This window comes from Ornithorhynchus anatinus, chromosome 3, assembly GCF_004115215.2.
Source record: "Ornithorhynchus anatinus isolate Pmale09 chromosome 3, mOrnAna1.pri.v4, whole genome shotgun sequence".
Lineage (NCBI taxonomy): Eukaryota > Metazoa > Chordata > Mammalia > Monotremata > Ornithorhynchidae > Ornithorhynchus > Ornithorhynchus anatinus.
This window is the reverse complement of record NC_041730.1, coordinates 90,575,997-90,717,771: the sequence shown is the minus strand read 5'-3', so window position 1 is coordinate 90,717,771 and position 141,775 is coordinate 90,575,997. Positions and strand designations below refer to the sequence as shown.

Below are 141,775 nucleotides of genomic sequence, written 5' to 3'. Positions count from 1 at the left end.
AACAGATAGAGACGGTCCCTGCCGTTTGACGGGCTTACAGTCTAATCTAATCTTGGCACATAGTAGGCACTTAACAAATGCCATAACTATTATTAACCTAAGTCCTTCTGACTCACAGGCCCAAGCGCTATTCAATAGGCCCACACTGCTTCTCAGGGACCATTTAAACAGGAATCAATCCTCCGGGTGCTAATTACAATTATGATTAAAAATTTAAGTTGAGAATGAAGTTAAAGAGCCGACGAGTCTAAAATTCATAGCGAATATGCAATCGAGAAGCCGTTCCGCCTTCTGTAGTCACCCAGGGAAATCAAGGCCAAAGACTCTGACCCTGCGTAGGGGCAAGTTCAATTCCTCGAGCCAATCACCTTTTATGGGGCTCCTAACTGATCCGGCCCATCTATTTCTCCCGGCCCCTGAGACTCATCTTTCGAATCTCTCCCCCGTCCTGCCGCTCCCTGTTCCCAACTCAAATCTGCCCCATTAGAGCCCGCTTCACCTTCAGACCTTCTGCACTGGGAGACATCTGCCACGCCAGTTCCTACTGCCTCCTATCCCACGACACCTTATCGGTTACCCTTATTTCTATATCAATGGATGAACCGCATTTATTGATTCGCTTTGCCATCTCGGCATGGCGTAGCGGACAGACCCCGAGCCTGGGACTCAGAAGGACATGGGTTCTAGCCCCAGTTCCGCCACTTGACTGCTGTGTGAACTTGGACAAGTCACTTCACTTCTCTGTGCCTCAGCTACCTCATCTATAAAATGGAGGTTAAGATTGGGACCCCCCACGAGGGACAGGGACTGTGACCAACTTGACTGTCTTGTATCTACCCCCGTGCTTAGAAGAGGGTCTGGCACATAATAAGTGCTTAAACAAATACCGTGGGGGAAAAAAGCAGATTATTCTATAATTTTCCTTCGGCTCCCACTCTAGGTGGTGTCTGCCTATCTCCTTCATTATAATTTTAAACTCTTCATGGATAGGATTGTTTCCTCCTCTGCTCGCAATGGGTGTTCAATAAATACCACTGAATGAACGAATGGAAATAGACAGAGGAACCTATATTCAATCAATCAATCAAAAGTATTTATTGAGCCCTGAGAGAAGCAGCGTGGCTCAGTGGAAAGAGCACGGGTTTAGGAGTCAGAGGTTGTGGGTTCTAATTCCGGCTCTGCCACCTGTCAGCTGTGTGACTTTGGGCAAGTCACTTCACTTCTCGGTGCCTCGCTTACCTCATCTGTAAAATGGGGATTACGACTGTGAGCCTCACGTGCGACGACCTGATAACCCTGTGTCTACCCCAGCGCTTAAAACAGTGCTTGGTACATAGTAAGTGCTTAACAAATACCAACATTATTATTATTATTACTGTGTGCAGAGCCTTAATGCCTTAGGCCCTAAATTTGTTTAGCTTTCTCTTCTCATTTTAATCAATCAATTAATGGTATTTATTGAGTGCTTACTATGGGCAGAAAACTGTACTAAGCGCCTGGGAGAGCACAATATAACAGAGTAGGGAGACACATTCTCACCTACTAGAAGCATATATATTCATCAAGGTTGCCATAAATGGTAGCCTTTAGAGCTTCAGTTCACAAATTGGAGAGATGCAGGGAAAACTAACATCTCAAGATGGAATAATTTAAGGTTTGGATGCTATAGTTGGGAAAAAATTGCTGGTATGATCCTTTCTTCCTGCAGATACCTGGGACAAATGCATCTAATAAGCAAACGGTAAACTACATTAGGAACAGCTTCTGGGTAGAACTGAGGTATTCTGAAATGGAAGAAGGGAAACAAGCCAGTGAACTAGTCACTAAACTAATTAAATTGATTCCCTCAGGGTGCAAGCGTGTCCAAGTCGAAATCAAGGGAAACTTTTAAAAGGTAAATTTTGAAGCAAAATGGACCCAAGTTATATGGATCCAGCACAGATTCTCCTGGCAAAAGACAGGCCCCAGTTCAAAATGGTCTCCTTGTAGAAGGGAAGGTTGATAAATTAGAATAAATTAGAACATTTTTCTCGTAGAATTCAACTCAATCGATTACATTTATTGAGAGCTTACTGTGTGCAGAGAGAGTACAATACAACTCTGTATACTCAATACAACAGAGTTGGTAGACACTCTCCCTGCCCATGGTCAGCTGATTTTTTTAAAAAATATTATTTTGATTGTTGCTGTCACTGTATTTGTGAATGTCTGTCTCCCCCGTTTAGACTGTGAGTCCATAATTGGGCAGGGATTGTCTCTATCTGTTGCCGAATTATACATTCCAAGCGCTTAGTATAGTGTTCTGCACATAGTAAGCTTTCAATAAATACTATTGAATGAAAGCACTTAGGTACACAGTCCCCAGCCCCTCAGCACTTTGGTACATATCCATATTCTCTGCTCCTTCCCCTATCTGTAATTTGTTTTAATGTCTGTCTCTCCCAGTGGATTGTAGATGCCTTGAGGGGGCTCTGCAGAATGCTTATTACAGTACTCGGCACACCATAGTTTTATTATCATTATTATCAAGTGCCGTGGAGTCATTTCTGATTCACAGAGACTTTATGGATATATTTTCTCCAGAAGGTCCTGTCTTCTGCCATAATCTGTAACCTTTCTAACGGTTCCTCCGTTATTGTTGTTATTGTCTCTATCCATCTAGCTGCCGGTCCACCTCTTCCACTTTTTCCCCGGACTTTTCCTAGTATTAGCGTCTTCTCCAGAGAATTAGTCCTCTTGGTTTTGTGTCCTGAAGGTGCCCACACACCACAGTAAACACCTAATAAATGCCATGGATTGATTGATTGTGAGGAGGTACCTCTCTCCTATTCAGGCAGAATTTACTCTGACTGGAGACCCCATTTTATTTTATTTGGGAGAAAGATTGCTTCGCCGGAGGGGCATTTTGTATTAGACCCAATTTAGACATTATCCTTTGGGGACTTATCCCTTGAAATCAAAGAAGTGGGCTCTTACCTGCAAAGGGCTTGTAAGGATTTGCAATGTAGATCAGTCTCCCGGGAGGCCCCCGGGAGATGATTGTTAATCTGTTACTTGCTTTCCTTTTTTCTCCAAGGCAAAGAGACAGCACTGGGGACAGGTGGAAACGTCTGAAGGACAGGCTAGAGGTCGGTTAGATGAGCAGGTGGTGGAGGAGCCTCTGGTGAAGTGTGAATAATGTCTCCAGCTCTGACTTTTAAGCTCATTGTGAGCAGGGAATGTGCCTGTGATATTGCGTGGTTCAGTGAAAAGAGCACGGGCTTGGGGGTCAGAGGTCAGGGGTTCTAATCCTGGCCCCACCGTTTGTCAGCTGTGTGATGTTGGGCAAGTCACTTCACTTCTCTGTGCTTCACTTACCCCATCCGTAAAATGAGGATTAAGACTATGAGCCCCACGTGGGACAACCTGATCACCTTGTATCCCCACAGCGCTTAGTACAGTGCTTTGCACATAGTAAGCGCTTAACAAATGCCATCATCATCATCATATTGTTATATTGTACTCCCCCATGGGCTTAGTGCAATGCTCTATATACAGTAAGCGCTCAATAAATAAGATTGACTTGACTGACTGAGTATTCGGGCCTCAAAAACCAGCCAGAGAGGAAATCCTGTCCTTTGATTTTGCAAATTGGAATCAGGACTGGAAGCTGAGCCATGACAAAGCTGGAAAGCATCCAGGGATTGATAGCCACATTCAGAAGCCCACATGTTGGGGGTTAAAGTAGCTACCAGACCTTCTCGGACCCATTGGACTTCTCCTTCCCCAAGGGGGTGTTGACCATCCCACTGGTATTTCCCTGCTCCCGCCTAATGGTCTAGGCTTTGACCCTTGGAATCCTTCCTCTCTGGCCTGGGTAATTCATTCAATTGTATTTATTTTGCACTTACTGTGTGCAGAGCACCTGTACTAAGTGCTTGGGAGAGTACAATATAACAATAAAGTGACTTCCCTGCCCATAATGAGGTCTAAAGGGGGAGACAGACATTAATATACATAAATACATTACAGATATGGACATAAGTGCTGTGGAGCTGGGAAGGGGGATGAACAAAGGGAGCAAATCAAGATGACGCAGAGGGGAGTGGGAGAAAAGGAAAAGGGGGGGAAGACTTCTCGAAGGAGATGTGCCTTCAATAAGGCTTTGACGTGGAGGAGAGTAATTGTCTGTCAGATTTGAGGAGGTAGGGCGTTCCAGGCCAGAGGCAGGGCGAGGGAGAGGGGTCAGCAATGAGATAGACAAGATAGAGGTTCGGTGAGAAAGTTAACATTAGAGAAATGAGAGGCTGGGTTGTAGTAGGAGAGTAGCTAGGTGAGGTAGGAGGGGACGAGGTGATTGAGTATTTGACGGGTGTCACCCCGCTCACGCTTTCGCGGGCTTTCTCCCATTCGAGGACTGTCCACAGGGAGTTTTGCAAAGATAATAAATAGCTTCGAGTCCCGCCCTTTGCAGCCCTCAAGGAGAATTTTCCCACGGGCAAACTGGTCCCATCTCCCATGGGAAAACTGCCCCGGGATACTGCTTAAATTAGGCAGGATGGGGTGTAGTGACCTAGCTCTGTTTTTAGGCTTCCAGAAACCAGCATCTGGAAGCCTGGGTCCTAGTCCCTAAGATAACAACAACAACAATAATAATGACAATAATTATAACTGTGGCATTTGTTAAGCACTTACTGTAAGCTAAGAATTGCCTCAGTGAAGGACCTGGGATTAGAACTCAGGTCCTCTGACTGCCAGGGCTATGCTCTTTCCACTAGATTGTGGAGTTATATCTGATTCAGCCTTCCTATGAAGATAATAATAATAATAATGATGGTATTTGTTAAGCACTTACTATGTGCAGGGTACTGTTCAAAGCGCTGGGGTAGATACAGGGTCATCAGATTGTCCTACCTGAGGCTCACTGTCTTAATCCCCATTTTACAGATGAGGTCATTGAGGCATAGAAAAGTTAAGCGGCTTGCCCAAGGTCACACAAGATCCCACCTGCATACCATTTGATTCCTTCCCCGAGTGTCAGCATGAGCTAGGATTTTGCTGGCACGGATTTACTCTTTCCTACTTAGACTGGGAGCCCCCCGTGTGAGCCAGAAACTTGGTCTAACTGGATTCACTTGTCTCTACCCCAGTGCTTAGAGCAGTGCTTGGCACAGAGGAGCAGCATGGTATAGTGGATAGAGCACGGCCCTGGGAGTCAGAAGGTCATGGGTTCTAATCCCAACTCCACCACTTGTCTGCTGTGTGGCCTTGGGTAAGCCACTTCACTTCACTGTGCCTCAGTTACCTCATCTGTAAAACCGGGATGAAGAATGCGAGCTTTGTATGGGACTGTGTCCAACTGGATTTGCTTATATCCACTCCAGTGCTTTAGTACAGTGCCTGGCACATAGTAAGCACTTCACAAATATCATAATTATTATTATTGTTATTATTACAGAAAATGCTTAACAAGTACCATAATCATCATCATCATTTCCTTTCTTCTCCCGAATGTCAGGAGTTGGCCTATCAACAACAGCCTAAACAGCGACTGTCCGAGGACAGCTTTCAGTGGCTTCCTCCTGGGGAAAAGCCCATTGGCCTTTCCTCACATTTAATCCTTTCAAACCTCTCCATTGCTTTTCAGAGTTGACGATTCTCTGCTCCTAGAAACTTTCTCTGGCTTTGGTTTTACATTCACAGCCCTCTCCCGGTGAATAACAATGATAGTAATTATAATGGTCATAACTGAGATATTTGTTAAGCACTTGTGTACCAAGCCGGGGAAGATATAAGCTAAACAGATCAAACACAGTCCCTGTCCCACATGGAGCTTACACTCTACAGAAGAGTGAGAACAGGTAGTGAATCCTCTAGACTGTAAGCTCATTGTGGGCAGGGAATGTGCCTGTTATAATGTTGTGTTGTACCCTCCCAAGACCTCAGGTCAGTGTCCTATCACACAGTAAGCGCTCAATAAATCTGATGGATTGATTCATTGAATCTCCATTTTACAGATGAGGAAACTGAGGCACGGAGAAGTTAAGTGACTTGCCCAAGGTCACTCACAGTTAGGAGAGGAGAGGATCCAGGATCAAGCTACAGTAGCAGGCGGCCCACTCAAATATCTCCTTCGTTAGCTTTTCTTCCGCTTCACAATCTCCCGATTGGGGATGTTCCCTCCACTTCTGTTCTGGGTCCTCTCCCTTTCTCACTCTATAATCACTTTCTCCTCTGCTCACCTGACATCAGGCTTCAGCCGCCAACTCTTCGCAAATAATAATAATAATGGTGCTATTTGTTGAGCGCTTACTATGTGCAAAACACTGTTCTAAGTGCTGGGGGATACAGGGTGATCAGATTGCCCCTCGTGGGGCTCACAGTTTAAATCCCCACTTTATTCATTCAATAGTATTTATTGAGCACTTACTATGTGCAGAGCACTGTACTAAGCGCTTGGAATGAACAAATCGACAACAGATAGAGACGGTCCCTGCCCTTTGACGGGTTTACAGTCCAATCGACTGAAATCGACTTTACAGATGAGGTAACTGAGGCACAGAGAAGTTAAGTGACTTGCCCAAAGTCACACAGCTGGCAAGCATCAGAGCCAGGATTAGAACCCATGACCCCTGACTCCCAAGCCCAGGCTCTTTCCATTGAACCAACAACTCCCAAACCTACCTCAGCAGTCCTAATCTCTCATCTATTCTTCAAACCCGTGTAATAATAATCATGGCATTTGTTAAGCGCTTTTACTATGTGCCAAGCCTTCTACTAAATCTCTGGGTGGAAACAAGATCATCAGGTCCCACATGGGGCTCACAGTCTCAGGAGGAGGAACAGACATTGAATCTCCAATTTGCTCATGAGGGAACTGAGGCCCAGGAAACGAAGTGACTTGCCCAAAATCACACAGCAGACAAGTGGCTAAGCCGGGATTAGAACACGCAACTTTCTGACTCTCGGGTCTGTGCTCTACCCGCTAAGCCTTTAAGCGCTTAGTACAGTGCTTTGCACACAGAGACCTCTCAATAAATACGATTGAATGAAAAACCATGCTGCTTCCACATTCAGTCTGGACTGTCAGCTCACCAACATGTATCAAAGTGGTAAGGGAGGCTGAGGAGGTGTAAAGACTGAAGCGGGAAGGGGGAGGAAACGACCCGGGGAGAAGAAAATTAACTGGGAAATGCCTGCTGGAACAAGTACGCTTCGAGGAAGACCATGAAGCTGGAGAGAGCAGCGGTGTGGTGGATTTGAAAGAGGGGGAGGGAGTTTCAGGCAAGGGGAAGGGTCTGAGAAAGCGGCAGAAGATGAGAGAAGATGAGCCACAGTAGGAAAGTTAGCTGAGGGGAGCCTGAAGCGGAGGCTGGAAAGAAAAGAACAAGGAGGCAAAATAAGAAAGGAGAGAGATGGTGGACAACGTTGAAGATAGCGGTCGGGAATTTGGAGGGAATCGAGTAGCCATTCCACGTTTTTGAAGAGAGGAGACAGTGGGCAGGGTGACATTTTAAAAAAATGATCTAGGTCAGGAAGTAGAAGGGAGATCCTGGAAGCAGGGAGACGGGCAAAGAGGCTGACCGAGTCATCTAATTAGGAGAAGACGAGAGTTGAAACCAGAGGAGTGGTGGTCGTGGTGGCTTTGGGGGTTGAAAGGAAGGGACGGATTAGAGAAATATTGGGGAAAACTGTTGGGTTTTAGTGACAGGCTGAATGTGAAGGTTTAAACCAAGTGAGGAGATCGAGATGACACACAAGTTGTAGGCTTCTCTGGCTGCGAGGATGGAAGGGCTTATCGAAGACATGGAAGAGTGAGGAGTAGAGTTGGAGCAAGTCACCAAACTGCCCTTCCCTCACTGCTCTCCCACATGACCTAGTGGGAAGAGCCCGGGCCTGGGAGACAGAGACCTGAGTTCTAATCCTGGCTGTCTCAATAATTATAATAATTATTATTATGGTATTTGTTAGGTGCTTACTATATGTTGAGCACTGTTCTAAGCACTGAGGTAGGAACAATTTAATCAGATTGTCCCAGGTGGGGCTCACAGTCTTAATCCCCATTTAACTGAGGCACAGAGAAGTTAAGTGGCTTGCCCAAGGTCACACAACAGACAAATGGCAGAGTCGGGATTAGAACCCACATCCTCTGACTCTCAACCCCGTGCCCTTTCCGGTCTCACTCGCCTGCTGCGTGACCTTGGGCAAACCACTTACCTTCCTTATGTCTCAGTTTCCCCATCTGTAAAACAGCAATTCGATACCCATCCTTCCTCTTCCCTAAATGGTGAGTGCAGGTCCAGGGAGTACAGAATACATAATTATAATGGTATTTGTTATGCACTTACTGTATCCCAGGCACTGTACTAAGCACTGGGGCAGATGCAGGATAATGAGATCCCTGACCCACATGAGACTCAAGGGCTAAAGAGGAGGAGGACAAATATCGAATCCCCGTTTTGCAGAAGAGGAAACTGAGGTACAGAGAAGTTAGGTGACAGACCGGTGGCAAAGCCAGGATTAGAACCCAGCTCCTCCAACTTGGATCCTCCGGTTTCCAGATTGGATCTTCCACTGCACCATGCTGCTTCCTTTAGGTCTACTGGTCTTCCGAAACAGACAGCCCATTCCGTAAATGGATCAAAAATTGGGATTGTGCCCCATACTTCTGGATCGCCACCCAAAGTGGGGGCTCATGAAGCATGGCCTACTGGATAGAGCACGGGCCTGGGAATCAGATGAACCTGGGTTCTAATCCCAACTCCACAACTTGTCTGCTGTGTGACCTTGAGCAAGTCACTTCACCTCTCTGGGACTCAGTGACCCCATCTGTAAAATGGGAATCGAGACCGTGAGCCCCATGCAGGACATGCACACCAGCCCTTAGTACAGTGTCTGGCACACAGTACGCTCTTAAATACCATTTAAGATATGTATATATATATACAAATATACATATATCATTGCTTTCAAAACTGATTCTGAGTCTGAGCAAAGTCCCCTGGGGCTTTCTTGGAAATATCCTCATGCCCTGCAAGTTTCATTCTGCTTCTGCTCCTCTAGCAGCACGTCACTCCTCAGGAGACCCCCAAGCACTCCTTCATCTCCAAAGTCCCAGTAAGAGCCCTAGAGAACTCAGGAACCTGCCAGCCTTGGCGTGAGCTCACTTTGGCAGACACCCCCTCGGATAACGCAATTCAGAGGTTAGGATGCTTTGAATTTCAATGAATGACCATTTGGGTTTGTTTGTACCCGGCATGGTGAAGCAATTTTTCCGTGTTTTAAAAGACATGATAATTATCATCTCCGATCTCCTTCTCCCTCCACCTATAACCTAGAGCGCAACAATCTGCTTCCGCAGAAAAAAAAAATCATAGGGCAAAAGGTGGGTGATTCATCAGAAAGAGGAAATAGAAAGTTGCCAAGAGAAACAAAGGGGCAGTGAGATTACTGCTACTTCTAAAAATCCCAATTTTAATCGTCTAGAGCGAAGAAGCATTTTGGGTCCTCTAACACTATGAAGTCAAAGCTCTGCCTTTCACAGATACTGCAGAAACGGCTGAGCCCTTTAGAAGAGGCTAGGAAAGAACCGATGCTACAATTATCCTTTCCCTAAAGGTAGGATCGAGGCAACCTCCAATGAAATCTCAGCCCAACTGCTATCCACTTAGACCAAAACTCTACTTGCATTATTATTAAGAGCTGCCAACAGTCCATTTCTACACACGCCCGCACACTGAATGTCTGGAGTTCAAAGCGGAGGAGGCTGCAGAGTTAAATGGGAAAGGATGAAAGAAAAAAGAGAGAACGGGAGGAAGTCAAAATCAGAGATTACAAATGAAGAGATTAAAAAGAAACAGGCACACAAAGGCAGAGAGACAGAGATGCAGAGAGAGAAGACTGAACAAAAGACAGAGAAACCTAATTAGTCAATGATACTTTTTGAGCACGTCCTGTGTACGGAGTCACTGTACTAAGCTCTTGGGTAGGTAAAATACGACAGTGCTGGTAGATGCTATCATTGCCCACAAGGAGTTTATAGTCTACAAGGGGACACAAACATTAAAACAGATTATGAATAGGGGAAATAGTAAGAGATACACAGAGACACAAAAAGAACATCAAAGAGAGTGAAAACATTAGAGAGGGAAAGAGACAGGGAGTAAAAAAGGAGGGTGAGACAGAAGCGTGAGCACACAATCATAAGCAAACACGCTTTAGACATACAAACACCCACATATGCTTGCACACAAATACACACCAGCATATATAAATATGCCCCCTTCAGGGTCGCACCTGGGGAGTTTCCAATACTCTATCAGTCTTGACTACGAGAGGGAGAGTCAAGCAGAGGCCTATTCATTCCATTTCTAGCTTGGTCAGTGGTTAGCGAGTGGAAGGCCATCTGCTACAAGTCAAAACTCACCTGTGCCGGGCAGCAGTGGCAGGGGAGAGGGTCGAGGGCGGAGACTCAAGTTGACTGCGCGGAAGGAGGCAGGGCTAAACCATTTCTGGATTTTGACCAAGAAAACTCTATGGATCCACTACCAGAGCAATTGCAGATGGAGATGGAGAGATGTGTCCATGGCGTCGCTATGGGTCGGAGACGATTCAACAGCATAAGACAGTACAAAAATATAATGCTCCATACACTCACAAACACTTGCAAGCCTTCACATACAAACACACACACACCCGGTAACGCTGTCCCGGTTGCCTCACGGGGAGTCCTGAAGGAATGGCTTTGGAGAAGGCCGCGAGAGCACTGGGGTGACTAGTAGAAGAGGAGGAAAGCGATGAGGGGGAAGAGGAGAAGCATGAGAAAAAGAAGAGGAAGGAGCGAAAGAGGAGGAGAAGGAGGAGAAGAAGAAGGAGAGGAGGAGGGAGAAGGAGAGAAAAAGAAGGAAAAGAAGAAGGATGAGGAAGAAGGAAAGAGGAGGAGGAAAGAGAGAAGCAGAAGGAGAAGAGGAAGGAGAGAGGAGAAGGAAAAGAAACGGAGGAGGAGACATCAGCCGTCTCTCTCCCCTTTACCTGCTGCTACTGTATCAACCATCACTCCTACAGCCAAAAGCAGTACCTTGGGGAAGTCCCAAACTGCGCCTTTTCTTCCTATTGAGGGACTGGGCCCGTTGCCATGGGCTCTGTTGTCTCCACCCCCAAGGAAATCTGTAGCTAAAGGAAGTAATAATAATAATGGTATTGGTTAAGTGCTTACTATGTGCCAAGCAGTGTTCTAAGCACTGGGGTCGATACAAGGTCATCAGGTTGTTCCACATGGGGCTCACAGTCTTAATCCCCATTTTACCGTTGAGGTAACTGAGGTGCAGAGAAGTTAAGCGATGTGCCCAAGGTCACACAGCGAGCAAGGGGTGGAACTGGGATTAAAACCCACAAACTCTGACTGTCAAGCGCGTGCTCTTTCCACTAAGCCATGCTGCTTCTCCTGGAATTATTAGATCCTGGGTGCCCTTGGCCTGATCATAGAGAAAGCTGAAAGTGATCATTAAACTTAGCTAGCTAGACCCAAGCACCTATGTGTATAACAGTGTATGTACTCCATGTATTTATTTCTTTATTCCACACTCTAATTGTAAGAATAATGGTATTTGTTAAGCGCTTACCATGTGCCAGGCACTGAACTAAGCGGTGGGGTGGATACAAACAAATAGGGTTGTACACAGAACCTGACCTACATGGGGCTCACAGTCTTGATCCCCCTTTTACAGATGAGGGAACTGAGGCCCAGAGAAGTGAAGTGACTTGCCCAAGGTCTCCCAGCAGACACGTGAAGGAGCCAGGATTAAGAACCCAGGTCCTTCTGACTCCCAGGCCCATAGTCTATTCACTAGGCAATGCTTCTCTATTCTTCTCTACTCTTCCCACTCTATGTATGCAATTTGGATCTTCCTGTCTTCTCCAACAGATTCTAAATTCCTTGAGAACAGAAACCATGTCAGATACTCTTACCGTATGCTCCCAAGTACTAAGAACAGCCCCGTGCACCGGGTACGTGGTTAGTACAGTATTTTGTTCTTAGTAAGCACTCAGGACACTATTTTGAACTTAGTAGGTGCCAAGCACAGTGCTTTATACATAGTATCCATCCAGAACAGTGCTCTGCACTCTGATTACCTTGTAACTACCCCGGCGCTTAGAACAGTGCTTGGCACATAGTAAGTGCTTAACAAATACCAACATTATCATTATTATTATTATTATTATCATTATTATTCTAAATTGCTGAAAATATATGTTTTTGTCCGTCTATCTCCCCTGATTAAACTGTGAGCCCATCATTGGGCAGGGATTGTCTCCATATGTTGCCGAATTGTACGTTCCAAGCGCTTAGTACAGTGCTCTGCACGTAGTAAGCGCTCAATAAATACTAATGAATGAATGAATATGCCAGATCGAAGATTCGTGAAACCTACCTGCTAGACGGAATTACTATAGAAAATCCAAGGACCCTGACCCAAATGACTATAATGAGAAGCTAAGGTTTCTGGTTAGAAGGTCGGAAGCCCTGTGAAATTTGTTCTGATGTAAGCTGTCATCTCTAGGATGATTTCCTCCCTCTGATGCAGCGGGGTGTTTTAAGAAGTAGCGTAAACTCGATTGCCTACAGCCTAAAGGCAAGTGCTACAAATCGGAATCCAAAAAGTGTTTTCTCAGACTATTCTTTCAGCTGACAAGTTGAGTTTCCAACTCCTAAACTGTTCCAGTTAGAATACTGTAACACTGGAGGAGTTGGCCTCAGACAGGTAGCACTCCTTCTTCTGCTTGGTTTGAGACGTGTGCAGTCGTGTAAAATCCCGGTCTGCTTGGTATTATACCTCACTACTAAAGCAGTACAGATAAATCAGCCTCAAGGTTGCCAAGAATAATAAGCCAAAGATGATCTTTTGAAAAGTTAAGATCACTTAGCCTGCGCTTGAACAGTTTTAATGTTGTTGCAATCGATGGGCGTGCTTTGAACTGTGAATTTCCTGTTTCATTTATAATTGCACCAACGGAACCACCCCTATGTCAAACACTAAGACCAGTTCTGCTCAAGCAAAGTGTAGGGGAGGATTGAGGCTGTTATCTGGATAACTCAGGGCCCCCAAAAACCGTTTTTGGCCGGAAATAGGCCAGACGTTTTGGATGGAAGTAGCTTTTCCGTCGGAAATCAGCCTATCCTCCCTTCAGCTAGGCTAGAGCAGATGAATCTAGCTGTAGGATGAGGCTTTTTCATTACGGGCTGAAGTATCATCAGGACCTGAGCTGTTTGGGCTGGAATCACTTTCAGACCCAGATTGGGTTCAAATTAATTGCGAAAGATGAGGTCAGGGGTCTCCTCAGAGCTAGCTTCCACAGCATAATTAAATCTACCTCTCAGCCCCTCTGTCAGAAATGATTAGTTCCCCTTTCAAGGAGAAAGCTGAGGATTTATGGACTAGCTCGAGGCTCCCAAAGCAAAGCAGGAAGAGGGTCAGAAATAGATGGTGCCTGCTTTTCACTGCAAGGGGAATTAGGGAAGTTTTTTTAATGGTATTTATTAAGTGCTTCCTCTGTACCAGGCGCTGTAGTAAGCACTGAGGAAGACCAAAGATAATCAGGTTGTCCCATATGGGGCTCACAACTTTAATCCCCATTTTACAGATGAGGGAATTGAAGCACAGACAAACAAGGGTCGGAGCCTGGATTAGACCCCAGATCCTCTGCTTCCCAGGCCACACTGCTTCTCAGAAGATTGAACTCAATTCTCCCTTTTGTAATTTCGCAGAGAGCCACGTCGGCAGTCTCCGTGGCCACCGCCAACGTGGCTCTCTGACAGGCCTCAGAGGGGTGCCTGAGACCATGAGCATCTTCATGATGGGCTCATCCCCTTAGTCCACCCAACCCAGGACGTCTCTCCCCAGCAGGGCCACCAAGAAGCATGGAGGAACCAGGTGAGAAGGTGGACCGGGAACCAGGACATCCATCCTCACGATTAAATGTGGACCAACTAATGCTTACTTTCCCCTCTCTGCCACTAACTCCCCTCTCTCTCTCTCTATGTCTCTTACCTTGATCTCTCCATCAATCCTGGATCATACCTACAATCCACCCAGCACCAAACTTGCCTCCCATAGTGGCACCTGGAGGGACTGGATAATCATTTTCCTCTTGGACAACCATCCTCCTGATTGGGGATAGAAGATCCAACCCACCTAACTCCTCTTCCACTCTCTCTCTCCTTCCATTTTTCTCTTTCTATGTCTCTGTCTCTCACCAGACCTTGAGCCATCCTTGGTCAGAGACGTGGTTCACCCAACCTCATGGATAAGGACGGGTGTGCGGAACACTGTACTAAGCTGTTGGGAGAGTACAACGCGACAGAATTGGTTGACAAGTTCTCTGCCCACAAGGAGCTTTGTCGTGGGCGGGGAACATGTCTAACAACTCTGTTATATTGTACTCTCCCAAGCACTTAGTAGAGTGCACACAGACAGCGCTCTATAAATATGATTGATTGACTGAACAAGCTTACAGTCTATAAGGGACCTATCCACGCAGGGCACTGTGAGACAAGGATCTAACACAGACCTGGGAGTCAGAAGGTAATGGGTTCTAATCCCAGCTCCACCTTTTTGTCTGCTATGTAACTTTAGGCAAGTCATTTCACTTCCCTGGGCCTCAGTTACTTCATCTGTAAAATGGAGATAGAGACTGTGAGCCCCACATGCGACAGAGACTGTTCAACTTGATTTGCTTGTATCCATTGTCCCAGCTCTTTATACAGTTTCTAGAACATGATAAGCACTTAACAAATACCATCACTATTGTATCTACCCCATTGTTTAGTATAGTGCCTGGCACATAGTAAGTGTTTAACAAACACCATTTTTTTTAAAAAAAAAAAAAGCTCTTGGGAGAGTACAACAGAACCCAAAGGGGTTTGCAATCCAATGGACATAAAAATTCGGAATACTATCATCACCATCAGCATCAACAACCTCATCATTAAGCCTCTGCTGAGTTTCATTGAGATTTATTTTGTATGTGCTTACTATGTGACAGGCACTGTACTAAGCAATGGGGTAGATACAAGATAATCAGGTTGAACAAAGTTCCTGTCCCACATAGGGCTCATAATCTTAATCCCCATTTTACAGATGAGGTAACTGAGGCACAGAGAAATGAAGTAACTTGTCCAAGGTCACACAGCAGGCAAGTGGCATAGCCAGGATTAGAACCCAAGCCTCTCACACCCAGGCCCATGATCTTTCTACTAGGCCATGCTGCTTCTCATGTTGTGGACTTGTGGGCTGTGTTAACTTCTGTGCACATTTTAATTTTAAACATGCAATTCCTCTCCATCAGAATCTTATATATCCACAGTATATAATAATTATGTGTATAATAATAATATATGGATGTGTGTGTGTGTATATGTACATACAAATAAATATATATAATATATTTTATTGATTGATATTAATGTTTGTCTCCCTCTCTAGACTGTAAACTCATTGTGGGGAAGGGAATGTTTCTACCAACTCTTTTGTATTGTGCTCACCCAAGTGCTTAGTACAGTGCTCTGCCCAAAGGAAGCTCCCAATAGATATGATTGAATAATTGATTATAACCCCCACTCATGGGGAAAAGAAGTGACCCCCTCCCTCTATCAGCCTCCCCCTCTGTAACTACTAGCCTTAGTCACTGACTCTAAAAACTACCAACCATCAGCTGATATCAAGACTCCGAAAACCCAGCTTAAATTGTACTGAACTCTCCCCAAGGACTTAGCGTAGTGCTCTGCAAAGGTAAGCGCTCAATAAATACGATTCATTGAACGCATGAAAGTTTAAATGAATTAATAATAGTAGGAAAATGGACGGAAACAATTACGAACGAGACAAAGACGAGAAGGAATTTCCTTCTCCGGCACTAACTTCAGGAGCAAAGTAAATATTGAGACTGAACAGAACCCCACCTCAATGTGACAATTGGCTGAGAAAGCAATTAGCCTCTACAGGTCCGGCGAGGGTTCGCGGTGGGTCCGCTTTGTCATTAACCCAGAGAGTGCAGGAAAGAGGAACCCACTTTACCTTATTTGGGGTCAAGGGAAATGGTCTTGCCATGTGAATGGGCCCGTTAGGTTGGAAAGAGTCCCTCATCAGACTTGCTCAGTTCTCCACATGACTTGCCAGAGTTGACCTGGGCTCTCTATCCCTCTAACAGAGCACAAATGGGCCTTGACTGAAAATCCCTTCACGGGATGTTAGACTGTAAACCTCGGGGCAGCTATTACATCTTCCACTTCTTTCACGTGTTCCCATCCCACCCGGTGCAGAACCTTTCACTCCACTGCCGTTCGGTACACTTTAACCGGCGGGCTGACATCGGGCGTCGGTATAGGGTTTTGGACAGAGGATTTATCACCATCACCATCATCAGTGGAATTTATTGAGCGCTTACATGTGCAGAACCCTGGACTAAGCACTTGGGGAGAGTACAGTGCAGGAGAGTTGACAGACACATATCCTGTCCACAATCAGCTTATGGTCTAGAGTGAGAGGCTTGTCTCTCCCTCCATTAACCTTTTGCTCACACTTTGCCTCCTGCCTGGCATTTTCTTCCCCTTCACATCCAACACCCCAGTGTTGTTCTCATCTTCAAAACCCTTCGGAAATCACAACCGGGGGGGAGGTCTTCCCCGATTCGATTCTCATCTCCCGCCTTCATTGTACATTCCAAGCGCTTAGTACAGTGCTCTGCATATCGTAAGTGCTCAATAAATACTGTTGAATGAATGAATGAATGAATTTCCCCCTCAACAGGTACAAGAGCACTTGTAGACCACCTAAACCCTGGGAAACCCATCCCTCCCTTGCCTTCACAGCACTTAGTTCCGTGTTCTACGTCCCCTAACTTGCTCCTTTTTGTAATTTATTTTCACACTGATCAAACAGTGGTACCTATTGAGCGCTTACTATGGGTGGAGCACTGTACTAAGCTCTTGGCAGCACGTTACCTTTTTTTTTCTAATGGCATCTGTTAATTGCTTCCTAGGTACCAGGCACTGTTCTAAGTGCTGACGTACATAAAAGCTTTTCAGTTGGGACACAGTCTATGTCCCACATAGGGCTCACCGTCTTAATCACCATTTTACAGATGAGGGAACTGAGGCAGAGAGAAGTGAAGTGACTCGCCCAAGGTCACACAGCAGACAAGTGGCAGAGCCGGGACTAGAACCCATGTCTTTCTGTCTCCCAGCCCTATGCGCTATTTACTAGGCCACGTGGCTTCTGCCCCCAGTGAGCTTATAGACTACGGAGGGAGACAGACATTAATATAAATCACTTATAAGACAAAATTTAAAGATTTGCATATAAGTGAGTTTGAGAGTGGGGCAAATATCAAATGCCCGAAACTCACAGATCCACGTAACCACCTCCCTTGCTAAATTGTAAACTCCTTAAGGACAGGAACCTCATGTAGTAATGCTAGTACAGTGCTCTGCACAAAGTCCTCAAAAAATACAATTGAATGAATAATGCTATTTCATTCTCCCTCGCACTTAGTACAGTGCTCTGCACACAGTAGGTGCTCAGTTAAAAATTAGTGAGTTTTTTTAAGTGCTCACATTATGTGCCCAGCACTGTACTAGTGCTCTGCACAAAGTCCTCAAAAAATACAATTGAATGAATAATGCTATTTCATTCTCCCTCGCACTTAGTACACTGCTCTGCACACAGTAGGTGCTCAGTTAAAAATTAGTGAGTTTTTTTAAGTGCTCACATTAGGTGCCCAGCACTGTACTAAGCGCTGGGGTAGATACAAGATGATCGGGTCCCACTTTGGGCTCACAGTCTAAGTAGGAGGAAGAGCGGGTATCAAATCCCCATTTTGCAGATGAAGAGAACCGAGGCTGAGAGAAGTGAAGCGACTTGCCTAAGGTCACACATCAGACAAGCAGCAGAGCCTGGATTAGAACCCAGGTCCTCTGACTCCTAGACCCATGTTCTTTCCACTAGGTCAAGCTGCTTCTCTTAAGGCTATTGATTAAATGAATGCAGTCCTGCTCCTGTGACCCCCCCCCCAGGACTCCAGCAGATCAAAGGCGCTACCCACTGTGACTATCTTTCGAGCAGAAACCCAACAGTTCTGTGTTTTGTTACATCAGATTCTGCCAACTCCTGCTACACTGCAAGGCATCCCAGCCGCCGCTTACCCAACGATTTCACTTAGAAGCGTTACATAAGATGAGAAGTTGCCCTGGGCCCTGGCAAAGATCCTCCCTGGCCAAAAGAAACCTTCCTCCATCCCCAACTCGAGGCGGCGGAGCGGGGATCGAATTAGACGGAACTGGTGCTGGCAATAAGGCCCGCTAATGTGACTTTTGACGCAAATGTTTTGAATAAGAAACCAAACCAAAGGTGGAGCGGGTATGGATGTACATGGCGGCAGCAGCTGCATCTGCTTATCTCGATAAAATTACAACAGAGGGGCAGAAGCTTGATGTAATGACGGTGGCCGGGATCCAGTCGCTTCTCTGGTCCTCACCTCGGGCTCGAGCACCGTGGCTTGAAGTGTTAACGGAGTCTTGACTGAGTACTGTGTTGTTCCTCCTCTGTGGAGAAGCGGCATGGCCTAAAGGATAGCGCACAGGCCTGGGATTCAGAACGACCTGGGTTCTAAGAAGCAGCGTGGCTCAGCGGAAAGACCCCGGGCTTGGGAGTCAGAGGTCGTGGGTTCTAATCCCGGCTCCGCCACTTGCCAGCTGTGTGACTTTGAGCAAGTAACTTCACTTCTCTGGGCCTCAGGTACCTCACCTCTAAAATGGAGATTAAGACTGTGAGCCCCATGTAGGACAACCTGATTACCCTTTATGTACCCCAGTGCTTAGAACAGTGCTTGGCACATAGTAAGCGCTTAACAAACATCATCATCATTATTATTATCATTATTAATCCAAGCTCTGCCACTTGTCTGCTTTGTGACCTTGGAAAAGTCACTTCACTTCTTTCTGCCTCAGTTACCTCATCTGTAAATGGGGATTAAGACGGGGAGACTCACGTCAGTCAGTCAGTCGTATTCTATTGAGCACTACTGTGTGCAGAGCACTGTTTTCAGCATTTGGGAGAGTACAATGCAAGAATAAAACAGACCCATACCCCGCTTACAATGAGCTTACAGTTTAGAGGTAGAGACAGACATTAATATAAATTAGAGAGCTGTAGGTAAGCGCTGTGGGGCTGGGAGCAGAAGGGAGTTGAAGAAAAGGAAAAGAGGGCCTAGTCAAGGAAGGCCTCTTGGAGGAGATGTGTCTTCCGTCAAGCTTTGAAGGCGGGGAGAGTCATCGTCTGTCACATATGAGAAGGGAGGGCATTCCAGGCCAGAAGCAAGACATGGGCAAGAGGTCGATGGCGAGATAGATGAGATGGAGGTACAGTGAGAAGGTTAGCATTAGAGGAGCAAATTGATATGTACAATCATGTATATAACCAAGCTTGCATTTACCCCAGTGTTTAGTACAGTGCCTGGAATACAGTAAGCACTTAAATACACTTTAAAATATATATATATATGTATATATACCAACTAATCAACAGCACTTCAGGATCATCATTATTTGCTGAGCACTTAGTGAGTGCAGAGCACCGCACCGGCCACCTATTCTACGAAGAGCCCTGGATATCTACCCTCCCAGAGTCCCTTACCTCAGAAACTCTATGATCTAACTGGAGGAGCAAATGAACACTAACTTTGGTTTCTTTTGTCTTTTGGTAATCTACGGTCTGCATTCAGTCAAGAGGGTGACACACGGCTAGAGTTCATCTTCCTTAGGCTTCCTAACCAGTCTACAAATTCCTGTAGACAATTTATTTTAGGAGTCTTTCCTTTTCAGATCTGTCAGATATATTCCAAATGCTCAGGACTTCACTAGATAAGCTTATTGTGTTGTTGTTTTCTAATGGTATTTGTTACATATTTACTACGTGCCGGCACTGTATTAAGCACTGGGATAGACAGATACAAGTTAATCGGGTTGGGCAACAGTCTCTGCCCCACATGAGCAGAGATCTTAATCCCCAATTTACAGATGAGGCAACTAAGGCCCACAGAACCCAAGTGGCTTGCATGAGATCACACAGCAGGCAAGTAGCAGAGTGGGGATTGGAACCCAGGTCCTTCTGACTCCCAGCTCCGTTCTCTGTCCACTAGGTTCCATTGCTTCTATTAGTTGCGAACGAGCCCTTTTCAGAGGACGTACTTTTGCCCCGAGTTTAAACTAGCCACTGGCATATTTAGTAGGCTCTAAAACAACTCCCATTTGGTGGCCCTACCACAGCCAGGTATTTATGAAGCTGTCCGCTTGCATTCCACGCTCTCCCCAGATGTTTCTGCATGATACGATTCACTGCATTTCTCAACATTGTGTCCCTAAGGAATCGCAGGAGTGTTTGTTGTTGCTGTTCAAGTTCCATCTCGTTGTTGGAAACTCCTCGGACACACAGGGTGTAAGCTCCTTGAGGGCAGAGAACGTGTCCACCCACACCATTGTACTGTACTCTCCCAAGCGCTTAGTACGGTGCTCTGCCCAGAGTAAGGGCTTAATAAATACTGTTACTCCTAAATAAATACCGATGATTGATTGAGCTTCGCACCAGAGCGTAGACTGAGCCCTGATGTCCTTCTCCTCTCCTTGAGTAAGCCCGATGTGGGCAGGGATTGTCTCCCTTTGTTGCTGATTTGTACTTCCAAGCGCTTAGTGTAGTGTTCGGCACACACTAAGCGCTCAATAAATACGATTGAATGAATGAATGAAGGTGGCCCCAGGAGAAATCACCCCAATCAATCTGAGAAGCAGTGTGGCCTAGATATAAGCTAAGCAGGTTGGACAGTCTCTGTCCCACAGGGAGCTGACAGTCTCAATCTCCATTTTCTAGATGAGGTAACTGAGGCAGAGAGAACTGAGGTGACTTGACCAAGGTCACTCAGCAGCCAAGTGGTGGAGGCGGGATTAGAACCCAGGTCCTTCTGATTCCCAGGTCTATGCTTTATCCACTAGGCCACCCACCGCTTCTCATTTATTTGGCAAAGAATATCTCCTGGGGGAGCTATGTTAACTTCAAGCAGAGTTTAACCGGTGCAGGCCTTGGAGGTTCGCAGCCTTAGTTCATTATGGGTAGGGAACACGTCTGCTAATTCTGTTGTCTTGCGCTCTTCCAAGTGCTTAGTGCAGCGCTCTGCATTTAGTAAGTGCTCATTAAATACCATTGATTGATTGATTGATTGATTAGCACCTCGGGGTTTGACAACTCAGAGCCCCAGCACCTCTATTCTTGGCGGTTCACAGCCCTGGCACCGCTGGGTTTGGTGGCTCTGGACCTCAGGACCTCTGTTTTGGGCAGTTTATAGCCCTGGCACCCCTGCACTCACCCTTTCAATTAGAAAATAAAGAATTACAAATTAAGATATATAACTTTCAATTTTACAAGTAAATACACCTTCACCCAGCTCTCCCAGAACACGAGAGTTGCATTCTTGCAGATCTCCTCAGGAAGGAAAACTTGTGTAGCAGCACTCAGACCATATCCAACACAGCGCACGTGCCCCGGCACCACATCACTTCTTTTCCAGACGTGCTATCAGAAAAGCATTCCTAGTTCTGCCAGTCCTTTCCATGCAAAACGAGTAGAGTCATCATGGGCTCTTGTAGAACATAAAGAATCTGTAATTGAAGATTCTGTTGTTAATAACAGTAATGATAATAATAACTGGGGCATCTGTTAAGTACTTACTATGTGTCAAGCACTGTTCTGAGCACTTGGTAGGTACAAGTTAATCAGGTCAGACACAGTCCCCGTCTCACTTGGGGCTCCCCGTATAAGTAGGGATCGAATCCCCATGGCGTTTTGTGAGACAGGGTGCAGCCACATCACCATTGTCATTAAATTTAAGCGCTTACTACGTGCCAAACGCTGTTCTAAGCGCTGGGGTAGATAGAAGTTATCGGGTTGAACAAAGTGCCACAAGGGGCTCACAAGCCCTGATGCTTATCATCTGGTGCTGCTTCAGTTTCCCTAGCGGGGCGGGTGTTCACCGATTGTAGTTTCTGTCCCTTACTTGTTACCGTCCCGGTACTGGTAGATGTAACACCCTTGGGACATCCCGGTCTCCCGGTCCAGGGTGAAGGAAAGCTTCAGCTGCAGCAGGGAGACAAAGAAAGAGCAAAAAGTTTTCGGTTTCCTTCTCAGCCTGCCCTAGATGAGGAAACGGAGGCACTGAGAAGCGAAATGACTTGCCCAAAATCACAGAGAAGGTGAGTGGCAGAGCTGGGTTTAGAACCCAGACCCTCTGACTCCCAGGCCCACGATCTCTCCACGAGGCCACGCTGCTCCATGCGATATTAATACGTCCAACGCTATATTAGCTAGTTGTCCTGTCCGATTGCTCCGACTGAAGCAGCAGCGTTCCTGCCCCTGGGAAGAATAACTCCATCTCACGTTACCGATTTAAACTATATGACTGTCCGTGCCGCCTCACTTCTTTCATTATAAATCAAGCTCCTATTCTAAAGCTATTTTCGGTAATATGATGGCTTTATGAGCCCCTGATAAAACTGTGACTCTGAATGATCGAAGGAAGGAAAGACTCTCCTGGACCAGTCAATGAGCAACGGCCAAGGAATGACATTTTTAATAGGAAAATCTCAGTTGCCATTGTCATGAATCGTAACCATTGATCTGTTCTAGGCATAAGGACAATACCTAGCCACAAAAGTGGTATTAAAGATTAAAATTTTAACTGCCAACACCTATTCGCAAAAATGGAATTAGAGATTAAAACTTTAACTGCTTCGCCCACGGTAAGCGCTCAATAAATATGATTGAATATAACAATAAACAGAAGCATTCCTGAAAGAGAACACTCAATCACTAATCATTCCAAATTAAAACAACATGATAATGGGCTCGGAGCTAAGAGTCAGGACTCGGGAAAGAGATCGACCCATCAGTGAATGAGGTTTTTTTGAGAGCTCACTGTCATCATCACTAGCAATCATTCAATCGATCAGATTTATTGAGTGCTTACTGCGTGCAGGGCACTGTACTAAGTGCTTGGGAGGGGGAATGCGTCTGTTTACTGATGCATCGTATGCTCCCGAGAGCTCCCAAGAGGGAGGGCCTTCCAGGCCAGAAGCAGGATGTGGCCGGGGGGACGGCGGTGAGATAGACGAGATCGAGGTACAGTGAGGAGGTTGACATTAGAAGAGAAAAACGTGCGGGCTGGGTTGTAGTAGAAGGGTAGCAAGCTGAGGTAAGAGGGGGCAAGGCGATTGAGTCCTTTAAAGCCGATGGTGAGGAGTTTCTGTGAGATGCGGAGGTGGATTGGCAACCACTGGATGTTCGCAGTCTTAATCCCCATTTTACAGATGAGGTAAATGAGGCACAGAGAAGTGAAGTGACTTGCCCAAGGTCACACAGCAGACAAGTGGCAGAGCTGGGATTTGAACCCAGGTCCTCTGACTCCCAGGTCTGTGCTCTCTCTACCTGTCCACTCTGCCTCCCCGAGACAGTAGCATATAATATGAACTTTACCAATAACTACAGTTATTATTGAAAGTAATAGACTGAGCACATCATATAGGGTGTGATGAGGGCAAGGACAAAATCGTTGTCAATCAAATCTCTCCTTACCAGCCAAAGGGCATGGGGTGGGTGGGTGTGGGGTGGTGTGTACCTATTGAAGGCTTGAGGGTAGAAGGCACAAAAAAAACTAAATTATTAGGGGATGGGGTGACTGGGTGAGGGTGGCGGGGGGGTGTGTGTACCTATTGAAGGCCTGAGGGTAGAAAGCACAAAAAAACTAAATTATTTCAATCGTATTTGTTGAGCACTCGCCTTATGTGCAAAGCACTGTACTAAGCATTTGGGAGAGTACAGTGCAACAGTGTTGGTAGACATGATCCCTGCCCACAGTCAGCGATCAGTGTGTGGAATTTGCTGTCCCTTAAAACTGTGCAGGCAGAACATATCACTCCCTCTCAGGGTGGCACCTGGAGAGTTTCCAGTCCTCTACCAGTCTCGGCTACGGGAGGGAGAGTCGAGCAGAGGCCCACTCATTCCATTCCTAGCTTGGGCAGTGGCTAGCGAGTGCAAGACAATCTGCTATAAGTCAAAACTCACCCGGGCCGGGCAGCAGTGACACGGGAGAGAGTCGAGGGCGGAGACTCAAGTTGACCGCGCGGAAGGAAGCCACGGTAAACCGCTTCCGGATTTTTACGAAGAAAACCCTACGGATCCGCTACCGGAAGGATTGCAGGTGGAGGTGGGGCGTTCTGGGAGAGATGTGTCCATGGCGTCGCTACGGGTCGGCGACGACTCGATGGCATAAGACCAAAAAAAAGAACATAGCAGATTCAAGAGAGGTTTGGATAAAGTCATAGGTGAGCGAGCGGTCTATTCCGGGTTGGTAGGGGGAAAGCTAGGGCTGTTGGACAGTCCACTCTTCACCATAAGGAAGCGGCGTGGCCTAATGGAAAGAAAGAAGATTAGGACCTGGGTTCTAATCCCGGCTCTACCACTCTTCTGCATTATGACCCCGGGGAAGTCGCTTCACTTCTCTGGGCCTCAGTTACTTCATCTGTAAAGTCAGGATTAAATCCTACTCTCTTCTTCTTAGTCTGCGAGTCCCCTGTGGGTCACAGTCTGTAGAGAACCTATCGTGGATCCTCCCCAGTGCTTAATATCACCACCGGCACATAGTAAGCACGTAACAAGTACCATCCGCCCCCCCAAAAATGCTAAAGTGCTGTTAGTAGATTTGCCGTTAGATTCTGTATCCGACCTGACTCTCTCGTATCTATCCCAGTGCTTAATACGGCGCCTGGCACATAGTAAGCACTCAACTACCGTTTCAAAAAAAAAAAAGTAGTCTTGGTGCTGTTGCTGGAGACAGAGAGCGATGAGATTGATTAGGCACCGGTCTAGTAGCCCCATAGTGATGTTTCTCTGTTCTTACATTCTCTCCGTAGTCGTGTAGGCGGAATTTCCATGCCTCTTTGTATATAGTCCCGAAAAGAATTTTATTGGAATACCTTTACCCGGATGGAGTAATTTGACCTCAAAAATGCCAACGAAATTCTTATAAAAAGTTATTTGCTGATTAAAATCCAAACAAATCCTTGAGCAACTCCAAAAGTCAAGGCCCAGCCCAAAAACGATTAAAAAGGAAAGAGCGTGAGTTTACGGTACGATTTGTCCCGAGGGAGCTGTCTAAGAGCAGACCTTCGGATCCCATTCAGTGACAGTGAATTCAAATCCCACACTTTGAAGGTCAGTTTGCGCTCAATTTTTCACGATCCTGGGGCAGTGAGACAAGGTGGTAGGTACACGTGCCCCTGGAGACCAGTCCTGAGAATCAATCTTTGGCTTGGTTTCGGCTGACGGATCTCATAACGGTCTCCAGTAAGAAGGCACCAGATTTTCCTGAACACCTGGATTGTGCGGGAAGCTCCTACTGCAGGTGTGGCACTGGAACGCCCTCCCTCCTCACCTCCGCCAAGCGAACTCTCTTCCCCTCTTCAAAGCCCGACTGAGAGCTCACCTCCTCCAGGAGGCCTTCCCACGCTGAGCCCCCTTTCCCTCCGCTCCCCCCCATCCTCTGCTCCTCCCCCTTCCCCTCCCCTCAGCCCTGTGCTCATTTGTATATATTATTTATTACCCTATTTATTTTGCTAATGAGGTATATATCTCCTTGATTCTGTTTAGCTTGATGATGTTGTTTTGTTTTGTTCTGTTCTGCTTTGCCGTCTGCCTTCCCCGTTCAGACTGTGAGCCCGTCAGTGGGCAGCGACGGTCTCTATCTGTTGCGAAATCGTACATCCCAAGCGTTTAGTACAGTGCTCTGCACATAGTAAGCACTCAATAAATACGAATGAATGAATGAATGAATGAATGAATGAATGAATGAATGAATGAATGAATGAATGAATGATAGTCTGCTCGTGGAGGAAGGTAAGAATGCAACCAGTCGATTAAGGGACTGTGGTGCGGGGCTGCTGGATATTGGCTCTCCCTTCCTTCTCTCCGACTCCCATTTCCCACCCACGACATTCTTCTTCCGCTACCCATTCCCCCAAGGCTTTGTCTGCCAGACAGTGTACTAAGCGCTTGGGAGAGTACAATTCGACGACGTTGGTAGACCCGGTCCCTGCCCACAGTCAGCGGTAAGTGTGTGGAATCTGTTGCCCCTTAAAATTGTGTGGGCAAAACAGATCAGCAAATTCAAGAGACCGTGAGCCCGACACTGGACGGGGATTGTCTCTATCTGTTGCCGAATTGTCCATTCCAACCGCTTAGTATAGTGCTCTGCACATAGAAAGCACTCAGTAAATACTGTTGAATGATAGAAAAAGAAAGAAAGAAAGAAAGAAAGAAAGAAAGAAAGAAAGAAAGAAAGAAAGAAAGAAAGAAAGAAAGAAAGAAAGAAAGAAAGAAGAAAGAAAGAAAGAAAGAAAGAAGAGAGAGAGAGAGAGAAAGAAAGAGAGAGAGAGAGAGAGAGAGAAAGAAAGAAAGAAAGAGAGGGTTGGATAAAGGCATAGATGAGAGGTCTGGACTGGATCACTAGAAGGAAAACTAGGGCTGTTGGAGAGTCTATTTTTCATCATAAGGAAGCAACATGGCCTAGTAGAAAAAGCACACAGGCCTGGGAGTCAGAGGACCTGGGTTCTAATCCCGACTCTGCCACTCGTCTGCAGTATGACCCCGGGCAAGTCACTTCACTTTTCTGGGCCTCACTTACCGCACCTGACAAGTCAGGATTAAATCCTACTCTCTCCCTGCATCCAATAGAGGAGGAAGAAGAGGGGGAAGAGGACAGCTCCTATGAATAGCGGGTCAAAAGGGACCCATCCTCCCCCCCAACAAATAATCCCTTGCTCTTTTTTTAAAAATAATAATAATAATGTTGGCATTTGTTAAGCGCTTACTGTGTGCAGAACACTGTTCTAAGCGCTGGGGGAGATACAGGGTCATCGGGCTGTCCCACCTGAGGCTCACAGTTAATCCCCATTTTCCAGATGAGGTCACTGAGGCCCAGAGAAGTGAAGGGACTCACCCACAGTCACACAGCTGACAAGTAGCACAGCCGGGATTCGAACCCATGACCTCTGACTCTCAAGCCCGGGCTCTTTCCACTGAGCCACGCTGCTTCTCATGGTATCTGTTAAAGTATCCGTTAATAATGTTGGTGTTTTTTAAGCGCGTACTATGTGCAGAGCACTGTTCTAAGCGCTGGGGTAGACACAAGGGAATAGAGTTGTCCCACGTGGGGCTCCCAGTCTTCATCCCCATTTTACAGATGAGGTAACTGAGGCACCGAGAAGTGAAGTGACTCGCCCACAGTCACACAGCTGACAAGTGGCGGAGCTGGAATTCGAACCCATGACCTCTGACTCCAAAGCCGGTGCCCTTTCCACTGAGCCATGCTGCTTCTAGGCACTTACGGTGTGCCAGGCACTGTCCTATACCCTGAGGTAGTTTCAAGCTAATCAGGTTTGAATCCAGCCCATGGCCTAAATAATAACAATAATACTAACGGTATTTGTTAAATACTTACTATGTGCCAAGCCCTACATTCATTCAGTCGTATTTATTGAGCACTTACTATGTGCTGAGCACTGTACTAACTGCTCGGAAAGTATAATTCCCAACAACAGGCTCGCAGTCTAGGAGACTACATGGAACTCACAGTCTTAATCCCCATTTTACAGATGAGGTAACTGAGGCCCAGAGAAGCCAAGTGACTTGCCCAAAATCCCACAGAGGACAAGGGGTGGAGCCGGGACTAGAACCCATGTCTTCCTTTTTTTTTTTTTTTTCTCGTTCTCTTCTTCTCATGGTATTTGTTAAGCGCTTAGTATGTGTCGAGCACTGTCCTAAGCACCGGGGTAGATACGGGGTAATCAGGTTGGACCCAGTGCCACGGGGGCTCACAGTCTTAACCCCCATTTTCCAGAAGAGGCAACTGAGGCCCAGAGAAGTGAAGTGCCTTGCCCAAAATCCCTCCGCGGTCAAGGGGTGGAATTCGGGATTAGAACCCGGGTCCTTCTGACTCCCGGGCCCGTGCTCTATCCACTGGGCCACGCTGTTCCTGTGCTCTGAGCGTATCCTTTCCCAGCGCCCTTCGCAGAGGGACAGTGTGCCATAGTGTACCGCTGTCGTCGTAATGAAAAGGATTTGTTGGGAGAAGCAGCGTGGCTCAGTGGAAGGAGCCCGGGCTTGGGAGTCAGAAGTCGTGGGTTCTAATCCTGACTCCGCCACTTGTCTGCTGTGTGACTTTAGACAAGTCACTGAACTTCTCTGGGCCTCAGCTCCCTCATCTGGAAAATGGGGATGAAGACTGTGAGCCCCACGTGGGACAACCTGATCACCTTGTTTCTCCCCCAGTGCGTGGCACATAGTAAGCGCTTAACGGATACCATCATCCTCATTGTTATTGTATACAGTGAAAAATTTAGGATGTCTTCTTTGCGCAGAACACTAGACCTTGCAGGCCCCACAGCACTTATGTACACGTCTGTAATTTTTTTTTATTCACATTAACATCTGCCTCCCCTTCTAGACTCTAAGCTCACTGCGGGCAGGGAATGTGTCAGTTATAATAATGGTGGTATCCGTTAAGCGCTTACTATGGGCAAAGCACTGTTCTAAGCGCTGGGGGGATACAAGGCGATCAGGCTGTCCCACGTGGGGCTCACAGTTTTAATCCCCACTTTACAGATGAGGTAACTGAGGCACAGAGAAGTTAAGGGACTCGCCCAAAGTCACCCAGCTGGCAATGGCGGAGCCGGAATTCGAACTCACGACCTGTGACTCCCAAGCCCGGGCTCTTTCCACTGAGCCACGCTGCTTCATTATACTATATTTTTCTACTCTATTCTCCTAAGCGTTCATTCAATCAATCGTATTTATTGAGCGCTTACTGTGTGCAGAGCACTGTACTAAGCGCTTGGAAAGTACAATACAGCAATAAAGAGAGACGGTCCCTGTACACAGCAAGCGAGACAATCCCCGTACGCAGTAAGCGCTCAGTAAATGTGATTGATTGACCGGTGTTTGCAGGACACTGTGCTAGGCGTCTCTTAGGTGCGGAGTGGATGCCTTCTGCGATCCACAGTTTAGGTTAGAACCACTTGTCCGCTGTGTGACTGTGGGCGAGTCACTTCACGTCTCTGTGCCTCAGTTCCCTCGTCTGTAAAACGGGGATTAACCGTGAGCCTCACGCGGGACGACCCGATGACCCCGTATCTCCCCCGGCGCTTAGAACGGTGCTCCGCACGTAGTAAGCGCTTAACAAATACCAACATCATTATTAGAAACATTTTCTTTTTTTAAAACTTTAGCACCGGTCCTCTAGACTGTAAGCTCGCTGTGGACAGAAAATGTGTCTGGTACATGGTACAACTCCTTGGATTCACGACCAGAACTAGCAGAAGGAGGCGGGATGCGTCCGTGGGGTCGCCATGGGTCGGACACGACTCGACGGCGTAAGACTCCCCGAGAGCTTACTTCAGTGCTGCGCCCCCGGGGAGCGTTCAATAAATATGACGGATCGATCGATCGATGGACTGGGCGCCGAGCTCGCAGCTCAACGCCGACCGCGTGCGGAGCGGTTTTCCCGCGGAGGCTGGACGGAGGCCCGCCGGGTGCACGACTCCGCGCTCTCGGCTACGGGCTCTCCGTTCCGTGCTCACGGCACCAGCGCGGCTCTCAGCGGAAGGAGCCCGGGCCGGGGAGTCAGAGGTCGCGGGTTCTAATTCCGCCTCCGCCGCTTGTCAGCTGGGTGAAGTGGGGGAAGTCACTTCACTTCTCTGGGCCTCAGTGACCTCTTCTGGAAAATGGAGATTAAGATGTGAGCCCCACGTGGGACAACCTGATCACCTCGTATCTACCCCAACGCTCAGAACAGTGCATATAGTAATAATAATGTTGGCATTTAAGCGCTTACTATGTGCAGAGCACTGTTCTAAGCGCTGGGGTGGATATAGGGTAATCAGGTCGTCCCACGTGAGGCTCCCAGTTAATCCCCATTTTACAGATGAGGTAACTGAGGCACAGAGAAGTGAAGTGACTGGCCCACAGTCACACAGGTGAGAAGTGGCAGAGCCGGGAGTCGAACCCATGACCTTTGACTCCCAAGCCCACGCTCTTTCCACTGTGCCACATATATATATACATACTTATAATATAACATATATATATATATATACAGTGCATATAGTAATATAGGCATATAGTAAGCGCTTAACAAATACCATCATCATCATCATCATCATCAACATCATTATCATCATGCTCCCCTGACCCCTTTCCCTCCCCTACTTGTCCCCCCGTTCCTACCCTCCCCCTCCTCTCCTCCCCCGCTTTTCCCTCCCGCACCCCTCCATCGGTGGTTAGCGGCGGGTTTGGGAGTCAGAGGTCGTGGGTTCTAATCCCTACTCCTTCTCCTGTCTGCTGTGTGACCTTGGGCAAGTCACTTCACTTCAGTTCCTCAGTTCCCTTATCCGTAAAACAGGGATGAAAACCGTGAGTCCCACGTGGAACAACCTGATAACTTCGTAACTAGCAGCGTGGCTCGGCGGAAAGAGCCCGGGCTTCGGAATCGGAGGCCATGGGTTCGACTCCCGGCTCTGCCACCTGTCAGCTGTGTGACCGTGGTTATGTCACTTACCTTCTCTGTGCCTCTGTTACCTCACCTGTAAAATGGGGATTAACCGTGAGCCTCACGTGGGACAGCCCGATGACCCTGTATCTCCCCCAGCGCTTAGAACAGTGCTCTGCACATAGTAAGCGCTTAACAAATACCAACGTTATTATTATTAACCACGCCAATGCTTAGAACACGGTGAGCGCTTAACACATACGCTTATTATTTTTACGATCCGGCCTGGCCTCGCCCCCTCCCTGGAGTGAAGCAGAGCCAGTAGGTGCCTTAGAGGGACCCCGGGAGCATGTCCGGGAGGGAGTGTCCATTCATTCACTCCTATTCGTGGAGCGCTTATGGTGTGCAGAGCACTGTATTAAGCGCTGGGAGAGTACAGTTCGGCTCCAGCGGGGGCGTGGCTTCCCTTCTTTTGTCGTTGGTAGTATCTGTTAAGCGCTTACTATGTGCAGAGCACCGTTCTAAGCGCTGGGGGAGATACAAGGTAATCAGGTCGTCCCACGTGAGGCTCACAGTCTTCATCCCCATTTTCCAGATGAGGTCACCGAGGCACAGAGAAGTGAAGTGACTTGCCCACGGTCACCCAGCTGACGAGTGGCCGAGCCGGGATTCGAACCCGTGACCTCTGACTCCCCAGCCCGGGCTCTTGCCACTGAACCACGCTGCACCCTCCTGAAACCCGCCTTCCCCGGTTGTCACCCGGGCGGGAGCCAATGGGAGGCGGGGGCTGGTCCCGGGGGTGTGGCTTCCCCGGTCAGGAGCCAATGGGAGGAGGGGGCGGGTCCCGGGGGCGGGGCTTCCCCTTTCCGCCCCGCCCGCTCCCAGGCCCGCTTGAAACCCGGGCGGGAGCCAATGGGAGACGGAGGGGGCGTGTCCTGGGGCGTGGTTTCCCCGGTTACCACCCGAGTGGAAACCAATGGGAGGCGGAGGGGCGGGTTCGGGGGCGTGGCTTCCCCGGTTTCCCTCCGGACAGGAGCCAATGGGAGGCGGGAGCGGGTCCTGGGGGCGTGGCTTCCCCGCTCCCCCCACCCCGGGCGGGAGCCAATGGGAGGCGGAGGGGAGTGTTCTGGGGCGTGGTTTCCCCCGGGCGGGAGCCAATGGGAGGCGGAGGGGAGTGTCCGGGGGCGTGGCTTCCCCATTCCACCCCGCTCACTCCCAGGACCGGTTGAAACCCGGGCGGGAGCCAATGGGAGACGGGAGCGGGTCCTGGGGGCGTGGCTTCCCCGGTTCCTTCCCCCCCCCCGGGCGGGAGCCAATGGGAGGCGGAGGGGAGTGTTCTGGGGCGTGGTTTCCCCCCGGGCGGGAGCCAATGGGAGGCGGAGGGGCGTGTCCGGGGGCGTGGCTTCCCCATTCCACCCCGCTCACTCCCAGGACCGGTTGAAACCCGGGCGGGAGCCAATGGGAGACGGGAGCGGGTCCTGGGGGCGTGGCTTCCCCGGTTCTCCTCCGGGCGGGAGCCAATGGGAGGCGGAGGGAGGGTTCTGGGGCGTGGTTTCCCCCCGGGCGGGAGCCAACGGGCGGCGGAGGGGCGGGTCCGGGGGCGGGGCTTCCCCGGTCCGCCCCGCCCAGTCTCTGTGCCGGGAGAAGTCCGGGCGGGAGCCAATGGGAGGCGGAGGGGGCGGAGGGGGCGGGTCCCGCCGGCCGGTCGGACCCGGGGAAACGGTCCGAAGAAAAGTTGGTGGGGCGGAGGAGGAGGCGGAGGCGGCCGAGGGTCCTGCCGCCGCCGTCGCCGCCGCCGTCGCCGCGCGGGCTGCACTTGTCCGCCGGGGCCGCGGGGCAGGGAAGCTCCGGCAGCACAGCGGACACCGGGCGGGCACCCGGCGGGCACCCGGCGGGCATCCAACGGACAGCCAGCAGACACCAGGCGGGCATCCAGCGGGCATCCAGCGGACAGCAGGCGCGCAGCCCGTGTGCCCTCAGGCGTCGGGGTCTCCCCCCGGGGCGGGGGGCGGGGAGCGAGCCCCCCGTCCTCCGCCGTGCCAGGTGACAGCCCTCCTTTCCTTTCCTTTCCTTTCCTTTCCTTTCCTTTCCTTTCCTTTCCTTTCCTTTCCTTTCCTTTCCTTTCCTTCCCTTCCCTTCCCTTCCCTTCCCTTCCCTTCCCCTTCGCTTTCTTTCCTTCCCTTCCCCTTCGCTTTCTTTCCTTTTCCCTTCCCTTCGCTTTCTTTCCTTTTCCCTTCCCTTCCCCTCCTTTTCTTTCCTTTTCCCTTCCTTTTCTTTCCTTTTCCTTCCTTTTCTTTCCTTTTCCTTTCCCTTCCTTTTCTTTCCTTTTCCTTTCCCTTCCCTTTCCTTTTCCTTTCCCTTCCTTCCCTTTCCTTTTCCTTTCCTTTCCTTTCCTTTCCTTTTCCTTTCCCTTCCCTTTCCTTTTCCCTTCCCTTTCCTTTTCCTTTCCCTTCCCTTTCCTTTCCTTTCCTTTCCTTTCCTTTCCTTTCCTTTCCTTTCCTTTCCTTTCCTTTCCTTTCCTTTCCCTTCCTTTCCTTTCCCTCCCGGGCGGCGCCCACAACCCTCCGTCCCGCTCTGCCCCTCCTCGCCGTCCGACTCGGGCCCGAGCACTGTTCTAAGCGCTGGGCTACTGCCTCGGCGCCGGCACCGTGACGAGGGTATTTCTCCCACCGCTCGCTCTGTGCCGACCCTTCTTCTGAGCGCTGGGCTGGCTGATGGTAATAGTGATGATGAGGGTATTTATTAGGCGCTCACTCTGTGCCGAACCTTCTTCTAAGCGCTGGGCTGGCTGGTGATAATTGTAATAATGAAGGCATTTATTAAGCGCTCACTCTGTGCCGAGCCTTCTTCTAAATGCTGGGCTGGCTGATGGTAATAGTGATGATGAGGGTATTTATTAGGCGCTCACTCTGTGCCGAGCCTTCTTCTAAGCGCTGGGCTGGCTGATGGTAATAGTGATGATGAGGGTATTTATTAAGCGCTCACTCTGCGCCGAACCTTCTTCTAAGCGCTGGGGCCTTTAACAGTGATAATGAATGATGAGGGTATTTATTAAACGCCCACTCTGTGCCGAGCCTTCTTCTAAGCGCTGGGGTATTTAACAGTGATAATGAATGATGAGGGTATTTATTAAGCGCTCACTCTGTGCCGAGCCTTCTTCTAAGCGCTGGGGCAGCTGATGGTCATAAGAGAAGCAGCGTGGCTCAGTGGAAAGAGGCTTTGGAGTCAGAGGTCATGGGTTCGAATCCCGGCTCGGCCACTCGTCAGCTGTGTGACCGTGGGCGAGTCCCTTCACCTCTCTGGGCCTCAGTTCCCTCATCTGGAAAATGGGGATGAAGACCGGGAGCCCCACGTGGGACGACCCGATTCCCCTGTGTCCACCCCAGCGCTTAGAACAGTGCTCTGCGCATAGTGAGCGCTTAACAGATACCAACATTATTATCATTAATAATAACTGCTGGTATTCGTTAAACGCTTACTTGTGTGCCAAGCCTCCTTCCAAGGGCTGGGGTAGATGAGAATGATGATGAATGATGAGGGTCTTTCTCAGGCGCTTACTATGTGCCGAGCCTTCTCCTAAGCGCTGGGGTAGCCGGTGATAATGACTATAGTATTTGATGAGCGCTCACTATGTGCCAAGCCTTCTTCTAAGCGCTGGGGTAGATGACGATGATGAATAAGGAGTGTATTTTTTTTAAGCGCTCCTCACGCGCCAAGCCCTGTTCTAAGCGCCGGGGTAGATTCATCCCTTCATTCGATCTATTTTTTGAGCGCCGACCGTGTGCGCGGAGCACTGGACTGAGCGCTTGGAAAGCACAATTCGGCAACAGAGACCATCTCTGCCCGACCGCGGGCTCACGGTCTAAAAGATAACGATGATAATGAATGATAAGGGTATTTGTTGAACGCTTACTATGTGCCAAGCCTTCTTCTAAACGCTGGGATATTTAACGATGATAATGAGTAGTGGGGGTATTTCTCAAGCGCTTACTTAATAATAATGATGATAATGTCGGTATCTGTTAAGCGCTCACTATGTGCAGAGCACTGTTCCGAGCGCTGGGGTAGACGCAGGGGAGTCAGGTCGTCCCACGTGGGGCTCCCGGTCTTCATCCCCATTTGACAGATGAGGGAACTGAGGCCCAGAGAAGTGAAGGGACTCGCCCACGGTCGCACAGCTGACGAGTGGCGGAGCTGGGATTCGAACTCATGACCTCTGACTCCAAAGCCCGGGCTCTTTCCACGGAGCCACGCTACTGTGGGCCGAGACTTCTTCTAAGCGTTGGGGTAGCCGGTGATAATGATTATAGTATTTGATAATAAGCGCTCACTATGTGCCAAGCCTCGTTCTGAGCGGTGGGGTAGATGACAATAGTAATGAATAACGAGGGTATCTTCGAAGCGCCCGCCGTGTGCCGAGCCCCGTTCTAAACGCTGAGGTTGATGAGAATGATGAATAACGAGGGTATTTTTAAGCGCCCGCTATGTGCCGAGCCCTGTTCTAGACGCTGAGGTCGATAATAATAATAATTAATGATTAGGATATCTGTTCAGCGCTTACTACGTGCCAAGCTCCGGTCTGAGCGCTGGGGTCGATGAGATGACATTAATAATTACTAATCAGGGCATTTGTTATGCGCTTACTATGTGCCAAGCTCCGGTCTAAGCTCTGGGGTTGATAAGATAATACTAATAATTAATACGTAGGGCACTTGTCAGGCACTTACTATGTGCAGGGCATTTGTTATGTGCTTACTTTGTGCCAAGGCTTGTTCTAAGTGCTGGGGTAGATGATGATAATAATAACAATGACTAATTAGGGTGTCCGTTAAGCACTTGCTATGTGCCGAGCCCTCTCTGAGTGCCGGGAAAATGCGAGGCGATCAGGTTGTCCCACGTGGGGTTCGGGGTCTTCATCCCCATTTGACAGATGAGATGACTGAGGGCCAGAGAAGCCAGGTGGCTCTCGTCAAGGTCACCCAGCAGGCAAGGGGCGGAGGCGGGATTAGAACCCACGACCTCCGAGTCCTACGCCACGCTGCTTCTCGAGCCTTTGAGTTGGAAGCGGATGCGCCCCCCCAAGGACCTCGGCATGAGGTCCAGTAAGGGCCCGGGGGCGCTCCGACAATCGCCCGCAGACCATTTCTCGAAGCCCGGCAGGGAGCCGAGCGCTTTAACCGCCCTCCCCGCCAGAGGATGGACGAGAAACCCCAGCCGCCAGAAGGGCGACGAGTCGCCCGTACGAACGTTCCCTCTAGACCGTAAGCCCGTTGTGGGCGGGGTTTGTCTCTAATAACGTTGGTATCTGTTAAGCGCTTACTATGTGCAGAGCACTGTTCTAAGCGCCGGGGGGGATACGGGGTCATCGGGCCGTCCCACGTGAGGCTCACGATCGTAACCCCCGTTGTCCAGACGAGGTCCCTGAGGCCCAGAGAAGTGACGTGACTCGCCCACAGTCACCCAGCTGACAAGCGGCCGAGCCGGGATTCGAACCCATGACCTCTGACTCCCAAGCCCGGGCTCTTTCCGCTGAGCCACGCCGCTCCTCTATTCCCGCGCTGTACTCTCCGAGCGCTTAGGACAAGCCCTCGGTGAATACGACTGAACGAATGATCCCCTTCCTAGCTAGACCAGGCGAGCAAAATGATGCCTAGAGAGAGAGGCACGATTAAGGGTATTCATCGAGGGCTTAGTGGGCGCAGAGCACTGTACTAAGCGCTGGGGAGAGTACAGTAGAGCATCAAACGTCGGGAGACGCAGAGCAGGGGTCCCGGTCCGAACCGAGAGCCCCGTGCCGGTCTCCGGGGCGCAGTTCGGCGCTGGGCGCGGAGGAAGGATTCCCCAGAGGTCGGGGATGAGACGCGTAACGTGCCGCCGCCGGTCTCCATTCCCCTCCCCCTCCGCCCCCCCGGCCTTCTCTTCCCCCAGGCGCCGTCGGGCCTCCGGGGGCTTTCCCGCCATGGACTCGACGTCCGCCGCCAACGGCACGGGCCCGGAGCACAACTCGCCGACCATCCCGGCGGTGATGTTCATCTTCGGCGTGGTGGGCAACCTGACGGCCATCGTGGTGCTCTGCAAGTCCCGCAAGGAGCAGAAGGAGACCACCTTCTACACGCTGGTGTGCGGGCTGGCGGTCACCGACCTGCTGGGCACCTCGCTGGTCAGCCCCGTGACCATCGCCACCTACGTGAAGGGCCAGTGGCCGGGCGGGACGGGGCTGTGCGAATACAGCACCTTCATCCTGCTCTTCTTCGGCCTGTCGGGGCTGAGCATCATCTGCGCCATGAGCGTCGAGCGCTACCTGGCCATCAACCACGCCTACTTCTACAGCCACTACGTGGACAAGAAGCTGGCCGGCCTCACGCTCTTCGCCGTCTACGTCTCCAACGTGCTCTTCTGCGCCCTGCCCAGCATGGGGCTGGGCAGCTCCAAGCGCCACTTCCCGGACACCTGGTGCTTCATCGACTGGAGCACCAACGTGACCACCCACGCCGCCTTCTCCTACATGTACGCCGGCTTCAGCTCCTTCCTCATCCTGGTCACGGTGCTCTGCAACGTGCTGGTCTGCGTGGCGCTCATCCGCATGCACCGGCAGTTCGTGCGGCGGACCTCCCTGGGCACCGACCACCACCAGCAGCAGCGGCACGCGGCCTCCGCGGCCACCCTGGCCACCGCCCGCCTCGGCTCCGGCCCGGGGTCCTGCGCCGTCCCCCGGCTCGGCGACCTCCGTCGCCGCCGGAGCTTACGCCGCATCGCCGGGGCCGAGATCCAGATGGTCATCCTGCTCATCGCCACCTCGGTGGTGGTGCTCATCTGCTCTATCCCACTGGTGGTGAGTCCCCTCCGCGCCCGGGGTGGGAGACTGGGGGGAAGGGGGTCGCCTGCTCCTCTTTTTTTATGGCATTTCAGTGCTTTCTCTCTTTTTTTTTTAATAACTGTAGTTGTTAAGCGCTTACTATGTGCCACGCACCGTTCTAAGCGCTGGGGTAGATGCCGAGGTCATCAGGCCGTCCCACGCGGGGCTCACAGTCTTCATCCCCATTTCACGGATGAGGTCCCCGAGACCCAGAGAAGCGAAGGCACTCGCCCAGGGTCACAGCAGACAAGTGGCGGGGCCGGGATCGGAACCCACCACCTCCGACTCCCAAGCCCGGGCCCCTTCCGCTGAGCCACGCTGCTCCGCTTGTGCCGGGCTCTGCGCTAAGCGCCGGCGTAGAGCCGAGCCCGTCAGGTCGGACCCGGTCCCCGTCCCGCATGGGGCTTACAGTCTTGATCCCCGTTTTACAGATGAGGGAACGGAGGCGCAGAGGAGTGAGGTGACTTGGCCGAGGTCGTCCGGCGGGCAGGTGGCCGAGCGGGATTAGGACCCAGGTCCTTCTGACTTTCGGGCCTGTGCTCTCTCCGTGAGGTCGTGCTGCTCCTCTTCTGCCCTCCCCGCCGGGGGGCTGAGCCTGGGTCCCCCTGCCCTTCCCCTCCCCTCCCCTCCTGGACCACCTCTGCCCCCTGGTGGAGGGGCATCAGAAACTCTGCTAGTACTCCCCCCTCCTAGTACTATCAATGCTTCAGACGGTGTCTTTGCTAAATAATAATGACGGTATTTAATAATAACGATGGTCCTGGTTAAGCGCTTACTATGTGCCAAGCACCGTCCTAACCGCTGGGATACATACAAGGTAATCAGGTTGTCCCACGTGGGGCTCACAGTCTTCATCCCTATTTTCCGGATGAGGTAACTGAGGCCCGGAGAAGTTAAGTGACTTGCCCAAAATCGCACAGCTGACAGGTGGAGGAGCCGGGATTAGAACCCGTGACCTCTGACTCCTAAACCCGGGCTCTTTCCACTGAGCCGCGCTGCTCTAATACTCACCCTGGGCACCGTTCTGCAGGACGATAGCGTCAGTTGACCCAATCTCTCCCCCTCCGGGAGCTTTACAGTCTACTGGGCAGGTCGGGCATGAAAATAGTTACCGATAGGGGTAGGAACAGAGTACAGAGATATCTATTCCGGTCAATCGTATTTATTGAGCGCTTACGATGTGCCAAACGCTTGGGAGAGTCCAAGGGAACAGTGAACGGATACACTATAAGTGCTGTGGGGACTAAAATGGTCGTCATTTAGTGCTCGCTGTGTGAAAGGCGCGGGAAAGAACTATGTGGTTGAAGTGTGGACCGGTCCCTGGCCCCTAAGGGACTCACACTCTTTTCCCTCTCCCTTTTCTCCCGCTTCTTTGGAAATGCTCTGACCCAGATTTTCCTTCCTCCCTTGTCACTTCCTAGAAATAGCCTGCCCCACCCCCCCTTTGGAGATCTCCGGATCAGGGGGAAGGAGAGGCAAAGTGCACCTTATGGTATTTCCTCTTGCCCTCCGCTCTCTACGCTGTTCTTCTGGTTTGGGGTTTGTTTTTTTTTATCGTTTCACTTTTCCTTTGCTGTCCATCCCTAACCTGCCCCTGCTTCTTCTTAGCTTGTGAGTCCCTGGAAGGCCAGGGACCCCGTCTGATTCTCCTCTGTGTACTTTTTTCCCCAGTGCTTCTTAAAGTCTGTTGCCCTGAGCTGACGCTTAATGAATATTACTACCGCTCCCGCTCCTCCTCCTCCTCCTCCTCCTCCTCCTCCTCCTCTGATTGATATTGCATCTGACGCTTCCCCCTCCCTATTATTCTTTGCTTCCTTCTCTCCCTTGCGTTCCCCCACCGTCCCCCACTCTCCCCACCCTGGAATCAAATGCCCAGAACCTTAGATTCAATTTCAGAAGACTGCAGAATGCAAATCCCCATTTTGCAACTGAAGGGGAACGTTTGGCGGAAAGGGGCTTCGTCCTCATTTCGCTGAAACCCCGGAGCGTCCACTCCCCCTTAAGCGAACGAGCTACCGTCCCGCCGGTTCGTAAAAATGACCTGGAATACAGGAGGCCCCCGGGTTCTCGGCTCGCCCGTGCCTAATCTTGCAAGAGCGGGACGGACTGCCGGACCTCGAAGCCGGCCGGAGCCGACCGCAGATGCAGCTCGGGAGATCTGTTAGAAATTGGCATTTCTAAGGAGTGATTCCAGCGGAGTTCCTCCGCCCAGCACTTCACTCCTGGAAATTCAACCCTGCTTGCAACCGTCTTCCTCCTCCGGGTCTATGGCTACAAGTAGGGTAGCCCCACTAGCCGGGCCCGGTAACGTCGAGGCGGGACCTTGCGGTCGAATTAGGGGGCTTTGGATCCCGGCTGTTTTCGTGGAATGGAGGAAGGGGTTGGAACCAGGGCACATGGCCAGCCTAGAGCCTACAGACAGATGCAGGATAGGCCTGGCCGAGGGTCCTTTAAACCGATGAAAGGACCCTGATGTGAGCTGCAGAGCTGAGTCCGTTGAGCCCCGCTCGTAGATTTTGCTCTCTCGGTATTGGCAACGCACAGTGAAGTGATGGGAGCGTCTCCCTCGCCCCTCCAGAGGTCGGGAGAGCCCCCCTCCCCCCCCCCCCCCCCCCGCAGCCGGCATTCGTCTCCCTGCAGAGCTCGGCGGCGCTTCGGAAGGGAGAGAGGTAGAGAAGCAGCACGGCCTAGTGGACAGAGCACGGATCTGGGAGTCAGAGGACCTGGGTTCTAATCCCCACTCTGGCAGTTGCTCGCTGGGAGATCTCGGGCAAGTCACCTCACTTTTCGATGCCGAGGAAAAAGGGGGATTCGATACCTCTCCTCCCTCCTACCTATGGACCGTGGGACAGGGACCGCATCCCACCCGATTAGCTTCCATCCGCCCCAGTGCTTAGAACAAGTGCTTGACACACAGGACAGGGACCGCATCTGACCTGATTAGCCCAGTGCTTATAACCGGTGCTTAGCACGTAGTAAGCACCTAACAGATATAATGATAATAATATTAAATGCTAAGCTTCTCGAGGGTAGGGATCATGCTTACCAACTCTCTTATGAGGAGCAGCGTGGCTGAGTGGAAAGAGCTCGGGCTTGGGAGTCAGAGGTCATGGGTTTGAGTCCTGACTCTGCCCCTTGTCAGCTGTGTGACTATGGGCAAGTCACTTCACTTCTCGGTGCCTCAGTTCCCTCATCTGTACAATGGAGATGAAGACTGTGAGCCTCACGTGGGACAACCTCATTCCCCTGTATCTACCCCAGCGCTTAGAACAGTGCTCTGCGCGTAGTAAGCGCTTAACAAATACCAACATTATTATTATTATTATCCGGTACATTCCCCAGTGCTTATTAGCGGTAATTAACAACAATAATAACGGTATTCTAATAATAACTGTGGTATCTGTTAAGAGTTTACTATGTGCCAAGCACTGTACTAAGCGCCGGGGTAGACAGGAGGTAATCAGGATGTCCCATGGGGCTCACAGTCTGCAGAGGAGGGAGAAACCCGAGTAAACATCTATTGATCACCTCTGATTGAGTGACCGAGGCACCGGCGGGCTAAAAACCCGGCCTTGGCATTTTCCCCTCTAGTCTGCTAACTCCTCGTGGGCAGGGGTCTTGTCTATGCATCCTATTGTACTGAACTCTCCCAAGTGCTCGGACGGTGCTCTGCACGCAGTAAGCGTTCAGTAAATATCACCGACCGATTTCAACCGTTCCGCGGTTCGCAAAGCCAGGACAGTAGCCTGGAATACTAAGGGATTTTTAGCCCGTGAATTCAGGCAAGGGTCGACCCGAATTGGGCCCCGGGACCCTGTTTTAGAAAGAACTTGCTAAAAAAGGCTACGTCTTCGGTCCTGAACTTTTAGGAGAATGAAATGGCGATTCGAGCCCCAAGACCTGTGATTTGGGGAAGAGAGGGACGAGCCCCTCGGTTGTCGGCTGCAGCGGGAGCCCCCGGAGGTTGAGGAAAAAAAGGGGTGGGGGAAGTAGCCGGCGAAACCCTTCGGGTTGCCTGGACAAACTAAGGTAGAAGGGTGAGATAGCTGAGGTCGGGCACCTTGGGCAACGGATGTGGAGGGTTGAAAGGCAGAAGAGAACAATGCTCTGCTAACACACGGCCAGACCCTGGACCCTGGGGACCGGGTCCGGCCTTGTCTGGAAGGGAAAGTTGCCCATCTTTGACCCTTCCATAGGCGTTTAAAGTCGCTGCTGAAATTGCAGATAAAGGGGACCCGGAGACCAGCATTATCGAAAGTGTTTGACAAGATTAAGGGGAGGAGTGGGGGAAGGGTGGGGAAGCAGCGGTGAGCCTGCATTTCCCTTTTTTTTTTCTTTCTCTCTGGTATCGGTCGAGCGCGCCCTATGTGTCAAACACCCTCCTAAGCACTGCGGCAGGTACAAGTCAAATAGGTCAGACACATCCCCTGTCCCCCATTTGGAGGGAGAACAGGTATCCCCACTTTACAGTTGAGGAAATTGAGACCCAGAGAAGTGAAGTGACTCGCCCAAGGTCACGCAAGCAAGCAAGAGGCAGAGCCAGGATTAGAACCCAGCTCCTTCTGACTCCCAAGCCCGTGCTCTCTCCACTGGGCCACGCTACTTCTTGGTTCGAGCAACGGCTTGAGCCGTAGGAAAACGAGGAGGAGGGAGGAAGGCGACTCGGAAGTGGAGAATGAGGCAGAGTCCGTTACGCCCGGGATCCGAGACATTGTATCAGCAGCAGCATTTAGTGAGCGCCCATTTGATGTGGTGCACTGTAGTCGGAGCTCAGGAATTACAGAACAACCCGGTGACCCCTTTCCTGCCTCAGAAGGGCCGGACACTCTAACGGAGGAGACAGACCTAAAAAACGTGACAACCACAGTGGCTGAAATCAAGAAATTTAGCCGACACAAATCCACAGGTGGATCGGAGTTCAGTTCGGCGCTTTTCCTTTCGACCGGCCCCGCTGAAGCCCACTCGCGGGATGAACGTATTCGTAATTTGTTCATTTCTGTAAATGGCCGTCTCCCGCTCTAGACCGTAAGCTCACTGTGGGCAGGGAATGTGTCTGCGAGCTTCATTCAATCCTATTCATTCAATCGTATTTATTGAGCGCTCACCGTGTGCAGAGCACTGTCTTTAACACTTGGGGGAGTACGCCATGACACTAAAACGAGCGCTTAGTACAGTGCCCTGCACACAGTGAGCGCTCAATAGATACGATTGATCGATTGACGGGGAGCGAATCTTCAGTTAGGAGAAAAGATTGGAGAAGTTCCAGCAACGCACCTGGTAGAAGAAAACCAGCCCAGCTACGTCCACTTGAGCTAGACGAGGAGCTCGTGGAAAGCCTTGAAGGGAGAAGTCTTGGGCAGATTGCAAACTACGGGGCTGGGCTGGAATCTGGGATTCATTCAATCGTATTTATTGAGCGCTTACTGGAGGTAGAGCGCTGTACCGAGCGCTTGGGAGAGCGCAATACAATAAACGGACACAGCCCCTGCCCACAACGAGTTTACGCTCCAGAGGATGGCAGGACACGGAGCGGGGAGAGAAGAAGGATGATCGGCGGAGCCGGCCTCGAGGATAAATACGCAAAGAGACGCGGGCGTAGACTGAGTACGGTGCTTCGCACACGGTAAGCGCTCAATAAATACAACTGAATGAATGAACTAGAGAAACTCCCTTCCCCAGGCAGAATACCAGCTAGCGCAGCGCTGAAGCCGGATCGATTTCTGGCTGCTAATGTTTACCGCTGGCAGGGGTGATAATGATCGTCCCATCTGGGGTCTAGGCACATACGTTGATTCCCTGCAGGATCTGGAAAGGAATCTTCTCTCCTTCCTGGTGAGTTAAGGGAGTAAGCAGTTTGCCGTCTTCCTGCGAGGGGAAAAACGATAACCGCCGTGAGTGGCAAGATGCCAGGGGGAAACGTACCCGCGATCCGGTGTGACCCGGCCCACTTAGCGATAATGATGGTATTTGTTAAGCGCTTACTATGTGCAAAGCACTGTTCTAGGCGCTGGGAAATACAAGGCAGTCAGGTTGTCCCACGTGGGGCTCACCATCTCAATCCCCATTTTACAGGTGAGGGAACTGAGGCACAGAGAAGTGAAGTGACTTGCCCAAAGTCACACAGCCGACTTACCGGACGGTACTGGCCTGGGTAAGGCTAGCTGACGGTTGGCATTTGTTCGGCCCTTACTACGTGCCAGCCCTTGAACAAAGAGCTGGGGTAAACACAGAGTAATCAGGTTGGACCTAGTCCCCGTCCCACATGAGGCTCACGGCCTAAGCAGGAGGGAGTAGGATCGAATCCCCATTTTACAGTTGAGGTAACTGAGGCCCAGGGAAGTGAAGTGACTTGCCCGAGGTCACACAGTAGGCAAGTGGCAGAACCGGGATCAGAACCCAGGTCCTCGGGCTCCCTGGGCCACGCCGCTTCTCGTACGAGCTAATCGAGTTGGAAGCAGTCCACGTCCCACAAGGGACACACGGTCTTAATCCCCAGCTGACAGATGATTTCTTCTGTCTGCTCTGAACCATTTGTCTCTCGAACGCCAACCCGGATCTGGGTATATCAGATTAGGAGAAATAGCACCTCTAATTAGAGGAGCGGCCCGAGAACAGGTTTGAGGAGGCCAGAACAGGAGACGAAGCGTACGTCGGGTTAGCTTTCGTCGCAGAGCGTTTGAAGGGGGACAGCCGCGGGATCCTAAGACGGGCAGCCCCCTCGCCCTTTTTCAAAGCCCGGTCCTCGTCAGATTCTCCTGAGCCCCATTTCTCGTTTCCCTCGCCCCACGGCTCGATAGGTTCGAGGCATCTGCTGGCAGCGCACCATCCGGAGATCTCGTTGCCTCGAAGCAGAAAGACGGGCTGAGTCACTCAGATGAGGAGACGGCAAACCGCCTGTTGGATCCCTCGGGTCCCTGCCCCATTTGCAGAGAGAATCCCGCTTGGGTCATTTTAATTAAGTCCGTCTTCACCGGGGAGCGCTGGCAAACAGGAAACTCCGCATTCTTCTGTGGACAGTTTTGGACTCCCGGAAGCAAATATTATTTCAGAAGAAGAAATTGCTGACCTGGGCCGTTCGATTTCACTCGAGCCTGGGGTCGATTAACTTTTTAGGAGAGACTTGGGCCGAGCCAGAGACGGACACGCTTCTCGCCTGGCGAGCGATCCGGAGGACTCGAGCCGGCGATTTACTTTCCGGCCCAAGAGTTCCAAACGTTTGCCTCCGCGAGATCGATTCATCCGCCTGATCTTGTATTTGCCTGGGCGTTTGGCTGGGGATCTGGGAAGACGGGTGGAAGATATCGTTAATGGAACTTCTGTGCCAGCTGGGTGGATCCGAGTGCTCTCGGGGGCGGTGGATTGCTTAGCGCGGAGGGTTCGTTTCACGTCGCGAGTAGAGACGAACTGCCGTGGGAAACTGAAGTGCACCTCATTTAATGGGCAGTAACGGGAGAGGGTCCATTATTCGCCATCGCTTGCTCAGCCAAGTCATTTCTAAATCGATGAAATCAGATTCTGCTCAACTCTGCTACGGGGGGGCACCTCCTGCCGGTTGCGTCTCTTCGTATCAGAAGCATGCATTTCCTCCGAGGGACAATTATAATGACAGTATTGTCCCTTGACGGAAATGCACGAAAAACCGTCTCGAGTCGTTACTTGACGGCGAGCCGTGTGCTTGGTTTCTGGCTATGGAGATGTGGCTTAATGGATAGAGCCCCAATCTGGGAGTCCGAAGGGCCTGGGAGTCAGAAGGACTTGGGTTCTAAATCGAGAAGCAGGTGGCTCACTGGAAAGAGCAGGGGCTTGGAAGTCGGAGGTCATGGGTTCGAATGCCGAATCTGCCACTTGTCAGCTGTGTGACTGTGGGCGAGTCACTTCACTTCTCTGGGCCTCAGTTCCCTCATCTGTAAAATGGGGATGAAGACTGTAAGCCTCACGTGGGACAACCTGATGACCCTGTATCTCCCCCAGCGCTTAGAACAATGTTCTGCACGTAGTAAGCGCTTAACAAATACCGACATTATTGTTATTATTATTATTATCATTATTATTAAATCCGCTTACGCCACTTGTCTGCGGTGGCAAGTCACTTAACTTAGAGAAGCGGCATGGCGTAGTGGAGAGAGCACAGGTCTGGAAGTCAAAAGACGTGGGCTCTTGTCCCGGCTCTGCCACCTGTCAGCTGTGTGACCTTGGGCAAGTCGCTTCCCTTTTCTGGGCCTCAGTTACCTCATCTGTAAAATGAGGTTAAGGATTGCGAGCCCCATGTGGGACAGGGACCGTGTCCAACTTGATTTGCTTGGATCCACCCCAGCACTCAGTACAGTGCCTGGCACGTAATGAGTGCTTAACAAATAGCATCGTTATTATTGTCATTATTATTATCTACCCCAGCGCTTAGAACAGTGCTTGGCACATAGTAAGTGCTTAAAAGGAACCATAATTATTATTATTACTACAAGAGAATGAGATTAGACTCCATCCCCATCCAACATGGCACGCAGAGTCTAAGAGAATGGGAGAACTGGTATTTTATCCCCATTTTACGGCCGAGGACTCTGAGGTCCGGAGAAGCAAAGTGACCTGCCCAAGATCGCACAGATGGAGAGCGGCGGATTCGGGACTCGATCCCGGTTTTCCTGGCTCCCAGTCCTAAGATGTTTCCAGCAGGGTGGCTTAGTGGCGAGGGCACGGGCTTTGGAGTCGGAGGACGGGGGTTCTAATCCCAGCTCCGCCACTTGTCTGCTGTGTGACTTTGGGCCAGCTACTTGACTTCTCTCTTACCTCATCTGTAAAACGGGGATTAAGCCTGTGAGTGCCACGTGGGACAACCTGATGACCTTGTATCTACCCCAGCGCTTAGAACGGTGCTCGGCACATAGTAGACGCTTAACGAGTACCATCGTCATCGTTATTAGTATTACTGAATTTACCCTAGCCATCCCCAACGATAAATGGGATGAATCTGTGCCATTCTTAAAGCTGGAGGAACTTAAGTAATCGATCTATCGCTGGTATTTATGAAGCAGCGGCGCTGATGGTTTAAAAAAAAAAAAACATATTTCTAATGGAAACCCTGTCAGTCCCCACCTCCTCTGTGAGGAGCGGGCTTTCCTGAGGAGGGGAGGGCAGGTGGAGGCAGTGGTGGGTGAGTGGGCTGTCCGTGAGGGGAGGGGGGTAAGAGGGAAGGGGGGGGCAGCTATCTTCTGAGGAGGATGGGGGGGCGAGGCAGAGGAGAGGAGGGGGACAAAGGGGGTGCAGCTGCAGATTGACCAGAGACGGCAGTCGGACGGCAGGACTGGAGCCGAAGCAGCCGTTCCCAAGCCTGGTCCCACGTGGGCGGCGGCGTCTCCTCTCCCCCTCCCCAAGACCCCTCCCCACTCCCCCACCCCAGAGCACCCCTTCTACAGAACTATTCCTCGTATGGGAGCGGTTCCGGCTTCTTTTGTCCCCTCCCAAATGCTTAGTGCAGCGCTCTGTGTACAATAAGCACTTAATAAATTCCAGAGCCCCCTGTTCTAAGTGTGCGGAGGAACCCCGTTTGTTAGTGCTCCGTCAAGTTGGACGAGGGCATCTTGTTTATGTGTCCCTTTTTCAAGTGGATTATTTCAAGATGTGTTGTCTTCTGACTGGGATTCATTATATCCACAGTATAACCTTCCAACGCCCCAAAGTCCCAGAACGTATTTGCTGCGCTGAACGGCGGGGGCCTGTTTGACAAGAATTTCAGAGCAAATGTTTTAGATCTACCATCCGTGATTGGTTTGCTGGTCAGAACATTCCCTCACTCTGAATCAGGTTTCTGCCCTTGGAAGCAACGGGGAGGGTGATCTTTACTTCGCAGCAGTGGATGCTGTCTTTTTCTTGTTCCCCTTGAAGAAAATAGCGATGGAACATAAACTGGAAAGGGAAGCTCGTTCATTGCCATTCTCCTCGGGGAGTTGGAACTTCATTTTTGTGAAATGTATTTTTTTCTGGTGTGTGATGATTGCCCGACTCCCCGACTCCATCTCCCGTCGCAGATTCACCCATCCACTGCTTAAAATAGCCAGAGAAAGATCGCTCGGTGGTATTTACTGAACGCTTACTATTTGCCGAGCACTGTACTAGACGCTTGGGAGAATACAGTACAACAGATACGATACAGTACAGAAGAGGTATCCTTTTGGCTCATGTGATTTGAAGTAATATTTCCAGGGGAAGATGGATATATGAGATAGGCTGTAGCCCTTCCATTAAAGGATCCGATTGCCCTTTGCAGCTTGTGACGCACAGTTTTGTTGTTTTTTCATGGAATTTAAGGGCTGACTTTGTGCCAGGAACTGTACTAAGAGCTGAGGGAGATACAAGGGAACTGGGTTGGACAAGGACCCGTCCCACGTGGGGCTCACAGTCTTAATCCCCATTTTACAGATGAGGTAACTGAAGTATAGAGAAGTGAAGTGACCGCACGCAACTGGCCGGGCCGGGATTAGAACCCAAGTCCTTCTGACTGACTCCCAGGCCTGTGTTCTATCCACTAGGCCATGCTGCTTCTCAATCAATCAGTCATATTTATTATTATGACTATTATTATAGATTGTCATAATGTAATAATGGTGGTATTAATAATAATAATAATAATAATAATGTTGGTATTTGTTAAGCGCTCACTATGTGCAGAGCACTGTTCTAAGCGCTGGGGTAGACACAGGGGAATCGGGTTGTCCCACGTGGGGCTCACGGTCTTCATCCCCATTTTACAGATGAGGTCACTGAGGCACAGAGAAATGAAGTGACTTGCCCACAGTCACACAGCTGACAAGTGGCCGAGGCAGGATTCGAACCCATGACCTCCGACTCCCAAGCCCGGGCTCTTTCCACTGAGCCGCGCCGCTTCTCCAAGCCCTGACTACGTAACCAGCACTGTCCAGCGCTTAGTACAGTGCCCGCCACCTAGTAAGCGCTTAACAAATGCCATCATCATCATTACTGAACTCTGAGGTCCTACGGGGGCTCGCGCACTGTAAGTAGGAGGGAGAGCAGGTTTTACATTTTACAGATGACAACAGCTGAAGCCCAGAGAAGTTAAGTGACTTGCCCAGGGGCACATAACAGGCAAGTGGCAAAGGCGGGATTAGAACCCAGGCCCATGCAAGCGCTTATTGAGTGTGGACTACCGTACTGAGCTCCTGGGAGAGGACAGTCCTCAGACCGTGAGCTCCATGTGGGACGGGGAATCGCATCCAACCCGATCAACTGGTATCTTCCCCAGTGCTTACAAAGGTGTTGGACGTGTAGTAAGCACTTCCCTAATACCGGACTACAGTCAAATAATCCAACAGAGTTGGTAGATAATTATAGTATTTAAGCGCTTACTACGGGCCGGGCGCCGCGGTCCTTGCCCACTTCCTGCCTGTTTACTGTTCTACTGTACTCTCCCAAGAGCCTAGTAAAGTGCTCGGCTCAGAATACGCGCTCAATAAATAGGATCGAAGGAGTGAAAGAACGTGCCAGGTAGGGAGGCCGTGTGAGAGCCTCCCGCCATCACGAGTGCGTGGGGGCAAACGAGGAGAAGGGGTGTTGCCCAAGTTGCCCGGAATCGCCCGGACCAGTGGTGCAACCAGGATCCCAACTCGCGGTCCTCGTTCAGCCCGTCTCCTGGGCGGCCAGCGCTCCCGTCCTCCGCGCGGGCAGGAGGAGGTTGTCGCAAGCAGCGGGGGCCTATGTGGAAAGAGCACGGACCCGGGAGTCGCCGGCCCTGGGTTCTAATCCCAGCTCTGCCGCTTCCCTGCTGTGTGACCTCGGATGAGTCACTTCGCTTCTCTGGGCCTCGGTTCCCTGCTCTGTAAAATGGGGATTGAGACTGTGAGCCTGCCCCGGGACATAGGATCTCCCCTTGTGGGACCCGATTAGCTCGTATCTACGAGAAGCAGCGTGGCTTAATGGAAAGAGCCCGGGCTTGGGAGTCAGAGGTCGTGGGTTCTCATCCCGGCTCCGCCCCTTGTCAGCTGTGTGACTTGGGGCGAGTCACTTCACTTCTCTGGGCCTCAGCTACCTCATCCGTAAATGGGGACGAAGACTGTGAGCCCCACGTGGGACAGCCCGAGGAGTTCGTCTCTCCCCCGGCGCTTAGAGCACTGCTTGGCACATAGTAAGCGCTTAACAAATGCCAACATTATGATTACTATTATCACCCCGGCGCTTAGCAGGCTGCTCGGCCCATAGGAAGTGCCTAACAAATACCGTTATCATTATTTTCATCATAGTCGTTGCTGCTGTTTTAGTGATTACGCTGGCAGCCGTCCTCTGTGCCCGCTGCTGATTGGCGGTGGGTTCGTCCGTTCTCTAATCTAGCTTGGGTTTCTGGGCGATATTTTTTTCCCTCTCCTAAGGGGGACCAGGTTGCATCCGAGGGGAAAGTGGAGGGTGGATTCAGTCGTTGAACGGCAAGGAAAGAGGGGGCCCATCATGTCTGTCCAAGTGCGCGATAGACTCGAGGAGAGAAAGAAACTCTAAGGACAGAGCAGTTTTGCCATCTAGTGTTTGCAATTTTTCACTGCCTCCAGTATAAAATTACAGCCTGAAAGGGAAACCCGTGTCTCTTCTGTCATCCGTTCAGTTCATTCGGTCGTGTTTGTAGGGCGCTTAATGGGTGCAGAGCACTGTGCCGGCACTGTAATAATATTAATAATTGTGATACTCGTTAAGCGCTTACTAAGTGCCGAGCGCCACACTAAGCGCTGGGGTGGGTACGAGCAAACCGGGTCGGACGCGACCCACGTCCCAGGTGGGCTCACCGTCTCGATCCCCATTTTACGGATGAGGGAACTGAGGCCCAGAGAAGTGAAGTGATTCGCCCAGGGTCTCCCAGCAGACAAGGGGAGGAGCCAGGATTAGAACCCAGATCTTCCAGGCCCGTGGTCTACCCGCTACGCCCTGCTGCTTCTCTGTATTCTGTATAGTAGCATTTACTGAGTGCTTCTTCTGGGCATCGTTCTGTAAGCAGAGAAGCAGCGTGGCTCCCTGGAAAGAGCCCGGGCTTGGGAGTCAGAGGTCATGGGTTCAAATCCCGGCTCTGCCACTCGTCAGCTGTGTGGCTGGGGGCAAGTCACTTCACTTCTCTGTGCCTCGGTGACCTCGTCGGTAAAATGGGGATTAAGACTGTGAGCCTCAGATGGGACAACCTGATGACCCCGTATCTCCCCCAGCGCTTAGAACAGTGCTCTGCACATAGTAGGCGCTTAACAAATACCAACATTATTATCATTATTATCATTATTATCATTATTATCATTAGTGGCTGGGTACTTGTAAGCACTTAACAAATGCCATAATCATAACCTGAGAAGCAGCGTGGCCTAGGGGAAGGAATACAAGCCCGGGAGTCAGAAGACCTGGGTTCTAGTCCCGTCTCCGCCATTTGTCCGCTGTGTGACGTGGACGAGTCACTTCACTGGGCCTCAATTTCCTCATCTGTAAAATGGGAATTAAAGCTGTGAGCCCTACGCGGGACGGGGACTGTGTCCAACCTGATTAACTTGTATCTGCCCCAGCACTTAATACTGTGCTCGGTCCATAATAAGTGCTTAACCAGTACCATTAAAAAAACCAGAAAAGAGTATGGTGGACACACGTTGCAAGCATATAATAGGAACGAGAGTACAGAGAAGTAGTGTGGCCTAATCAAAAGAGCATGGGCTTGGGAGTCAGAGGTCCTGGGTTCTAATTCCGGCTCTGCCATGTGAGCTGTGCGACCTTGGGCAAGTCACTTAACTACTCTGGGCCTCTGTGTGCAGTGGATTTACATGCCACAGTTGTTGCCCTCAAAAAGTTTGAGAGAGAAAAGGCAGACACGGATTCTTTACAATTAGTGGGAACGGGGAGAAAAAAAGAGATGCATTTGGAGATAGCAAGAATGAGGAAACATGGATAGGTGAAGAATCAAGGGATTTGATAATGGTTGTGATATCTATTATGTGGTCACTACGTGCCAAGCACTGTTCCACTCGCTGGAGTAGGTGCACGATAATCAGGTGGGAGCCAGTCCCTGTTCCACATGGGGCTCACGGTCAAAGCAGGAGGGAGAACAGGTAAAGAGTCTGGATGGGCTAACGTGACTTAGGAAGATGGGGATGGGGCACCTCTCCCCATGAAAGAAATAGCCTCAGGGATCAATAAGCGCTTGGTAGAGTGCTAAGCACTTAGTACAGGGCTCTGCCCACAGTAAGCGCTCGATAAATACGACTGAATGAACGAATGAACTCGGAGCCGCAGCGGGGCTTAGTGGCTAAAGCCAGGGCTTAATGGCTACAGCCTGGGCCTGGGAGTCAGAAGGACCTGGGTTCTAATCCCAGCTCCGCTACATGTCTGCAGGATGACCTCGGGCAAGGCACTTCACTTCCCTAGGCTTCGGTTACCTCACGTGTAAAATGGGAATTACGAGTGTGAGCCCCATGTGGGACTGGGTATGTGTTTAACCTGGTTAACTCGTATCTACCCCAGTGCTTAGAACCGTGCTTGGCACATAGAGAGTTCTTAACAAATACCATGATTATTATTATTATCATCAAGTGAACGATCTGGTAGGAGGAAAGAAGTCTCAATTGACGATCTCTTCCCAAGACCACAGGCCATATCATTTTTATCGTCTATACGCTTGGATCTGTGACTTCTGGCCTTTTGATATGCACCCAAACCCCACAGAACTTCTATACGTATCTTTAAATTATATATTATAGATTATTCATATTACTGTCTGCCTCTCTAGACAGTAAACTCGTTATGGGCAGGGAACGTGCGTGCTCATTCTGTGGTATCATGCTCTCTCAAGCGCTTAGTGCAGTGCTCTGCACATAGTAAGCACCCCCCTAAATACCACTGATTGATCGATGGATGGATTTTTAGCCGAAGGGAGTATGCCGGCCATTCTCCTGGCTTTGGGAGATGTCGCCGGTAATTCCGCGTGACCTCGGTCAAGTGACCTCACTTCTCTGGACCTCAGTTCCCCCACCTGGAAAACGGGGAATAAGACCGGGAGCCCCAGGTGGGACAGGAATTGTGTCCAACGTGAGTAACTTGGATCATCCCCAGCGGCCTAGAATGGCGCTTGGCGCATAGCAAGCGCTTCACAAGTAACCATCGTGGTTATTTCTAGTCGTGGATCCCGACGAGGTCGGGGAACGCCCCGCTGAGCCGGGAAGTTTCTCCAGCCTGGAGCTCTGCACGGAGAGGGCCGTTAATGGGCGCTCGGGGTGAGAATCTCCAACTTCCCCAGTTCACGGAGAGCTCGGAGCCGGCGGCTCGGCCGGTTCCGACCGGCTGCTTTTGGAGGCTGGGGGCGGCCGGGGGGAGGGAAGGGGGACTGAAATAGTTCCCTCGACATTCCGGGATTACAAGTTCCCCGGGCAGCTATTTCCAACGCCGAAGGAAGGCAGCTTTGGGCTTGCCTGGAAGCCGAGGCCTCCGGCTTCCACGCGGCACAGACTTGACTAGAAATACCTCTGATGAAATAAAGCGTTTCTGAGCTCTGCCCCAGACGTGATCCGGGGCGGGGGCGGGCATCGGCCCGGCACACTAAGGAAGGTTCACCCTCTCACTCTCCGAGGAGCGGAACGTTCAATCCGTTGCTTTCGTACTTTATGATCGCTGACAGGCGCCAGGGAGAATATAAGAACCAGAAAATCCAATTCAGATAGGGTCCCCGGGCCCCAAAGGACTCACAGTCCAAGGGAGGGAGGAGAGACCTGTGGAAACGAAGACCGTCACGGAAACGCGATGAAAACAAGTGAAAACGCTCAAAATAGCGAGAGGAATCGATGCGTCGACTCAACAGTGCAGGGAGGGAGAGGGAAGACAAGGGTTTGGGTGGGTAGGGAGCGGCCTAGACTCCCCAGTCAACCGAACAGTGGGATTTATTAAGCGTCCAGTCAGTCAATCAGTGGGATTTATTAGGCATTTACGGTGTGCGGAGCACTTTTTTTTAACGGTATCTGTTAAGCGCTCACTATGTGCTAGGCACTGTTCTAAGCGCTGGGGGAGATACAAGTTGATCAGTTGGACACAGTCCCCGTCCCCCATGGGGCTCGCGGTCGTCGTCCCCGTTTTCCAGGTGAGGTGACTGAGGCCCAGAGAAGTGAAGTGACTGGCCCGAGGTCACCCAGCAGACAAGTGGCAGAGTCGGGACTGGAACCCAGGTCCTTCTGACTCCCAACCCCGTGTTCTCTCCACTAGGCCACGCCGCTTCAGATGCTGCTCCACAGCACTGTACCGAGCGTCCGGAAGGGCACTCCAGTGGAGTGGCTAAGACGTGATGCCCAAGACATGATCCCTGCCCAGGAGGAGCATCCAACAGTCAGTCGATTGCATCCGTCGAGCGCTTGCCATGTGCGGAGCGCTGTACTGAGCACTTGGGAGCGTACAGTATAACAGTAATAATAATTATTACATTTGTTAAGCGATTACTATGTGCCAGTCACTGTACTAAGCTCTGGGGTGGGCCCCACCGCCCACCCCGCTCGCTCCACAGAGTTTAGTAGGAGCAAGGAGGGCGGTGAGGATGGAGGTTGGGTGTCTAGCCCCTGGTGGAGGCATGGATTTTTGAACGCCCCCAAAACAATAGAATAGCGATAATTATTATTATTGTAATCATTATAGTAAAGCACTCAAACACCTTGCCTCATCCTACGTCACCTCCCTGATCTCCTATTACAGCCTTAAATTAAAACCTATTAGACTACTCCACTCCTCTAGCGCCAGCTTCCTCACCGGGTCGTGATCTCGTCATATCTCGCCGCCCTTTCCCACGTCGTCCTTTCCCTAGGCTGGAGCTCCCTCCCCCTCCAAATACGCCGGCCCACTACCCTCTCCCAACCTTCAAAGAAGCAGCGTGGCTCAGTGGAGAGAGCCCGGGCTTGGGAGGCAGAGGTCACGGGTTTGAATCCTGCTCTGCCACTTGTCAGCTGTGTGACTGTGGGCAAGTCACTTCACTTCTCTGTGCCTCAGTTTCCTCATCTGTAAAATGGAAATTAAGACTGTGAACCTCACGTGGGACAATCTGATTACCCTGACAATCTACCTCAGAGCTTAGAACAGTTCTCTGCACATAGTAAGCGCTTAACAAATACCAACATTATTATTATTATTATATTATTAAGGTCACGTCTCCTCCAAGAGGCCTTCCCTGATTAAGCTCTCTTTTCCCCGTCTCCCTCTCCCTTCTGAGTCATCTGCGCACTTGATCCGTGACCCCCGGACATTTGATTTTCACCCCACCCCCAACCCCACAGCACTTATGTGCACATCTTTAGATATTATACATTAATTTATTCATATTAATGTCCTCTCCCCCTCAAGACGGTAAGATCTTTTCAGGCAGGGAATGTGTCTGTTCATTCTTCTGCGGCGTACTCTCCCAAGCGCTTAGTACAGTGCTCTGTACATAGTAAGCGCTCGATAAATACCATTGACCGATCGATTAAATAATCGCGGTATCGGTTAAGCGCTTACTATGTGTCAAGCATTATACTAAGCTCCGGGGTAGATAGAAGCTAATCAGGTGCCACATGGGGCTCACAGTCCAAGTAGGAGGGAGAACAGAAAGTAAATCCCCATTTTGCAGCTGAGGGAACTGAGGCCCGCACAAGTTAAGTGACTCGCTCAGGGTCACACGGCCAACATAAGACAGAGTCGGGATTGGAACCCAGATCCTCCATCTCCCAAATCCGTCATCTTTCCACTAGACCATGCTGCTTCTCTTCCCGGTATCTTTTTCAAAGAGGAGGAGGAAGAGGTGGAAGAGCGGGAAGAATAGAAGTAATAGTGAGAGGAGGGGGAGGGCCGGCAGCAGCAGCATTTATTGAGCATCCACTCGATGCGGCGCACTGTAGTAAGCACGTGGGAAATACCAAACGAGCAAGCGACACGTTCCCCGCCCACCGGGAGCTTTCTCCCTAATGAGAGATGGACGTAAAAGTAATAAAACATCGAACGTACAACCGAGCGAAGGAGACTGTAGGGTTGAGGACGGGTTTAAGTTCAGGATGTCCGGGCTAGAGATATTGCCGAGAGAGAGGCCCGTCCTGCTCTCACTGCTCAGCACGGCCTAGTGGATAGAGCCCGGGCCCGGCAGTCACAGGAACTGGGTTCTAATCCCGGCTCTGCCAAATGGGCAAGTCACTTCGCTTCCCCGTACCTCAGTTTTCCTATTCTCCCTCCTACTTAGGGAAGCAGCGTGGCCCGGTGGAAAGAGCCCGGGCTCCGGAGTCAGAGGTCGTGGGTTCGACTCCCGGCTCTGCCACTTGTCAGCTGTGGGACTGTGGGCGAGTCACTTGGCTTCTCTGGGCCTCAGTTACCTCATCTGTAAAATGGGGATTAACCGTGAGCCTCCCGTGGGACGACCCGATGACCCTGTATCTCCCCCAGCGCTTAACAAATACCAACATTATCATTCCTTAGACTGTGACCCCCGTGCGGGACAGAGACTGTGTCCATCCTAATTCACTTGTATCTACCCCAGTGCTTAGAACAGTGTTTGACATACAGTAAGTGCTTAAGACAGACCACTGAAAAAATGAAAAAACAAAAACCCGTGACTTTCCCTCTGAAGGGCCACATTAACGTCGCCAGCACAAGTTGTGCCCTCTTCTAGTCCCTTAGGGCCCGGACGACGTCTGTCCTTCACCGCCTCTGCCAAGCGACTAATCGCGTTGCACTCTTCCAAGCACTTAGTACAGGGCTCCGCACTCAGTAAGTAATACCACTGAGTCGGTGAGCGAGCAGCTTGTACGGAAGCCGCTTGGCCGAGTGGAAAGAGCACAGATCTGAGAGGTGCCTTCGCCCGCGTCAGTGCTCGGCGTGGCCTAGAGCCGGGCCTGGGAGTCGGAAGGACCTGGTTCCCGTTCCCGGCTCCACCACGTGCCTGCTGGGTGACCTCGGGCAAGTCACTTCTTCGGGACTCGGTCAAAGGGGGGATTCAAACTGCGAGCCCCATTTGGCACAGGGACGGGGCCCGACTTATCTCGTATCTACCCCAGCACATAGCACAGCGCCTAGGACGCAGTAAGCGTTTTACGAACACCCCGGTTATCGTTATTTCTTATTACGATTGCTATCATCGGTCCACGGCATGCACTGAGTGCGTGATAAACCCCCCAGGACACCAGCCCCGCCGGGTGACAGCTAAACGAGAAGCAGCTCCCAGGGCCCTCTCTGAATGTGTGTCTCTTCGCCCCGACCCCCACCGCAGAGGAGCCGCACGGCAGAGCGGATAGAGCCCGGGCCCGGGAGTCAGAAGGTCACGAGATCTAATGGCGGCTCCGCCACTCGTCCGCCGCGTGGCTCTGGGCGTGTCGCTTCGCTTCTCCGGGCCTCGGTTCCCCTCATCTGTAAAATGGGGATTAAGACCGTGAGCCCCACGCGGGCCAGGGATGCGTCCGGCCCGATTCGCTCGTGTCCGCCCCAGAGCTCAGGACGGTGCCCGGCACCTAGCGAGCGCCTAACTAATACCGCGACTGTCCTCACCAGGTGCGCGTCTTCGTGAACCAGCTGTACCAGCCGGACACGGTGCGGGACATCGGCAAGAACCCCGACCTGCAGGCCATCCGCATCGCGTCCGTGAACCCCATCCTGGACCCCTGGATCTACATCCTGCTCCGCAAGACGGTGCTCAGCAAGGCCATCGAGAAGATCAAGTGCCTGTTCTGCCGCATGGGCGGGGGCGGGCGGGCGGCCCCCCCCGGGCACCGCTTCCCCTGCGCCGACGGCCGCGTCGCCTCCTCCTCCTCCTCGGCCTCGGCCTCGGCCCGCTCGCGCTCCTTCCTGTCCCGGGAGCTGCGGGACGTCAGCAGCACGTCCCAGACCCTCCTCTACCTGCCCGAGCTCAGCGAGGGCAGCCTCGGGGGGCGGCCCGCCCTGCCGGGGGCCTCGGGGACCCCCGCCCCCGACGGCTCCGAGGCCTCGGACGCCTCCCAGGGGCCCGACTCGGACAGCGGCCTGCTGGCGGGAGGGCCCGGCCCGGGCTCAGGCCCCGCCAGGAAGCCCCGCGGCCTGCAGGCCCTCTTCCCCAGCGAGACGTTGAACTTTTCCGAGAAGTGCATCTAGCCGGGGGTCGGGAAGGGTGGGGAGTGGGAGGGGGGGGCGACCCCCGCTTCGGGATCCCCAAGAGCGTCGAAGCGTCGGACGCGTGCGGCGAGAGGCCCCTCTCCGTGCCGGACGTCTGACCTCTCCCGCGTTCGGGAATCGGGGGGCTCGGGGACAGGATACCCCGAGCGCGCCCCTGCCCGGGTGAGGGGGTCCGGCTCCGGGACGGAGGGTACGTCGGCCGAGCCCGGAGCTCGACGGCGGGAGGGATGCACCGCTTTCCGACCGGACGGAGGGGTGGGGGGGGCCGAGTCCGCGACTGGCGGTCGGCCCTCCGGCCGGACGCCCGCCATCGTCTCGGCGGGCGGTCCGCTTAAGCGTCTCGCTTAAGCACGAAAATGTGAATTTTAACGGTCGTTTAAGCAAACGGAGAATACCAGCCGAAGTATTCCGGACCTTTTCTTCTCTATGAGAAGGTGAATTATGGACACAGAGTATGGCGAAAGAGAACGTGCGCCTCCGAGAACGCCGCCGACGGGACCCGTTTCCCAGTTTAGCCGGATTCTCCAGAGGCGCTGAGGGGTGATTCGTGGATTCTCCGTCGTCGAGCCGACAGACGGCCAAAGAGACGGGTGCCGTCTTTTAGTAACGACAAGGGAGTGGAAAAAAAAAACACATAACAATTAGACCCTAAAATTTGGAAAAGCACAGTCTGAACTGTGCCTATTCCAAGGTTTTTTTATTTTTTTTATTTCTAATTATACCAGAGGGGAACAAGACACGGTAGTAAAGATCCACCCCCGGCACCCGCCGTTTAAATAACGCAATGCAAATCGAGGCACGGTAACAGCAAGGCTTCGGGTTTTCCTTTTAACCGAAGTGACCGGAATCTCACCCGAACGCAGCCCGCGTGACCGGCTGGATCTGCCTCGGTATGTCGTCTTCACCAGCTTCGGAGGTGAGTCCGGAGAGCCTCCGGCAGAGAGCATTCGCCACCCCGACGTGTCAGAGGGCGGCGGGGTTGGCTTCTCTCCGAGGCCTCCGCGTTTGGCGTCGTCCTACACCTCGCTCTCCCTGTACAGAGACGTGGAAGGCCTTTTCTTTTCTTTGAAAGTGCTCGGCGTGTCCCGTGGCTTCAAATGTTTGTGAATTGCTCTTGTTGTAATGAAACTCTGAGCCTGATGTTGGTATTGTTTGAGAAGTCGTCGTACCAGCCCAGATCGTTTTGGAGATCGCAATAAAATGGTAACTTGGCGTTGGTGGTCGAGACTGCCCTTGATTTTCCAGCACTTAAACCCGATTCCTCTCAGGGAAGATGCCTTGCTCCAGATGATGATATTTCAAAGCTGTTATTGTTGTCTTCGTGAAGCGCTCTCCCCCGTAGACAGTGAGCTCTGTGGGGGCAGGGGTCGTGTCTGCTAAGTCTACCGCTCTGTACTCTCCCAGGCGCTTGGCACAGTGCTCTGCACACGGTAAGCGCTCAATAAATACCATTAATTGACTAATCCGTGCCGAGCAAAGTCCTGACTGTTGGGAAAAGGTGCAAGGACGCTGGATCAGTAACAGTCTCTGCGAGACTCGGCGGGCCCCAGACTCAAAGACAGGGAAGCGGCGAGGCACAGGCGCCGTGAGATAATTTAGCCTCGCTTTCCGAAAGAAGCAGTGTGGCTTAGGGGAGAGAGCACGGGCCTGGGAGTCGGAAGGACCTGGGTTCTAATCCCCGCTCTGCCGCTCGTCTGCTGCGTGATCTCGGGCAAGTCGCTTAACGTCTCTGGGCCTGTCACCTCATCTGTAAAACGGGGATCGAGAGTGGGAGCGCCATGTGGGATACGGAATGTGTCCAAGCTGATCAGCTGGTATCTACCCCAGTGCTTTAGTACAGCGCCTGGCACACAGCAAGCGCTTAACAAATACCATTGGGAAAAAAGAGTACGGTGCTCGGCCGTTGGCGTCTGGTGAGCCTTTAGTGGATACCGTCTTCATTTTCCGTTACTGATGAGGTCGTCGGCCCTAGGAGGGCAGGGAATGTATCTTTGGCCTCCGCCGTCCTCTCCCTTCTGCATCCAGAAGGCACTACGCCTCCTCACGAAGCAGCATGGCATAGTGGCTGGAGCACGGGCCCGGGAGTCAGAAGGTCATGGGTTCTAATCCCGGCTCCACCACTCGTGTGACCTTGGGCAAGTCGCTTCGGTTAGCTCATCTGTAAAGTGGGGATTGAGACTGTGAGCCCCACTTGGGACAGGGACTGTCCCCAACCTGACTTGCTCGTATCCACCCCAGTGCTTGGCACGCTGCCTGGCACATAGTTTAAAGTGCTTTACAATTATCAAAATTATCATCAGGTAGGAGTTTACGATAGAATTCTGTTGTACTCCCCCGAACACGTAGTACAGCCCTCTGCACAGGGTAAGCACTCAATAAATTCCATTGATTGATTGACTGACGGGGAATATACAGGACAGCTTTGGAGTCGAGAATCCAGCGGTTGTCCTACCTCTCCGGATTGATTTCCACTCTCCTCTTCCTTGCTTTTTTAATATGTTTAATGACTTGTTGGGCACGTACCGTATGCTAGACACATTACTAAGCACTGGGATACAGAAAATATAATCAAGTTGGACAGAGTCTGTCCCCCCCGCGGGTTTCACAGTCTAAGGTGGTGGGACAACAGGCACGGAATCCCCATTTTACACGAGGCAACTGAAGCTCAGAGTAGTTAACGGGGATTAAGACTGTGAGCCCCACGTGGGACAACCTGATTACCTTGTATCTGTCTCAGTGCTTAGAACAGTGTTAAGCTCTGCTCTTAACAAATACCATCATTATTATTATTATTATAGAGCAGACAGGCGGCAGAGCCGAGATTAGAACCCAGGTCCTCTGACACCCAGGTCCGTGCTCGTTCCCTCGGGCCACGTTGCTTTCCCGGTGTATCCGTCCTCCTCTCTGGGACTCGGTTTTCCCATCTGGAAAATGTACAACCCCTCTAGACCTCCACCTTTCCTTTCCATCCAAACGGCTACCGTGATGTTCCAAGCACTCCAGTCTCGACTTCAGTCTGTTACCTGCATCATTTTTCCACAGAGATGTTCGGGACCTGTTTCCCCAATCCAACAAGAAACTCCAGGGGTTGCCCATTCACCTCCAAATCGAACAAAAACTCCCCACCGTCGGCTTCAGAGCCCTCAATCCCCTCGCCCCCTCCTACCTCGACCTGCTACTTTCCTACTACAGCGCAGCCCGCACACTTTGCTCCTCTAATGCTAACCTTCCCACTGTACCTGGATCCCGTCTATCTCGCCGCCAACCTCTCGCCTACATCCTGCCTCTGGCCTGGAACGCCCTCCGTCTTCAAAACCAATTACTCTTCCCTCTCTTCAAAGCCTCATCGGAGGCACACCTCCTCCAAGAGGCCTTCCATGACGAAGCCCTCCTTTCCTCTTCTCCCACTCCCTCTGAGTTGCCCTGACTTGCTCCCTCGATTCGTCCCCTCTCCCGGCCCTACCGCGCTTATGTCCATATCTGTAATTTATTCATTTCTATTAATGTCCGTCTTCCCCTCTAGACCGTAGGCTCGTTGTGGGCAGGGGATGTGGTTATTGTTATATCGTACTCTCACAAGTGCTTAGTACGGTGCTCGGCACACAGTAAGCGCTCAATAAATACGGCTGAGTGAATGAAAGCGCTTACCCTAACCCACCCTGACTACTGCGTCAGCCTCGTAGGTCTCCCTGCTTTTTTTCTGTTTTCCCTACTATTTCCCCAGGATCTAATCTCCTACTATTGCTCTGCTTTCTCTGATTTTTCTCCTGCTCTGGAAACTCTCCTGGAAGAACGGCACCGAGAAGCTACTGCTCGCTCCCGAGCTGTACCATCACTTGTCCCTAATGAAGACTAAACTGCAGGCGGCCCCCGTGCTAAGCATGTGGAAAAGTCCAACCGACTAGAGGCAGCATGGCCTAGTGGCAAGAGCACAGGCGTCGGAGTCAGAGGACGTGGATTCTAATCCCACCTCCGCCACTTGCCTGCTGTGCGACTAGGGCAAGTCACTTTACTTCTCCGTGCCTCAGTTCCCTCATCTGTAAAATGGAGATTAAGCCAGGGAGCCCCACGTGGGACAATCTGATTACCTTGTATCGACCCCAGCGCTTAGAACAGTGCTTGGCACATAGTAAGCGCTTAACAAATACCATAATGATTAATTAAACAGACCTGATTGAGAAGCAATGTAGCCTAGTGGATACAGCACAGACGTGGGAGTCAGAAGGACCTGGGTTCTGATCCCAGCTTCACCACTTTGCTGTGTGACCTCGAGCACGTGGTTCAATTTCTCCGTGCCTCCGTTACCTCATTTGTAAAATGGGAATTAAGACTGTGAGCCTTATGGAATGTGTCCAACCTGATTAGCTACCCCAGCGCTTAGTACAATGCCTGGCGCTTACTGAGTGCTTATTAATACCCATTAAAAAAAAAAACAAAACACCCCACCTTCCAGGAGCCTGCATTTTAGCACACTGTACTGGTGTCCTTGGGAACTGTACTCTACTGGGTGGCTGGGAACGTTCGATAGAAGCAAGAACTTGGTACCCAAATCATTTATAAAACCCAATGACCCGCTAAGAGGAAATGAGTTGTATAAATAGTTCACTAGACTGTTAAACACGACAAAGAGCGGCACGGAAATCCACAGCTTTATAACACGAAGTCTTTAATAGACGAGGAAACGCGGTCATCACGGAAAAACAATTTACAAGGTTACAGTCAGGTTCCCTTACTACTTACCCGACCATCCAATTTTACAGGGTTGTCCGTTCATGGAAAAGAAGTTAATTTGCCTCCCTGGGATATCACCTCTCTACCGGAGAGTCCCTTTCTTTCCTAGCTAACAGTGGGGGTCCAAGTACTTTCTGTGGGGGAAGTAGCTGGGGATTTTTCCACCTCAGAGTTACAAGCGGAACAAATGCAGGACTTTCCTCTGCCCATTCGCGCTGTGAGCGGCAAGGGCAGGTGCCCGGAGGATTTCCCCTCCTCGAATATAAAACCGTCCACACAAGGCCACAGATCGGGCCACCCACCACACGGAGCCCTCGCCGACGCCATCCTGACCAAAAACCGGTTCCAAACACTATCTCCCTTCACTCCCGCCAAGGCCAGGGCTCATCTTGCCCCAGACCTTCCGGGAGCTCAGAAACAGCACAACTCCACCTCTCCGCCTCATTTTTTGACGCTGTTAACGGGCGGTCGATTTTCCTGAGCGGGGGTGGCGTGGCACCTCTGTACCCAAGTTGATTTCGAGGAAGCTCCGGTTAGAAGCCGACCATGCGGTATGGAGGATCTGCAGTCGCGCAGGCTTTTCAAAAGTCTGGGGGGGGGGGGGGGTAACATACCGAGTTGTTAGGAAGTGGGGGGAGATGGCTGCACAGATACGCCAACTATAAAGCCACTACTTTAACAGAAAACCACAGCGTTTATGAAGCATAATCACCCGGAGTAAACGCTGCCTTTAAAAAAACGAAAGTTGCGATATCACGAGATGTCTTTCGGGACGCGTCCCTGGGGCCGGGCAGAGACGGGAGGAGACTGTGAATACGGGCACAGGTGCGGAAGATGCTTTTTTTGTTTGTTTCAATTAGGATCAAACCAAGGAGCACGAATAAAGGCAGAGGGTCTAAAACCGATGCATTGCACGCCCTCAGACAGAACAAGTGGATTTTGCAGAATTTGCAAATATTTCCCTCAGTAGGTCAGTAAGTTTAGCCTTTCGCTTCCCAAACGCTCTAGGAGCTTACGTATCTTCTGGGGTTTCCTTTGTGGTTCAATCTTCCTCTGTCTCCTATGTCAGATGGGGCGGGGGGAAATAACCATTTGCCATTTCCTTCCCAAAACCTGCCCGATACAACTGGCGCTTCAAAATCATCGTCCCCCTGGCGCTCTGGAAATGAACGTGCGTGTCCTGTCTTGTTTTAAAAAGCTCTCGCGCCTACAGGTCAGGCTTTATGAAAAGGAAGAAGCCGCAGCTACGCTCACCTAAAAGGGCGAAATGAAATCCATCAATCCCGCCCCGAGGTTTACGCGCACGCTCTTCAGAGCCGAGAGCGACGCCGACGGAACTCGACGCGACATTCGGCTCCCGGCTCTCCGTCTCCGTCGGATCGATCCGCCGCCGAACAGACGGCGTGGCCCTGCTTTACTCCGGCGGGACCGCCCCGCTCCTCGACCCCAAGCGGAAACGCGGCAAGTCACCCCGGCCCCGGGGCGGACCGCGTCACCGGGCTTTGATGAAGACGGACCCGTCCGGGACGGCGGGCCCCGGGTCCCGGTCGGTGACGGTCTCCACGGCGCCGGAGGCGGACACGATGACCGTGGTCTTCGTGGCCGGAGGCGGCTTCTGCTTCTCCGCGATGGCGGCGCACACGGCCACGATCTCGTCGCTCTCGAAGTCGTAGTCCGGGATGGGTTCCGGGGTCCGGTCGGGCTCCGGGACGGGCCCGGCCGCGCTCCTGGACCCCTGGGCCTCCCGCTGCTGGTCTTGGAGCGTTCTGGCCCACGACAGATCTTCCTTCCATATTTCCGCGTTCATGGGGTAGATGTGCAAGGCCACCTGGAAACTGCGGATCGCCTACAGGGAGTGGAGGCGAATGGTAATAAGAACGATGATGGTAACAGAACGTGCCTGTTCTGTTATAATGTAGTCTCCCAACCTCTCAGGAATAATAATAATAATAGAGATGGCATTTGTTAAGCGCTTACTATGTGCAAAGCACTGTTCTGAGCACTGGAGAGGATACAAGGTGATCAGGTTGTCCCACGAGGGGCTCACAGTCTTAATCCCCATTTGACAGATGAGGTAACTGAGGCACAGAGAAGTGAAGTGACTCGCCCGAAGTCACACAGCTGACAAGCGGCTGAGCGGGGAGTTGAACCCGTGACCTCTGACTTCCGAGCCTGTGCTCTTTCCACTGAGCCACGCTGCTTCTCAGTACAGCGCTCTGCACACGCTAATAATAATAATAATGGTAATAACGTTGGTGTTTGTTAAGCGCTTACTAGGTGCCGAGCACTGTTCTAAGCGCTGGGGGAGATACAGGGTCATCGGGTTGTCCCACGTGAGGCTCACGGTTAATCCCCATTTTACAGATGAGGGAACTGAGGCCCGGAGAAGCGAAGTGACTCGCCCACGGTCGCGCGGCTGACAAGTGGCAGAGCCGGGAGTCGAACTCATGACCTCGGACTCCGAAGCCCAGGCTCTTTTCCACTGAGCCACGCTGCTTCCCCTGCTGCTTCACACACTAAATGCTCAATAAATAGTAATGCTAATACTTAGGGTACTTGTTAAACGCTTACTGTGTGCCAGGCACGGTGGATACAAGCAAAGAGGGTTGGACACAGTCCCCGTCCCACGGGGCGCTCGCAGTCCCAATCCCCGTTGAGGCCCAGAGAAGTGAAGTGACTTGCTCAAGGTCACACAGCGGGCAAGAGGAGGAGGCGGGATTAGAACCCACGACCTTCTGACTCCCAGGCCCGTGCTCTAGCCACTAGGCCTTGTAGCTGTGGGTGGGTGCCAGTATGGGGACGGTCAAGGAGGAGGAAAAAAGGCAGGTTTCAGTCTGACTCCAATCCCTCACCACGCGAGCCGCTTGTGGGAGTCACGCCAAGGGGGTGGTGAAAGGGGCCAGAGTGTACCAACCCCCACCACTCCTCTCGCCCTTTTTTCGGTATGGGATTTAAGCGCTTTCTCTGTGCCTGACACTGGACTGAGCACTGAGGAAGAAACGAGACGGGCCGGACGGAGTCCCACATGGGGCTCGCGCTCTTAATCCCCATTTTCCAGATGAGGTCACCGAGGCCAAGAGAAACGAAGTGCCTTGCCCAGGCTCACGCAGCGGACAAGTGGCGGAGCCGGGATTAAGACCCGGGTCCTTGGACTCCCGGGCCCGGGTTCCGGCCACTAGGCCACGCTGCTTCTCGTCACCGACTCCGTCCCGCCCGGGCTGTACCTTTGGGGATGGGCCCAAGGCAAGGATGCCAGCCTGAAGGCCTGGGAGCCAGAGGACCCGGGATCTGATCCCGTCTCTGCCCCCCGGCCTGCTGTGTGGCCTCAGGCAAGTCACTTCACTTCTCCGGGCCGCCGTCTCCTCGCCTACCGAGCCCCTTCCTCTCCATCCGAACTGCTACGACGCTGAGCCAAGCGCTTACCTTACCCTGCCTCGATTACTGCGTCGGCCTCTTCCCTGACCTCCCCGCTTCCTGCCTCTCCCCGATCCAGGTCACACTTCCCTCCGCTGCCCGGATGGTTCTTCTCAAAAACCGCTCCGTCTACGTCTCCCCGCTCCTCGAGATCCTCCGACAGCTGCCCATCCGTTCATTCAATAGTATTTATTGAGCGCTTACTATGTGCAGAGCACTGTACTAAGCGCTCGGAATGGACAATTCGGCAACAGATAGAGACAGTCCCCGCCCCTTGACGGGCTTACGGTCTAATCGGGGGAGACGGACTGACAAGAACAATGGCGATAAATAGAATCGAGGGGAAGAACATCTCATTAAAAACAAGCCACCCTGCCAAGCAGAAGCTTCTCGCCATCGGCTTTAAAGCCCTCAATCCCCTCTTCCCCTTCCTACCTCACCTCGCCGCTCTCCTAGTCCAACCCAGCGGGCACTCTTGGCACCTCCAACCCCAACCCACTCCCTGTACCCCATCTCATCTGCCCGTGTGTCGCCGCCAAGCCTGGCCTTATCCTCCCCCTTCCCGTCTGGCAGACCGCCAGTCGCCCCATCTTCAAAGCCCCGCTAAATTCACGGCTCCTCCGCACAGCCTGCCGTTGTTCTCGTCTGTCCGTCTCCCTCGATCAGACCGCAAGCCCGTCAAAGGGCAGGGACTGTCTCTGTTACCGATTTGTACATTCCAAGTGCTTGGTACAGTGCTCTGCACATAGTAAGCGCTCAATAAATACTATTGAATGAATTAATTGAATGAATGAATCTCTCTTTTCCCCACCCTATTCGCCCTTCCTCCTGCATCACCCAGCACCTCGGGTCCGTACCTCTGAGCGCTTTGATATTCACTCCCTCTCCAATCCCACGGCACTTATGGACTTTATGCTCTGCCATTTCCCTTATCTGTAATTTATTTTCACATCTGTCTCCCCGCCCTCCTCTACAAATTCCTGGTGGGCAGCGATGGTGGCAACAGAACCTATTATATCGGACCCTCCCAAGCTCTGTGCACACAGTAGGCCCTCAATAAATATCACGATTGATTGATAAGGGATGAAATACCGGTTCTCCCTTCCTGCTAGACTCTCGGCTCCACCTGGGACGCGGACTGCATCTGACCTGATTATTTGGTATCTACCCCAATGCTCAACACAGAGTAAGTGATGACGATGATGGTATTTCTTAAGCGCTTACTATGCTCCAAGCACTGTTCTAAGCGCTGGGGTAGATACAAGGTCATCGGGTTGTCCCAGGTGGGGCTCCCAGTCTTCAACCCCATTTTACAGATGAGGTAACTGAAGCACAGAGAAGGAAAGTGACTTCCCCAAAGTCACACAGCTGATGAGTGACAGAGCCGGGATTAAGTGTTTAACGGATACTACAATTATTATGCTAGCTGAGCATACACTCCACATACACTCTGCACTTTTCCGAGACCCTCCCCCGTCTCTTGCAAGACTCTTCATGGACTGATTCTAGCCAGCTACCTTTTCTGTGCATGAAGAGAGGTGGGAATCGTACTCATAATAATAATGCTAGTAATAGCAACTCTGGTACTTAAGCGCTTACTATGTGCCAGACACCATACTAAGCTCTGGGGTGGACACAAGCAAATGGGGTTGGACACCGTCCCCGTCCCAAGTGGGGCTCGCGGGTCTCGATCTTCATTTTACAGATAAGGTAACTGAGGCCCAGAGAAGTGACTTGCCTAAAGTCACGCAGCAGACAAGTGGTGGCACTTACTTTGTGCAAAGCATTACACTAAGCACGTGGGAGAGTATAATGCAACAGAGTTGGCAGACAAGTTCCCTGTCCTTAACAAACTTTCAGTCTACAGGAGGAGACAGACAGTAATACAAATAAATAATTGACAATACATAATTTAAATATAGGTACATAAATCCCGTGCAAGGGAATCATCATCATCATCATCATCATATATGTTTCTCCAAGACAAGGGAGCTTTAGTAAATTCATCGAAGATCAAGGAATATTAACCATTGACCTCTTGAGCGATACAAGGAAGGAATACTTTGAATTTGCCTCAGGCCAATGTCACCTTTCAGGATTCACTACAGAGTCACTAAGGACTATGAGGTGTTTGCAGATACTGGGTAAATACCCTGTCACAAAGTTAACAAATTGTATTTCCAGGGATTGTCAAAAATCAGTTAGTTACTCAAGACAAAAATCCCCCCCTACAAGAAATGGCTGAAAAACGAGTAGTCAAGAGCTCTAAAATCAAAATTTATTCTGGGATTTTGCAAATACTCTACCAGACAATGGGAGTGGGGGTTTTGTTTACACACAGACAGACACAGACACACACGTCAGTAGTGGTGACCAATAAGAAAGGACAATTTAATATATGTGTATGTGCACGTACAAAGCAGCACGGCGTCGAGGATAGAGCACGGGCCTGGGAGTCAGAAGGTAAAGGGCTCTAATCCCGGCTCCTCCACTTGTCTGCTATGAGACCTCGGGCAAGTCGCTTCAGCTTTCCATGCCTCAGTTACCTCTTCTGTAAAACGGGCACTGAGACTGCGAGCCCCGTGTGGGGCAGGGAACGTTTCCAATCTATCTGTTGCCAGATTGAACTTCCCAAACGCTTAGTAGAGTACTCTGCACGTAGTAAGCACTCAATAAATACGACCGAATGAATAAATGAATGAATGATCCCAATTTGCTTGTATCCATCCCAGCACTTAGTAGGTACCTGGCACACAGTGCTTAACTAATACCGAAATTATTATTATTATTACAAATGTACAGACTTAGGGAAAAGTATAGACCTAGGTTCTAATTCCTGCTCTGCCACTTGCCTGCTGGGAAACCTTGGGCAAGTCTCTTCGGTTCTCTATGCCTCAGCTCCCTCATCTTCAAAAATGGGGATTCGTGTGTCCCCTCCTAGACCGTGAGCCCGCCAATGGGCAGGGTCTGTCTCCATCTGATGCCGAATCGTACATTCCAAGTGCTTAGTACAGTGCTCTGCACATAGTTAGTAAGCGCTCAACAGATACTATTGAATAAATGAACGAATACTTAGAATGTGAGCCCCATGTGGCTGGGACCTGATTATCGTGTCTCTACCCCAGCGCGTCATACAGTGCTTGGCCCATGGAAGCGCTTAACAAATACCACAATTATTATTATTATTATTATTAAATGCATCCACAATCGTATGCACGTTCCTGCTGCAGAAAGGAACGGATAGGAGGGTGACGATGGAAGAAATCATTAAACACGAACGCTTTGTCACTGGCCAGAAGTAGACGTTCACATTAGAGTAGAAGCCTTCTGAGGGCCGGGGATTATGTCTAATTCCCACCTGGGTAGTCCTTCTCAGCGCCTACCACAGTGCTCTGCACACAGTAAGTGCCTAGTAAATACCATTACTACCTTTCCCAGAGTGAAGGAAGTCATGACAAATGTCTTCACCCTAGAGGCCTTACCTACAGCTCCCAGACACTGACAGTCGGGTTTAGCCTGCTAAGGTTCTGAACACAGTTAGCATCAGAAGGCAGGATTTAAAGAGGGAAGCCATGTGGCCTAGTGGAAAGAGCCCGGGCTTGAGAGGCAGAGGATTTGGGTTCTAATCCCTGCTCTGCCGCTTGTCTGCTGGGCAGGTCACTTCACTTCTTTGAGCCTCCATTACCTCATCTGTAAACTGGAGATTCATTCAGTCGTATTTACTGAGCGCTTACTGTGTGCAGAGCATTGTACTAAGCACTTGGAAGGTAACAAATCGGCAACAGATAGAGACAATCCCTACCCAACGACGGGTTCACGAGCCCCATGTGGGACAGGGACTGTGTCCTAACATTAGTTTGTATACCCCTGAGCTTAGTACAGTGCCTTGCACATAGTAAGCACTTAACGAAGACCATTAAAAAATAGCACTGGTGTTATGCTGCTTAGAGGCAGTTGGTTAACTCGAAGAAGCATCCTGTCCCTGAGAGATCTAACCCGTGAGGAGACTCTTCATGAGCACTGTGAAATCCAGGGCCTTTAATTAACAGTACCCGTCTTCTCAAAATTTCAAAGACCTTTTTCTCCATCTTATTTCCTGCCTTCTCTCGGGAGAAGCTCACAGGATCAGTTCTATCTGACAGTTATAAAAGTGCTACGGAAACTTGGGGTCCGAATGGCTGACACGTTTCCCGTTTCTTCACGCAACTGGGAAGATACAAAAAAGTCACTTTGTGATTCTCCAATCAATCAATCCTACCGTTGGTTATTTTTTTTGAATGTGCCGAGGACTGTACTCGGGGGCCTAAACCAAGAGGACTGTATCAATTGTATTTGCTGAACGTTTACTGCGTACAGAGAGAACGGTACAGTAGAACTGGTAGACACGTTCCCAGCCCGCCACAAACTTACAGTCTAGATGGGGAGACAGACGTTAATCTAAATAAATTACAGCCACCTACATAAGTGCTGTGGGGCTTGAGGGAGAGGTGAATAAAGGGTGCAAATCCAAGTTCAAGGGCAACGCTCTAAGTGGGAGAAGAGAAAATGTGGGTCTAGTTGGGAAGGCTTACTGAACTGAGAGGCCTATACAGGGAAGCTAGCGCTCAGAGGCCTGTGCTGAAATGACTAAGCTGAGAGGCTTCTGTTGAGAGGACGGTGCTGCGCCGAGCTCTCTCTCTCTCTGCCGAGCTGCCTTTGCCAACCCGGACCATCAAACATTGCCCAGACAGAGAGCTGCCCGCAGATACTGAGATCTCTCTCTCTCTGCCAGGCTGCCTCAGCTGGTCCAGGACACGGAACGTCGCCCAGGACAGACAGCTGCCCAAGGCCACTGATAGCTCTCCCTGCCGAGCCACCTGGGCCGGCCCAAGCCATCGAACATCGCCTGGGATGGATCTGCCCGTGGGCGATGAGTTTTCTCTCTCTGCCGAGCCGCCCCGGCCGGTCCAGGACATCAAACGTCACCCAGGCTAGAGGACTGCCCAAGGATCCTGAGATCTCTCTGCTGAGCCGCCTCAGACCCGGGACTCATAGATTTTGCTTCCAAACCACCGAGGAGTAGCCTCTCCTTGGGCTTCCCGCTCCCCGACCCGATCGCACCGTAGAGAACACAGAACAGCTGTCACCAGGACCTGGATTTTTACACATCAACAGCTGCGTACCTTCACATCAATCCAGCCCTCTGTTTACCCCTAAACCCTGGCCTCTTCACTCTCAAGGACCGGTTCGGCGAACATCCAACGGCGAACCGGTTCAGCAAGTCATTCGCCTTCTCTGTGCCTCAGTTACCTCACTCCGCCACCTCCATCCCTCTCTCTCCTTCCCTTTGCGGCCCAAATCATCTGTCTCTACCACCCGCTCCAGAAGCTACCGCCCCCCAAGCCCCACCTCCAACTTTCTGAACCATTCTGATCCCTCTCTCACATTCCTTCTCTTTCTCCATCCCTACATAGATCCTCGGGGACTTCAATATCAACCGATCCATCAGTTGATATTTACTGAGGGCCTAATGTGTGCAGAACATTTACTAAGCGCTTGGGAGAGTAGACACAACAATATAACTGACACATTCCCTGCCGAAGACGAGCTTAGAGTCTAAAGGGAATATCCAAGATCCATGTGGATGTTCCTGACGACCCTGCCGATGCCCGCTTTCTATCACTGCTCAGCTCCACCGACCTCTTGCTCCGTCCCAGCTGATCCGCTCACCGACCCGGACCCACAATCGATCTCATCGTCTCTAGTCGCCGTGTGACATCTGCCCGCGCCAACTCTGAAATCCCTCTATCCGACCACAGCCTCCTCACCTGCCTTGTCTCCCACACACGCCCCCCCTCCCCGCAAATCTATCCTGTTTCCCCAGAGACCTCAGCTCTAATCCTGGCTCCTCTACTTATCGGCTGTGTGACTTTGGGCGAGTCACTTAACTTCTCTGTGCCTCGGTTACCTCATCTGTGAAATGGGGATTAAGACTGTGAGCCCCACGTGGGACAACCTGATTACCTTGTATCGACCCCTGTGCTTAGAACAGTGCTTGACACACAGAAAGTGCTTAACAAATACCATCGTTAGTTGGGACAACCTGATTAGTTGTTTCAATCCCAGAGCTCAGAACACTGCTTGGCACATAATAGGCGTTTAACAAATACCATTATTATTATCAGTAGTAGTAGCAGTAGTATTATGAGCTTACAGTCTAAAGGGGGAGTCAGACATTCCGTTACCCTATTTATTTTGTTAATGAAATGTACATCGCCTTGATTCTATTTAGTTGCCATTGTTTTACGAGATGTTCTTCCCCTTGACTCTATTTATTGCCATCGTTCTCGTCTGTCCGTCACCCCCGATTAGACCGTAAGCCCGTCAAAGGGCAGGGACTGTCTCTATCTGTTGCCGACTTGTTCATTCCAAGCGCTTAGTACAGTGCTCTGCACATAGTAAGCGCTCAATAAATACTATTGAATGAATAAATAAATTACAGACACCTACGTAAGTGCTGTGGAGCTGAGGGAGAGGTGAATAAAGGGAGCATATCCGAGTACAAGGGCAACGCAGTAAGGGATCTCGAATTTTCTCAAGTCATCAAGCCCCATTGAGACTCCATACCCAAATTTCCTTCTCTTGACGTCCCCAACGACGACCTCAACGCCACCCTCTCTACTGAACTCAACTCACTGGCTCCCTTATTCCTTTGCTGATCTCGTACCACTCACCGTCAGCCCCGGATCACCTCCAAGCTCCGCTTCCTTCGCTCCCGCGCAAGAGCCACTGGTGGAAATCTAGATATCGCTCCGACCTCGTTCGCTTCGAAGTTCATCCTTGCCTGCTTCACCTCTGCCCTCAACATTATTTCTCCATCCTTATTGAGTCCCGTGCCCACTGCCTTCACCAGGTGTTTCGGACGTTTAACTCTCTCCTCAACTCTCTGTCCTCCCGCATCTCTTGTCCCTAATGACCTGGCCACGTACTATATTGGAATAATTGAAAGCATCAGGTGTGATCTCTCTAAAATCTCCCCAGCTCCTCTCCGGTCCCTCCCACCTCCTTCTCTGTCTTCAACTCTCCCACCTTTCCCAGGAGTATTTCAAGAGGAGATCTCCTGCCTCCTTTCAAAATCAACCCCCCCACCTGGACCTCCGACCCCATCCCGGTGGCCCCTTATCAACCCCTTGCCCGCTCTATGACCACCATCTTCAACTCTTCCCTCACCAACGGCTTGCTCCCCACCGCTTTCAAACACGCCCACGTCTCCCTTTCCGTGAAAAAAACAGACCCCTCCCTTGACCCCACCGCTCCCTCCACTTATCATCTCCCCATCTCCCTCCTACCATTTCTCTCCAAACTCCTTGAGCAAATTGTCTACATCCGCCATCTCCACTTCCTCTCCTCCACATCTCTCCTTGACCCCCTCCGATCTTGCTTCTGTCCCCTTCACTCCAAAGAAACCGCCCTCTCAAAGGTCACCGATCATCTCCTTCTTGCCAGATCCAAAGGCCTCTACTCCATTCTAATCTTCCTCGACCTCTCAGCTGCCTTCGACACTGTCGACCACCCCCTTCTCCTGGAAACTTTATCTGCCTTTGAGTTCACTGACACTTTCCTCTCCTGGTTCTCCTCCTATGTCTCCGGGCTCTCCTTCAAGTCTCCTTCATGGGCTCCTCCTCCACCTCCCACCCCCTAATTGTGGGAGCTCCTCAAGGCTCAGTTCTGGGTCCCCTTCTATTCTGCATCTACACCCACTCCCTTGGAGAACTCATGTAGATTCGGGAATAATCCATATAGGTGGCAGCTGAAGCCACGGTAGCAAATAATAACTGGGGTATTTGTTAAGTGCTTACTACGTGCCGAACACCGTTCTAAGTGCCGGGGCAGATACAAGATAATCAGGTTGGGCACAGTCCCTGTCCCACGTGGGGCTCACAGTCTTAATCCCCAATTTACAGATGAGGGAACTGAGGCACGGAGAAGTTAAGTGACTCTCCCAAAGTCACATGACAGATGTGGCGGAGCCGGGACTGGAACCCACGACCTCCGACTCCGAGGCCTGAAGCGGCGTGGCCTAATGGATAGAGCACAGGCCTCGTCTTATCTGATAATTCTGCATGTCTCCCGGTTCTTAGCACAGGGCATGGTACACAGTAAGCACTGAGCAAATATCACTTAAAAACTAAACCGGGAAAAGAGTAAGTCTTCTGACAAGAACCATTTTTAATATTTAAGATAAAACGGTCGGAAAAACAATAATCCCACAGCAATCACGGATCCATTTTCATCCTTTGTGGGGAAATAGACTTTGTAAAAATACCTTGAAAGTACTAGTATGGGTTACTACCTGAGTTTTAAGAATTTGGACGTTCTCCTCACGACTCCAAAACCTCTGGCTTCTTCACAAAGTTTCCATTGTATTTTCCTTTCCTTGTAGGACACCAAGAGACTTCGAAGCCCTCAGAGCCAAAAGCCTTTTCCATTACGATGGCTACTAACGCCGGTGAAAACTGCAACATCCAGGCCCCTGCTCCGGACATCTAAGTCACAACATTTTCCACCAATTCCTTCCCAAGCGCGCAACTGCGGTGGGAGTGATCAGAGCTGGATGTTCTGCAATTGGTCTTTCCCAAGCGGAAAAGCCAAACTGAGGCTCACCACGGGAAGTCTGGTTCTCCCGGGTGCCCTCCGGTCGGAAGCTCGCTCCCGGGACCAGCCGAAAGGCTGACCGGGTAAACAGCCGGTCAAGGCCCTGAGAATCCTGATGCATTTTAGTTCCTGGGAATCACGGTGTTTTTTTTCTAAAGAGCCCGCCAATGCTCTTTCACTCTGATCCTCACACTGCTTTTACTAAATTTTTTTATTACGCGTCTAATTTTACGACTATTGCAGGAAACCTATTTACGACTAGGATTATGTTTTAACCAAATACCAAAGAGGTGAAGCATAAACTAAAACCTGACGTCCTGCCTCTGGCCTGGAACGCCCTCCCTCCTCAAATCCGACAATTTCTCTCCCCGTCTTCAAAGCCTTACCGGAGGCACATCTCCTCCAAGAGGCCTTCCCAGACTAAACTTCTCCTTTCCTCCTCTCCCACTCCCTGTCACCCTGACCCGCGCTCCCTTGGTTCCTCCCCACTCTGAGCCCCGCCGTACTTATGCACAGATATGTAATTTATCGATTTATACTGATGTCTGTCTCCCCGGCTCTAGATTGTAAACTCACTGTGGGCAGGAAATGTGTCTGTTTCTTGTTGCACTGTGCTCTCCCAAGTGCTTAATGCAGTGCTCTGCACACAGTAGGGGCTCAGTAAATACGAATGAACGAACAGCAACCAACCACTGTCAAACAGCTGGGAGTCAAAAGTCTGTTGAGCTCTGAGTTGGGCCTGGTAGGCATTTCCTTTATGAATCACTACACCGTGCTACCGGAGACTCTGAAATGATTTTTAAAGTGGCCAAAATGTACATTTGGCAGGACATGAAATGGTCTGGGCAAGACACGTACTGACAGTTAAAACTCTGTAATCAGAACGGCTCATATAACTTAACAGAGGTCCTCTTCAGAGGTTAACTCACGTAACCCTCGTACGCCCGACGGAACGCCTATCGACCCGACTACACCCGGGCAGGTTGTGAGATACGAGGCAAGCCAGAGTCGATGGCCGGTTTCTGCAAAAACTGGAAAACTGTGTTTCACTCCCAGACAGCCCATTAGGCATTTTACAGGCCTCTTTCCGGACAAGGTCACCCATGCGCTCCTTCTCATCTTTTATTTTCCTCTCCTTTTATTACCTAGTTTAACCAGTTTGGGCCTCTACCAATCCACGGAACTCCCTGACGGTGACTTCACAACCCAGAGGCTTCAAGGGCTGCATTTAAAAACAACAACAAAAAAAACCACCTGGCTAATTGAACGTAAGCCTACAATCTTCCCCCTAAAAAATACCTCGCCATTATCGGCGCTGTCAATCTAGACGTGTTCAGAAGTTTTCAAATATCTGAAATAGGCTGGGACGCTACTAAACGAGGGTTTATCGGGGGAAAAAAGAAGTTCACTCAGCTCGAGGCTTGATGAGGGGGTTGGTGATACTTCTCCCGGAAGGAAAATCAGATGCTGTAGTGATCTGGGAAGCTGCGTGGCCTACGGGAAAGCGCACGGGCTGGGAGTCAGAGGACCCGTGTTCCATTCATTCGCTCCATCGTATTTCATTCATTCATTCATTCAATAGTATCTATTGAGCGCTTACTATGTGCAGAGCACTGCACTATGCGCTTGGAATGTACAATTTGGCAGCAGATAGAGACAATCCCCGCCCAATAACGGGCTCACAGTCTAAACGAGTATTTATTAAGAGCTTACTGTGTGCAAGGCATGGCCCACAATGAGGCCCCGAGCATGGGAGAATTTAGGAAGCGGGTGAAGCCTCCTCAGCTTTAGGTCCTTGAGTAGTTTGCCATCGGAGAACCAGCGTGGCTCTGTGGAAAGAGCCCGGGCTTGAGAGTCACAGGTCCTCCCGCGGTCCCGGAACGCCCTCCCTCCTCACTTCCGCCGGGCTAATTCTCTTCCCCTCTTCAACACCCTACTTAAAACTCACCTCCTCCGAGAGGCCTTCCCAGACCGAGCTCCCCTTCTCCCTCTACTCCCTCTCCCGCCCCCCTTTCACCTCTCCGCGGCTTAACCCTCTTCTCCCCCCATCTCCCTCTGCTCCTCCCCCTCTCCCTTCCCGTCCCCCCGGCACCGTACTCGTCCGCTCGACTGTCTATATTTTCATCGCCCTATTTATTTTGTTAATGAGATGTACATCGCCTCGATTCTATTTAGTCGCCACTGTTTTTACGAGATGTTCCTCCCCTCGACTCCATTCATCGCCATCGTTCTCGTCTGTCCGTCTCCCCCGATCGGACCGTGAGCCCGTCGGACGGCAGGGACCGTCTCTATCTGTTGCCGACTTGTTCGTTCCAAGCGCTTAGTACAGTGCTCTGCACATAGTAAGCGCTCAATAAATACTATTGAATGAATGAAAAGGTCATGAGTTCTAATCCCGGCTCGGCCACTTGTCAGCCGTGTGACTTTGGGCAAGTCACTTCGCTTCTCTGTGCCCCAGTGACCTCATCTGTAAAATGGGGATGAAGACCGTGAGCCCCATGTGGGACAAGCTGATTACCTGGTATCCCCTCCCAGTGCTTAGAACAGTGCTTGGCACATGGTAAGCACTTAACAAATGCCATCGTTATTATTATTATCTAAAACGGAAGGGGGAGAACCGCCCAGTCCCTTATGCTGAAGGGAAGCAGCATGGCCTAGTGGATAGAGAGCCCGGGCCTGGGAGTCAGAGGACGTGGGTTCTAACCCCGGCCCTGCCACTCGTCTGCTGTGCGACCTTGGCCGAGCCACTTCCCTTCTCCGTGCCTCAGTCACCTCACCTGTAAAATGGGGATTAAGACCGTGAGCCCCACGTGGGACAACCCGATTACCTTGTATCCACCCCAGCGCTTAGAAGAGTGCTTGGCACATAGTGAGCGCCTAACAGATATCGCAGTCATTACCCCAGTGTTTAGCAGAGTGCCTGGCACACAGCGAGTGCTTAACATATATCATAAAATAAAGGGGGGAATTAGTCTCTCGGCTGAGAGACGATTCCATGCGCATTCCTAGGTCTCTGCTCCCCAGATGGTCCCGACGAGGGGGGTAGGACGTGGTACAGGCCCCTCGGTGTGGCTGGGGCCGTTAAGCAGCTCGGGTGGAGGGGGGTGGGGAGGGGGGAGAGAGAGAGAGAGAGAGACAAGGGGGAGAGAGAGGGAGAGAGAAAGGGGAGGGGAGGGGAGGATATGGGGGAAGACAGAGGGAGGAGACAGAGAGAGAACGGGGTGAGAGGGAGAGAGAAGGGGAGACAGAGGAAGAGGGGGGAATACCGGGGGAGAGAGAAAGAGAGAGGGGGAAGGGAGAGGGGGAGAGGAAAAGGGAAAGGAAGACAGAGAGACAATCTCCTTCCTCTTCCCTCTACCGGTATCTCCGGAAGAGGAGGCTGATAGGAGGCAGCCCAAAATCTCCCTCACTATGGGAGCTTCAGACTCCGTGGGTCGCGGTGGGAGACAGGGGCCACAGCGATGCTCTATCTCAGCCAACGGTGGCGGGAGACAATTCCCAGACGTGAAAAAAATACGGCCCCGACCCCGTGCTCGACAGCAGGTGAAAGGGGAGGCTCATCAACGCCCTCAAGGAGAGTCGGATCTTCCGCTTCCTCGGGCCAGAAACGACGAATCGCGAGCCCCTTTCCGGTTTCCGCCGGGCCCTCCTCCTTACCAGAACTATCTCTCCTAGTCCCAGCTGGGCCCGACCCAGGGTTTGCCAGCACTCCCACGAATGGGGATTTCTCTGGACGGCCATTTCCGCCGCCTGGACTGCGGGAAACATCTCCTGCAGGGACATCAGGACCTGCAAGACAAGAGAAACGGGAGTCCCTCGGTGAGAGCCACGGCCAACTGTCGCTTGAGTAGCAAACCCTGAGTCTAGCTCGCTTCATCTCCCGCCATAACGTAAAACTGGACACGCTAACGCCTTCACGCGTCTTTCAGTTTCAAGAGCCGGAACGCCTCATCCGTAGGCGCCGCACGGAGCCTCTGCCGGCGTTTTCATATTCTTTGTATTAAGGCACCGATTGCCGACCATAAAATTCAGAGAGCGTGGCGCTGGCGGGGCGATCTGTGGCTCGGAAGCAGCGTGGCTCAGTGGAAAGAGCGCGGGCTTGGGAGTCACAGGTCATGGGTTCAAATCCCGGCTCTGCCACTTGTCAGCTGGGTGCCTGTGGGCAAGTCACTTTAACTTCTCTGTGCCTCAGTTACCTCATCTGTAAAATGGGGATTAAGACTGCGAGACTCACGTGGGACAACATGACTACCCTGTATCTACCCCAGCGCTTAGAACGGTGCTCTGCACATAGTAAGCGCTTAACAAATACCAACATTATCATCATTATCATTATTATTATTATCTGTGTGGCTTAGTGGAGTGAGCCCGGGCCTGGGAGTTAGAAAGACCTGGGTTCTAATCCCGGCTCCACCCCTTGTCTGCTGTGTGACCCTGGGCCAGTCATTCAATTTATCTGTGCCTCAGTTACCTCTTCTGGGAAACAGGGATAAGAGTGTGAGCCCCATGTGGGACAGGGACTGGGTCCAACCTGATTAACTCCCCTAGTGCACAGAACAGTGCTCGGTACCTAGTAAGTGCTTACCAAGTACCATAATATCAGAATAATATCAGTACCAGAATATCATACCAGAGTACCAGAACATACCGGAGTACCAGAACATACTATCAGTACCAGAATATCGTTATTCTTAGTCTCCGTGGGTGTGGCTGTGGCTGACTCAATCATTACCTTGTATCTACCCCGACACTTAGTATAGTGCCTGGCACATAGTAAGCGCGTAACAAACACCATCATTATTGTTTATCAGTGAGTTCTTACTTCGGGCAGAACACTGTACTAAGCGCTTGCAACATGAATTCAGAGGTCACCGTTCCCCCCTTTCTAATCACGCCCCTCTGACACCTAACCCCCGCCCCACCTTTTCATGAACCAGATTTTTTACTGCTCAAAGGGACAAGGATTCTATCGCTGTCCTTCCGATACCCGCGATCGAGCCGATAATGAGGGCGCTGCTAAATTATTAAAAGAGGCGAGGCACTAAAGTGCTCTGCCCTCGACTTTAATGCCTTCGATGCAGAACCGCACCCGGGCCTCGGCCTAAAACAACGGGCAAAGCGATTCTAGGCTTTCCTCTCTTTACCCACGGTCTCCCCCACCTCCGTTCGAAGCGGGACTGGGCAGCTGCCCAGACGTCAGTGTGAGAAGCTCTCGTCTGAGGAGCTCCTCGACTTGGTATGAAACTCGTCGTGGGCGGGGAATTTGTCTCTTAACTATTATATTGTACTCTCCCAAGCGCTCAGTAGAGTGCTCTGCCCACAGTAAGCACTCAAATACAACTGAATGAATGATATTCTTTGTTTTTTAAGTGGACAGCATGTCCAAAAGACTGTTTCTTGGCTATTTCTGCCTGCCTGTCATCCCCCACGGAAGGTCAGGGGCAGACGCTGCACCCCAGTAATAATAACTGTGGTATTTGTTAAGCGCTCACTATGTGCCGGGCGCCGTACTAAGTGCTGGGGTGGGATACAAGCAAATGGGGTTGGTCACCGTCCCTGTCCCACATGGGGCTCACGGTCTTAATCCCCATTTTACAGATGAGGGAACTGAGGCTCCGAGAAGTGAAGTGACTTCCCTAAGGTCACACAGCAGATAAATGAAGGAGCCGGGATTGGAACCCCAAGTCCTTCTGACTCGCAGGCCCGAGCTCTGCCCGCTAGGCCCCGCTGCTTCCCATTTAGTCTTCAGAAAGTTCTCATGTGCCCGTGAGCCTTACGAGGGACAGGTAACGTGCCTAATTTCTACATGTGTAGTTTCTCCGAACTTTGTGCTCCGCACACAGTGAGCGCTTAACAGATGACATTACAGCTACTCGGCACTCAATGCGCGGCTCTGCACACGGAAGACAACCAAAAAATACCCAAAACCAAGATGAAGATGATGGTGAGGATGATAAGGGCATCTGCCCACAATCCTGCTTTCTGTACGCCTGCCAGATTCAAACCATGGTCTTCACCCCCAGAATCTCACTCCAGAGACCGTTATTCACATTTTCCCTGGCTATCCATCGATGGTATTTATTAAATTTAGACTGTGAGCCTGTCATTGGGCAGGGATTAATTCTTTCTGTTGTCAAATTGTACACTCCAAGCTCTTAGTACGGTGCTCTATACATAGTAAGCGCTCAATAAATACGACTGAATGAATGAATGAAGTGATTACTGTAGGCAGAATGCTGTGCTGAGTACTTGGGAGAGTTCGATAGGACAAGCTCACTGTGCGCAGGGAACATGTCAACCACCCCTGCTACGTGTACTCTCCCAAGCGCTTAGAACGGTGCTCTGCACACAGTTGAGTAAATCTGGAGTGCAGCGGCCGAGGAAAAGGGCAGTAGGTGGACGGAAACTGAAGCCGTCCCAACTGGAAAGGTCTCCACGCCAGAACAGGCGAGTCCGGGGAGATAAACAGCCAAAATTGGTCCTCTCTGCTCTCTCCTAGTGACCCAAACTGCCGGTCAATCACAAAAGCATCTTGAGTCGGGCTGCGGAGGTGACCTGATGATGAAAATGCGGAGGAGCACGCAGGTTTAAACTCGGACTGCAATCCCTCAGGATCACACTCACTCCCTTTTCCAATTGTGGGAACCTCAATAAAATCATAGTGGTCTCTAAGGTATTTGTTAAGAGCTGACTATATGACAGGCACTGGACTACAAGTTAGGGTAGAGACAAGTTATACTTCAGTCTCTACTTCACTCTGCTGCCCAGATTATCTTTCTACAGAAACGGTCTGGGCATGTCACCCTCCTCCTCAAAACTCTCCAGTGTTTGCCTATCAACCTTCGCATGAAACAAAAACTCACTCCAGGCTTCAGAGCCGTCCATCCCCTTGCCCCCTTCTCCCTCACCTCCCTTCTCTCCTTCTCCAGCCCAGCCCACAACTCCGCTCCCCTGCCGCCGCTCACCTCCTCACGGTCCCTCGTCCTCGCCCGTCCCCCCGTCGACCCCCGGCCCACGTCCCGCCTCCGGCCCGGAACGCCCTCCCCTCCTCACATCCGCCAAACTAGCACACTTCCCCCCTTCAAAGCCCTACTGAGAACTCGCCTCCTCCAGGAGGCCTTCCCAGACTGAGCCCTCCCTTTCCCTCTGCTCCTCCTCCCCTCCCCACCACCCCGACCTCCTCCCTCTCTCTACTTCCCCGTCCCACAGCACTGCTGTATACTTGTACATATTTATCATTCTATTAATTTATGATGTGTGTATACATCTATAATTCTAGTTATCTATTTTGTTGCTATCGAGGCCTGTCTACTTGTTTCGTCTTGTTGTCTGTCTCCCCTCTTCTAGACTGTGAGCCCATTGCTGGGTAGGAATTGTTTCTATCTGTTGCCAAATTGTACTTTCCAAGCGCTTAGTATAGTGCTCTGCACGCAGTAAGCGCTCAATAAGTACGAATGAAAAAGAGAGAGAGAGAAAAGGAAAAAGAAAAAGAAAAAGAAAGAAAGAGGGAGAGAGAGAGAGAGACAGACAGAGAGACAGAGACAGAGAGACAGAGAGACAGAGAGACAGAGAGACAGAGAGACAGAAAAAGAAAGAAAGAAAGAAAGAAGAAAGAAAGAAAGAAAGAAAGAAAGAAAGAAAGAAAGAAAGAAAGAAAGAAAGAAAGAAAGAAAGAAAGAAAGAAAGAAAGAAAGAAAGAAAGAAAGAAGAAAGAAAGAAAAGAAAGAAAGAAAGAAAGAAAGTTAAGCAGCTTGGACACAGTCCATGTCCCACCTGGGACTCACAGTCCTAAATTCTCATTTTACAGACACGGTACTTGAGGCCTAAAGAAGCGAAGTGACGTGCTCAACCTAACCCAGAAGACCGGCGGCGGAGCCGGGATCAGGATCCGGCTCCTTCTGACTCCCAGGCCCGGGCTCTACCCGCTAGGCCACGCGGCTTCTCCCGGGGGAGTGGGTCAGAGCAGTGTCAACCGTGGCTTCCGGTGGAAATATCTGCAGGCCTGAGGATTCAGTAGTATTTATAGAGCACTTACTCTGTGCAGGGCACTGTACTAAGCGCTTGGAATGTACAATTCGGCAACAGATGGGGCCAATCCCTGCCCATCGACGGGCTGACAGTCTAATCGGGGGAGACGGACAGACAGAAACGATAGCGATAAATAGAACCGAGGGGCTGTAAAACCTGTTCTACGCTGAAAAATACTCCCCAGAATGTTGTCCGGATGTTTAAAACTGTACGAGAGAGCCAGGGCAACACAGACGACCCCCGCTCCCCACCCCTCTACCCCCGTCTCTGGAGGTCACCGCTCGAGGATGCTGAGAAGGGAAGGTTACCTGAGACTTCATCTCATAGAGCGTGGCGTCATCGGGCGTTAACTGAAGGGCTTCATCCCATCTGCGAACTGCCTCCCAGTACCTGCAGTTGTTAAAACAATGTTCCGCATCAAAGAGAAACTCCTCGCCATCGGCCTTCAGACGCTCGAACGGCTCTCCCGCCCCTCCTGCGCCCTCTACATCTTGCCGCTCTCCGACCTCCGCCCCCCGCGCACACTCTGCTCCTCTAACGCCGACTCGCCGTGCCTCGATCCCGGCTCCGCCGCGCCTCCGCTCTGTGACCTTGGGCAAGTCACTTCATTTCTCTGGGCCTCACCCCTGTAAGATGGGGACGGAGACTGTGAGCCCCACGTGGGACAACCTGATTACTCTGGATCTACCCCAGTGCTTAGAACAAAAGTAAGCGCTCAATAAATACTACTGAATGAATGGTGTTTGGCACCTAGTAAGCGCTAACAGGTACCATTCATCTTCTCATTTCGTCAGAACCCTCCTAAGATCATACTCCTTGATTTTGCTCCGATGCAACATTCCAGCTCTCGGAACGGTGCTCGGCAAACAGTAAGCGCTTAACAAATACCACTGTTGTTATTATTGTTATTATCGTTATTCTGTGTTCCCTGTGTACTTGGAGCTGTACCCCCTAAGTGCTTGACAGTCACCCCACCCTCAACCCCGCAGCACATATCCTTCCAGTCTGCCATTTCCCCGATCTATAATTCATTGTCATGTCTGTCTCCCCCTCTAGATTAAACCCTCCTTCAGGATAGGGATCATAATAATAATAATGATTATAATAATGTTGGTATTTGTTGAGCGCTTACTATGTGCAGAGCACTGTTCTAAGCGCTGGGGTAGCTACAGGGTAATCAGGTTGTCCTACGTGAGGCTCACAGGTCTATCAACTCTACCTTACTCTCCCAAGCACTTCCTATTAATAACAATAACGATGGTCTTGGTTAAGCGCTTACCATGTGCCAGGCACCGTAGTAAGCGCTGGATAAATAAATAATTACGATGCTTGTCAAGTGCTTACTATGTACCAAGGACTGGGGTAGATACAGGTTAATAATGTTGGTATTTGTTAAGCGCTTACTATGTGCAGAGCTCTGTTCTAAGCGCTGGGGAGGATACAGGGTCATCAGGTTGTCCCACATAAGGCTCACAGCCTTCATCCCCATTTGACAGACGAGGTCACCGAGGCCCAGAGAAGTGAAGTGACTTGCCCACAGTCACAGAGCTGACAAGCGGCAGAGCCGGGATTCGAACCCGTGACCTCCGACTCCCAAGTCCGTGCTTTTTCCACTGAGCCACGCTGCTTCTCTAAGCGGTTTGGACACAGTCCCCTGTCCCGCCTTGGGCTCAGACTCTTAATCCCCGTTTATTACAGTAGAGGTAACCGAGGCCCAACGTCCCATACAGCAGACGAGGGGTGGCTCAATGGAAAGAGCCCGGGCTTGGAAGTCAGAGGTCATGGGTTCGAATCCCTGCTCTGCCACTTGTCAGCTGTGTGATTTTGAGCAGGTCACTTAACTTCTCTGTGCCTCGGTTACCTCATCTGTAAAATGGGGATGAAGACCGGGAGCCCTATGTGGGATGACCCCGTATCTCCCCCAGCGCTTAGAACAGTGTCCTGCACATGGTAAGCGCTTAACAAATACCAACATTATTATTAAACCGTGAACTTCTGACTCCCGGGCCCGTGCTCTATCGGCTCGTCATCAGCGCGGCGCTCCGCACCCAGCGAGCGTTCAATAAAGACCAGGGATGGATCGACTGAGTTCCTTCGCCCCCTGGCACTCGGGTTCGCCGGAGGACTACTCGCCGTTCACCTGAGTTCACACGCTGCGGTAAAATTCACTTTCAATACAAAGCTGAATTCTCGACGGTCCCGAAAGAGAAGGGAGTTTAAAACTACGTCTTTCGGTTCCCGCTGGGGTCACGAACGAATAAAGCACGAGAGGCCGGTGCGCTCGGAAATCGGAGGAAGGGCCGCGCTGAAAATCAGCTCTCTTCCGAGTTCGCCCGAGGAGGTCGGCCAGAAAATGATGGTGGCAATTTCTGAGGCACGGGAAGTCCTCAGTGCTTAACGTATTAAAATCAATTACCTGGCCCCACTGCATGCTGTGTTTGAAATTATGAACTCTTTTTGGAAAACCTATTGTCAATTTCCCGATTTTCAATCCGGTTACGCGTACCGATTCAAATATCTGGCTTTTTATATCTTCTATTTAATTTATACCCGAGAGAGTCAGGAAATCCTACCCACAGGAAATTCGTTTTCCAACTACCAGTAGTAATTTCAGCCGAACGGAAGGCGTGGATGAGCCTCCCGGGCGGGTGAGAGGAAGGGGCTCGCCTTTTACTCGTGTCGCTGCCGCGTGCGAAAGATGCTGAAGGCCGGCACAGGGACGGGCAGGAGCGCCGCGGTGGTCCGCGACCTTAACCGCCCGATTAAAATGGCGACACGCTGGCCTCTCCCGACGTCTCCATAGCAGTCGGGAGGTGGATACAGAAATAAGAACCAGCGAAAGGAGTCCACATCCCCGCTACTGATCTACTGTCCCTCCTTGGGATTCAACCGGCGTGGAAGCGGCGTGGGTAAATCATGGCTAAATCACGGGCCTGGAAGCCAGAAGGACCTGGGTTCTAATCCCGGCTCCGTCACCAGTCTGCTGGGTGACTCTGGGCGAATAATAATAGTAATAATGATAATGCTGGTACTTGTTAGGCGCTCACTATGTGCCAAGCGCTGTTCTAAGCGCTGGGGTAGATACAGGGCAATCAGGTTGTCCCACTTGAGGCTCACAGTTTTAATCCCCATTTTACAGAGGAGGGAACCGAGGCCCAGAGAAGTGAAGTGACTTGCCCCAAGTCACCCGACTGACAAGTGGGGGAGGCGGGACGAGAACCCACGACCTCCGACTCCCAAGCCCCTTGCTCACTTCACTTCTCTGGGCCTCGGTTATCTCTTCTGTAAAATGGGGATTAGGGCTGCGTGCGAGCCCCATGTGGGACAGGGACCGTCTCCCACCTGACTAGCTTGTATGTACACCAGTGCTCAGTACAGTACCTGGCGCGTACGAATCGCTTAACAAAAATAAAGCAGCAGCACGGCTCAATGGCAAGAGCCCGGGCTTGGTAGACAGAGGTCATGGGTTCGAATCCCGGATCCGCCACTTATCAGCTGTGTGACTGTGGGCAGGTCGCTTCACTTCTCTGTGCCTCAGTTACCTCATCTGTAAAATGGGGATTAAGACTGTGAGCCTCACGTGGGACGACCTGATTACGCTGCATCTACCCCAGAACGGTGCTCTGCACATAGTAATAATAATGTTGGTATTTGTTAAGCGCTTACTATGTGCAGAGCACTGCATAGTGAGCGCTTAACAAATACCAACATTATTCAATACCATGAAAAATGAAAAAAAAAATCAGCGGTATTGCAGAGCACTGTCCTAAGAGCTTGGGAGAATGCAAGACAGCAGAGTTGGCAGACACGACCCCTGCCCTCGAGAAGCTTACAGTCTACCAGCGGAGGCAGATGCTAAAATCGATGACAGGACGGGGAAGCAAGGGTACGAAGATATGTCCGTAAGTGCTGGCAGGGGTGAGGAGGGATCTGTAAAATGGGTCGCTTCCCCACCCCCTGCATCCGCCTCGCTTGTCGTCGCTTCCTCCTTCCCCACCCGCCTTCTCCCCCGCTAAATGTAAAATGTAAAAGACTGCGAGCCCCACGTGGGACGGGGACTGTGTCCAACCCGATTCCCTTGCATCCGCCCCGGTGCTTAGTACACATCCGCCCGGCACATAGAGAAGCAGCCTGGTCCAGCGGCGAGACCGCAGGCTTGGGGGTCAGAGGACGTGGGTTCTAATCCCTGTTCCGCCACTTTCCTGCTGTGTGACTTGGGGCAAGTCACTTCACTTCTCTGGGCCTCAGTTCCCTCATCTGTAGAACGGGGCTGAAGACTGTGAGCCCCACGTGGGACGACCTGATTACCTTGTATCTACCCCAGTGCTTAGAACAGTGCTGGGCACGCAGTGAGTGCTTAACAAATACTACAATTATTATTATTAAGAGCATACAAAAATACCTAAAAAAAAGGAGTGAGGGGTGCGGTGGCTTTCTAAGTGTAATTTATTTATTTATATTAAGGTCTGCCTCTCCCTTTAGACTGTGAGCTTGTTGTGGGCAGGGAATATTTATGGTTATATCGTACTCTCCCAAGCGCTTAGTACAGAGCTCTGCACACAGTAAGCGTTCCATAAATACCACGGAACGAATGATGTGCTTAGAGGGTACGGATTGAAGTGCCCGGGTGATGCAGCAGGGAGGGTCTCAGGGTGGGGAGAGGTGGGATTAGTAATAATGTTGGTATTTGTTAAGCGCTTACTATGTGCAGAGCACCGTTCTGAGCGCTGGGGGAGATACAGGGTCATCAGGTCGTCCCACGTGAGGCTCACGGTTAATCCCCATCTGACAGATGAGGTAACTGAGGCCCAGAGAAGTGAAGCGACTCGCCCACAGTCACCCAGCTGACAAGTGGCGGAGCCGGGAGTCGAGCCCACGACCTCTGACTCCGAAGCCCGGGCTCTTTCCACTGAGCCACGCTGCTTCAGGCTTCCGGGAGGAGATGTGATTTTAGCAGGGGGAGGTGGGGAAAAAGGTGGCCTTTCTGGCTGGGAAGGAGGAGGGAGTTCCGGGCACGAGAGGAGACGTGAGCAAGGGGGGGACGACGGGAGAGAGACGGGGACCAACCTGAGGCCCGGGATGGCGTTCCTGGGGCCGGGCTGAGGGGAAGCTGAGCGGGGGAGAAGGCGGGTGGGGAAGGAGGAGGCGACGACAAGCGAGGCGGATGCAGGGGGTCGGGAAGCGGGAAGTTATCATAGGGATACGGATATTATAGGTCCTGGCCTAGATCATCATCATTGCAGTTTCCTTCCAGCCCGCTGTATCTCTGAGTTCCTTAGTGATTAAAACTGATGCCAAGGAGCGAAAAACGGCTTATCAGTTCTGGGCAGCAAACCGAAGAGAAGCTAACCCACGCCAAAATAATCATCCCGGCCCTACGGTAATGCCTTCAAAGCGAATCCTAAAGTTTTCACGCTAGTCCCCGGCAGGAAGGAGAGGGGACGCTTGGTCCAAAAGGAAGCCTAGGGCACCTGAAGATGTCTTCAAGTCTACAGATATTTACCGAGCACCTCACCGGGGGCGGAGAGAGCCTTCCATAGCACCTTTCGGAATATACGGCATCTGCCTGCCTTCGAGAAAATGGCCACCTTCTGAATTTACCAGCCCACGAGGCAAACTTTCCATGAGAAATCTTATCCAAAAGCCGATAAACATTATAAAACGTGTACGGAACCATGAAATGCAGCCCAGTCTTTCCTACTGAACTCTGACTTGAACAGTCTTAGTGAGACTGTTTTTCGCCTATATGATAAACATCATAGGGTGGATTGTCCCGGCGAATTCCTCTCGGGCAAAGATTGACTGAAAGCCCATCTTCTCCAAGAGGCCTTCCCTGATTACGCCCTCATTTCCCCTACTCCTTCTCCCTTCTCTGTCACTCTTGCACTTCGATAATGGGTCCTTTATTCACCCGGCCCTCACCCCACAGAACTTATCTACATACCTGTCATTTATTTTAAAGTGTGGCCTGTCAGTTCCTTGAGGGCAGGGAACGCGTCCACCAACTCCGCCGCACTGTATTCTCCTGAGCACTTAGTACAGCACCCTGTACGCAGAAAACGCTCAATAAATACAACTGATTGACCGGCATCCATTTTCTCTTCTCCCCCTCTTCTCTCTCCCCATCCCTTCTTTTATGCTCACACGCCCCTGGAGGGCTCACACCTATCGTTCATTCGGTCGTACCTACCGAGCACTTACCGTGGGCAAAGCACTGTACTGACCGCTTGGGAGAGCACGATACAACGATAAACGGACACAGTCCCTACCTACGATGAGCTTACAGTCCAGAAGGGGGGGGGGGCTGACTCAAGGGATGAAATTTCTGGTCCCGTCAGATCTAATCCAACAGTAGCAGATTTCCCGTGATCCGGGGACTAGCCCGATATATGAAACAATTCCTCCTTTGAGACTAATGGATGAGGATGCCGCATCTGCACCAAATGGGAGGATTGACATATTTGCCTATTCTGGGAAAGCAAAAGCCTTTAGAATCTTGCGGCAGCATGCGTGTCGGGTTGACTGGGTTGACTCCCCCACGAAGCCAGAGTCGGCTTAATAAATGTTCCCCTCTAGACTGTGAACTCAATAAATTTTCCCCTCTAGACCGTAAGCTCCTTTATGGGCAAGAAACGGTGAGCAGCAATTCCGTTCTACTGTAGGCTCCCAAGTGCTTAATGGATTGCTCTGCACCCAGTAAGTGCTCAATAAATTTGATTGATTACACAGGGCTAACAACTGTTCTACTTTCATCCCTTATCAGCTCCCACCCCGACAACCTTCTCTCTCCTCTAAAGCTCCAGGGGAATCCCCCACCTGCTTTCTCCTTATCATCTGGTGAACTCCCCATTCTTTGTAAGCAAAATAGATATCATCAAGAATTAACTTCCAGGCCTCTCATCACCGGCTCTCTGCCACCCCACCCTATCCTCGTCTCTTTCCTCCTCCTCAGCTGTGGCTTAAGGAGGACCGTCCTGGGCCTCTGCCTCCCTTCCCTTCTCCCTTCTGAAAAACGACTGCTTCTACTCGCTCTCCTTCAATTTCTGCCATGACTTCAACCTCCTCCTCTCCACCGACTCCTTTTCCTTTGCCTCCAATCACGTTCAACCAGTCGACGGTATTTATCAAGCACGTACTGTGTGCAGAACACTATACTAAGCCCTTAGGAGAGTACAGTACGATACGATTGTTAAGCACTCACTCTGTGTCGAGCGCTGTTCTCAGCGCCGGGGTAGATACAAGTTAATGAGGTTGGACACCGTCCCTGACCCGCATGGGACTCACGGTCTTAATTCCCATTTTACAGACGAGGTACCTGAGGTACAGAGAAGTTAAGTGACTTGCCCAAGGTCAACAGACAAGTGGCAGAGCCGGGATGAGAACCCAGGCGCTTCTGACTCGTAGGCCCGTGTTCTACCCACACTAGAAGCGGCGTGGCTCAGTGGAAAGAGCACGGGCTTTGGAGTCGGGGCTCATGAGTTCGAATCCCGGCTCTGCCACTCGTCGGCTGTGTGACCGTGGGCGAGTCACTTCACTTCTCTGGGCCTCAGTTCCCTCGTCTGTAAAATGGGGATCAAGACTGTGAGCCCCACGTGGGACGACCTGATTCCCCTGTGTCTCCCCCAGCGCTTAGAACGGTGCTCGGCACCTAGTAAGCGCTTAACAAATACCAACATTATTAGACCGTGCTGCTTCCCAACAAGGGAGTCGACAGACCTCAAAGAGCTTACCATATAGCGGGGGAAAAACTATAATAATAATAATAATAATAATCATTCATTCAATCATATTTATTGAGCGCTTACTGTGTGCACAGCATTGCACTAAGGGCTTGGGAAAGTACAACACAAGAGTAAACAGCGCTGCGGCAGAAAAGGCCGGGACGATAAATCCATCGATTCACATCGGCCACGAAAACGAAGGGCTCTCACGAGCTCCGTGAGAACCGCCACCGGGTTTAAGCGGGCGATGGCGCCTTTACCTTCCGAAGGATTCCTCAACACGCTCGGTTCTCCAGGGACACAGGCATGGCGCGACCGATGAAGGAGAAACACGGCGGAGCGGATAGAGCGCGCGCCTGGGAGTCAGAAGGTCGTGGGTTCTAAACCCGGCTCCGCCACTCGGCCGCTGGGCGGGCTTGGGCAAGCCACTTCACGTCACGGCGCCTCAGTTCCCTCATCTGCGAAACGGGGGTGAAGACTGTGAGTCCTGTGCGGGACGGGGACTGGGTCCGACCCGATCCGCCCGTATCCCCCCCGGCGCTCAGCACGGTACCCGGCACATAGTAAGCGCTTAACGAATATCGCTAGTATCATGAAGTCGGCGCCGAGGAAGGTCGTCCGGCCGACCCCTCCACCGACGCTTCCGACTCTCCCGACGGACCCGCGTCCTCGGAAGACGTGACGCCCCAAAGGTGTCCCCGCCAAAGCACGGAGTGCGAACGTGAGTCCCGAGCGGACGAGCCGGAGCGTACCACAACCGCCATTTTGGTTCCACGGGCTGAACGCCGCCAAGACCGCGTGCCGATAGACACGTGGGCGGTCTCTTTGACCCAAATAAGATCGACGGGCATCTGATGCGATTAAACGGGGCAATGTGCAGCGAACGTCATTTCGCCGATGATAATGCAGCAAACGAAAATGAATAAGGCTCGGACAAACGGGAGAGACTAGATCATTTATGCCAGGAAATTCGGCTCGAACACCCAACGGGGATCCTATTAATCCTGAACCGAAACGAGCATTATGCCGCACGCTTCTTCACCGCGAAGGAGCGGCGTGGCTCAGCGGAGAGAGCCCGGGCTTCGGAGTCAGAGGTCATGGGATCGACTCCCGGCTCCGCCACCTGGCAGCCGTGTGACTGTGGGCGAGTCGCTTCACTTCTCTGGGCCTCGGCTACCTCATCTGTAAAATGGGGATTAACCGCGAGCCTCACGTGGGACGACCCGATCACCCCGTATCCACTGCAGCGCTTAGAACGGCGCTCCGCACGTAGTAAGCGCTCAACGGATACCAACGTTATTATTATTATTTATGTAGGATATGCCATTACCAGTCAGCTCCTTGACCCACTTTCCTGACAAGTGGAAAGTTCACTGCCTCCATGATCAACAATAATCATTTTATTTGTTAAGCGCTTACTACGTGCCAGGCACCGTACTAAGCGTCGGGGTGACTTCGGGCAAGCCACTTCACTCCTCTGGGCCTCGGTGACCTCATCTGGAAAACGGGGATTAAAACCGTGAGCCCCACGTGGGACAATCCGATCACCCCGTACCCCCCCCGGCGCTTAGAACGGTGCTCTGCACGTAGTAAGCGCTTAACGAAGGCCGCCGTCACGATCGTCGCCTCGATGAGGGAGTCTCGGTTTCCGTACGTAATCGGCCACCAGTTGGGTCCGACGACCATCTCCCTCAACTTCCGTTTATCCAAACCGCTACCCCGTTAGTACGGTGGCTCATCGTATCTCGACTGGATGACTGGGCCGGCCTCCTCTCTGACCTCCCAACCTCCCGTCTCTCCCCGCTTCAGGTCTGTACTTCATTCCGCCGCACCCATCATCTTTCTACAGAAACGTTCCGGGGATGTCGCTCCCCTCCTCGGAAACCTCTACGGGGTTGCCTATCGAGCCTCACGTGAAACGAAAACTCCTCACTCCTGGCTTCCAAGCCGTCCATCGCCTGGCCCCCTCCTCCCTCACCTCCCTTCTCTCCTTCTCCGGCCCAGCCCGCACGCTCCGCTCCTCCGCCGCCGCTCACCTCCTCGCCGGGCCTCGTCCTCGCCCGGCCCGCCGTCCACCCCGGCCCGCGTCCCGCCTCCGGCCCGGAACGCCCTCCCTCCTCACATCCGCCCAGCTACCACGCTTCCCCCCCCCGCCCCTCCCGGCCCCACCGAGAGCTCGCCTCCTCCGGGAGGCCTTCCCGGACTGAGCCCTCCCTTTCCCTCCGCTCCTCCTCCCCTCCCCGTGGCCCCGACTCCCTCACTCTACTCTGCCCACCCCCCAGGACTCGTGTATTTATGTAATTATATATGTATCATGTGTATATATGCATTATATATTTGTAAGAATAATCAGATTTATTTTTATTAATGATGTGTACCCATCCAGAACTCTCTCTAGTTAGAACGATAACGTTGGTATTTGTTAAGCGCTTACTATGTGCAGAGCGCCGTTCTAAGCGCTGGGGGAGACACAGGGGAATCGGGTCGTCCCACGTGAGGCTCACAATCCATTCCCCATTTTACAGATGAGGTAACCGAGGCCCAGAGAAGTGAAGTGACTCGCCCTCAGTCACCCAGCTGACGGGTGACAGAGCCGGGATTCGAACCCGTGACCTCTGACTCCCGAGCCCGGGCCCTTTTCGCTGAGCCACGCTGCTTCTCTAATGATGTTACCGAGACCTGTTTACTTGTCTTTGACCTCTGCCCCCCTCCCTTTCAGACCGTGAGCCCACTGTAGGCGGGCACTGTCTCTCTCTATTGCTGAATTGTGCTTCCCAAGCGCTTAGTACAGCGCTCTGCACACAGAAAGTGCTCGACAGATACGGGTGAATGAACGAATGAGAAATATCGAGCCGTACGGCAGCTGAGGCTCGCCCCGTCGGTCCACAGAATATTTAAATAGATCGACTCTGTTCCGCTTCTCTTGAGACGGGGAAATCGAAAGACGGGTTACCCATTTAATAACTGTGGTATTTGTTAAATGCTTAATAATAATGTTGGCATTTGTTAAGCGCTTACTATGTGCAGAGCGCCGTTCTAAGCGCTGGGGGAGATACAGGGGAATCAGGTTGTCCCACATGAGGCTCACAGCCTTAAGCCCCATTTTAACAGATGAGGGAACGGAGGCCCAGAGAAGTGAAGTGACTTGCCCAGAGTCACACAGCCGACAAGTGGCGGAGCCGGGATTACTATGCGCCAGGCACCGTTCTAAGCACTGGAGCAGATACCAGCTAAACGGGGTTGGACACAGTCCCTGGCCCACTTGGGGCTCGAAGTCTCAATCCCCATTTTACAGATGGGGAACCTGGGCACAGAGAAGTGAAGTGACTTGTCTAAGGTCACACGGCAGACAAGTGGCGGAGTCAGGCTTAGAACCCGGGACCTTCTGACCCCCAGGCCCGGGCTCTTCAAATCGGAAATGCTGCCGGTCCTCCCGTAACATGCATCTCCGCTACCCGATTTGGACAGCACGCCGTTGGGAAATCATTCAATCAATGGCATTGATTAAGCAGTGCGCTGTACTGAGCGCGTGAGAGAGTACAACACAATGAAGTTGGTGGACTCCATTCCTGCCCACGAGAAGCTTACAGTCCGAAGGGGAGAGACAGACATTACGATAAATTTACAAATGGCAGAGGGTAAGGAGACGTATATAAGCGCTGTGGGGTGAGTATCAGGAGGGGGGATTATTACGAGAAACGGCGTGGCTTAGCAGAAACAGCCCGGGCTTAGGAGTCGGAGGTCGTGGGTTCTAATCCCGGCCTCAGCCACTTGTCAGCTGTGTGACTTTGGGCAAATCGCTTAACTTCTCTGTGCCTCAGTTACCTCGTGTAAAATGGCGATTAAGACTGTGAGCCCCACGTGGGACCACCTCCTCACCTTGAATCTACCCCAGAACTTAGAAAAGTGCTCGGCACAGAGTAAGCACTTAACAAATACCATAATTATTATTATTATCAAAGTGCTTACGGAGTACAGACCCAAGCGCATCGATTAGACTGTGAGCCCGTCAATGGGCACCGACTGTCCCTCTCTGTTGCCAAACTGTCCGCTCCAAGCGCTTAGTACAGTGTTCTGCCCATCGGAAGCGCTCAATAAATACTACTGAATGAATCAGACAACCGGGGGGGGGGGGGGGGGGGGGGGGTGGCTAGTATTAGGCGATACGAGGCTAGTCGGGAAAAACCTCCCGGAGGAGCGGGAAGGATAACGGTCTGTCCGATAGGAAAGGGGAGGGATTCCCAGACCGGAGGGGGGATGTGGGCTAGAGGTCGGAGATGATGATAATAATAATACCGATGGCATCTGTTAAGCGCTTCCTGTGTGCAGGCACCGTTCTAAGCGCTGGGGAGGATACCAGGTGATGAGATAGACAAGATGGAGGAGCAGTAACTGGGTTGGCGTTGGGGAAGTGAGGCAGGCGGGACAGAACTGACTGAGGGAATTTCCGTTTGCTGCGAAGAGGGGCGGGCAACGGCCCCGGAGGTTCCCGAGGAGCGGGGAGACCCGGAATGGACGGCTTCCGCTCCGAGAAATGATCCGGGCGGCAGGGTGAAAGCGGGCTGGAGGGGGGGAGAGACAGGGGGCAGGGAGGTCGGAGAGGAGGCCGATGCCGTAGTTGAGATGGGATAAGAGAGGAGCTCGGATCGGCGTGGCGCGGCGGCGGTACGGATGGAGACGCAGAGATAATAATAACAACATTGTGGGCGTTTGTTAAGCGCTTACTATGTGCAGAGCACTGTTCTAAGCACCGGGGTAGATAGAGGGGAATCAGGCCGTCCCACGAGAGGCTCACAGTTAATCCCCATTTTACAGATGAGGGAACCGAGGCCCGGAGAAGTGAAGTGACTTGCCCACAGTCACACAGCTGACGAGTGGCGGAGCCGGGATTCGAACCCACGACCTCTGACTCCTGAGCCCGGGCTCCTTCCACCGAGCCACGCTGCCTCTCATGTTGTGAGAGCTGTTGTGAAGGTAGGACCGACAGGGTTTAGGAAATGACCCCCCAGGCCAACGCACGTCTGTCCGACTCCGCGACGTGGTGTCGGAAAGAACGGCCGAATCTCCGTTTCTGCACACGGCCCTGGTCCGAGGCACGACCTCCGTAACCTGAGAGGCAGCGTGGCTCGGTGGGAAGAGCCCGGGCTTTGGGGTCGGGGGTCGTGAGTTCGAATCCCGGCTCTGCCACTTGTCAGCTGACTGTGGGGCAAGTCACTTCACTTCTCTGGGCCTCAGTTCCCCCATCTGTAAAACGGGGATGAAGACCGTGAGCCCCCCGTGGGACGACCCGATTCCCCTGTGTCTACCCCAGCGCTTAGAACGGTGCTCCGCACATAGTAAGCGCTTAACAAATTCCAACGGTTTTCTTCAGAGTGGCACTCATCAAGACCGGAACTCTTGTGCTCTAAGCAAACCGGACTGTCCGTTACTTCTCAAAACACGGAAGGAGAGAGTACACCAAGAAAATAAGCCCTGGGGCTCCTGAAGAAACTGCATTTCTGATTTACAATAAATAGCAGGTCCTTAAACATAAAACACTGGAATTACCAAGGGCAATAAAACATATGAGGACTAGGAATGCAACTGATAAAATACCTGGCATCGTTCAGACAACCGGTAATCTAACGTGTCTTTCTGGGGGCTCCACATTTCTATCCATAGAGGCTTTCTCTTTTTATGTTATTCGTTAAGCACTTACCATGTGTCAAGTACCGTTCTAAGCGCCGGGGTAGATGGGGGTTGATCAGGTCGGTCCCAGTCCCTGTCCTATATGAGGCTCACAGGCTTAGCTGAAGGGAGTAGGACTCTGTCCCCGTTTTACAGTCGAGGAAACTAAGGCGCGGAGAAGAGGCTTGCCCAAGGACACACAGTAAGCAGCTGGCAGACTCGGGATTAGAACCCAGGTCCTCTGACTCCAAGGTCTTGGCTCCTCTCCCTAGGTCACGATCTGGAAATGTACATCCGTTTGTCTCCGACGGGAGATCCCGAGGTCCAACGGGTCAGGGACACGGCTCTTTCCCCGACAAATCATAATAATGCTGGTATTTGTATTTTGTCAAGCGCTTACTACGTGCGGAGCACCGTTCTAAACGCTGAGGGAGATACGGGGGAATCAGGTCGTCCCACGTGAGGCTCACGGTTAATCCCCGTTTGACAGATGAGGGAACCTGGGCCCAGAGAAGCGAAGTGACTTGCCCGCAGTCACACAGCTGACAAGTGGCGGAGCTGGGATTCGAACCCATGACCTCGGGCTCTTTCCCCTGAGCCACGCTAAATCATCCGACCAGTCAATCAGGGGTACTTACTGAGAGCGCTTACCGCGTGCAGAGCGCTGCGCTCCCCCCGCCAATCAGGATTCTCGTTTCCTGCATCGGTTAGACGTTTAACCAGACGCCGTACTACACGCCGAGGACGCTGGGTCGGACGTAGCCCCAGATCCACACGGGGTTCACAGTCATAAAGGTGTCTGTCTCCCCCTCGAGACTGTAAACTCATTGTGGGCAGGGAATGTGCCTGTTTACTGTTGTACTAGACTCCCCCCAAGTGCTTAGTACAGTGCCGGGGACACAGTAAGTGCTCAAAGAAATACGACTACGATGTCGAAACCGACAAATCCCACACGGACGATCTTCTGCCACTCCCTTCTGCTTCACCTTGACTTGCTCCCTTTATTCATCCCCCTTCCTAGCTCCACAACCCTTACGTACATACACGGGGGGCTCACGGTCTCGATCCCCATTTTACAGATGAGGGGACTGAGGCCCAGAGAGGTGAAATGACCTGCCCGAGGTCACACTGCACACTGGTGACGGAGCCGGGATCAGAACCCGTGACCCTCTGCCTCCCAGGCCCGAGCTCTAGCCGCTAGGCCCGGCTGCTTCTCGAATAGTGGCGGTACAGCACGGCTCGGGGGAAAGAGCCCGGGCTTGGGAGTCGGTCACTTAACTTCTCTGTGCCTCGGTCACCTCCTCTGTAAAATGGAGCATAGGACCGTGAGCCCCACGCGGGACAACCCCATCGCCTTGTATTCCCCCCCCAGCGCTTAGAACGGTGCTGTGCACATGGTAAGCGCTTAACAAATGCCAACATCATGGTTATTTTATTGAGCTCCCCTCCTCCAGGAGGCCTTCCCAGACTGAGCCCCCCTTTCCCTCTGCTCCTCCTCCCCTCCCCATCGCCCCAGTGTGGCTCAGTGGAGAGAGCCCGGGCTTGGGAGTCAGAGGTCATGAGTTCGAATCCCGGCTCTGCCACCTGTCTGCTGTGCGACCGCGGGCGGAGCCGCTTGACTTCTCTGTGCCTCAGTCCCCTCATCTGTAAAATGGGGATTAACTGTGAGCCTCAGGTGGGACGACCTGATGACCCTGCATCTACCCCATCGCTTAGAACAGTGCTCTGCACATAGTAGGCGCTTAACAAATACCAACATTATTACCCCCTCGGCACATAGTAAGCGCTTGACAAATACCGTCACCATTATTCCCCGCCCACAGCCTAGAAGACAGGACCAAGACAGGTCAGGCCGAGGACCCTCCCCACGCGACCTAAGTAGGAAGGAGAAAGGGGGTTAAATCCCCATTTTACAGATGAGGAAACTGAGTCTCAGAGAAGTTAAATGAGTCGCCCACGGTCACGCGGCAGGCAAGCGGCGGAGCCGGGGTTAGAACCCCGGCCGTCCGACACCCAACCTCGCGCTCCTTCCGTCATCGCTTTCCGGCGGACGCGATTCCCGTCCGCTTCCCTCCCACGTTAGAACGTCGGCGCCTCAAGGGCAAAGACGAAGCCCTTCCCTCTCTTAGAAGACACCGAACGGCCGGCACAGCGTTCAGTACGGAGGAAGCTTCCGGCAGAGCGCCCCGCCTGCAGCCGGTGGTCAAAAATAATAACGGTGATGATGACGACGGCATCTGTTAAGCGCTTACTCTGTGCAGAGCACTGTCCTAAGCGCTGCCCTTCTCCCTCTCCACCCTCTGCTCCCTCCCCTTTCCCCCCTTCACCTCCCCTCAGCTAAGCCCCCTTTCCCCCCTTTCCCCCTGCTCCTCCCCCTCTCCCTTCCCCTCAACACTGTGCTCATTTGTATAGATTTTTATCGCCCTATTTATTTTATTAATGAGGTGTCCATCCCCTCGGTTCGATTTATCGCCATTAAGTTGTCTGGTTTCCGTCCGTCCGTCTCCCCCGATTAGACCGTGAGCCCGTCTCTATCCGTTGCCGAACTGTACGTTCCGAGCGCTCAGAACAGTGCTCTGCACATAGTAAGCGCTCAATAAATACCATCGACCGAACGAACGCACGGTACAACCGGACTGAACGGGGCGGGGAGAGCTCCGGAGAACCGGGGCACCATGACGATCCATCGGCCGCGGCTCGGAGGGTGAAACGCGGACTTGGCGATTCACACGCAAGTCGGGAGGCCCGAGGCCCCGGCGCGTCACGAAAACGCCCGCGAGCGGAGCGTGTACCGAACCCTTCCGAGACAGCCGCCCGCGAAGAACTGGCAGGCCGAGAGCCCTCCCTAGGCAAGAAACGTTCTCTTGGCACGCAGTGAGTCCCGCCGTTACATCAATACGAGCAGGTTTTATAAATGGGAAGGAGAGACCGCCCATATCGCAGCGTTCGCCGAGGGATCCCGCGGCCAACCGGGAAGACGAAACAACCCGAAGGAAGCTCATAAATCTTAGTTCCAAGGGAGTTCTGCTCAAGAGAAAAGTAGTTTCACGCAAGAACGGGAGAAGGGCAGGGCTAGAAGCCGTCATCGCCCTGTGAGAGGAGACTTGGTCGCAGCCGAGACCAGGACGGATTTTAGCGATGGAGGAAGGGCTGGATTTCTCGGTTTGCCTTGCGGGAAAGAGTGCTGGCGGCTGGAGACCTCCATCCGCCGACTTCAGAATCCTCCCCCCGCCTCCGCCATCGCGGATGACGTGGGGGGGGGGGGGCGGCTCGGCCGGGGCAAACCGGCAGAGGGGACGGGGAGAGGAAGGGAGATCTCTGGAGAGAGCCGTTTATCAGGGACCGGGGATAAGCACCCTCTGGGCTCCCCTAACTCTCTTCTCCGAGTTCTCCGAAGTCAAACCAAAGTCACCTGCTGGACGTTAACGGGTCAGAAACTCCCAGGCTTCCACAGGTTTCACTTCACAGATCGGGCGTCCGGACCGCACATCCTCTCTCAGGATGGCTCCGGGAGCCTTTCCAGTCCTCCACCAGTCTCGGCTATTGGAGGGAGAGTCGCGCAGAGGCCTGTCCATTCCATTCCCAGTTTGGCTAGTGGCTAGCGACTGGAACGGCAATCGGGCCAGGTCAAAACTCACCCGCGCTGGGCAGCAGCGGCAGGGGAGAGAGTTGAGGGCGGCGACCCGAGTTTACCGCTCGGAGGACGGCAACGGTAAGCCGCATCTTGACCGAGAAAACTAGCGGATAGAGCGCAGATGGAGACGGGGCGTTCTGGGAGAGATGCGGCCGTGGGGTCGCTGAGGGTCGGGGACGACGACGGCCTAAGACGAGACAGACGTGCCCGGGGCACTGTGCCGGACGATGTGTGCTGATAGAGGAGACGCGGTCCCTGCCCCCGAGAAGTTTACACTCCAACGAGGAGCCTGGCACACACAGACTGCCTAAGTACAGTTGGAGTAGGCCGAAAAATAAAGGAGTTTGGTCAGAGCGACTGTCCTAAACACTTGCAGTGCGCTCTTTCCCTACGTCAGGCACCGTACTAAGCGCCGGGATAGATACGGGACAATCACGCTGGGTAACTGGGGCTCACAGTCTAAGTAGGTGAGGGGGCAAAAATCGAATCCCCACTTTACAGACGAGGAAAACGAGGCCTGAAGAAGTTGCGACTTGCCCAAGGTCACAGAGCAGTGGCGAATGACCAACCGACCCCCTTTCGGAGGTTAAGAGTAGATTCTCGAACACAACATAATAAGAGCATTTCCCACTACGGTATCGATAAGCCTAACTTAGACATCCGATTTATTTTAATTCAGAGTATTTAATCTCAGGGCGGTTCAGCCCGAAAAAAAACCCCGAAAGCTTCGTTCTAAATGAAAAATATCAGAGTCACTCTCCCGTGCAAAATAATCAGGATCGACTGGGTTAAGCAGATGGTGTTGGACAGGGTCCCCGTCCCACGTGGGGCTCGCGGTCTCGATCCCATTTTACGGACGGGGGAACGGAGGCCCAGAGAAGTGAAGTGACCCACCCAAGGTCACACGACAGAGAGGTGGCAGAACCGGAATGAGAACCCAGGTCTTTCTGACTCCCGGGCCCGGGCTCTTTCCGCTGGGACCTGCTGCTTCGCGCTGCTGAAAACGCTCTGGAAAATTACACGTTCGGGGGATTCCGAGCCGATTCTTCCAGCTCCTTGAAGGCGGGAGCCTCACGCCCAGCTGGAGGAAGGCTGAGGAGCAACCGACGGGGCTCGTCCCAGCAGGGGACACAGCCGGTGGTGAATGAGCCGAACCGTACTTCCCCGCAAATTCTCAGAACAAAGCTCTGCACACAGCAAGGGACTCGATCCCACCGGCTGAAAAGTAAAGGCAGGAGGAAAACCAGCATAATAACGATAACGATGGCATCTGTTAGGCGCCTACTATGTGCCGGGCACCGTACTAACCACTGGGGTGGACAGAGAGGCGGCGTGGCTTAGTGGAAAAAGGCCGGGCTTGGGAGTCGGAGGACGTGGGTTCGAATCCCGGCCTAGTGGAAAAAGCCCGGGCTTGGGAGTCAGAGGAAGTGGGTTCTGATCCCGGCTCCGCCACCTATCAGCTGCGGGACCTTGGGCAAGCCACTTCACTTCTCCGTGCCTCGGTTCCCTCGTCTGTCCGATGGGGATTAAGACCGGGAGCCCCACGTGGGACAACCTGATGACCTCGCATCTCCCCCGGCGCTGAGAATAGCGCTTGACACATAGTAAGCGCTTAACAAATACCACCCTTATTATCATTATTATTAGTAACAAGCGAATCAGTTTGGGCACGGCTCCCGTCCCACGAGGGGCTCACAGTCCCGATGCCTATTTTACAGACGAGGTAACCGGGACCCGGAGACGAGAAGCGGCTTGGCCGAGGTCACACAGGAGGCAAGCGGCGGGGCCGGGAGTAGAACCGACCATCTCCTGACTGCCGGGCCCGGGCTCTAGCCGCTCCGCCGGGAAGACGGCAATCGGGGAAAGCAACAGCAGCCTCTGACTTCTCCACTTCCCTGTAAACATCCTCCTGGACTTGAAACCTCGTCCAAAACCTACCTTTAAGAACCGTGAGAAGCCTCACACTTGAAAACCTGACCCCTCGATTTCGCTACTCTACACGTTTTCGGAACCCTTGGGTGAAAACGCGGATAGGGTCACGGGACAGGGCGCGACCGAGAGACAGCGTGGGGTTCCCGTCTCGGGTTCCCAGGACAAAAAGATGCGGTCAGTGACTCGCTTCTCGAGCAATCGGGGGAATCCAGCTCTTCGGCTTCAAGGCTCTCCTCCGACTCGCCCCAGCTCACGCGTCGGCCCAACGGCGAAGCAAACGGAGGCCGGGCCTGGGAGTCGGAAGGCCGGGGGGGTCCTAATCCCGGCTCTGCCGTTTCTCTGTTGTGCGACCCCGGGCAAGTCGCTTCACGCCCCCCGGGCCTCGGTTCCCTCATCTAGAAAACGGGATCGGGACCGCGAGCCCCACGCGGGACGAGGACCGAGCCCAGATGCATTTGCCTGTATCCACCCCAGTGCTTGGCACGGTGCCTCGCACGTAGTAAGTGCAAATCCCATCGGCGCCTCTTCGCCTGCTGCTCTCCATCTCGCTTCATCCCTCCCAAGCCAACTGAGCCCCTCTCCTAATTCCACTACCTGGCTCAGTGGGAAGAGCCCGGGCTTGGGAGCCAGAGGTCGCGGGTTCTGATCCCGGCTCCGCCGCTTATCAGCTGTGTGACTCTGGGCAAGTCGCTTCACTTCTCTGGGCCTCAGTGACCTCATCTGTAAAATGGAGATGAAGACCGTGAGCCCCACACGGGACACCTGATTACCTGGTATCTATCCCAGTGCTTAGCAAATAGTAAGCGCTTCACAAATACCATCATTATTATTATGAATTCCTATTCACCGTTAGAGTGATTTGCATAGTGAGACAGAACTTCAACACCCATTGGATTTTTTTTGACTAATCGCCCTTCCTCATTTCATTTGTCAAATCAACTAGCTCAATCGATCAACGGTATTTGTGGAGCGCTTACCGCATGCAGAGCCCAGTACTAGGCGCTTGGGAGGGTAAAATACAACAGAGTCGGCAGACACGTTCCCTGCCCACAACGAGCTTACAGTCTAGAAGGGGAGACATTAAAATGAATAAATAGATTAGGGATAGGTACGTAAGTGAGGTGGGGCTGAGAGAAGGGGAAATATGGGGGCAAATCCTAGCGCAGCTGTATAAATCCATCAGCCATCTTGAGAATCGGTTCAGACCCACTGAGAAGCACCGTGGCCTAGTGGACAGAGCACGGGCCTGGGAGTCGGAAGGACCCGGGTTCTAATCCCGGCTCCACCACTCGCCTACCTGTGAACTTGAGCAATCACTTCACTTCTCTGTGCCTCAGTTACCTCGTCGGTAAAATGGGGATTAAGACTTGTTAGCTCCCTGTGGAACAGGGACTGTGTCCAACCTGATTACCTTCTATCTACCCCAGCGCTTAGTTCAGTGACTGGTGCACAGTAAACCTTGACCAAATACCGTAAAAAAAAAAAAACCCCAAAACAACAGGGAAAAAAAAAACCCGATTCTGAGCACTTCATTATTACCCTATTTGTCAAGCCAGTTTAGAATCAACGAAACACTGGGGGCACAAAAACGACCCCGCTACCAATGAAGGTTTTTGTTTTTTTATTTTAAATAAAATAAGTCTGCGGGATCCTCCCAGAGAAGCGAGACTACCACCCATTAAGGCGAAGGCTGCTGCAAAGCACAGACAGGGCTCAAATTCACCTAATAATAATCTGACACCGGGACACCGTGCTAAAGACCACTGTCATATAAACTATTTCATTTACTCGTAAAAGGATTTCTCGGTCCTGAGTCAAAGCAAGCAAGGAATCAGATTCCCTGACACCCCGAACTGAGAAATTTCCCCTTATTCCCTCTCTTTCAGCCTGACTGCCCCAGAGGGTAATAAATATTAGTTGGGGGAGGAGAAAATAAAGGGTCGAAAGGCGCCGGCGGTGACAGGAAAAGCAGCCTGAAACGATGAGGTCTAACGCGTCCTCCCTTGTCGTTCTGTTAAACGCCCGCCTGATTCTTCCCGTGCTTCTAGTTCTCTCTGTGGTACGGATTACACATTTATTCTGTGCCCAAGCGCCGCGGCAGAAAGAACGTTACCCGATCAGACCCCACGGAGCTTTATGGAGAGACCTCGGCTCCACCTCCGATAGGGGCGGTGCGGCCTAGTGGTCAGAGCACGGGCCGGAGAGTCACGGAATCTGCGTTCGAATCCCAGCTCCGCCACCTCCCCGCTGGGTGGCCTCGGCCCGGCCGCTTCACTTCCCTGTGCCTCAGTTTCCTCCTCTGCCAAACGGGGATTCACAACCCGTTTTCCCTCCTATAAAGACTGTGAGCCCTCAGTGGGACAGACACTGCGACCAATCTGCTGAGCGTGGCGTAGCGGAAAGAGCCCGGGCTCGGGAGTCAAAGGTCGCGGGTTCCGATCCCGGCTCCGCCACCTGTCAGCTGTGCGACCCTGGGCAAGTCACTTCACTTCTCTGGGCTTCAGTGACCTCATCTGGAAAATGGGGATGAAGACCGTGAGCCCCAAGTGGGACGACCTCATTACCTTCTATCTACCCCGGCACTCAGAACAGTGCTTGGCACATAGTAAGCGCTAACAAATGCCATCATCATCATTATTATTATTAGGGGGCTTTACATTTACAACAAACCACAGGCGGCCACCCTACCTCCCTCAGCCCCCCGATCCTGGAGTCATCCATTCCTTCAATAGTATTTATTGAGCGCTTACTACGGGCAGGGCACTGCACTGAGCGCTTGGACCGCACAAATCGGCAACAGAGAGAGACAGTCTCGAGTCCTGGGCAAGAATCGGTCACGCCCCATTTCCAACGCTTGTCTGCTGCGTGACCTCGGGCGAGCCACTTCACTTCTCTGGGCCTCAGTTCCCTCATCTGTAAAATGGGGATGAAGACCGCGAGCCCCACGTGGGACAACCTCATTACCTTGTTTCTACCCCAGCGCTGAGAACAGTGCTTGGCACATAGCAAGCGCTCACCAAAGACCATCATTATTATTATTGTTATTATTAAAGGACAGAGACAGAGAATGGAAGCTGGAGTCTCCCAGCTAATAATAATTACGGTATTTGCTGAGCGCTTACTACGTGCAGAGCACTGTTCTAAGCGCTGGGGTAGACACAGGGTAATCAGATGGTCCCACGTGGGGCTCACATTTTTTAAAACCCATTTTTACAGATGAGGGAACTGAGGCACAGAGACTAATCTTAATGGCTGAGTGAGATTTACCATGTCACTCACCCCAGCCCCACAACACTTACGGAAACCATCTTATGCTCTACTATTTCCCCTCTCCCTAAATCTCCTTTAACGCCCGTCACCCCCCCACCCCCCGCTCCTTGTGGGGCGAGATCGCCGACTCCGTGGTACTTTCCCATGGCTTCGTGCAGTGCTCTAACCACGGTCAGTGCTTAACAGACACCATTGATCGACTGACCGACCAGAAGGAACCTTGGCCAAACGGGGCCAAAAAGGGGTATTTTTTTGCCTCGGGAACACAATTTCTGCAGCGGACCCTCAGAGTTCACCCGGGAGGCAAAATGACTTCAAGCAGAGCTTCCCGATATTGTTCTTTCTCTTTTAATCCCAGTCCATCTCCCTTTATGCCAAGAACTTGATTTCCCGCGCCGAAATCTGCCGAGCCGGCCGCCTCCGAACCCGGACTCCCCTCGCCAACGGCGGGGTTTGGGTTGGGAAGACTCGGGAAATCGAGGGGGACGGGGGGCTTCCAGCTCCGGTCGGGCCGGGAAGAAGGTTGGTGGGAAAAAGAAACCAAATAAAGAAATGATTCTCAATCCGCTCCGAGCCAGCCGCAGCCGGTCTCCCGCTCACTTCCTCCGGCCCTCGGGCCGGGAGCGCAGCAGCGTCCGCGGTCTGTCGGCACTCCACGAGGAACTAACTGGGACCGTGTTAAGTCCTCCGTTAGCGATGAACTTACGGAGGTCGTTAACGTAGGCTACGGGCCGGGGTGGGGGCGAGGGCAGTGGGCCGCAGATGAGACGGGGTCGCCCGCGGCCGCCGAAAACCGGAGCCTTCCGCGGCTCGACGCCGTGGAGGACGAAATGTTCGACCGGGGGTTCGGAGGGAGTACCCCGAAACGGGAACGGGAAGCATTCATTCATTCAACCGTATTTATCGAGCGCTTACTATGTGCAGAGCACTGTACTGAGCGCTTGGAATGTACAAATCGGTAACAGATAGAGACGGTCCCTGCCCCTTGACGGGCTTACGGTCCAATTGGGGGAGACGGACAGACGAGAACAGCGGCAATAAATCGAATCAAGGGGATGAACATCTCATTAAAACGGAAGCGGCCTGGCCCGGTGGCAAGAGCCGGGGCCCGGGAGTCGGAGGACCTGGGTTCTGATCCCAGCTCCGCCACTTGCCTGCTGTGGGACGTTGGGCAAGCCGCTTTACTTCTCTGGTGCTCGGTTCCCTCGCCTGCACGGGGGGGATTCAACGGCTGTTCTCCTCACACTGCGAGCCCCCCTTGGGACCTCGTTATCTTGTACCTACCCCAGTGCTCGGGGCAGTGCTCGACACAATAGTGAGTGTTCAATAAATACCACGGTTATCATCATTGTTATTCAAACCAGGATGGGGTAAAAGGGGGTGAGCGGGGGCAACCTCTAACCCTCAAAATCCCCTCTCCACCAAAGCGCCCCCCGCCCTGTCTTCCTCAGCAGCTGGTCCTCGTGGATCGAGCCCGGGCCCGGGCGTCAGAAGGAACCGGGTCCCGATCCGGGTTCCGCCACGTGTGGGTTCGGCCAAGTCGTTTCGCTTCTCCGGGCCTCGGCTCCCTCATCTGTAAAATGGGGATTAAGGCTGCGAGCCCCACGGGAGACAGGGACTGTGCCCAACCTGATTACCTCATATAATAATAATAATAATAACGGTGGTATTTAAGCGCTTACTATGTGCAGAGCACTGTTCTAAGCGCTGGGGTAGACACAGGGGAATCAGATGGTCCCACGTGGGGCTCACATTTTTAAATCCCCATTTTTACAGATGAGGTAACTGAGGCACCGAGAAGTTAAGTGACTTGCCCAGGGTCACACAGCAGACAAGTGGCAGAGCCGGGATTAGAACTCACGACCTCTGACTCCCAAGCCCGGGCTCTTTCCACTGAGCCACGCTGCTTCTCATATCTATCCCATCTCTTAGTATAGTCACTGGCACGTAGTCAGCGCTTCACAAATAGCACAACTCTTCTGAGGATGATTTTTTTTTTTTTTTATCAAATCGAGAGGGAGCCCTGTCAGAGGCATTCCTTCCGCGCTACAATGTCCTGTCCGCTCTTATTCTCACCATTTTGAAAAGAAACCTCCCCTTGCTTTCCTTCGATCCATTTCCCATGATATTATTATTATTATTAACGTCGCAATTGTTAAGCACTTACTACTAATAATAATAATGACGTTGGTATTTGTTAAGCGCTTACTGCGCGCAGAGCACTGTTCTAAGCGTTGGGGTAGACACAAGGGAATCAGGTTGTCCCACGTGGGGCTCACGGCCTTAATCCCCATTTTACAGACGAGGGAACCGAGGCCCGGAGAAGTTAAGTGACTTGCCCAAAGTCACACAGCTGGCAAGTGGCCGAGCCGGCATTCGAACCCATGACCTCTGACTCCGAAGCCCGGGCTCTTGCCACCGAGCCACGCCGCTTCTCTGATGGTACTTGTTCAACGCTTACTCCGTGTCAGGCACTGTACTGAGCGCTGAGGGAGAGTCGAGCAAATCGGATTGGACACGGTTCCTGCCCCACACGGGGTTCCCAGTCTTGATCCCCATTTTACAGATGAGGCGACTGAGGCAGAGAGAAGTGAAGAGACTTGTCCAAGGCCATACAGCGGACAAGCGGCAGAGCCTGGATTGGAACCCAGGCCCCCCTGATCTCCGGGCCCGTGCTCTATCCACCGGGCCGTGCCGATAAGAGCCGGGGAGCCCGGGATCTCCGCCCTGCTCGGCGGCAAGTTTTCCCTCACGTCGGTTCCACTGAACCCTTCCTAAACACGGCGAGCCCGGGCTTGGGAGTCAGAGGTCATGGGTTCTGATCCCAGCTCTACCACCTATCGGCTGGGTGACTGTGGGCAAGTCACTTCACTTCTCTGGGCCTCAGTTACCTCGTCTGTAAAATGGGGAGGAAGACTGTGAGCTCACTTGGGACAACCGACCGCCTAGCATCTACCCCAGCACTTAGAACAGTGCTCGGCACATAATGAGCACTTAACAAATGCCAACATTATTATTATTATATTATAAAATGGGGCCGAAGACCGTGAGCCCCACGTGGGACAACCTGATTACCCTGTATCTACCCCAGAGCTCAGAACGGTGCTCGGCACGTAGCGAGGGCTTAACAAATGCCAACGTTATTACCGTTCAACACGCTCCTTTGGGCCTAGCCCGGGATTCTTCCTCTCATTTCTGAAGGTCCCAGGCCGCTCGGCCCACCCCGTCTGGCTCCGGGGAGACAAACCGCCTCGGTTCCGCGGCGCTTGGCTCCACCGTCCTGTTCCTCTCCCGACTGACCGCGTCTAACCTCCGCCGTGGGAAATTCAGGGGGCACCCCCTGAGCAACGACTGACTGACTTTCGCGTCGGCACTCCGCCGCGGTCTAGGCAAAGACTCAAAACCACCACTGGTAATGAGCTTTTAAATGGCCTTTACGGTAATTTGGGAGCTCTGTTTTTATGGATGCTCAGGAAATGACTTCGCAAACGCGGAGAGTGTGTGCTCTGCCTTGTACCCACGATGCCGAAGTCGACCCTTTCGGGGGCAGTGAGGAAAAATATTTTTCACAGAAAGAACCCGACAGCCCCATTCCATCTAGAGGACATTAACCTACTGAACTGTTTAATACCTTCTTTTCAAAATAGGCTTCGGGTTCAAAGGGCAAGGACCCGTCTATCTTCCGGAATCCCAAAAAGTGGAAACCGGGGCAATGAGATTAAAAATAAGTTCACCACCACGGTAACGAATCCCGTGACGAGTCTCATCTGTGATCGCTTAGAACGCACCGGGGCAGAGCCCAAGCCGGCGGCAGCGAAGGAAGACGGGAGGACGAGATTTCTCGGCCCTAAACGCTGCTCCGAACCCAACTACCGTCTCACGTTCACACGCGGAAACGATAATGTTGGCATCTGTTAAGCGCTCGCTCCGTGCCGAGCACTGCTCTGAGCGCCGGGGTGGATACGGGGTCATCAGGTTGTCCCGCGTGAGGCTCACGGTCTTGACCCCATTTTACAGACGAGGGAACGGGCACCGAGAAGTCAGGTGACCTGCCCCAAGTCGCACGGCCGACGGGTGGCGGAGCCGGGATTAGAACCCATGACCTCTGACTCCTAAGCCCGGGCTCCTTCCGCTGAGCCACGAGGACCGGGCAAGGCGGGGTTCAGAAGCCGCCTCCGATTCACCGGCGGATACGGTCCGACCACCGCTACGACTGGAAAACGTAATAATGAACATCCCCCTCGACGCAACGGAGAATAAGAACGAACTTCGGGGTCGACCCGCAGCGGACGTGGAAGCACGGTGAATCTGGGCGGAAAGCCCGGAGTGGGGAATTTACGCCGTGAGCGCCCTGGCGGTTTTAACCGAGAGGTGTGGAAAAGCTAAGTATTTCCCGTGTGGGGCTCTCGCCGGGTTACTACAAATCGGTCTGCACGTAGTAAGCGCTTCCCAAATACCAACATTTAAATGGCTTCCGTCCCAAAGAACTGGCCGGACCTGCTGCAAGAAAAAGAAAAAGACTCTACTGCCATCATCTGGATATTGACACTGGCCATCCTCTGTCCCTCCTCCCCTCGCCTCTACCCATTCCATCGCATTGATTTGGCGCCGACTGCGTGCAGAGCGCTCTACTAGGCGCTTGGAATGGACAATTCGGCAACAGATAGAGACCAGCCCCGCCCGACGACGGCTCGCGGTCTAAAACGGGGGAGACGGACGGCAAAACCAAGCGAGTAGTCGGGCATCGCTACCATCAAGAGAGATGGATAGAATCACAGATATATAGACATCATTAATAAAATGGAGTAGTAAATACGTACAAATGGTTACACAGAAGCAGGGTGGCTCCGTGGAAAAGAGCCTGGGTCTTCGGAGTCAGAGGTCATGAGTTCGACTCCCGGTTCTGCCACTTGTCAGCCGCGTGACTGTGGGCGAGTCACTTCACTTCTCTGGGCCTCAGTTCCCTCATCTGTAAAATGGGGATTAACCGTGAGCCTCACGTGGGACGACCTGATTACCCTGCATTTACCCCAGTGCTTAGAACAGTGCCCTGCGCATAGTCAGCGCTTAACAAATACCGACGTTGTTATTGTTGTTATATTTTACCTATTACATTCAGAGGGAGCCCTCCTTTCCCTCTGCCCCTCCTCCCCTCCCCATCGCCCGACTCCCTCCCTCCGCTCTATCCCCTTCCCCTCCCCACAGCACTTGTGTGTATATATATGTAGGTACATATTTATTATTCTATTTTTTTTAATTCATGACGCATATATATCTCTAATTCTATTTATTTATTTTGATGCTATTGAGGCCTGTCTTCTTGTCCTGTTTTGTTGTCTGTCTCCCCCCGTCTCTCCCCGTCGTTGGGCAGGGATGGTCTCTATCTGTTGCCCAGTGGTACTTTCCAAGCGCCTAGTCCAGTGCTCCGCACACAGTAAGCGCTCAATAAATACGACTGAATGAATGAATGGAGTGACAAACGTTGGGGAACGTCTGTTGCCAAAATACGGGCCAACTGAGAAACTCACCCTGGAGGCACACGCCGATCAGTCCTACTTATTGAGGGCTTTCCGTGTGCGGAGCACTGTCCCAAGCGCTCGGGAGAGTACGGGATAACAACAGAAAGTGTTACAGTCACATCTGTAACCAGCTTAGGGACACATCCGTCTAAATTCGGAATGAGGTTTCCGTTCATCACGGCTGCAATATGGCATCTAGCATGTCTGTCTCCCTTTTGCCCTCGACGTTCACTTAGTTAAGTGACTTAGACTGTGAGCCTCGCGTGGGACAGGGACTGTGTCCCACCTGATTAACCTCTATAATAATAATAATAATAATGTTGGTATTGGTTAAGCGCTTACTGTGTGCAGAGCACTGTTCTAAGCGCAGGGGAAGATACAGGGTCGTCAGGTCGTCCCACGGGAGGCTCACGGTTAATCCCCATTTTACAGATGAGGTCACTGAGGCCCAGAGAAGTGAAGTGACTTGCCCACGGTCACACAGCGGACCGGTGGCAGGCAGGGCCGGGATTCGAACCCATGACCTCGGACTCCCAAGCCCGGGCTCTTTCCACTGAGCCACGCTGCTTCTCTATCCTCTATCTACCCCAGCGATTAGAACAGTGCTTGACACGTAGTAAGCATTTAAATGCCATTTTTTAAAAAAAGTTTTGACTTTTCCATTTTACGGTTTCTTGCCCAGGCGATGAAATTTATCCATCGGCGGATGTTCTAAAAATGCTCTTCCTCTAAACTGATTTTGTGTCTGTTGCCCTTATTAAATTATAAGCTCTTTGGAGGGCAGGAATTGTGTTTTTTCACACTTACTGTGCTCACGCAAGCGCTGTATCCCCAACTCATAAAACAGTGTTTAACCCAAAGCAATCGCTTAAATACCATACAAAACTCACCACACGTGTCAGGATTATGATTAGACTTCAAAGTCCCACTCTTTTAAAGCAAAGAGTTAATCTTTCATTCCTACAAAAGAACCTATCCAGTTCTCCTCGCAGACACGAACAAAAAACACACGATGGCATATTCTGATCTCCGGAAATACGTACAACAGCATCTGACCTTATAGTTCACGGTGCCGAGCAGCAGTAGAGCTTTGAGAATCAAATCCTCGGGTCACCGGAACGTTAAGAAATTCTCAACACGTTCAGGAATTTGATGAATACACAAAATTCAATCAGATTAAAAGTCACCGGAGTAGTTCTGGAGCCAGGTTTTCCAGTGCCCGGATGAACCAGGCACGGGGTTTTCTCGGCTTGAAGATCACAACAGGATGGTGAGAGTCCGCCAGGCGCTTCGGAATTTCTGACGCTAACTTCTACTTTCAGTCAGGTTTGTAGCCCAGGTTATAAATTTTTTATTCATCCATTCATTCGATCAACAGTATTAATCGAGCACGTACCGTGTGCAGAGCACTGTACTAAGCGTTCGCACCCGTCCCGCCGTCGACCCCCGGCACACGTCCTCCCGCCGTCCCGGAACGGCCTCCCTCCTCACCTCCTCCAAACTGGCTCTCTTCCCCTCTTCCAAGCCCTACCGAGAGCTCACCTCCTCCGGGAGGCCTTCCCAGATTGAGCCCTCCCTTTCCCTCTGCCCCTCCTCCCCTCCCCATCTCCCCTACTCCCTCCCTCCGCTCTACCCCCTTCCCCTCCCCACGGCACTTGTGTGTATTTGTATATATTTATTATTCTATTTTACTAATGGTTTATAAACCTCTATAACTCTATCTATTTTGATGCTGTTGATGCCCGTCTACTTGTTTCGTTTGCTGTCCGTCTCCCGCCTTCTAGACTGTGAGCCCGTTGTTGGGCAGGGATTGTCTCTGTTGCCAAATTGTACTTTCCAAGTGCTTAGTCCGGTGCTCTGCACACAGTAAGCGTTCAACAGATACGAGTGAATGAATGAACATTCACCCCACACATCCGATCCGTCACCGGCACCTGCCGGTCTCACCTTCACAATATCGCCAAGATCCGCCCTTTCCTCTCCCCCCCAAACGGCTATCGTGCTGGTACAAGCTCTCGTAATATCCCGGCTGGATTACCGTGTCAGCCTCCTCTCTGATCTCCCTTCTTCCCGTCTCTCCCCGCTCCGGTCTATTCTTCACTCCGCTGCCGGGCTCATCTTCCCGCAGAAAGGCTCTGGGCCCGTCGCTCCCCTTCTTAAAAATCTCCAGGGGTTGCCCATCGACCTCCGCACGAAACAAAATGTTCCCACTCTAGGCTTCGAGGCCGTCCGTCCCCTCGCCCCCTCCTACCTCTCCTCCCTCCTCTCTTTCCACCGCCCACCCCGCGCGCTCCGCTCCTCCGCCGCCCGCCTCCTCGCCGTCCCCCGTTCTCGCCCTTCCCGCCGTCGACCCCCGGCCCGCGTCCTCCCGCGGTCCCGGAACGCCCTCCCTCCTCACCTCCGCCAAACTCGTTCTCTTCCCCTCTTCAAATCCCTACCGAGAGCTCGCCTCCTCCGAGAGGCCTTCCCAGACTGTTTCCCCTTTCCCTCTCCTCCTTCTGCTCCCCCTCTACCCCCCTTCACCTCCCCTCAGCTAAGTCCCCTTTTCCCCCTTTCCCTCTGCTCCTCCCCCTCTCCCTTCCCCTCCCCTCAATGCTGTGCTCGTCCCCACGTCTGTATATATTTTTATTACTGTATTTATTTTGTTAATGAGACGTACATCACCCTGATTCTATTTAATTGCCATTGTTTTAATGAGACGTTCATCCCCTCGATTCTCTTTATCGCCATCGTTCTCGTCTGTCCGTCTCCCCCGATTAGACCGTGAGCCCGTCAGTGGGCGGGGACCGTCTCTATCTGTTGCCGTTTTGTCCACTCCGAGCGCTTAGTACAGTGCTCTGCACATAGTAAGCGCTCGATAAATACTACCGAATAATCTAGCTGTGGGCAGGGAACCTGTCTGTTATACTGTTGTACAATAGTAATTATGACGGTAGTTAAGCACCTACTGTGTGCCGAGCATTTTTCCAAGCGCTAGAGCGGATGGATACAAGGTACTGAGGTTGTCCCACGCGGGGTTCAAAGTCTTCGTCCCCATTTTACAGATGAAGCAACTGAGGCCCAGAGAAGTGAAGCGACTTGCCCAAGGTCACACAGCAGACAAAGGGCAGAGCCGGGATTAGACCCCACGTCCTCTGACTCCCAAGCCCGGGCTCTTTCCACTAAACCACCCTGTGTTCTCCTCAGTGCTTAGCCCGGCGCTCTGCACCCGGTAAGCCCTCGATAAATACGACCGCTCCGCACACGGTAAGCGCTCCATAAATACGACCGCTCCGCACACGGTTAAGCGCTCGATAAATACGACCGCTCTTCACACGGTAAGCGCTCCATAAATACGACTGCTCTGCACCCGGCAAGCGCTCAGTAAGTACGACTGCTCCGCGCACAGTAAGCGCTCCATAAATACGACCGCTCCGCCCACGGTAAGCGCTCGATAAACACGACCGCCCCGCCCACGGTAAGCGCTCCATAAACACGACCGCCCCGCACACGGTAAGCGCTCCATAAACACGACCGCTCCGCACACGGTAAGCGCTCCATAAATACGACCGCTCCGCACACGGTATCAATGAATACGACTGCTCTGCACATGGCAAGCACTCAATAACTATAACTGCTGGGCACACGGTCAGCGCTTGATAAATACACCTGCTCTGCACACGGTAAGCACTCGATAAATACGACCGCTTCGCACACGGTAAGCGCTCAATAACTGTTCCGCGCACGGCAAGCGCTCCATAAATACGACCGCTCCGCACACGGTAAGCGCTCCATAAATACGGCCGTTCCTCACACGGTAAGCACTCGATAAACACGACTCATAGAGCGATCAGTCGACTCTCTGACTCCCGTCCTTCGTCCATTCGTTCATTCAATCGTATTTACGGAGCGCTCACTACGCGCAGAGCACTGTACCGGGTCCCTCCGGACAAACATACGTACCGTCGATTTTCGGCCAGAGTGGCTCCTTCCTCCCTCAGCCGCTTGCTTCTCTGGGCGCGGTCTTCTAGGAGGATTTCCTTCCTCCTCTTGGCGGCCCGGATCCAGTCGGCTTCCTCCCCGTCCGCCGGACCCTTCTCGTCGGCGGCTTCCGCTTCGAACCGCCGGGAGCTCGTCTTCGAGACCCTCTCGCCGATCTTCCTCTTCCACCCGAAGGAAGCCATCCTGGAAGAAAAATACAATCGATCGATCGGCGGGACCCACGGAGCGCTCACCACCTGCCGGGCGCCGGACCGGATGCTCGGGAGAGCCCGGGACGACGGAATCGGCGGACTTGCTCCCGGCCCACCGTGAGCCGACGGTCTGATAATATTCGTATCTGTTAAGCGCTTACTACGTGCAGAGCACCGTTCTAAGCGCTGGGGGAGACACGGTAATCAGGTCGTCCCACGGGAGGCTCACGGTTAATCCTCATTTTACAGATGAGGTAACTGAGGCACAGAGAAGTGAAGCGACTCGCCCACGGTCACCCAGCTGACAAGTGGCAGAGCCGGGAGTCGAACCCACGACCTCTGACTCCGAAGGCCGGGCTCTTTCCACCGAGCCACGCTGCTTCTCTAATAACATTCGTATCTGTTAAGCGCTTACTATGTGCAGAGCACCGTTCTAAGCGCTGGGGTAGACACGGGGGAATCAGGTCGTCCCACGGGAGGCTCACGGTTAATCCTCATTTTACAGATGAGGTAACTGAGGCACAGAGAAGTGAAGCGACTCGCCCACGGTCACCCAGCTGACAAGTGGCAGAGCCGGGAGTCGAACCCGCGACCTCTGACTCCCAAGCCCGGGCTCTTTCCACCGAGCCACGCTGCTTCCGCGTAACCTCGCGAAACGGAGAAGCGAAGCCACCTCCCTCAGTGGCGGTCTCAGAGAAGAAGCGTTCGGGTCCTACATTTATTCATTTATGTCGTATTTATTGAGCGCTTACTCTGTGCAGAGCGCTGTACTGAGCGCTTGGAAAGTATAACACCAATGCTGGCATTTGTTAAGCGATTACTATGTGCAGAGCACCGTTCTAAGCGCCGGGGAAGAGACGGGGTGATGAGGGGGTCCCACGTGAGGCTCCCGGTTCATCCCCATTTTGCAGATGAGGTCACTGAGGCCCAGAGAAGTGAGGTGACTCGCCCACGGTCACACAGCCGAGCGGGGATTCCGACCCATGACCTCTGACCCCCGAGCCCGGGCTCTTTCCGCTGAGCCGCGCTGATAAATAGGTAGAACGGAGCGATCCCTGCCCGTCGCTCAGGAGGACTTCCTACTAAACCACGCCAGGCCCGGCATTCTTCATCGTCGGCATCATCAATGGTGTTGTTGATTGAAAACGTGCTGCGTGCAGAGCCCCGGCCCAAACGCTAGGGAGAATCCACCGGAACGATAAACGGACACAAACCCCCTGCCCACCGGGAGCTGACGGTCTAGAGGGGGAGACGGACATTCGTAGAAAGAAATAAAATCGCAGATCTGTACGTCGGTGCGGTGGGGCTGGGGGGGGGGGGGGTGAATCAGAGGGAGCGAGGGAGGGGGAGAAGGGGAAAGGAGGGCTTAGCGGAAAGTGCCCGGGCTTGGGGGGGTCAGAAGTCTTGGGTTCTAATCCCGGCTCCGCCGCTCGTCAGCTGGGTGACTCTGGGCCAGTCGCTTCGCTTCTCCGGGCCTCGGTTCCCTCATCTGGAAAATGGGGCTGAAGACCGTGAGCCCCACGTGGGACGACCCGATCACCTTGTATCCTCCCCGGCGCTTAGAACGGTGCTCTGCACGTAGTGAGCGCCTAACAAACAGCAACACTATTATTATTCTAAGCCCAACTGTGGGACCTTGAACTAGTCACTTCCCTTCTCTGGGCCTCAGTTCCCTCATCTGGAAGATGGGGACGAAGACTGGGAGCCCCACGTGGGACAAGCTGATTATCTTGTATCTCCCCCAGCGCTCAGAACAGTGATTGGCACAAAGTAAGCGCTAAACAAACACCGTTATTATTATTATTACCCCCCAGCGCTTAGAACAGCACTTGGCACATAGTAAGCGCTCAACAAATGCCATCATTATTATTATCATGATTATTATTAATAAAATGGGGATGGAGACCGTCAGCTCCACGTGGGCCAACCTGATGACCCCGTATCTCTCCCAGCGCTTAGCACATAGTAAGCGTTCAACAAATGCCATCCTCATTATTATTATTATTATTATTAAAATGGGGATTAAGACTGGGAGCCCCATGTGGGGACATCCTGATGACCTTGTATCTCCCCCAGCGCTGAGAACAGTGCTTGGCACCTAGTCGGCGTTAAACAAACTCCATTATTATTATTATTAAAATAGGGATGAAGAATGGGAGCCTCACGTGGGGCCAACGTGATGACCTCGTATCTCCCCCAGCGCTGACTACAGCACTTGGCGCCTAGTTAGTGCTCAACAAACGCCACCATTATTATTATTATTATTGTTATTATTAAAATGGGGATGAAGACTGAGAGCCCCACTGGGGGACAACCTGCTGCCCTGGTATCTCCCCCAGCGCTGACAACAGCGCTTGGTACATAGTAAGCGTTCAACAAATGCCATCATTATGATTATTATTAAAATGGGGATGGAGACTGTGAGCCCCACGTGGGCCAACCTGATGACCCCGGATTTCCCCCAGCGCCTAGAATGGCGCTTGGCACACAGTAAGCGTTCAACAAATGCCATCATCATCATCGTTATTATTATTATTATTAAAATAGGGATGAAGAGTGGGAGCCCAACGTGGGGACGCCCTGCTGCCCTGGTATCTCCCCCAGCGCCGACAACAGCGCTTGGCACATACTGAGCGTCCCACAAACATCCTCCTCTTCCTCCTTATGATGATGATGATGATGATGCGGAGGATGGCGATGCCGATGGCAAAAGTTGGGCGTCACTGACCTGCAGGGCCTGGCCTCTCCTCCTCCTCCTCCTCCTCCTCCTCCTCCTCCCAGGCCGGTCCTGACCTTCCCCCCGGAAGCGGCGTCTCCTCCGGTCCGTCCCCCAAATGGGTCCCCCATCCGGCCCTCCCCCGCCGCTTCCCCCTCGCCCCACCGGCGGGGCCGACGGCGGCGGGCGGCGGACCTTCGTCCTCTAGAGATCCCGGCGGGCCTCCCCCGCCGCAGAGCCGCCGCCCCGAGCGGCCGGTTGGGCCTCGGCGGCGGAGGGCGGCGGGGTCCCCCGGGCGGGCTGGGGGACGATTGAGGGCGGCGGACCGGAAGTGCCGGGGCTCATATAGGCCCCGGCGCAGCGACTTCCGCTCTCTTTGGGCCCGCCGGCAGGAGCGACATGGTGAGTGGCGCCGGTCGGGCCGGGGATCATCGGTCGCCATCCTCGGCCGCGGGGCCCCGCCGGCGGCGCCTCGGAGCGGCCCCGGCTCCCGCGGACCCCGGACGGCCCCGTCGGGCGCCGGCGAGCGCCATCGGACGCCGGGCCCGGCCGCGGGCCGCCGGGGAAGGAGGGACGGCGCCGACCGCACGCCCGGGACCCGCGGCCATTCGCTCATTCATTCATTCATTCACTCATTCATTCGTGCAGTCGTAGTAGCTGAGCGCTTGCGGCGTGCACAGCCCTGGGCCAAGCGCTCCGAAAGGGCGGGGGGGCAACAGATGGAGACGATCCCTGCCTAACGACGGGCTCAAAGTCTGGGAGAAAGGATGAATTTAATGGCATTTGTTGAGCTCCCACTGCGTGCAGAGTGCTGGGCTATAGATGGAGACAATCCCTGCCCAACGACGGGCTCAAAGTCTAGAAGGAGGATGAATGAATTTAGTGGCATTTATTAAGCTCCCACTGTGCACAATCCTGGGCTAAGCGCTCGGAATGGGCAGTTGGGCCACAGATGGAGACGATCCCTGCCCAACGACGGGCCCAAAGTCTAGGAGAATGAATGAATTTAATGGCATTTGTTGAGCTCCCACTGTGCGCAATCCTGGGCTAAGCGCTCGGAATGGGCAGTTGGCAACAGATGGAGACGATCCCTGCCCGACGACGGGCTCGGAGTCTAGAAGGAGAATGAATGAATTAAATGGTATTTATTGAGCTCCCACTGTGTGCACCGCCCTGAGCTAAGCGCTCGGAATGGGCGGTTGGGCAACATGGAGACAGTCCTTGCCCAACGACGGGCTCACGGCCTAGAAGGGAAATGAACGAATGAATTCCGTCGTATTTATTAAGCTCTCGCCCTGTGCAGAGCCCTGGACCGAGCCCTTGGAATGGACAATTGGGCAGTAGAGACCATTCCTGCCCAACAACGGGCTCAAGGTCCAGAAGGAGAATGAATGAATTTAATGGCATTTATTGAGCTCCCACTGTGCAGAGCGCTGGACTAAGCGCTTAGAATGGCTAATTGGGCAACAGAGTTAATCCCTGCCTGACGACGGGCTCGCGGCCTAGATGGGGAATGAACGAATAAATTCAGTGGTATTTTTTGAGCTCCCGCTCTGTGCAGAGCGCTGGACTGAGCGCTCGGAGTGGGCAGTTGGGCCACAGATGGGACCCAGGGTCTAGAAGGGAAATGAACCGATGGATTTAATGGTATCGATTGAGCTCCCGCTGTGTGCAGAGCGCTGGACTGAGCGCTTGGAATGGACGGTTGGGCAACAGAGACAATCCCTGCCCAACGACGGGCTCGAAGTCCAGAAGGGGAGTGAACCGATGAATGCAGTCGTATTTATTGAGCGCTCACTGTGTGCAGAGCGCCGGACTAAGCGCTTGGAAAGGACAGTTGAGCAACAGATGGAGACAGTCCCCGCCCGACAACGGTCTCAGTCTAAACGAGGGACCCGGTAGCCTTCAGCCCCACGGGGACGCCCAGGACTAATGATGATAATCCCAATTGTACACTCCAGCCGCTTACCACAGTGCTCTGCGCACAGTAAGCGCTCGATAAATGCCATTGAATGAATGATGAGGGCGTTCGTTAAGGGCTTACTCTGTGCCAGGCTCTGTTCTAAGCACGGGAGAGGGCTACGAGGTTATAGTGATAGTAGCATCTGTTATGCACTTACTGCTGTCCGCCAAGCACTGTTCTAAACGCTGGGGGTGACAAAGTTAGAGTGATGGTAATGTTATCTGTTAAACACTTACTAGGAGTCAAAGGTCATGGGTTCTAATCCTGGCTTCACCTGTCAGCTGGGTGACTTTGGGCAAGTCACTTAACCTCTCGATGCCTCAGTTCCCTCATCTGTAAAATGGGGAGTGAGACTGAACCTCACAGGGGACCACCTGATGACCCTGTATCTCCCCCAGCGCTTAGAACAGTGCTCAGCACATAGTGAGCGCTTAACAAAGACCAACATTATTATTATGTGCCGAGGACTGTTTTAAATGCCGGGGTTTACGCGGTTATGGCAGTAGTGATGATGACATTTGTTAAAGCACTTAATATGTGCCAAACACTGTTCTGAGCGCCGGAGGTGATAGAAGGTCATCGGGTCGTCCCACGTGGGGCTCCCGGTGTCAGTCCCCATTTTATAGATGAGGGAACCGAGGCCCAGTGAAGTGACCCCCCCCCCAAAGTCACACAACCGACAAGTGGCAGCGGCGGGATTAGCACCCACGACCTCCGACTCCCAAGCCTGTGCATTTTCCACAGAGCCTCGCCGAAGGGCGGCCTGACACGGTCGATCCAGGGGACTTTCGAGAGAAGCGGCGCGGCTCGGTGGCAAGAGCCCCGGCTTGGGAGTCAGAGGACCTGGGTTCCAGTCCCGGCTCCATTACTTGTCTGCCGGGCGACCTTGGGCCAGCCACTTTGCTTCTCTGTGCCTCAGTTCCCTCATCTGTAAAATGGGGTTGAAGACTTGAGCCCCACTTGGGACGACCTGCTTACCTTGTATCTGCCCCAGCGCTTAGAACGGCGCTTGGCACCTAGGAAGCCCCTAAGAAATGCCGTCTTATTGAGCATTTCCTGCGTGCTCGGAGCACTGTACTAAGCAAGCCGGGGGCTCGGGGAAGGCACGGCGAGTGGCACTGAGAGCTTACCGTATGCTGTGCTGCGCGCTGTGCTCAGCGGGCCCCGGGCGTAAGGAGAGGACCAATCCACGGTACTTACTGAGCGTTTAGCGTGGGCTCGAGAGCACTGTGCTAAGCGGGCCGGGGCGCGGGGGAGGCACGACGGGAGAATCCGTGGCACTGAACGCTTACTATGTGCAGAGCTCTGTGCTGAGTGTGTTGGGGACACGAGAGAATCGATCCAGGGTACTTATTGAGCGTTTGGGGTGTGCTCAAGAGTAATGCGTTGGGGACGCGAGAGAATCGATCCGGGGTACTTATTGAGCGTTCGGGGTGGGCTCAAGAGCACCGTGCTGAGCGGGCCGGGGGGCGGAGGAGGTATGATGAGAGGGTCACATACTGTGTGCAGAGCGTTGTGCTGAGTGTGTTGGGGACACGAGAGAATAGATCCAAGGTACTTACTGAGCGTTCAGGGTGGGCTCAAGAGCACCGTGCTGAGCGGGCCGGGGCGCAGGGAAGGTATGAGAGGATCCCTGGCACCGAGCGCTTGCTGTGTGTGCAGAGCACTGTGCTGAGTGTTTGGGGCATAAGGAGAGAAGCGGCCCGTGGTGTCCAGAGGCCGGTGGGGAGGACACCGTGTGCAGAGCTGCACACTCTACTGAGCGCGCGGGAAAGTATAACAACAGGGATTCATTCATTCATTCAATAGTATTTATTGAGCGCTTACTATGTGCAGAGCACCGCACTAAGCGCTTGGAACGAACACGCCGGCAACAGATAGAGACGGTCCCTGCCGTCCGACGGGGCTCACGGTCCGATCGGGGGAGACGGACAGACGAGAACGATGGCGATGAATAGAGTCGAGGGGAAGAAGATCTCGTAAAAACAATGGCGACTAAATAAAATCGAAGCGATGTACATTTCATAAACAAAATTAACAAAATGGATGGTTTTGTCCCCCCCGTTCCGGGTTTCTCGCAGCCTGCCTTCGTGCAGCTTTATGGCTGAAACTCTTCGATTTCTGGGGTGCTGTGAGTTCTCCGTGTACGGTCGCCTTGGTGTTCTTAAAAAAAAAAAATTGTGGCTGAGCGTGAAGCTCATCTCTGGGTGTGTGTGTGTGGCCCAAGTCGCCCCCTTCCCAAGCAGAGAAGCAGCGTGGCTCAGTGGAAAGAGCCCGGGCTGGGGAGTCAGAGGTCGTGGGTTCCGGTCCCGGCTCTGCCGCTTGCCAGCTGAGCGACTTTGGGCAAGTCACTTGGCTTCTCCGTGCCACAGTCATCTCATCTGTAAAATGGGGATGAAGACTGTGAGCCCCACCTGGGACAACCCGATCACCTTGTGTCCTCCCCAGCGTTTAGAACAGTGCTCGGCGCATAGTAAGCGCTTAAATACCACCGTCGTTATTAGATTGCACCCGCAGAGCGTGTTGTGTACCTAAGTCCCCCGCTTACGGTTCCCCAGAGTGATAAAAGTGATTTGCGAGTCGCATTTGGATGCTTCAGCAGAATCACCGACTAATATTAAGGATGACGGAGCCCCGGGGGGGCCCGCGTAATAACAACAACGGTATTTGTCGAGCACTTACCATGTGCCAAGCACTGTTCTAAGCGCCGAGGAGATGCAAGGAAATCAGGTCGTTCCCCCTGGGGCTCACGGTCTTAATCCCCATTTTACAGGTGAGGTAACGTAGGACCAGAGAAGTGAAGTGACTGGCCCGAAGTCACACAGCCGACGAGCGGCGGAGCCGGGATTCGAACCCACGACCGCCGACTCCCAAACCCGGGCTCTTTCCGCCGGGCCACGCCGCTCCCGCATTTGAGCCTACGCTGTTTCATCGTCGTTGGTATTTGTGGAGGGCTTCCTACGTGCCGAGCACCGTACTAGGCGGTCGGGAGAGTACGCTACAGTAGAACCCGCCGCGAGCCGAGGGACCCGCTCCGAATTCCTTCGGTCGTATTTATTGAGCGCTTCCTACGTGCAGAGCACCGGACCGAGCGCCTGGAACGGACAGTTTGGCGACGGGCAGAGACGATCCCGGCCCGGCGACGGGCTCCCGGTCTGAACGGGGGGGGGCTTGCAGATGAGAACGCCGTTCGGGGTGGGGGGGCTTTCATTCCGTCCCGTTTCTCAGCGGCGGGCTTCTCGTTCTGTCTCGTAGACGAAGGGAACGTCGTCGTTTGGCAAGCGGCGTAATAAGACGCACACCCTGTGCCGTCGCTGTGGGTCGAAGGCCTACCACCTCCAGAAGTCGACCTGCGGCAAGTGTGGCTACCCTGCCAAACGCAAGAGAAAGTGTAAGTCGGAGCGCGGGGGGGGGGGTGCGGGGGCGGGGGCCCTTGGGGAAGGGCGACGACTTCGGTCGCGTCGTGTCTCCTTGGCATTGATGATGATGATGATGTCGGCATTTGCTAAGCGCTTACTAGGCGCAGAGCACTGTTCCCAGCGCCGAGGGAGATGCGGGGTGATCAGGTTGTCCCACGTGAGGCTCCGGTCTTGATCCCCATTGTACAGATGAGGGAAACTGAGGCACCGAGAAGTCGTGACTTCACCTCAGTCGCCCAGCTGACAAGTGGCAGAGCCCGGGATTCGAACCCATGTCCTCTGACTCCCAAGCCCGGGCTTTTTCCACTGAGCCACGCGGCTCCTCTGCTGAGCACTGCACTGGGCATTTGCAAGCGTGCAATACATCAGCGTTCGTGGACTTTTTTTCTGCCCGCAACAAGCCTGCAGGCCAGGGGAGAGTGCGCTTGTCGGTGTTCCGGTGCCTGCTCTCTGCCCTGGAAAGCCCCCCCCGCCTCTGCTCATTCGTTCGTTCAGTCGTATTTACTGAGCGCTTACCGTGTGCAGAGCGCCGTACCGAGCGCTTGGAATGTCCGATTTGGCAACGGATCCCTGCCCAACAAGGGGCTCGCAAGTCTAAAAGGGGGAGACGGGCAGCAAGACAAGTAGACGAGCATCAACGCCATGAAAGTAGATAAATAGAATCGTAGATATCTACACCTCATTATCACCCCAACTCCCTCTTTCTGCTCTACCCCCCTCCTCGCCCCATAGCACTTGTGTACCTACGTACGTAGGTATCATTCTATTTATTTTATCAATGGCGTGCGTATATCTATAGTTCTATTTATCGCTGTCGACGCCCGTCTACTTGCCTGGTGGTCCGTCTCCCCCCTTCTGGACCGTGAGCCCGTCGTTGGGCAGGGCTCATCTCTATTTGTTGCCCGATTGTACTTTCCAAGCGCTCGGCACGGTGCTCCGCGCTCAGTAAATGCCAGTGAATGAATGAAGCTTTAATATTTGATTGCGATGGGTGATTGGAAGCTGTTTCTAAAAAGTGCAGATCAAACCCTGTTAGGAGTGGATGGTTTACTTCCCCAGGTTTGGGCATCCTAGAAAATGTAAATGGGAAGAGGGGCGGGTTGCGTTAAATACAGGGGAAAGCGTGAACCGTCGGCGTTCTGCGTCGCAGATAACTGGAGCGCTAAGGCCAAAAGACGCAACACCACTGGCACTGGCCGGATGAGACACCTGAAAATCGTCTACCGCCGATTCAGGTACGTTTGGCGCTTCTCTCCCCGTCTCTCGGCGTGCTCCGGCTAAGAGTTCCCAACTCTGTGGTGGATGCGACAGCTACTTAAACCGTGCCGGGTTTAGGAGCGTGGAAGTAGTTAGGGGCGGCGTGACCTAGTGGGAAGAGCACGGACCCGGGAGTCGGAGGGACCGGGTTCCCGTCCCGGTTCTGCCGCTTAATAATCATAATAACGTCGGTATCTGTTAAGCGCTTGCTATGTGCAGAGCACCGTTCTAAGCGCCGGGAGAGATACGGGGACGTCGGGTTGTCCCGCGTGAGGCTCGCAGTCTTGCTCCCCGTTTTACAGGTGAGGTCCCTGAGGCCCGGAGAAGTGAAGTGACTCGCCCACGGTCACACAGCTGACGAGCCGGGATTTGAATCCGTGACCTCTGACTCCCAAGCCCGGGCTCTTTCCACTGAGCTTCTCGCTTGCCCATTGTGGGGGGGGGGGGGTGCCCGAGTGGATATCGGAGCAGACAGAGGTCCCCGACCCACGCGGGGCTCACGGTCTAATTAGGAGGGAGGACAAGGTCCCCATTTTACGATCGAAGGAACTTTAGGCACGGAGAAATGAGGCGACTCGCCCTAGGCCGCACAGCAAGCAGTGGGCAGGGCTGAGATGAGAACCCAGGTCCTCTAACTCCCGGGCCCGCGCTCTTTCCGCCAGGAGATGCCGCTCGCTTCCCTTTCTCCCTTTGGTCCGAGAATGTGTATTTTGGCCAAAATTAACTAGAAAGCCAAGGCGTCGCGGTTCTGCCTTTTCTGGGCGGAGGCATCCTCGCAGTATGTGTGGAAACGGGAGCTGTGGATTGAATTGGGGGGGTGGGGGGGCGGGGGGGGGTGGTTAGTTTCTCAGCAGATGATGAAGGGTGGGGATTGGAGTAGAAGAGCCGGGCCCCAAGGCGCTAAATGCCTTATCGGGTTCTGTTTCGTTTACTGAGCTTTGCCCTGCGATCCCTGAGATCTTCCTTCTGCGAGAACTGGCCGCGTAGCTTCCGTCGTAGCTACTGGGAGATTGTGCCGGATGGAGCTTATCGATGATGTACTCGAAAAAAAATGTCTGAACATATGAGTCCGCTAGTGATTTCAACGCGCACTGAGATAAGCGGGGCGACGGCCGCCCGGGAAGCCGCACGGAACCGCCCGCGTCGCGCCGCCCCCCGCGTCACGCCGCCCTTCCCTCTCTCCCTCCGCCTCCAGGAATGGATTCCGCGAGGGAACGACTCCGAAACCCAAACGAGCGGCCGTGGCGGCATCCAGTTCGTCGTAAAGACGCGGCCGTTGGTTAAAATAAACGATCCCGTTTGGAAATCCCGTCTCGTGGTCCGCCGCGACGTGAGCCCCGCCCTCTCTCTCCTCCACCGACGCGACGATCCGCCCGTGGGATTGGGTCCTCGGCGCGGCTCTGCTGCTGACCGCCGGGCCGCCGTCGCCGCCGGGTGGGCTGGGGGAAAGCTGCCCGGCTCGGTGGGAAGAGCCCGGGCTTGGGAGGCGGAGGTCGCGGGTTCGAATCCCGGCCCCCGCCACTCGTCGGCTGGGGGCGAGTCACTTCTCTGGGCCTCAGTTCCCTCATCTGGAAAATGGGGATTAAGCCCGTGAGCCCCGCGTGGGACAGCCTGATGACCTCGTATCGCCCCCGGCGCTTAGGACGGTGCTTGGCACGTGGCAAGTGCTTAACAGACACCGTTATTATTAAATCACGGTGTTGGTTAAGCGCTCACTCTGTGTTAAGGGTAGATACGTGATCGTCAGGTTCATTCGGTAGTATCGATTGAGCGCCTGCTGTGTGCAGAGCACTGTCCCGTGCGCTTGGAAAGTACAGTTCGGCAACAGATGGAGACCATCCCTGCCCAGCGACGGGCTCACGGTCTGAACGGGGGAGACCGGCGGCGAGGCAGAACAGAACAAGACAACATCAAGATAAATAGAATCGAGGAGATGTACCCCTCGTTAACAAAATAAATAGGGTATTAAATGATAGATACAAATGAGCGCAGTGCTGAGGGGAAGAGCACAGGGTGGCGGGGAGGAGGGCACAGACGTGACTCGCATCTAGGAGGGAAGCCGCGTATCGAGTATTCGAATCCCCATTTTACGGGTGAAGAAACCGGGCCGCGGGAGTGACTTGCCCAGGGTCCCGCGGGAGTCGCCGGGTCCCGGGCCGAGCTCCGGCAAGGCCGAGCCTCGCCCGGGATCGGAGGGGCCTTGGGTTGGCTCCGGTGGGTGGCGCGGGGTGAGCGGCTTGGGCCGCATAGCGAGAGGCCGTCCGGGTCCGGTCGCCAGCCCGTGCCGGCGGGGCGTGGGGGCTTCTTGGCCTCAGGTCCCCGCTCCCAAAGCCTCTGACTAAGCTCCCGCTCCTCGTTCCGGTTCCGGCTTGGGCCCGGACCTCCCTTTTAGGATCTGCTGCTTCCTTCCCTGGATCACGTGCCCGTCGGACCGATTTAGCTGCTGGATCGGCAGACGCACACTGTTCCTCCCCAGACCGGAAAGTCCCAACCTTTGGACTCCCAAGGTTTTTAATCGGCTCTGTCCCCCTCGCGCCTCTGCCCGTCGATCGCTCGGGTCTCTCGTTTGGGAGAGTCCCAACACACCCGCCCTCTCGGAGGACTCATTCGCTCACCGTAGTTTGTTACCACCTCTATGTGGGTGGTGCCCGGATCTATATCTCCGGCCCTGAGCTCTCTGCAGTCTCCCTGAAGATTTCCTCCTGCCTTCAAGACACCTCTACTCGGATGCCCTCCCTTTTCTTCAAATTTAACACGTCTAAAACGGAACTTCATCTCTTCCGACCCAAGCCCTGCCTTCCCACTGGCTTTTTTTTTTTTTTTTTTTTTGGTATTTATTAAGCGCTCACTGCGTGCAGAGCACTGTTCTAAGCGCTGGGGGAGATACAGGGGAATCGGGTCCCACGTGAGGCTCACAGTTAATCCCCATTTTACAGATGAGGTAACTGAGGCACAGAGAAGTGAAATGGCTTTCCCATCGCAGAGGGGGAGATAGAGCCCTCCGGAAATCAGCCCCCGGAGGATGAAGCCGGAGTGATTCCTCATCCCACGGATAGCAGCCACCAAAACACTAAAGTTGCACCCTCCTGGTACCTTCTGATCGGGTACCATTATTTGGTGGCAGAATGAATATGAAGGATTGAATGAGCCCTGAATGGTTGCAGGCTTTAGAGGAGGACAAGTGGTGCCCGCCCTCAGGCAGTGACTGATTCTCCCTCCCCCTGCTGCAAAACCCTTAGTACAGTCCTCCGCACGCAGCAAGCACTCAATAAATAGGATTGAATGAATGAAATCGAAGTTCACACGTAGGGCTCGTCTGGGATTAGTGGTGGGGAAAGTCACGGGAGTAGGAAAAAGTGTATCTATTGAGCCCTTGCTGGGTGCGGAGCAGGCGGGGAATGTGTTATATTGTACTCTCCCCAATACTTAATACAGTGCTCTGCCCACAGTAAGCACTCAATAAATATGACTGCAGTAAGTACCGGGAGAGCACTTACTACAGGTGGGAATGAGACGTGCCTTCAGGCCCTCGGTGAACACGAAAGAACCTTTGTGGTGGTGACGATGGCATTTGTTAAACGCTTAACTACGTGCCAAGCACTGTTCTAAGCACTGGGGGGGCTACAAGGTCATCAGGTTGTCCCACGTGGGGCTCACAGTCTTCATCCCCATTTTACAGATGAGGGGACGGAGGCCCAGGGAAGTTGTGACTTGTCCAAAGTCACACAGCTGACAGGTGGCGGAGCCGGGATTAGAACCCATGGCCTCTGACTCCCAAGCCCGTGTTCTTTCCACTGAACCACGCTGCTCTGGGGCAGGATTGTGTGATCAGTGGGATTCAAACTAAGGTTCAGAAGGGTAAGTGTGAACGGGAGTGAGCCACCATCGATAATCTTCCCACGCAAACTCGTCCGTCACCGTAGATAGCGCCACCGTCCTCCCTGTCTCACGAGCCTAAAGCTTTGGATGATGATGATGATGATGATGCCGTTGGTTACGTGCTTACTATGCGCCAAGCACTGTTCTAAGCGCTGGAGTAGGCACAGAGTGTTCAGGTTGTCCCCCGGGAGGCTCACAATCCCCATTTTAGAGATGAGGTCACTGATAACCCCACCATCCTTGTCTCACAAGCTGTAACTTTGGCATTATCCTCGAACTCCTCTCTCCCATTCAACCCACGGGTTCAAATCTGTCCCCAGATCCTGTCGGTTCAACCTTCACAACGTCACTAAAATCCCCCCTATTCTTTCCAAACTGAGCCGCCTGGGGACGGGGACTGTGTCCCACCTCATTAACTTGTGTCTACCCAGTACTCGGTACAGTGCCTGGCACATAGTAAGCGCTTAACAAATACCAAAAAACCCCCAAAAAACACTGCCACATTGATCCAAGCGCTTATCCCATCCGGCCTCGATTCCTGCCTCGGCCTCCTCGCTGACCTCCCAGCCTCCTGTCTTCCCCCCGCTCCGGTCCATACTTCACTCTGCTGCCCGGATGATTTTTCTACAAAATGATTCAAGCCACGTTTCCCCCGCTCCTCAAGATGGTCCAGCGGTTGCCCGTCCACCTGTTGAGAAGCAGCGGGGCTCAGCGGGAGGAGCCCGGGCTCGGGAGTCCGAGGTCATGGGTTCTAATCCCGGCTCCACCGCTCGTCAGCTGTGTGGCTGTAGGCAAGTCCCTTAGCTTCTCTGTTCTCTCATCTGTAAAATGGGGGCGAAGACTGTGAGCCTCACGTGGGACAACCTGATGGCCCTGTATCTCCCCCAGCGCTTAGAACAGTGCTCTGCACGTAGTGAGCGCTTAGCCAATCCCAACATTATTAGTATTATTAACAAGTACCAACAACTCTGCCTCAAACAGAAACTCCTCACCGTCGGCTTTAGGACGCTCAATCCCCTTGCCCCCTCCTACCTCACCTCGCTGCTCTCCTACTCCGACTCAGCCCGCACACGTCGATCCCCTTAACGCCCACCTACTCGCCGTACCTTGATCTCGAGTCAATCGATCCTATTTATTAAATGCTTACCGTGTGCCTCGCGCTGTACTAAACGCTGGGGAGAGTACAGTACAAGAGAGACGGCAGGCACGTTCCCTGCTCGCACCGAGCTCACGGTCTAGAGGGGGAGACTGACGTTAATATAAATAAATGAGTTTGGGGATCGGTAAATAGGTTCTGTGGGGCCGAGGGAGGAGGGAGTAAAGGTTGCAAATCCAAGCACGAGACTTTTTCTCGCCAACCCCTCATCCACCTCCTGCCTCTGGCCCGGAATTCCTCCCCTCCCTCTGGTCTGACTTACTTTCTTCCCACCGATCGCAACCCTGCCACAAAAAGCTCTTCTGTGTTCACCACGGGCCTGGAGGCACATCTCATTCCCACCTTGCATTCATTCCATAGTACTTATTGAGCGCTTACCATGTGCAGAGCACTGTACTAAGCGCTTGGAATGGACGAATGGGTAACAGAGACAAGTCCCCGACCTCTGACGGGCTCACGGTCTAATCGGGGGAGACGGACAGACGAGAACGATGGCGATAAATAGAATCGAGGGGATGGACATCTCATTAAGACAATAGCAAATAAATAGAATCAAGGTGATGTCCATCTCATTAACAAAATTAATAGGGTGACGAAAATATATACAGTCGAGCGGACGAGTACGGCGCTGAGGGGAGGGGAAGGGAGAGGGGGAGGAGCAGAGGGCAAGGGGGGAAAAGAGGGTGCTCTCCCAGTACTTCCTGCAGTCAGTCATATCTATTGAGCGCTTACTGTGCGCGGAGCACTGTACTAAGTACGTGGGAGAGGACGATATCACACATTCCCCGCCTAGAGGAGTGCTCTGCACCCAGCGAGTGCTCAATAAATACAATTCTTCCGACTTTCTCTGCCACCGAGAGTGGAGACGATCACTCTTCCCGCCTTCCAAACCTTATTAGAATCACATCTTCAAGAGGCCTTCCCTGACTGAGCATGCGTTTCCTCTACTCCCTTTCCTGCATCACCCTTTCATTCGGATTTGAACCCTTGATTCACCCCATCCTCGGCCCCACAGCACTTTCATACATATCGGCGATTTATCTGTATCAATGTCCGCCTCTCAAGCAAACAAAGATCCGTTCGATCGTATGTATTGAGTGCTGAATGCGTGCAGAGCACCGTGAGAGGTGCTCGGAGAGGACAGTTCGGCAACGGACGGTCCCCGTCCGACGACGGCAAAAGAAGTGAGCGGGCATCGGCAGCATCAATATAAATAAATAGAATGTACACATCATCAATAAAATCACCAGGGGAGACGGCAAAAGAAGTAAACAGGCGTCAACAGCATCAATATAAATAAATAGAATTATAGGTATGTACACATCATTGACAAAATCAATAGAATAATAAATAGGTACATATATATACCAGTGCCGTGGGGCGGGGGGCAGAGCAGAGGGAGGGAGTCGGGGCGATGGGGAGGGGAGGAGGAGCAGAGGGAAAGGGGGGCTCGGTCTGGGAAGGCCTCCCGGAGGAGGTGAGCTCTCAGTAGGGTTTTGAAGAGGGCAAGAGCGTCAGTTTGGCGGAGGTGAGGAGGGAGGGCCTTCCGGGACCGCGGGAGGACGCGGCCCGGGGGTCGACGGCGGGACGGGCGAGACCGGGGGACGGCGAGGAGGCGGGCGGCGGAGGAGCGGAGCGTGCGGGGTGGGCGGTGGAAAGAGAGGAGGGAGGAGAGGTAGGAGGGGGCGAGGGGCTAGAGAGCTTGACAACTGGAAGTTCTAACACGTCTGTAGTGGATGGAGAGAAGATTAAAGTGGTTGATCATTTTTCTCTCCTAGGATCGATGATCAATAATCAACTAGTAGCCAAGAAAGACGCCAACGATTAAAGTTAGGAAGACTTGCTATGAAGAGCCTGGCTGTGAGCCCGTCATTGGGCGGGGCCTGTCTCTATCTGTTGCCGAACTGTCCATTCCAAGCGCTTAGTACGGTGCTCCCCACATAGTAAGTGCTCAATAAATGCTATGGAATGAATGAAAGAGTCATGAAATGTGCCGAGGTAGCAATTGCCCTAAAAATACAAACTGTCGACTCTATGGTGTTTCCGGTGACAGTGCATGGACCCGAATCCTGGGCCGTGAAAAAAACAGGATGGAAAGGACGTCGATTCTTTTGAAACGGGGTGTTGGAGAAGGTTTTGGCGAATACCGTGGACGGCCCGAAAGACAAATAAATGGATTTTAGAGCAAATTAAACCAAAGGGGTCTTTGGAAGGCCAAACGACTCGACTTAGATTAGCATATTTTGGACACAAAACCAGGAGGACTAATTCCCTGGAGAAGACGCTGATGCTAGGAAAAGTCCAGGGAAAACGTGGAAGAGGCAGGCCGGCAGCCAGGCGGATAGAGACCGTAACAATCAGGACGGGAGAATCGCTAGAAAGGTTGGGGATTATTGCAGAGGACAGGACGTTCTGGAGAAAGTACGTCCGTGGAGTCGCTATGAGTCGGAAAGGACTCAACGGCACCCAGTAGTAATAATGATGATATAACAATAAATATCTGCCTCCCCCCCTGCATCGTAAGCTCGATGAGGGCAGGGAATGTGTCTAACCACTCCGACTGAATTTTCCCAAGTGTTTAGTATAGTGCTCTGCACACAGTGAGCACTCAGTAAATACAATTCCTTCATTCAATCGCTTCCAAGCACACAGTGAGCACTCAGTAAATACAATTCCTTCATTCAATCGCTTCCAAAGGCACATAGTAAGTGCTTAACCCACACCATGATTATTATTATACTCACTACGCTCACTACGGGTTAAGGGTAGATACAAGATTGTCAGGTTCATTCATTCGATAATGTTTATCGAGCGCCTACTGTGTGCAGAGCACTGTGCTAAGCGCTTGGAATGTACAATTCGGCAACAGATAGAGACCATCCCTGCCCGATGACGGGCTCACGGTCTAAATGGGGGAAATTAATTGATCGATCTTTCCAACCGGGAAGGGAACAATAATAATAATAACGTGGATATCTGTTAAGCGCTTACTATGCGCCGAGCACTCTTCTAAGCGCCGGGGGAGATACGGAGTGATCAGGTCGTCTCACGTGAGGCTCACAGTCTTAATCCCCATTTTACGGAAGAGCTAACTGAAGCACAGAGAAGTGAAGTGACTTGCCCTCGGTCACACAGCTGACAGATGGCAGAGCCGGGATTCGAACCCATGACCTCTGACTCCTAAGCCCGGGCTCTTTCCACTGAGCCACGCTGCTTCTCTGAAGCTTGAATCTACCCCATATCTAGAACAGGGACGCATATAAGTGTTTAACAAAGACCATTAAAAAAGAAGGTAATGGGGAAGGCTTTGGAGGAAGATTATTTCAACAGAAAGGGCTCTTGTGGGCAAACAGTTTACTTGTGGTCTTGTAAGTATGAAGAAGCCCAGGTGAAAACGATTTGGGAATAATAATCGGGGTTTTATTTCAGCCCTCGCTATGTGTCGAGCACCGTACTAAGTCCCTGTCCGCACGGGGCTTGGCTTAGTGGAAGGAGCACGGGAGTCAGAGGTCGTGGGTTCCAATCCCGGCCCCGCCACCTGTCAGCTGTGTGACTCGGGGCAGATCGCTCGACTCCTCTGTGCCTCGGTTACCTCGTCTGGAAAATGGGGATGAAGATTGTGAGCCCCATGTGGGACAATCTGATTACCTTATATCTACCCCAGCGCTTAGAACGGTGCTTGGCACGTAGTAAGCGCTTAACAAATACTATCATCACCTAAGAGGGAGGTTAAGACAGCTGTCGAAGCTCCACCGTACAGATGAGAAGCAGCGAGGTCTAGTGGAGAGAGCGAAGACCTGGGATTCAGAAGGACCTGGGACCTAATCTCGACTGAGCCACTTGGCTGCCGTGTGACCTGGGGTAAGTCATTTCACTTCTCGGGCCCTCAGTTGCCTCGTCTGAAAAATGGGGTCTAGGCCGTGAGCCTCCGGTGGGACGGGGACTGTGTCCAACCTCACAGGCTTGTCTCTGCCCCGGCACTTAATAGAGTGCCTGGCACATAGTAAGCGCTTAACAGAGAAGCAGAGGGGCTCAGTGGAAAGAGCTTGGGCTGGGGAGTCGGAGGTCATGGGTTCGAATCCCAGCTCCGCCACTTGCCAGCTGGGTGACTTTGGGTCAGTCATTTCGCTTCTCTGGCGCTCAGTTACCTCACCTTAAAATGGGGATGAAGACCGTGAGCCCCACGTGGGACAACCTCATCACCCTGTATCCTCTCCAGCACTTAGAACAGTGCTTTGCACGTAGTAAGTGCTTAAATGCCACTATTATCATTATTACTGTTCACAAATACAATGCCTGGCACATAGTAAACGCTTAATGAGTACCATAAATAAAAACCCACTTGAGGCCCAGAGAGGTCGTGACTTGCCCAGGGACACCCAGTAGGAAAAGACAGAACCTTTGGCTTCAGGCCGGGCTGCCTACCCTGACAGTTGTGGAGAGTTGATTTGATGGAAGACACCAAACCTACCGTCGGGGAAACGGTACGAGGATCATTCCCTCGGATCCGCCCTTATGTATCGAGCGTTTACTGAGTGCAGAGCACTGCGCTAGGCACTTGGGAGAGGACGGTACAACAACAAACAGACACATTCCTGCCCGCGAGGAGCTCGGGGCCTAGAGGAGGGAACGACCGTTTCTGGCAGGAGTAACAAAGAAATAACAAAGCAGCGATGAAAACGGGGCAGAAGGGAGAGGTGCGGTGTGTCACTGTTGCGGGTTTGTAATGATAATAATAAAAATAATGTTGGTATTTGTTAAGCGCTCACTATGTGCCGAGCACTGTTCTGAGCGCTGGGGTAGACACCGGGGAATCAGGAGGTCCCACGTGGGGCTCGCGGTCTTAGGCCCCATTTTACAGATGAGGTAACTGAGGCCCAGAGAAGTTAAGCGACTTGCCCACGGTCACACAGCTGACAGGTGGCAGAGCCGGGATTCGAACTCATGACCTGTGACTCCACAGCCCGTGCTCTTTCCACTGCGCCACGAGTGCTCTGCACATAGTAAGCGCTCAGTAAATACTATTGAATGAATGAATTATTGCTAAAGGAATAGGAGTCCAGCTCCTCCCCGCCCTTCTGATTTCCCAATCGCAACCTTTCTCTCCTTATTATCAGTCTTCTTCCTATCGGTCTTTTCATCGGTCATCTCGGGTGGGTGTGACAGGACAGAGCTGGGCAGGACAGAGCTCCAGATGGCTGCATCAATCTATCAATCAATCGATGGTATTTATTGGGCGCTTACTGTGTGCGGAGCACTGGAATGATGATGATGATAATTATGGTGCTAGTTAAGAACTTAGTATAATGATAATATAGTAACAGCTTTCTCCCCTCTAGACTGTAAACTTGCTGTGCGTAGGGAATGCGGCTATCATCGTCATCATCATCATCATCATCATGATAACGGTATCTGTTAAGCGCTCAACTATGTGCCGGGCACTGTTCTAAGCGCTGGGGTGGATGCCAGCCGATCGGGTTGGACACGGTCCCTGTCCCACGTGGGGCTCACAGTCTCGATCCCCATTTTACAGATGAGGGAACTGAGGCCCGGAGAAGTGAAGCGACTTGCCCAAGGTCACAGAGCAGACGTGTGGCAGATTAGAACCCAGCTCCCTCAGACTCCCGGGCCCGTGTTCCATCCGGCGTGGCTCAGTGGAAAGAGCCCGGGCTTGGGAGTCAGAGATCAGGGGTTCGCATCCCGACTCCGCCGCTTGCCAGCCGTGTGACTTTGGGCGAGTCACTCCGCTTCTCGGTGCCTCAGTTACCTCATCTGTAAAATAGGGATTAAAAACCGTGAGCCCCACGTGGGACGACCTGATCGCCTTGTATCCCCCCCAGCGCTTGGAACGGTGCTTTGCACGGCGTAAGCGCTCAACAGATACCGCCGTTATTATTATCCACTAAGCCACGCTGCTTCTCTGCTAAGCGCTTGGGAGAGGAGACTACAGAGTTGGCGTGTTCTATTTATCGCTATTGTTTTAATGAGACGGACATCCCCTCCATTCCATTTATCGCCGTCGTTCTCGTCTGTCCGTCTCCCCGATTAGACCGTGAGCCCGTCAGAGGGCGGGGACCGTCTCCATCTGTTGCCGATCTGTCCATTCCAAGCGCTCAGTACAGTGCTCTGCACAGAGTAAGCGCTCAATACATACTGTTGAATGAATTGAATGAATGTTCCCTGCCCGCCCCCCCCCCCCGAGGAGTTTACAGTCTAGAGGGGAGGAGGACCCGGAGGCAGGTGGAGCCCTTCAGGGGAGGAAACCCAGGGCTGAGAGGGAGATCTGACAGTCACCTGGACGGTGTGAAGGGATAAAATCCCCCCTTCCCCTAGGAGTGGGCAGAGGATCAAACAGAAACTCCTCACTCCTGGCTTCCAAGCCGTCCATCGCCTGGCCCCCTCCTCCCTCACCTCCCTTCTCTCCTTCTCCGGCCCAGCCCTCACGCTCCGCTCCTCCGCCGCCGCTCACCTCCTCGCCGGGCCTCGTCCTCGCCCGGCCCGCCGTCGACCCGCGGCCCGCGGCCCGCCTCCGGCCCGGAACGCCCTCCCTCCTCACATCCGCCAAACTAGCACACTTTCCCCCTTCGGAGCCCTACTAGAGACTCACCTCCTCCGGGAGGCCTTCCCAGACTTAGGCCTCCTTTTTCTCAGCTCCCCTTCTCCACGTCACCCCGACTCCCTCCCTCTGCTCTACCCACCCCTGCCCTGCAACACTTGCATGTACATTTGGGAAACAGCGTGGAAAGAGCCCGGGCTTGGGAGTCAGAGGTCATGGGTTCGAATCCCGGCTCTGCCGCTTGTCCACTGGGTGACTTTGGACAAGTCAGTTAACTTCTCTGGGCCTCAGTTCCCGCATCTGTAGAATGGAGATTAAGACCGTGCACCTCATGTGGGACAACCTGATGACCCTGTATCTACCCCAGCGCTCAGAACAGTGCCCTGCCACATAGTAAACGCTTAACGAATACCAACATCATTATAATATGTAATATCTATAAGCCTATTTATATTAATGCCTGTTTACTTCTTTTAATGTGTATATATATCTACAATTCCATTTCTTTAAAATGATGCCTGTTTCTCGTTTTGATGTCCGTCTTGCCCCTTCTAGACCCGTTGTGGGCAGGGATTGTCTCTCTTTATTGCTGAATTGTACTTTCCAAACGCTTAGTACAGTGCTCTGCACACAGATTGAATGAATGAATGTACACTAAGTGTAGTGCGGCCGGGGTGAGTAGCAGAGTGCTCAATATCCCGGCTGGATTCTTGTGTCAGCCTCCTCTCCGATCTCCCTTCCTCCTCTCTCTCCCCGCTCCGGTGTATTCTTCACTCCGCTGCCCGGCTCATCTTCCCGCGGAAACGCTCTGGGCCTGTCTCCCCTTCTTAAAAGCCTCCAGGGGTTGCCCATCCACCTCCGCACGGAACAAAATGTTCCCACTCTAGGCTTCGAGGCTCTCCGTCCCCTCGCCCTCTCTTACCTCTCCTCCCTTCTCTCTTTCCACCGCCCACCCCGCGCGCTCCGCTCCTCCGCCGCCCGCCTCCTCGCCGTCCCCCGGTCTCGCCCGTCCCGCCGTCGACCCCCGGCCCGCGTCCTCCCGTCGTCCCGGAACGCCCTCCCTCCTCACCTCCGACCATCTGATTCTCTTCCCCTCTTCGAAACCCTACTTAAAGCTCACCTCCTCCGAGAGGCCTTCCCAGACTGAGCTCCCCCTTTTCCCTCTGCTCCCCCTCCAGCCCCCCTTCACCTCCCCTCAGCTGAGCCCTCTTTTCCCCCCTTTCCCTCTGCTCCTCCCCCCTCTCCCTTCCCCTCCCCTCAATGCTGTGCTCGTCCCCACGTCTGTATATATTTTTATTACTGTATTTATTTTGTTAATGAGACGTACATCACCCTGATTCTATTTAATTGCCATTGTTTTAATGAGACGTTCATCCCCTCGATTCTCTTTATCGCCATCGTTCTCGTCCGTCCGTCTCCCCCGATTAGACCGTGAGCCCGTCAGTGGGCGGGGACCGTCTCTATCTGTTGCCGAATTGTCCGTTCCAAGCGCTTAGTATAGTGCTCTGCACATAGTAAGCGCTCAATAAATACTATGGAATGAATGAATGAACTTAAGAGCTACATGCTTAGGGTATGCTTTGTTGATAATAATGTCCGCCTCCCCTTCTAGACTGTAAGCTCATTTTGGGCCGCAAAGATATCTAAACATCTCTGTTATAGCGTGCTCTCCCAAACGCTTAGTCCCCTCTCAGGATGGCACCTGGGGAGTTTCCAGTGGCAGCGTGGCTCAGTGGAAAGAGCCCAGGCTTTGGGAGTCGGGGGTCATGGGTTCGAATGCCGGCTCCGCCCCTTGTCGGCTGTGTGACCGTGGGCGAGTCACTTCACTTCTCTGTACCTCAGTTCCCTCATCTGTAAAATGGGGGTGAAGACCGTGAGCCCCACGTGGGACGACCTCATTCGCCTGTATCTCCCCCAGCGCTCAGAACAGTGCTCTGCGCGCAGTAGGCGCTTAAAAAATACCAACGTTATTATCGCTGTTACCAGTCTCGGCTACGGGAGGGAGAGTCAGGCAGAGGCCCGTCCACTCCGTTCCCAGCTTGGGCAGTGGCTAGCGAGCGGAAGACGGATCTGCTACAAGTCAAAACTCACCCGTGCTGGGCGGCAGCAGCGTGGGAGAGAGGCGAGGGCGGAGACTCGAGTTTAACGTGTACGGTGCTCGGTAAATACGACTGAATGAAGGAAAGAAGACAACGGTAAACCACTTCTGTATTTTGAGCGAGAAGACTCTCCGGATCCACCACCGGAACGATTGCAGGTGGAGGTGGGGCCTTCTGGGAGAGACGCGTCCTGGCGTCGCCATGGGTCGGACACAATTCGTTAGCAGGGGACAAGGCAAGCCCTTAGTATATTGTTCTGCGCCCAGTAAACGCTCAGTAAATACCACCGACTGACTGTTTGCTTTAGAGTGCTTATAAAGGAACGGTTTATCGATAATAGTGATAACGGCGTTCGTTAAGTGCTTACTATGTGCAAAGCACCGTTCTAAGCGCTGGGCACTGTTCTAAGCACTGAGCACTGTTCTAAGCGCTGATAATGATGGTATCTGTGAAGTGCTTACTATGCGCCAAGCTCTGTTCTAAGCGCTGGGGTAGATACGAGGTCATCAGGTTGACCCACGTGGGACTCACAGTCTCTGGCCCCATTTTACAGATGAGGTCCCTGAGGCCCCAGAGAAGTGAAGCGACTTGCCCGAAGTCACACGGCTGATAAGTGGCGGAGGTGGGATTAGAACCCATGACCTCTGACTCCCAAGCCCGGGCCCTTTCCACCGAGCCACTCCGCTTCTAGATTTGACTTGGTTAGATTGGTTTAGATTTGGAGACGGGTAGGAGACGAATTCAACCGAGGGATTAACTAGTGGAGAGAAAGAAGTTCTTAATGTGTGCGGCTAGATCCGAATTCACCAGATCCTAGGTCCCGTAGACGAAATTTATCTTTATTTTTATTTTTTCGTGGTATTTGTCGAATGGTTATTATGTGTCAAAGACTATCCTTAGCCCTGGGGCAGGTACAAGTTAAATTAGGTCAGGCACAGTCCCTGTCCCCCACGGCGCTCACAGTTGAAGTGGGAGGGAGAACAGGTATTTAATCCCCATTTTACAGTTGAGGAAACTGAGGCACAGGGAAGTGAAGTGATTTGCCTAAAGTCACACAGCAAGTTGTGCGTGGGCAGAGCCGGGATTGGAACTCAGGGCCCCCGATTCCCGTGCTCTTTCCGCTAGGCCGTGCTGCATCCCACTAGACTCTCCTCCGGCTGGGCAGGGGTGAGTCTGGAAGCGGGGAGCCTTTCGAGTTGCCTACCCCCCAACCTCTCAGCCTCGCTCCCCCGGGCATCTCTCCCGGGAAGCCTGGACTCTATCTTCCTCAATCCGACACCTCTAGACTTTAAGCTCGCTGTGGGCGGGGAATGCGTCCGTTCAATTGTTGTATTCTACTCTCCCAAGCGTTTAGCACAGTGCTCTGCACACAGTCCGCAATCTGCACACGATCTGCACACAGATTAGACTGCAAGCCCGTCAGTGGGCGGGGATTGTCTCTATGGGTCCCTGAACTGTACATTCCGAGCGCTTAGTACGGTGTTCCGCACATAGTAAGCACTCAATAAGTACGATTGAATGAACGAACGAACGAACGAACGAACGAACGAACGAACGAAGGGGTGGGAAAAAGAAAGGATCTGCACCATTCTTCAACAGTACGGTGTCACTGGGTGGTTTAGACATCGGACTTTCCCACGATCGATGCAAACAAGCTAACTCGCCCGGTCTAAATCCTAGCCCCAGTTCTTCATATGTTAATGATGATGATGATGATGATGATGGTATTTGTTAAGTGCTTACTATGTGCCTGGCACTGTTGTAAGCGCTGGGGTGGAGGCAAGCTAATCAGGTTAGACACAGTCCCTGTCCCACACGGGGCTCACGGTCTCAATCCCCAGTTTAAAAATTAAGGAACAGAGGCACAGAGAGGTGAAGTGACTTGCCCGAGGTCACACTAGGCAGACAGGTGGCGGGGCCGGGATTAGAACCCAGGTCCTTCTGACTCCCGGGTCCATGCTTCATCCACCAGGTTATGCTGCTTCCCCTTATATTCTATTTATCTGCTACTGTTTCAATGAGACGTTCATCCCCTCGATTCTATTTATGGCTATGGTTCTCGCCTGTCCGTCTCCCCCGCTTAGTCCGTGAGCCCGTCAGAGGGCGGGGACCGTCTCTATCTGTTACCGATTTGTCCATTCCAAGCGCTTAGTACAGTGCTGTGCACATAGTAAGCGCTCAATAAATACTATTGGCTGAATGAATGAAGACATGTCCTTCTTTCTGAAGCGATACCATATCCTTGCTCTTCCAGCTCCTACCCAAAACAAGAACAGGATTTTCTTGGTTTGGAAATCTGGGAGTCTACGTCCTTTAGATTTGAAATTTGGGCCCAATACACCTGCCTGCCATCTGACCCAGTTAAAGACCTGCAAATTAGACGGGTCAAGCTAAAACCCTCCAGCTAGCCTTTAATTAAGGAGCAGGCCCGGATTAGACCGATCTTGAAATGACTCTGAAGAGGCAGAGAGAGGTTCGAGAATGTGACCAGTCCGGCGGAGAGAAAGCCAAGAAATGCTCTGATTTTTTAAGCTCCTTCCAAATACCACAAGCCTTTCTTCGCCACTTGCCTCACGCTAAGCACGGTGCTGAACGCCGGGGAGGATCCGAGGGTGGTGAGAAATCAGTCGGTCAGCTCGACCGAGCGCTTACTGTGTGCAGAGCGCCGTACTGAGCGCCCGGGAGAGCACAAGGCAACAGAATCGGCCGACGCGTTCCCCGCCCACGACGGGCTCACAGCCTAAAGTGGGAGCCCCGGGCCTGTTGTTATTTCTGACAGTTATACTGTGCCGAGCACTGAGCTGAGAGCTGGGGGAGAGGAGGTGATAATAAGAATAAGAATAATAACTGTAGATTTTTTAAGCACTTACCGTGTGCCAGGCCCCGTACTAAGCGCTGGGGTGGACGCAAGGAGATCGGGTTGGACACGGTCCCCGGCCCACGTGGGGCTCACGGTCTCGATCCCCATTTTACAGATGAGGGAACTGAGGCCCGGAGAAGTGAAGTGACTTCGCTGCTAGAGAAGCAGCGTGGCTCAGTGGAAAGAGCACGGGCTTTGGAGTCAGAGTTCATGGGTTCGAATCCTGGCTCGGCCACTTGTCAGCTGTGTGACTTTGGGCAAGTCACTTAACTTCTCTGTGCCTCAGTTACCTCATCTGTAAAATGGGGATTAAGACTGTGAGCCCCACGTGGGACAACCTGATTCCCCTGTGTCTACCCCAGCGCTTAGAACAGTGCTCGGCACATAGTAAGCGCTTAACAAATACCAACATTATTACTTGCCCAAGTCACTCGGCAGACAGGTGGCGGAGCCGGGATTAGAACCCACGACCTTTTGACTCCCAGCCCCGTGCTCTATCCGTCACGCCGTGCCGCGTGGTAGTGAGGCGCCGGATCGGGTAAGGGTCCTTGGTTCACGGAGCCTGGCTCAGTCTAATCTAGTCCGTCAATCAGTGCTATTACTGGAGCCCTTATTAAGAAATGAAATAAATGCCGGTATCTGTTAAGCGCTTACTACGTGCCAAGCCCCGTTCTACGCGCTGGGGTCGATACGAGGTCAGCAGGTTGTCCCACGTGGGGCTCACAGTCTTAATCCCCATTATCCAGGTGGGGGAACTGAGGCCCGGAGAAGTGAAGTGACTTGCCCACGGTCACAGAGCGGACAGGTGGTGGAGGTGGGATTAGAACCCACCACCCCTGACTCCCAAACCTGTGCTCTTTCCACTGAGCCACGGCTGCTTATTATGATGATGACGGTGGTGTTGGTGGTGGTATAGTAAGCGCTTAAGGTAGCACCATTATTAGCCCAATGCACCGCACCAAGAGGGTGCTCAGTGAATGCTTTTAATAGAGGATGTGAATGTTAATAAAGGGAAGGTTCCCCCAGAAACCTTCCACAGTGTGGGAACGTGTGACGATGTTGTTTTTGTTTTGTTCCGTTTTGCTCCGCTGTCTGTCTTCCCCGCTTAGACTCTGAGCCCGTCATCGGGCAGGGATCGTCTCTACCTGTTGCCGAATTGTCCGTTCCAAGCGCTTAGTACAGTCCCTGCGCACAGTAAGCGCTCAATAAATGCGATTGAATGAATGAATGGAACTATTAACTCCTTGTGGGCAGGGAGTGTGTCTGTTCTATTGTTCTGCTGTATTGTCCTAAGCGCTTAGTATAGCGCCTTGCGCGCGTAAGCACTCAGGAAGTACCGCTGGTCGATCGATCGGTCGATCGATCGACCGACTGAAGCCCGTAGTGGATGCCATCCCCTACTCCTCGTGTGCGTGTGTGTGTCTTACGCCGCGGAGTCGTGTCCGACCCGTAGCGACACGACGGACGCATCCCTCCCGGGACGCCCCGCCTCCCCCTGCGATCGTTCCGGTGGTGGATCCAGAGAGTTCTCTTGGTAAAAATACGGACGCGATGGACCATGGCCGCCTTCCGTG

At 52.5% G+C, this 141,775-nt stretch overlaps 3 protein-coding genes and 3 non-coding genes across 9 annotated transcripts; 5 read left to right on the top strand and 1 right to left on the bottom strand.

The window, feature by feature from the left end:
* The first annotated feature begins 10,257 nt into the window (after positions 1 to 10,257).
* On the top strand, positions 10,258 to 10,395 carry LOC114810464. The gene has a single exon (XR_003758163.1). It is a non-coding gene; the product is annotated as a small nucleolar RNA SNORA7 (small nucleolar RNA).
* Positions 10,396 to 23,992: 13,597 nt separating this feature from the next.
* LOC114810744 lies at positions 23,993 to 24,130 on the top strand. The gene has a single exon (XR_003758439.1). It is a non-coding gene; the product is annotated as a small nucleolar RNA SNORA7 (small nucleolar RNA).
* An 8,467-nt stretch (positions 24,131 to 32,597) lies between these two features.
* PTGER4 (prostaglandin E receptor 4) lies at positions 32,598 to 57,588 on the top strand. 2 transcript variants are annotated; one of them, XM_029061451.2, is made up of 3 exons: positions 32,598 to 32,661; positions 36,547 to 37,450; positions 56,978 to 57,588. In XM_029061451.2, the coding sequence occupies exons 2-3, from the start codon at positions 36,578 to 36,580 to the stop codon at positions 57,551 to 57,553; spliced, it is 1,449 nt and encodes a 482-aa protein (XP_028917284.1). In that variant the 5' UTR covers positions 32,598 to 32,661; positions 36,547 to 36,577; the 3' UTR covers positions 57,554 to 57,588. The 2 variants fall into 2 exon arrangements, with proteins under 2 accessions (XP_028917284.1, XP_028917282.1); XM_029061449.2 differs by lacking the exon at positions 32,598 to 32,661 and having other exon boundaries at positions 36,160 to 37,450.
* Positions 57,589 to 62,215: 4,627 nt separating this feature from the next.
* TTC33 (tetratricopeptide repeat domain 33) lies at positions 62,216 to 117,050 on the bottom strand. 2 transcript variants are annotated; one of them, XM_029061219.2, is made up of 5 exons: positions 117,025 to 117,050; positions 114,067 to 114,288; positions 82,690 to 82,771; positions 78,011 to 78,142; positions 62,216 to 64,151 (listed from the first exon to the last, which is right to left on the bottom strand). In XM_029061219.2, exons 2-5 carry the CDS (start codon positions 114,285 to 114,287, stop codon positions 63,798 to 63,800), a joined length of 789 nt encoding a protein of 262 aa, XP_028917052.1. In that variant the 5' UTR covers position 114,288; positions 117,025 to 117,050; the 3' UTR covers positions 62,216 to 63,797. The 2 variants fall into 2 exon arrangements, with proteins under 2 accessions (XP_028917052.1, XP_039767464.1); XM_039911530.1 differs by lacking the exon at positions 78,011 to 78,142.
* A 269-nt stretch (positions 117,051 to 117,319) lies between these two features.
* Positions 117,320 to 124,957, top strand: RPL37 (ribosomal protein L37). 2 transcript variants are annotated; one of them, XM_029059037.2, is made up of 4 exons: positions 117,320 to 117,414; positions 122,231 to 122,366; positions 123,545 to 123,629; positions 124,847 to 124,957. In XM_029059037.2, exons 1-4 carry the CDS (start codon positions 117,412 to 117,414, stop codon positions 124,914 to 124,916), a joined length of 294 nt encoding a protein of 97 aa, XP_028914870.1. In that variant the 5' UTR covers positions 117,320 to 117,411; the 3' UTR covers positions 124,917 to 124,957. The 2 variants fall into 2 exon arrangements, 1 of the variants encoding a protein (XP_028914870.1); XR_003757739.2 differs by lacking the exon at positions 117,320 to 117,414 and adding an exon at positions 121,745 to 121,915.
* Positions 124,675 to 124,754, top strand: LOC114810518. Its single transcript, XR_003758217.1, has one exon. It is a non-coding gene; the product is annotated as a small nucleolar RNA SNORD72 (small nucleolar RNA).
* Positions 124,958 to 141,775: the final 16,818 nt, after the last annotated feature.

Coding starts and splice junctions, on each gene's coding strand:
- RPL37 (XM_029059037.2), top strand. Junction 122,367..123,544: donor TGCCAAACGCAAGAGAAAGT/GTAAGTCGGAGC, acceptor TCTGCGTCGCAG/ATAACTGGAGCGCTAAGGCC. Junction 123,630..124,846: donor ATCGTCTACCGCCGATTCAG/GTACGTTTGGCG, acceptor CTCCGCCTCCAG/GAATGGATTCCGCGAGGGAA.
- PTGER4 (XM_029061449.2), top strand. CDS start 36,473: ATGAGACGCGTAACGTGCCGCCGCCGGTCTCCATTCCCCTCCCCCTCC. Junction 37,451..56,977: donor TCTGCTCTATCCCACTGGTG/GTGAGTCCCCTC, acceptor TGTCCTCACCAG/GTGCGCGTCTTCGTGAACCA.
- TTC33 (XM_029061219.2), bottom strand. CDS start 114,287: ATGGCTTCCTTCGGGTGGAAGAGGAAGATCGGCGAGAGGGTCTCGAAG. Junction 78,143..82,689: donor TCTATGAGATGAAGTCTCAG/GTAACCTTCCCT, acceptor CTTGTCTTGCAG/GTCCTGATGTCCCTGCAGGA. Junction 64,152..78,010: donor GACTAGGAGAGATAGTTCTG/GTAAGGAGGAGG, acceptor CACTCCCTGTAG/GCGATCCGCAGTTTCCAGGT.